We start from the raw sequence: 127352 nt of genomic DNA on the forward strand, positions 1-127352 counted from the left end.
ATTTACCTGACCAGGGACTGTCTCCCACCTGTAGAGACTGAGACTCTGGGAGAATAGCAATTTCCTCGCTTGTGTCTTGGGAATTTAAGGATTAAAAAAAAGCCCACAACTCAGTTGCTTTTCTCAGTGTAATGCAAGAAAGCAAGGTACAGAAGCTTAAAAAAAAAAAAAGACGTTAGCTTAATCACATCTCCAGTCCAAACAAGTGTTAGACAACCATATCCTGAGTTTCAGCTGAGCAGGGACGATAACCTATTTTAAAGTCATGTAGACCCATAAATGTACTCAAACTCAGGATGTAGCTCACCATGACCACCACCATATCCTGAGTTTGGTACATTCTGTGGGGTACAAAGAACAGAAAAACAGTTTGTTTTTTTAAGAACACAGCTTTAATTTCTGTTTCTCAGAAATGGGTCATGCAGTTCTCTCTTCACAGGAGCAATAACAGAAAAACTAAGATGAAGTTTGGAAAAGCTAAGATGGAGTTTTCTGGCCACACCTTTTTGTTTGTATAGTGACAGTGACTCCATTCCCACTGTCCCAGTACTAGTATCTTATTTGATGCTTGCAGTTATCTCATTTACTCATCATTTTACTACTGATATCTATAAGCCTATGTCTACATGATCAAGCTAATACAATTGTTTACAATTATATTGATTAACCTTGTCTATATTAACCCCTATCAGCCTATATTTATCTATAACTATACTGGCAAACTGACTTGTCACCTTTTACTGTCCCATATCTTTTTCCTGTGGCTTAAATCCTATGTCTTACAGTTACATGATTTTATTACTATTACTTAGGCTTATTCCTGATGAACTTATCTATGAAGTTTTGTCTTACTGTTGCTTATCCTTGTTATCTTATTCCTATTATCTAGAACCTATGTCTGTGACTTATTAATTATATTGATCAGTTCACACCACAATGGGGCAGGGATGGGGGGATATTGTTACCAGGGATTGAACTCAGGGGCTCAAAACCACTAAACCACATCCCCATCCCTTTTTCATACTTTATCTAGAGACAGGGTCTCATTGAGTTGCTTAGGACCTTGTTAAGTTGCTGAGGCTGGCTTTGAACTTGTGACCCTCCTGCCCCTGCCTCTTGAGCTGGTGGGATTACAGATGTGTGCCACCAAGCCTGACAATATTGTATTTTTAACTTCAATTCTAGTGAATTTTTAGTACGTAGAAAAGCAATTGACCTTTTTATATTGACCTTGAATCCTGCAACCTTTCTATAATCACTTATTCGATCTGTTAGAGTAGATTGACAGATATGAGCAGGGGGGTGGAGAAAGGGAGAATAGCTCTCACTTCATCTTGAAGAACAAAAGATCTTGAGTGACAAAAAAAAAAAAAAAACCTTGCCAATAAACCACCTCTCATGGCCAATTACTACCTTCTTAAAACTAAGAAATTAGTGTGTAACCAGCCTGAGGGACTTTTCAACTTCAGAGCACCCACAAAATTCCTGGCACCAAGCCATGGTAGGAAATTGTGGTAACTACTCCCAAATAAATAGTTCATGGAATGGGAAGATCCCAAGCAGATAATAAAAACTCACAAAGCAAAAAAGACCACTTCTTCCCTTGGGATGGCCTACCCTGTGTTCTCCCTGGAATTTATTTTCACTATGTAACTGTCTATGCTTTTTCTATCTATGTCTCTTGAGTGAAGTTATTCTTTCAAGAAGACAAAAACCAAGGAACCTCTGCCTAGTAACAGTTTCAGGAGTTTTGTTTTGTTGTTAATTTTATTTTTTGTTATTGATTCTTTTGGATTTTCTACACAAATGATTGTCGTCTGCAAAGAAAATATTTATTTCCAATCTGTATGCCTTTTAGTTTCTTTTCAAGTATTATTGCATTAGCTACAACTTTCAAGATGGTGATAAAAAGCAGTGGGGAGAGAGGTCTACCTTGTTCCTGATGTTAGTGGGAAAGCTTTAAAGATTCTTACCATTAAGTGTGAAGTGAATTCTAAGGATTTTTGTGGATATTATTTATCAATATCTTTAGGTAGTCCTCTGTGGGGGGCCATCATGCTGAGTGACCAGCATTTTCCTTCCCTGATCGTTGAGGCTCTGTCAGTCACTTCCAGTGATCTGGCCACATTCAAAGTGGCCCCACACAGCTGCCCTGATCCTGGAAGTAGCAGAAGGTGTCTTCATGCATAGGTATGGCTTTCTGCAGCCCCATGGGTTGAGCTTTGCTCACCTGTTCCTTTGTGATATTATCCCCTTGCCCTGTTTGGGATACAATGTTCCATGGAAACACCCTTTGTGTGTCCCCTTCTCTTGCTCTGCCTTTGGGTGTGGCCTTCCTAGATGTCAGTCAAGCTGCTGACAGCAGACATCATGAAGTTAAGACTCAGCCCCCTGAAACCTGACCCCTTGCCTCAGTTGAATGGCTTTTCCTCAATAAAAGAGGTCAGCACACACTTGCTCTCCTTTCTGCAGACCCTTAAGGTCAGAGGAGCCATCACAGGACCCCCAAAGAAAAAGGTATCTCTGTCTCTTGCATGGTTATTTTATGCAGCCCAGTTCCCCTGGAGTGACCCTGAGTGTCTCTACTATTCTTAGTTTACTGGGAATTATTATCATGAACGGGTGTTGGATTTTGTCAAATGGTAATAGAATTTACCAGTGAATTAATTCAGGCTTGGTGTTCTCTTTTGGAAGGTTATTATTGGTTTAATTTAATAGCTATATACCTATGCAGATTGTCTATTTATTTTTTTTGTGAGTTTTGGCACACTGTGTCTTTCATTGAATTGGTCCATTTCATCTTAAGTATATTTGTGGTAGAGTTGCTCATAGTTTTCCTCAATTATCCTTTTCATGTTTATGAGATATTATTTTAGTAACATCCTTCTTTTCATTTCTGGTGTTGGTAATTTATGTTCTTTCTCCCTTTCCCGCCTTAAGTAATAACATATGAATTTTATTGATCTTTTGTTTTTTTTCAGTTATTGTCTAAATTGATTCCTTGAGTTTAATTTTTTGATTGCTCAGATTTTTATTATTTTCTTTGGATTTTGTTTGCTCTTCCCCCCCCCCACCCCCACTAGTTTCCTAAGTGAAAACATAGATGACTGATTTTAGATTGTATTTTTTAAATATATCAATTCAGTGCTATAAATGTTCCTCTGGGTACTGCTTTTGCTGTATCCCACATATTTTGGTAAGTTGTGTTTTCATTTGTATTTAATTCAAAATATTGCAATTTCTCTTGACATTTCTTCTTTGACATGTGTTATTTAGAAGTTTTCAGCTTTCCATACCTTTTTGTGAAGTCTTAAAAGTTTAATTTTTCTTTTTGCATTTAATCCATTGATTTAATCACTTTTATTAAATCAAGAGTTTCAATCCATCGACTTGTTCCCCAGCCACTAATAATAATGACCATAATATATAACATTATATGCTATCTGAAACATTTCTCATTAACATTTTTAAAATAATTAAGTACTGGAATATAAAGAAACTATTTCATATATTTTTAATATTTCTAATTTGTTTTAAATAGTTAATAACAGAATGCCCTTGTGGACTTTGATATATCATACATAAATGGGGTATAATTTCTCATTTTTCTGATTGTACATATTGTCATGCAGTCATAAATGTACATAAGGTAATAATGTATTTCAGTGTACTGTTCTTCCTGTCCCCATATCCCCTCCCTCCCTTTACTCTCTTCTACCTAAAGTAATCCTATTCTTCCCTAGCACCTGCAACACTCACCCTTCCTGCGAATTAGCAACTGCATATCAGAGAAAGCATTCAGACTTTGGTTTTTTGGAATTGCTTATTTCTCTTAGCATGATATTCTCCAACTCCATCCATTTACCAGCAAATGCCATAATTTCATTCTTCTTTAAAGCTGAGTAATATTCCATCTAATATATATACCACATTTTCTTTAGCCATTCATCTATTTAAGGGCACCTAGGTTGGTTCCATGTGTGAAATATATTTAATTCCTTATATCTACTGTAACTTAAGTTACAATTCATTCCCAATACATAGTGATGATTAATCTGAATTCTCAAGTTGATTGGATTTTGAGATGCCTAAAATTAAGATACTTTTTGGTGTTTTAGAAACGATTGGCATTTGAGACAGCAAACTGAGGTGGAGACCCACCCTAAGTGTAGGCAGCATAGTTCAATAGATTAGACATTTCCATAGGAAAAAAAGTTTGAAGAACTAGGAAGCAGCAGCAGATACAAGCTTGACTGTTCCTGCAATTGCCTGAGGACATCAGACTCCAGCTCCTTTTTCCAGGTGGACTCTGGTGAGACTCTCCAGGGGGTTTCCAGGTATTTGGTCCCCAGACTGGGGCTGCATCATTGATCCCTTTTGTTCTGAGGCTCCAGCCTGTTGCAGCTCTCCAGCCTGCAAATGGCCACTGTGGGACTATTTAGCTTCTGGTCCTGTGAGCCAATCTAATAAATTCCCATTTTACAATCATATTTATATGGTTGGTTCTGTTGGTTCTGTTGATCTAGAGAACCCTAATGCATATACACACACATACACAAACACACACATACACACACACTTTTTACTTTTCCCCATTTTCCATACTATAATAAATATATCTTTTGAATTGAAAACACACATTAAATTTGGATACCAGAGAGTAGTACAGAAAGTTTAATACTGAATCAAAATGATGATGGGTTACATTTAAATGAAGATGTTCCTTTATTGTCACACTTCAAAATTTTTTATGCACGTAAATGACAAAATGTTTTCAAAACAACCAAACTTAGGCTGAATGGATTACATGTTGTTCGCTGAGATGTGTCCTTTTCTGACTGCAAACTTGCATCTTCTGTCAATGAAATAGAAAAATTAAAAGCTTGATTTATCAATTTCAAAGGCAAGAAATAATTGAATCAACACTGAAATATTTTGATACACTCTGTTAGGTACAACAATATCTAGATTTCCTAAAAAAGAGGAAAGTAAAATAAAATGAAAAGAATTCACTTAATTTTTTCTGAGTTTTAGAATAAGGTAATCAATGTAGAAAATACCTTTTTAAATAAAAAAAAAATTAAAATGTTTCTACCCTAACACTGCTTAGAAATCTTTACAGTGCTTTCTGCTGACAATGTCACGTCAACAAATATTTCTACAATGCCTCTTATGTTGAAGACTCAAAAATCGAAAATGGACAAAACTACAAAGTAGGTAACTTTGTTTTTGACATTTGTATTATATCCATTTCAAGTCCCTGACAAAATGTAATTCCTTCATGTTGAGTTTTAAACATCACTTTCATTTCTATAGAGGTCCTTGCCCCAAAGTTTGCTCAATGTCTTTGCACATCAAAATTTTCTTCTCAGCTTAGCATTCTGACAGGATGCTAATTTATTAGTAATTCATCAATTTAATTTGCTTTTATTTTTTCATTGATTTCTTCACATTCTTTCATTTTCTACTATGTATTGAGCATGTTTTTGAGCTTTGTACATAATGGTTATCAGAAAAAATAAAGTCCCATTCACTACAGGACAATAAAGAGTGGTAAAATCTATCATTAATTTAAAAATGAAATATATCAATAAAATAAATATAAGTGATTATTTCAGAAAATGATAATGAAGCCAGATTTAAAGATAAGTAGTTAGTGTAGTTAGGTACATAGGGAGTAAGATGAAGATGGAGCCCATCCCAAGGAAATGTTAATGAAGCAGCTCCCAGCAAACATGGAGATGCTAATCCAAAAGCCCTTCCTGCCCAGATTACTCCTGTGGCTCCCGTCCCCCACCCTTTGGGCCTTCCCACATATATTTCATCACTGCAAGATAACAGAACAAAGGACAGGAATGTGGGAAAGTAGGCCTTAGTTATAGCTAAGAGAGAAGATCTCCCCCTTCCATGGATTCCCCCTCTTGGGTCCCCTTCTTCCTCCCTGGAGAAGTCTTTTCTACTGTCCTTTAATAAAGCTTCTACCTTCTCACTCTAAACATGCCTCAGAGTGTTTCTCTGGTGTTATACTTCAGCATTGGGGAAGCAAGGACTCATCAGTCACCGGTAAACAGCGGTAACAGATTGGCGGTTCCCCACCGAGACCTACGCCAAGGTAAGCACCTCTCTGCGCACCCCATGTCTGTCTGAGGTGCATCTTTCTCTTTCTTTCTTTCTGGAAGGTGATGTGGGCACCCGATGAATACTTAAGTGCAACTAGTGCAACCGCCACTCTTCAAGACTCGGGTGAGAGGTTTCCCGACCTAGGCAGCTCTCAATCACCTGTTCCATACAGAGCAGGCATGTTGGGTTCTGCCAAAGCCGCTTCCCACTTTTCTGTCTGGGCCCGGAGAGCAACTGGCGTGAGTACACAGTGTCCCTAATCCTGATGTCCCTAATCCCGATCTGCCTTGGATGCATGGAGGTGGAGAAAGGAGTTTGGAACAATTGTGGAATTCTGGTCTGGGCTACACTCAGATGTATTCCTAAGGTTCCTTTCTCTTGAACCCCCTCCCGACAGCTCTAAGGGGTATCTAGGGTGATCAGTAGATGAATGGCACTGAGGGAAAGCCCCAATTACATTTGCCTCCGTGTAACACTCCTGACCCCGCATCCATCCCCTCCTGGATGCTCTCCTTTCTTCGCCGGTCAGAAACGCTAGCAATTCAGGTTGGACTGAGAAAGACATGGGATAATTAGTAAAAAGGTGCCCAGGTTCCCTTATGCACATAGGTAACTTTCACTAGTCTGTTTTAAAATCTTCCATTACCACTCCGATGTTTAGAATGTGCTGTGTTCTCTTTAAGCTGCCAGAGGAAGGCATTTTTAGAATCAAGTCTTCCAGTAGTTGCTCCGATAGAAAGCACTATATGCCTTACAACCAGTAAATATCCCTTACCCTCAGGAGATTCCTTTAGTCTATGGAGCAAAAGGCAACAAGAAGAGTGGGTGATTCGCTTTTGCTGTGGGTTTTAGTGCAGGGAGGAAAGCAGTAAGGCCCTTAAGTCTGAATCCTCCCAGGGTCTCTGGCACAGGGCAAACTGAGACCCTAGCACTTTGCCAAAGGGGACCAGAAACACCCTTGGCAAAGCAAGGTGAGAGATGGCTTTTCTGGACCATAAGGAAGCTCAAACTTAGGGAGACGTCCCTAATGAGAACAGTTTTCTCTGGCACGGGCCCCCTGAGTCCTGTTTTTTTTTTCTTCTTCTCACTCAGATAGGAGCTTCTCTCTCCAATATGCTAGGTACACCACTTACCTGCATATTGAAAAACTAGGATAAATTTGACCCACAGACGCTCAAGAAAAAGTGCCTCATTTTCTTCTGCTGCCAGGCCTGGCCTCAATACAAACTCCCTGATGGAGAAACCTGGCCACCAGAGGGAAGTATGAATTTTAATACAATTTTACAGCTTGATAAATTTCGCAAAAGGGAAGGGAAATGTTTCGAGGTGCCATATGTCCAGGTTTTCTTTGCCCTAAGGGAAAACCCCAAATTATGCCAACAATGTAAAGTAGACTTAGCTATGATATCTGCCATGAAGAGAGAAAATCTTGGGGACTCACCTACTGAGGAGAAAGAATCATGAGGACCCACAACATCTCCATCTGCTGTTGTTGTGCAACAGCGGACATCCTGTCCTCCTTTTCCTGGCCTCTCTGCATCTGCCCCAATAGACAGATCAAATATATTACCTCTCCAGGAGATGCCAGGAGAATTTGGACCAATCAAAGTACATACTCCCTTCTCCCTTCAAGACCTAAGGCAGATAAAAACAGACTTGGGGAGATTTTTGGAGTACCCAGATAAATATATTGAGGTATTTCAAAACATATGCCAGGTGTTTGACCTCACCTGGAAAGATATTATGCTATTACTCAACCAGACTTTGACTTTCAATGAGAAGGAAGCAGCCCTAAGAGCAGCTGAGGAATTTGGAGATGGACCTACACCTTGCTCTTGCCCCAGCAGAACAGACTAGGAGCAAACCAAATCATCCATCTGGAGCACAGGAAGTTCCCAGAAATGATCCTGAGTGGAACTCAAATGATGAGCAAGATGCTTGGAAAATTAGACGTTTCCAAATGTTGGTCCTTGAGGCCCTCAGGAGAATCAAGCAAAAGCTCATTAACTATTCTAAGGCTTCAGAAATTATTCAGGGACCCCAGGAAAGCCCTGCTATTTTCATGGAGAAACTCAGGCAATAAGAAAACACACCACCGTGGATCCTGAATCCACACCACCGTGGATCCTGAATCCACAGAGGGCCAATTACTTTTAAAGGACAAATTTATCACTCAGTCAGCCCTAGACATTTGGAGGAAGTTACAAAAATTGGCATATGGCCCTGATCAATCTTTAGATAACATCTTACAGCTTGCCACTTCTGTTTTTTATAACAGAGATCAAGAGGAAAAGAAGGAGAAAGAGCTGAGAGACAGAAAAAGGACTGAAACACTGGTATTTGCTCTTAGAGGAGTAAGCTCCCAGGGTGAAAAAGAAGGAAGACAAAATGCTCCTCAGTCCACAAAAGGGACTTGTTTCCATTGCGGAGAGGAAGGACATTTCAAATGGGATTGCCCAGTAGCCAAGTGACCACTGCAAAGGCCCTGCCCTAAATGTCAAGGCAATCACTGGAAGAGCAACTGTCCTGAGGGGCGAAGGTCCTAGAGGCCAGACTCCTCCACACAGGCCTGATGGGCCCAGGCTCAATTCTGGCTCCCTCACGTAACTCCTATCACGTATGTTTCTCTCTAGGGAGCGAAGAGGTCAACTTCCTCTTAGATACTGGTGCCAGTTATTCTGTGCTCACCTCTTACCCCGGACCTCTTTCCTCTAATACTATAACAGTACAAGGAGAGTCTGGATGGCCTATTATCAGAAAGTTTACTCCACACTGAGTTGTGAGTGGGACTGGATGATGTTTTCTCATGCATTTCTGATAGTCCTGGAATGTCCTACTCCTTTATTAGGAAGAGACTTACTTTCAAAACTTCAGACATCCATTACAATGAATTTGGGACCATGAGGGCCATTATGTTTGCCTTTATTAGAATGTAATATAAACCCTGAAGTGTGGGCTACTGAAGGCAAAATTGGACAGGCAAAAAGTGCAGTTCTAATCAAAATAGTCTTAAAAGATCCTTCTATCTTTCCACATCAGAGACAATATCCCCTAAGCCCAGAGGCAAAAAAGGGCTTATTGAAGATCATTCAGAATCTCAAAAGACAGAAACTTTTAGTGCCCTGCAACAGCCCATGTAACACACCCATTTTAGGAATTCAGAAACCCAATGGGGAATGGGACTAGTTCGGGACCTGAGAATAATTAACGAATCAGTTGTTCCTCTCCACCCTATGGTTCCTAATCTATACACTCTGTTATCTGAGATTCCAGCAGCTGCTGCATGGTTTACTGTGTAAGACTTAAAGGATGCCTTTTTCTGTATACACTTAGACTCCTAATCACAATATCTGTTTGCCTTTGAGGAACCAGATAGCGGATCTTAACTAAGTTGGACCGTACTGCCCCAAGGGTTCAGAGATAGCCCTCATTTGTTTGGCCAAACCCTAGCTAAGGACAGAGATCAGAGATAAAACATCTCTGACTGTCATACAATATGTAGATGACATATTTTTATGTGCCTCCATTCAAAAGAAATGTCAGGAAGCCACTAAAGAATTTTTAAACTTCTTAGCTGATAAGGGTTATAAAGCATCAAAGAAAAAAGCTCAATTGTGCCAGAAACAAGTTCAATATTTAGGATTATAGCTGTCTCAAGAAACCCTCAAACTAGGACCAGAAAGAATAACTCCTACAGGACAGTATCCTCTACCTCAAACCATAAGACAACTTAGAGGCTTCCTAGGGATAACTGGATATTGTAGGCTTTGGATCCCTGGATATGGGGAATTAACTAAGCCTCTCTATAGCCTCCTCAAAGAGACACTATGCCAAGGAACAACTTCCCTGATATGGGAACCAGAACAGATTAAAGCCTTTAAGGCATCGATAGGGGCCTTACTCTAAGCCCCTGCCCTTAGCTTGCCTACTGAACAAAAGTTCAACCTATTTGTCACTGAGAGAGGAGGAACAGCCCCAGGAGTGGTCACACAAAAGAAGGGACCAGCTCAACAGCCAGCAAACCTCCCCAATCTCAAACATAGTTGGAGACGATCTGTGTTTTGTTGGTATGATCACCTAGCTTCACTATTTATCCCACAAATTGGATTAAAAGATGTAATGTGGCATGTCAAGACTTTAAACAATCATACTCAAACTGCCCTCCATGATGTTGAGGAAAGTTATCTCTCTCCTTAACACTGAAATAACACTTATGAGGAAGGCCATCTTACAAAACTGGATGGCTTTATATGTCCTCACTGCAGCTCAAGGCGTTACTTATGGCATTATTAAAATTGAATGTTGTGTTTACATCCCTGACAATTCTCGCAATGTGACAAATATCCTTAAAGATTTACATGCTCAGATAGAAGCCATGTCCTCGCCAACCTTGTCATGGGAACAATATCTTAGCTCCTGGTTCTTCCTGGTGGAAAACATTGTTAGTTTCTGTCATTGTTATCATACTCGTTAAGATATTCCTATGCTGTGGCATTTATTGTTTCGTTAATCTAGTTCCAGTACTAATAACTTCTTGTCTCTTTTATAGACCGCCCATCACTCAAATGGCCCTCCAACCTGTTACTTCTCAATCAGACTTCTATCATGGACCACTGGATAGAGCTGATTTTTAAAAGGGGGACTCCAAAACTGCTTTCTCAACACCACCCCCTTTCAGCTTGAAGAAGCCAGAATGGTCATAGCTCCCTTTCCTTCCAGCAGTAAGGAGTTCCCAAAATTACAGGGGGGAATGAAGTCAGATTTAAAGATAGGTAGTTAGTGTAGTTAGGTACATAGGATCTAATATCAAGTAAGATGAAGATGGAGCCCATCCCAAGGAAATGTTAATGAAGCAGCTCCCAGCAAACATGGAGATGCTAATCCAAAAGCCCTTCCTGCCCAGATTACTCTTTTGCCCCCCCCCCCCCCCCCCCCCCCCCCCCCCGTCTCCCACCCTTTGGGCCTTTCCACCTACATTCCTTCACTGCAAGATAACAGGAATATGACAGGAATGTGGCAAAGCAGAAAGTAGACCTTAGCTATAAAAGAGAGAAGACCTCCCCCTTCCATGGATTCCACCTCTTGGGTCCCCTTCTTCCTCCCTGGAGAGTCTTTTCTACTGTCCTTTAATAAAGCTTCTACCTTCTCACTCTAAACATGCCTCAGAGTGTTTTTCTGGTGTTATACTTCAGCATTGGGGAAGCAAGGACTTGTCACCAGTAAATAGCGGTAACAATAAGTGCCAAGAAAAATATAAACTGGGTCAAATGATAGAAAATAATGAAGGATTTAATTATAATAAGCACTATAATATTTTTTTCCTTTTATGCTACTAGAGATTAAACTAAGGGTACTCTACCACTGAGATACATACTTAGCCCTTCTCATTTTTAATTTTACTTTATTTTGAGACCTGGTCTTGCTAGGTTCCCAAAGCTGACCTCAAACTTGAGATCCTACTGCCTCAATCTCCCAGTTGCAGGGATTACATGGTACCCTACCACACTCTGGCAATAGCTAAATATATTGAGATTTTAACTTGTTTGGGACTCAAATTGCTTTGTATGATTTATTACATTTAATCCTTTTAATCACCTTTCATCTGACTTCAACACCTTTATATTTAAACATTCTGCCATAACTCTTGTTTCTCAAAAAATGAAGTCAATCAAGCTAATTTTTTTTAAAAAAATAAACCCTGATCAACAAAAAGAGAAAGAGCACAAATCAAAAGACACAGGACTTAAATGGAACATAACTATAGATATAGCAGAGATGAAAATATAAGAGAATTTGCTTGTTTTTTCCCCGTACCTGGATATCATGTAATCATTAAATGAGTAATTAAAATTTATAAACACATACACATACTCCAAAATAAAGTAGCTTTCTAGAGAAAGTCTCCCAAACTTCCAAAAGTGAAATAATCAGAATGTTGTATAACTATAACCAAAATATTAAAAGAAATAATGTTCCTAGCTTCCTTCCAACTTCCTTTGCAGCTGCTACGACCTTGAAGTTGAAAATCACACAAGGAGAAACAAAGAAGGGAAATTATAGGCCAATTTTAATTCTAAAATTAAATGCAAAAATTCTAAATGAATTTTTACAAAATTCTAACTATCTATAAAGGAAATCTCATGCTCAAATTGGATTTATAACAGGAAGGAAAAAATGGTTTAAAGTTGGATTTGTGGGCCACTGCCGTACTCCTACTATCTTTAAAGATTTTAGTGTTGCTGTGTTATGTTAGAAATCATTTGATACAGTTTTAATATTAAGACATTAAAGGGAAAAAATTAAGGTCATTTTGAGGGATGTAGGTAACTTGTTAAAATTGTTAAAATTCAACATTTATTTAAATTTAAATAAGTTTAAATAATTAGCAAAATTAGGAAAAAAGTATACTTCCATAATCTAACTACGAAACCAAATTAAAAGCAATCTAAAATAAATTTGCATAATGTTCAAACATTGTATTTAAGACCAGTAACAAGAAAATATTATAGCTTATGTTCAACATTGCACTGGAGAAGACAATGTCTATTACTATTAGTAAAATAAATAATGAATGTAAAGATTAGAAGAAAGAAAAAAACTTGCTTTTTTCCCTTCATATAATATGACTGTCATAGCTAATCCAAATGAATCAATAAGCTATTAGAAATAATAAGAGAGTTTGGTAAGATTCCTGGAGAGTAGACTAATATGTAAAAACATTTATGTTTCTATAAATTTCAAAATAAATTAGGGAATTTAAAATATTTTTAACAGCAAGTCTGAGAAAATTTCTAACTTAACTGAAAGACATTTAAAAAAATCTAAATAAGCCAGTTTTCTTAATGGAAATAATCAGTGTTGTAAAGATGTTAATTCTTTCAAATTTATAACTTCTCCCCAATTTATCTACAAGTTTAAGGCAATTCTAATCAAAATCAGTTCTTCAGAATTGATAGCTTTCCCTAAAATTAATTTGCACCATCAAAGGGTCAAGTATAGTCAAATGATTTCTGAATAATTTGGAAAAAAAGACATGCCGTGAAAGCACCCCCAACCAGTTATCAAAAAGCTTATCTTGGCCTTTGCAGACTATAAGTGATGTCTTGGAGCCTGTTGTCAGTGGTGGCTGACATCTCCCAGATAAAGTACTTTGTGATATAAAAGCTCTCATCAAGCCAGACTTAAGTCAAAGGTTGAAAGTTTTCTGTCATAAGCAGAAGCAAAAGCAAAATAAGGGACAAAAAAAGTGGGGGTGGGGTGTGTATGGATCCCATGAAAATAGAAGGTAGATCAGGGGAGTAGAGAAAGGAAATAGGGAAGGAGGAAAGACAGAAAAAGCAAGTTTTTTAGAATGAAATTGACCAAATTGTGTTATCTACATATATGAATATATCACAGAGAATTTCTCCTGTACGTATATCTATAGGGCATTAATTAAAAAAAACACCAGCAACAATGAATAAATAGAAGTAAGACTAGCAGAGTAGAGGACGGGGAACAGGAGAGGGAAGAGAAGAAGGGAAAAAGAAAGTTACTAGGACCTGAAATGGAGCAAATTATATTCCCTGCAGGCACGATTATGTCAGAATGAACCACATTATTATTTATCAACTATAAAGCACTAATAAAAAGTACTCATCAAATGCAACTAGAAAATGGAAAAGAAAATACAGGGGCTGGGATCCTGGCTCAGTGGCAGAGCACTTGCCTCCCAAGTATGAGGCACTGGGTTCGATCCTCAGCACCACATAAAAATAGATAAAATGAAGGTATTGTGTCCATTTACAACTAAAAAAAAATTGAAAGAAAAAAAGAAAGAAAATACAACAAAACACGGTTTAAGAGCATCAGAAATTTGTTGTAGCAACAGGCCTGAAATTTCAGAGTAGGAGATCTGTACAGAGATGAGATGGTATGATGAAAGGCAACTTTCTCCTTGGGACCCTCTTGATTCTGGGCCTAGGTTTAAGGCTGAAAATCTGAACTTTGTGTGGGGAGGCCAATTTTTGGAAACAGAGAAACTAGCAGTATTTTGGGTTTCTGCTTGCAGGCCTAAACAGATAAAAGCTCAGAGAACTGAGGGGTCAAGGGCCAGATGGGAAGAGGAGATGAGGGAAATGAGCCAAAGGGATACCCATTTGTACTTATTTGTTTAATTTGGAGGGTGTGAGGAGCAAGAGGCTGAAAGAGTCTGGAAAGCAAAGCAGAGTTTTCAACAATCTTATAATCCTTCAATAGGATTAGAGTCCAGAACCCACTGGAGAGGGAGCATGGGTGAAACCCACCAGCTGGTTGTCAGAAATGAGTGGAAGTTTACACTCCTGGAGCAGGGACAGCAGAGGCAGTCTAAATTAAGCCTTCCATAAATTCTAACTGGGCAGTAACTAAGTTTCGTTTGGACCAAGACAACCCTGAATCTTGTCTACTCAGCAAAGAAAAATGTAGAAACTTCTATATTTTTGTCATGTGTTATATGCTTAATGAAAAAAAATCACAAGGTGTGGACAATGTTTGTTATCGACTTTTGTCAAACACATGTCTCCAAAACTTAATGTCTTAGAACCAAAACAATTTATTATCGTTTCTCACAATCATTTGGATTGGTTGGTTCACTCTGCTAGGTATTTCTTTTGCTATGCTGTGCATGATCAGGGGCCAACATGGGGGCTGTGTTTACATATAGCACAGCTGGGGTTGAAACAGCAATATAGCCTCTCCTCCTCTGAGACCTTTCTCAAAATTGCCTTTCCAGCAAGAGAACACACATTTCTTTACATGTTTGGGAAGAGGAGGGTGGGGACCATGTGGTACAGAAGTAGATTTTTCTTTCATTGTAATGAGGGATTTAATACAAGAACTAATTTGATTTGATTTTCTTTATATAAAACAGGGTAAGGGGTGGGAACAGCTAAATCTGTCAGATCTCTTAAAGGCTAGGCTCAGAGCTGATACAGGTCCTTATTCCAGAGGACAAAAAAAAGCTTCTGCTTTGGAGGTAAAGGATTATTGATGATCATCTCCAAAGACAGTTTGCCGCCAGGAGAAAACCATACAATCTGGCCATAAGAAACAGATCTACAGTGATCTGGATAATGGAGTTTTATATAGAAGTTGGTGTAGCCCCCTGCCCAGCACCGGCTACTGAACCAGGGTCACTCCAGTGAATTTGGTGTCACATGAAATGACCACGCAGACACACAAAATACCTTTCAGTGGGTGTTCAGGACGGCTTCCCCGCCCCCAGCCGCAAGCTCCCACAAGGTGGGGGGGCAAGAGAACCCCTTCCCAGGAGGCTGGTGCCAGAGAGGGAGTAAGCCCTGAAGCTTGGCTTTTATGGGGGAACTATTCAATGGAACATTCTGTCCAAATTAGGCGGAGGGGTAGTATTACAAAGGAACAAGGAGGCAGCCCACTTCCAGTGTGTAACTCCCATTCCCGAAGCGGCACCTTTCTGAGCAGAGATAAGTCCACATGCATTGCAATAGGTGGAATGCCACTCCAGTACCTCCTTGCTCAAGACTTAAAGGTGTGTGCATAGATCCTGTTCAGGGTGGCTCCCAGCAAGCTGGAATATTTGAAGGTGGTGATAATGGAGCTTAGTGTCTGTTTCAAGGAGAAGATAAAAAAAAAAAATATGAGAGCAGAGAAGAGGCACGGGCCAGATCACGCTTGGACTTGTTGGTCATGTGGTACAAAATTAGATTTTTCTTTCATTGTAATGAGGGATTTAAGACAAGAACTAATTTGATTTGATTTTCTTTGTATAAAACTGTTTGTAGTAAAGGAAGAAGTGGGTGACTATGTTACTTTTAGCAAGAAACAACAGTGACTTGAATACTGGGCAGGAAATGGGAGTGAATAAATGCATGTATCTAGTCCACGTTCCATCGACTAGGAAACATTAGCTTGCAAACAGGAAGTAAACAGTCAATTTATTTTAAAAATGGCTTCCAATTAAATCTGAAATTAGAAGGAACTCACTTCTAGTACATTCTTTAATTGAAGTATGATTTGAATGTAAAAAAACCTCATATCTTATGATAGGAAAGACTGATGTATCATTAAAAGTGCACTTTCCGAGGTAACCACAGCATAGGTCCAAGGAAATCTTTTTGATGTCCTCTTCCAATCACTAATTCTTTCCTCTCCAAATGTGTATGTACCCACTATACCAACTTTAAAATAGATTAATTTTGCCTGATTTTAGATTTCATATGGAATAATATGCATTCCTTGTGTTTGTCTTCTTTCATATATATATATATAATATATATTACATATATAAAATAAATATAGAAGATACTATATATAATATCTATATATTACATATCTGTTTTATATGTAGAATATTTACATATTCTAAATATATATAGTCTTTATATATTATATATAATCTCTTTATATATGTTAAATATATATATCTTTATATTTATCTCTTTCTCCACCAAGAACTTACATATATACCCTTAAAAGGATATTTGTTTTGAGAATCAAAAACTTCACGATGGAAGAGAAACACATGATTTTTAAGTCTAAATTAAGGACATTGATTAGTGTTTACTTCTGAATGAGTCACTATTCTGATAAGTTAGAGAAGGGGTATGAAAGCAAATGCAAATAAACGTTTTAGCCAATACTTGAGTGCAGTAGAAAACCAGATCACAGTAGTAACTCATTTCTTTCTGTCCATTAGCTTGAGAGGAAGAATAATCAGTGAAGAAGGGAGGGATCATCAGAATTTAAATATAATTTTTTATGATGGTTGATTTCTATTACTTTATAGAAACAATCAAATATCATCCATAAATTATAAATTGTAAGGATGACATTTTGAAATGTAATGAATTTTTGGAAACATTAGTGTTTAAATAGAATATGACTGAGACAGGACGACAGACCACACCAGGCAGCCAGGAAATGGGTCTTGGTAAAGAAAAGGAGAAAGAGAAGATTGAGAAATCAAGCACCTGGCCCCAGATGGTCCTATCCACAAGGATGGTCCCTTAATAGCCCCTAACCACAACTAACAGCAAAATATTCCCTAAAAAGTACTTCCTCTTACAAGACCTCCCCCTCTTCTTGTGCTGATTATGCTTAGAAAAGCTTCTCCAGATTTGCTAAGGAAGAAAAAAAGAGAAGGGAAGAGAAGGGGAGGAGAGGGTAGGGGAGAGTTTATTGACTTCTTCTTTCCTCCCTTCCTTCCTCTCTTTCTTCCTCCCTTCCTTCTTCCTTTCTTTCTTTGAACTCAGGGTCCTTTAACCACCGAGCTACCTTTTAATTTTTTAAAAAAGTTCAGACACAGTCTAGCTAAGCTGCTTAGGGCCTTGCTAAATGGGAGAGGCTGGCTTTAAACTTTCGATCCTCCTGTCTCAGCCTCCCAAGCCACTGTGATTATAAGCCTGCAGCACAGCAATTGGCTGATTGGCCCCTTTCTAAATTGTATTTGTAGGTATTGTCCTACCAATCAACTATGAGGAAAAATCAAGCCCACAAAAACCCCTAGACAGAAGACAGGGAACGCTTTCTAGGAACCTCTCCCATGCTTTGGGAGCCCTTCTCTTTTTCTGTTTTAAATAAATCTTATTATTCTACCCTTTGCTTATCCCTGGATCTCATTCCTTGAATTCATGAGGCAAAGGACCCATCCTATTGCCCAGGTCCACGTTACATTATGATTTTTATTATTAATGCTTACGGCACAGCTTATTGACGCATTTCTCTCCTTCAGCACACATGGAGCAGGGTTCTCCTTTGGTGTAAGGGGACACATTTACAAAATTTCCTCTGAAAAAGAGAAAAAAAATTGTTACCCTAATGGCAATTATTTTTCAAATTTTGTGCATTTGAAAAAGTTGTTCTGGTCACTCACTAAATCATAAATGTTGAAAAGGGAAAAATAGCAACCAACTTTTGTCCCAACTTTATGCTAATTTCTTTTATAAAAGGAAACTATTAAAACTGTTCTTTATAGGTTATTCCTAAACATAAAACACAAATTGGATTGAACCCAATTATCAGCATGTTATAGTCACAATTTTTTTAATAGTCACCATGATTACTTCTTCCTTTGTAAATGGAATAAATTTAAATTGCAAATGAGAACACACTATATGGCTTTACTTAAAAGTACAATGGTGGGGGGACTGGGGTTGTGGCTCAGAAGTAGAGCACTCATCTGGTGTGCATGAGGCACTGGGTTTGATCCTCAGCACCATGTAAAGTAAAATAAAGACATTTTGTTTACCTATGACTAAAATACATACATATATATATGTATATATATATATGTAAAGCAATACCATAGTCATCTAGTTCTACTTGTTAATGTTATCAAGAAGACTTCACTTCACAGCTTTTATGCCTGATTTTTGATAATGCATTTTAACAAATGTCTTTTTTAAAAAAATCTTTGAGTACTTTGGAGACTTTGAAAAGTATTATTTACCCAGAATACACAAAGAAAAACATGGTAATACAAGTACTTTCCATTAAGGAATATGCCACAATTTATCCTTTCTACCACTGATGGACATTTGGGTTGTTCAAATTTGTGGCTATTTCAAATAAAGTTGCTTTGAACATTTCAATCATTCATGCACAAATCCTTAAATATAATACCTATTAAAAAAGGTGTGAGAATTCTGGGTCCTTCATATCCTCCTCAGTACTTGGAATGTCCTGTCTCTAGCCATTCTAATAGTTGTACCTTAGTATTCGTTGTGATTTTACTTTTCCATAGCGATTATTAGTGTTGAGCATTTTGCAGGTGACTTATATACCACCTGTATGTCTTTTGCTCATTTTTCAAAATTGAATTTTCTTAATATTGGACTATGAGAGTTCTTTTTATGTTATAAATATAAGTCTTTATTTGACACATGTTTTATGGGCTTTCTGTTAGTCTGTTGGTTGTCATTTTCATTCCTTTAACAAATGTCTCTGAATTGCAAATATTTTAAACAAATTTAACCAATTGTATAATTTCTGCTTTTTAACTAGAGCAGTTATACCATTAACATTTGAGGTGATTGTTGAGGTAGTTAGGTTTAAGTCTATTACCTTCTTGCTTATTTTATTGTCTCATATGTTCTCTGTTCTCCCATTCTCTTTTTCTGCCTTCCTTTGTGTTAATCAAATACTTAAAATTTTTTTTTTTTTTTTGTAGTTGTAGATGGACAGATGTGATGCTGAGGATCAAACCCAGTGCCTCATGCATGCTAGGCAAGCGCTCTGCCACTGAGCTACAGCCCCAGCCCTTAATCAAAATATTTGTAAGACTTCATTTAAACTACTTCGTTGGCTTATCTGCTATTATTCTTTGTTTTGTTTTTCTTTTTCTTTTTTTTAGTTTTTGTGGTGACTTTAGGGTTTATAGTATATGTCTTTTACTTTTCATAGTCAAGTTAAATTATTCCATTTCATAAGGAGTAGAACTTTAGGGTAGAAAAGAACCTTGTCTTTTCAACTCAGACATGATAGTTTTCTGTTTTTAGTATCTTATCTGCTTAGTTTTTGAAAATAAGGGATATGATAATAACAATCTTGTCTTATTTCTACTCTAAATCTCTGTTAGTTCTGCGTTAATTTCAATTTCCACTGATTATCCTCCTTGTACTAAGTCTAATTTTCCTGCTTCTTTGCATGCCTGGTGATATTTAATTAGATGCCCCACACTGTTAAGTGTTAGTTCCTGTATATCATGTTTTCTATAAATCATCAATCTTTTTATTCTGGGGGTGCACTTAATTGGGAACTTTTGGATTCTTTCAGGTTTTATTGTGAATTGATAGGGAGATTGGAGCAGTCTGCTTTGCTCCCTGTATGAGTGCCAGAATGGTTCCCACTAATTATTTACTGGGTTCTTCATCAGTTTCTTCACAAACATATGCTAATCAGTATATGCTGAGTGTACAGTGTGTGTGTTCTCTTTTCTCTAATATGTTTACCCATGAACTCTAGCAGTATTAATTTCCCTGCACTCTTCGCTGTTTTTTCAACTGGAATCTAACAACCTCTGTCTCTTTCTCCGACTCCATGTACCAATCTTTTGTTGTATGATAGGCAATGACTTCAAAATTGTCGCTTCATGTATTTTGTCTGTTGTTGTTTCAGGGTTAGAGTTGATTCTATTACTTGGCCAGGAGTAATGTAACAACATCCTCCGAATATTACCACAAGACCAATAAGAAATCTGTTATGAACATATTTGTTTGGATCCAAAAACTTAATTTGTTCAAAGCAACATTATGCTATTTAGCTTTTTTAAAAATCAAATACTGAGCACTAATCTCCTATTATTTTTATATTTTTCTTTCAAATTCAGTGATTAGTCTCCTTAAGAGAAAATATTGATTATTATAATTTCTTTGATATCTATAAAATTCTAATTTCTTTGATATCTACAAAATTGTTCTCTGCCCTCAAATTTAACTCAATATACTTATCATTCTTGCTTTTATTTCTAAGTGGGAGGCAGTAGAAGAAAATACAAAAAGAGAGAAACATAATCTTTCCATAGTATTTTTGGCATATCCTACCCCCTTTTTGCCAATTCTGTATGTTTATTCTTTGTCTACACTTTTACCTTTTGTACATTTTGCTTTAAAGGTTTTGTTTGTTGAAGAACTTTGTTATTAACTTTTTACATTCCTTATACAGATCCATAGGGATTAGAGTCGAATTTCATTTTTGGAGCTTCCCATTATGTTTATGTTATAGTGCCTCTTAGGTAAGGTATTATCAGGAGGGTATTAAAAAGTATGTTGCTCTTTTCTCAGAAAAATGTGCTTTTTTTTTTATTCTCAATCATTTTCTCATTACAATTATGTTAATATTATATTAGAGAATCATCTGCCAACCATTTTGCATTCCAGCATTTAGATATTACTGGGCAACTTATTTCATATTACTTAAGAAACAGTTGCCATTATTCACTCTCAAGCTCAAACATTTCATAATAAACACAGTTCTACTTTATACAAGAGAATGTTCTGCTACTACTTTTTGTTTTCACCTACCTTGTTTTATTAGTATTTTAGAGGGAGACTTTACTTATCAAAAAATACTTGTTTCTAATATAAGATTCTCTTTTTGTAAACACTTATTAACATTTATTTCAATATAAACATTTTATATAGAAAAATAACTTACGCAGGTCCATAGTTACACACAAATATTGAAGTTTTAGATGTGCCAAGATTAGGACATATTGAAACTGCACAACCAACTTTATATGATTTAGCCCAAACTACCTATAAGGAAAGGAAAAGAATTATAAAGTAACATATTCAAAATAATTCTATTCAAACAATGCATTATGGGAGTAGACATATCTTTATTATGCTATTGAAAAGATATACATGCATATATTTTAACTATATTTTTTCTAATATTTTAAGTGATTATTTTGCTTCTCTGAGGAAAAATGTACTTATTAGTACATTTAGAATTTTGCAGTTTTAAGCATATTCTTTATATGGATTAAAAACATGTAATTAATAATTAATTATTTTGGTGCCAGGGATTGAACTCAGGGGCACTTGACCACTGAGCCATATCCCCAGCCCTATTCTGTATTTTATTCTGTATTTTATTTAGAGTGTGGCTTAGTGCCTCGCCATTGCTGAGGTTGGCTTTGAATTTGCAATCCCCCTGGCTCAGCCTCCGGAGCTGCTGGGATTACAGGTGTGCACCATTGCTCCCGGCCATGATCTTATTTTTAAAAAAGTTTGCCATATGTATGGTGAATCATTTTTATATAGTTGTAAGGAATAGCAAACATTTCTAAATAAGAAGCTATCTATGGAAAACAAACCATGAAGAGTAATAAAAAATGTGAAGAACATCATTATCATTTCTAACAATGGGAGAGTAGAATTGTCTCCATTTTATAAGTGGAGAAAAAGGAGGAAATGCTTAATTTACTCCACTTGCAAAGCAAAATAATTCCAGGAAAATTTTTGACAACACAAGTGAGTTTTCCAACTTTGACAATTCCATTAAGAAAATACTACTATTTCATAAAATGATATATCAGCAACCTTTTGTATGACTGCCATATAATCAAAATTTAATTTGAAAAGTACATTTTAGTGGTTCTATATTTTTGGGACATCACAGTGGCATAAAATGCCAGGTGCTCTGAGGATTAAGAGATGAATTATGCTTCTCATTGTGTGTGTAGCTGGAGGTGACTGATCTGAGATTGCCTCGCTTAATAAGATTGAGCAGATTATTCAAAAAATGCTTTTGAATATTATGAAAAGCTAATAAACTATACAACTGAAAGTGTACATAATTTTTAAGAAATCATGTTTACAATTTGCTTCACTGAAAACTGCATCATAAAATTTTATTGGCTTAATATATTTAAATTGTGATTTAAATAGTGATTTATTTTGTGTGTTTTTTAGCTTTGGCAAGGGTGAAAATAAATATTGGCTTTGTTCAGTTTAAAAATGTATGGCTTTCATGAAATACACTAGATATAACATTAATATATATATTAGATATAACATCAATATGAATATTAGTGAGTGGTAAATACAAAACATTTTGTTTAGAACACTGCTCAAGATATAGTGGTTCAATCAAGTCGAAGGATGTATATATTCCTAATTTTATTTAAACTATATGTAAATTATCCAATGAAGAATTAGCTTCTATTTTTTATGTAATAATGCTAAGGAAGAAGCAGTGTTTGAAAACAGCTCCCTTTTTCCTTACAACAAAAGGCAAAGAACTGATACAGGCCATTTGTATCATGTATCATGACCCATCTTTGATACCATATTCGGGATATTACATCTTACTTGTTATAAGGAAACCTGACCATTCTCTCAGTTTTCCCAATAGTAGCCAAACCATATTCTTTACCAGCAACATCTGTTCTGATGTCCTGGAGGGTTTCCAGACTTAGAGGAACATCCTGTTGTTGAACAAAGAGTAAACAGAAGGGGAACATGGAAACTGCTAATTTCCTTGTACACTGAACCTCTGATAAATTATTTTCTTGAAAACCCTACATATTAATTCAACCTATACAGATAGGTAAGTTTAGAGATGAAAGTTAGCTCTTTCTATTGCTTGAACAGGTCATCCCGGGAGGTCAATACTATACCTAGAAATTAAGCTTGGCTCAAAAATGCTTCCCACTTCTGATCAAAAAGAAGTAACAGGGAAAAGATTTGCACACCTACCTCAAACCTCCAAAGTAATTGAAAATATTAAATATTGGTTTTCAAGATATTGGACATTAGGCAACAAAAGTAATACACAGAGAGTCTGCAGGAGAAAATGTGACCCATACAGTTGTCCCAGCTTATTGCCTTGAGAGAGTTTCTAGACCATGACTCAGAAAAAGCTTGAAGGATTCTTGAGGAGGTCTGAAGTGAGAATCCAACGAGACCAAATAGGCAGGAGATTAGGGAATATAGTATTGGAGAGATGAAGAATTTATACATTGACACACTGTGGTGGATTGTGAAGGGTCCTCATCATCTATTCAGCAGAATACTAAACAGCATGCATGTCAGGAAGTTGCTCTAAGCCTGGCAAAAAAATAATAATAATAATAAAATAAAATACCTGTAAGAACTAGAAAAAAACAATACCAAGGTTTACCCTGGGCCAGGAACAGGATCCACCTCACTCTCCAGACTGGAAAAATGTCATAATTCTCAGGGTGTTATGTAGAGTATTCAGAAGAATACTTCAGTACTGAGATTATATCAGCCCTAGACTAAACACTGCTTTCATTCTACCTAATATATTTTAAAAGTAGGAACCAACAGCTTCAAATAAATTTCAGGTAACTTCACTGTATCCCTGGAGATACCAAAAGAGTATGTACAGGTATACAAATAAATTCAATAACCAACAAGGGAAATTTGCAATTTTCTAAATATAATAGTATCTACACAATGTGATAAGCAAAAGGAAAATCGATCCATCATGAATGGAAAAAGTCAATCCATGGATACTAACATATAGCTAATATGTATATACTAGAAGAATCAGGAGAAACAATCAAATGACAATTATAACTATACTTCATATGCTTAAAAAGCTAGTTGAAAGATAAAATGCAGTAGGTATATTTATTGAATTCATGAGAAACCCACAGTCACACTTCTAGAGATAAAAACTTTAATGTCTAAGATTGAAAAAAAAGCTAAATGGAATTAACTAGAGAATAAATAGTGTTGAAGAAAAGGTTAGCAAATTTAAAGACAGCAGTAAAACTATCTGAAATTAATCAGAGAAATGTCTTCAAGAAATAACAAGAGCACCAAAAAACTGGGACAATTTCAAGTGGTCTTCTACATGGACAACTGGACACTGGGAAAAGAGGAGAGAGTGAGAGAAATATTTTCAAAAACAATGGCCAACACTTTTTCAAATTTGGTTCAAACTATAGACATAGAGCTCCAAGGTCATTGAACTACAACAGAGGAAACACAAAGAAAATTATGTACATTATTATTGGCTGCTCAAGACTTATAATAAAAGCAAAAAAATTTTAAAGCAGACAGCCAGACATTTACATGCAGAAGAAGAGGATTACAGTAGATTTTTTGTTGGAAACAATACAAATAAAATGACAGTGAAGTATGATTTTTTTTTTAAGTTTAGAAAAAAAACACACCTTACTCTACACAGAGGTCTATACCCAATTAAAATATGTCCCAAATGAAGGTGAATTTTCCTGAAACTCAAAAAATATTTTTTTATGACAATTGTAACACACATAAATAAGAACTAGTCAGTGCTGCCAAATATTACCTGTGTATAATGGCCACAAACTTTAGAACAAGCTTTAGTATCAAAGTCATAAAATGCAGTTTCATTATACCAAGCAGTGATAGAAGATTTTGGTGAAAAGTATGGAAATCCGCCTAACCAAATGTTTTCTCCAACAAATTGAAAGTCTTCAGTGCATTTATATGGTTTTGATAAACAACTTCTATGTTCAAATTTACATTCGGTTGTCCACTCTTTAGCCAGCTTTGCCAAGCTTTCATCCCAAAACTGAAAAACAAAAATGGTGTAAGTTGAATTCTGCATACCTTTTACTTAATTGTTTTGTTTGCAATCAATTACATTTTGTTTACTTTAATACAACTATAGTTTTTCTTTGGTATTTATTATGTTTAAAGTTAGTCATGTCTTTTTAGATCTACTTCAGAAATACACACTTAATACTCACTCTGGAAGTTCATCTTTGTATTTCTGATACCTGATGGATGGCCTGGTACTTAGACACACTCAACCAATATTCTGAATGTGATTAAACTAAGTTGTAGTTCAAAATTTAGTAATTCAGAAGGTTATGCAAATTTATTATGAGTAAAGGATAAATTTCTTAATGATTTTTTAAATTCACACATATTAATCGTACATATTAGTGGGATTTCCTTCCTCAGTGTTAGCTGTGGAAGTGTGTAGGGCCCTAGTTACCAAACCTTGCTTCCATAGCACCTTCCATACCTGCAGAGTCCTTCTTAGAGTTAGCATATGGTTTATCTTTCTTCCCTACCCTGCAAACTTCTTTTGAATTTGCATTTTGTTAACACACAATAATTATACTTGATAATAGGGTACAATATATTTCTATACATGTATACAGCAAGTATGGATATAATCCAACACCCTTTTATTACCCTTGCCCCCAATTTTGCAATCTCTAATAATTAATAACATATTCTGCAGCAGAATACAATGGACACTAGCATTGCTGTATGCATTTACGTGGCTGTATAACCAATGTGATCCTGCAATCTGTACACGTGGAAAAATAAGAATTCATACCCCATTTGAATCAAATGTATGATATGTCAAGATCATTGTATTGTCATGAGCAACCGATAAAAATAACATATTCTACTATAAATTCAGCTTTTTGCAATCTTCCACATGATACAGAATATGAGGTACTTGTCTATCTGAACATCTCCAGTTTCATTCATTTTGCAGAGTATTTCAAAATTTTGTTCTTCTTTATGACTGAATAATACTCCATTGTGTATACCTCCCACATTTTCTTTATCTATTCATATGTTGATGGGCACCTAGGCTGATTCTGTTTCTTAGCTATTGTGACTAGTAGCACAATAAACTCAGGTATGCAGTTTTTTTATATGCTGATTTAATTTCCTTTGGATATATACCTAGAAGTGGGATAGCTGGATAATATAGTACATCTGCTTTTAGTTTTCTGAGAAAACTTCATACTGTTCTCCATAATGACTGGACTGATTTACATTTCTACCAACAGTGTATCAGAGTATAAGTGTTCCTTTTCTCCACATTCTTGTCCTCCTTTTTAAAAAAAATAATGCTAATTCTAACTGGGGTGGGATGGTATCTCATTATAGTTTTGATTTGCATTTTCCTGGTGGCTAATGATAATGAGATTTTTTTACCATTTGTTTGCTGACCATTTGTATTATTATTATTATTATTTTTTTGGAGAAGTGTCTATTCAGACCATTAACCCATTTTTAAATTGGACTATTTTTGTTAAGGTTTTTTTTTTTTGAGTTCTTTATATATTGTGGTTATTAACCCTCTACTTGGTAAATATTTTCTCATATATTGTAGAATGTCTCTTGACTCTGTTGATGATTTCTTTAGATGGATATGAACATTTTAATTTAACCTATCTATCCATTTTGTTGTTGTACCTATGCATTTGGAGGTCTATCAGAAAATTCCTGCCTGTACCAAAGTCTTGAAATGTTTCCCTATTGTCTTCTAACAGGCTCAGAATTTAAGATCTCATATTTTAGATGTGTGGTCCATTTTGAGTTTATTTTGCAGAGTGAAGATAGTGGTCAAGCTTCAGTCTTCTACGTATGAATAATCACTTTCCCCAGCACCATTTATCAAAGGTGTCTTTCCTCCAAAGTATGCTTTTGGTACCTTTGTTGACAAACAGTTGGCAATAGATGTGTGGGTTTATTTCTGGATTCTGTATTTTTGCCCAATTGGCCTTTGTATCTATTTTTTTTATGCCAATACCATGCTTGATTTGTCTGTAGAATGTTTTAAAATCAAAATCAAATATTGGGATGCCTCCAGCTTTGCCCTTTTATTTCAGACTGCTTTGGTTATGTTGGGTCTTTTGTCCTTCCATATATATTTTATGATTGCTTTTCTAGTTCTGTGAGGAATGTCATGGGTTTTTTGTTTGTTTGTTGTACCAGGGTTGAACCCAGGGGCACTTAGCCACATCCCCAGCCCTTTTTAAATTTTGAGACAGGATCTTGCAAAGCTGCTTAGGGTCTTGCTAAGTTGCTGAGGCTGGTTTTGAACTTGTGATCCTCCAACTTCAGCCTCCTGAGCTGCTGGGATTACAGGCATGTGCCACTGCGCCTGGCTATCATTATATTTTGGTGGGGATTGCATTGAATCTGTAGGTCACTTTGGGTAGATGGACATTTTAACAATATTAATTCTTCCAATCCATGAACATGGAAGATCTTTTCTTTTTAGTGTGTGTGTGTGTGTGTGTGTGTGTGTATTCCTCAATTTCTTTCACCAGAATTTTAGAATTTTCATTGTAGGGGTCTTTTACTTCCTTGGTTAAGTTTCTTGCTAAGTAATTTTTGGATGTGTGGCTATTGTAAATGGGACTGCCTTCATAATTTATTACTGAGCAAATTTGTTATTGGTGTATAGAAAAATCTAATGATTTTTTTTTGTGTTGACTTGAATCCTGCTACTTTAATGCATTTGTTTAATTATTAGTTCTAATAGCTTTTCAGCGGAGTCCTTAGGTGTTTTTTTTTTTATGTATAGAATAGTATCATCTGCAAACAGGAGTAATTTGATTTCCTTCTTTTTACTATCTATATGCCTTTCATTTCTTTCTCTTGCCTAAATGCTCTAGCTAAAGCTTCTAGTACTATATTGAATTAGAGTAGTGAAAGTAGATACCATTGTCTTATACCTAGGCTTAGAGGAAATGCTTTCATTTTATTACAATTCAGTGTGATGTTGGCTGTGGATTTGTCATGTACAGCCTTTATTATGTTGAGGTATGATCCTTCTATAACTGATTCTCAGGACTCTTATGAAGGGATGTTGAATTTCATCGTATGCTCATTTCTGCATCTATTGAGTGGGCATACACTCTTTATCATTCATTTGTTGATGTGTTTTACATTTACTGAATTTCAAATACTGACTTGTGTATGTTGCAAAAGATGCAAGCCATCTTTGCATCCCTAGATTGAAACAAACTTAATCTTGGTATACGATCTGTTTACGTGCTATTGTACTCGATTTGCTAGTATTTTGCTGAGGAGGCACCTGCCTCTGGGTGCTATGTAGGCCATAAGTTTTCTCCTTCCAATTCCTTCGGGTGCAGTGCTCACAGGAGTGAATTAGGGTGGAACATGGCCAGAGCCAGGCAAAGTTTCTCTTCAGATCCCCTTTGGTCATATGTCCTGGGCCAGGGTAATAACTAAAGCTGTGGTTTTGCTCAAGGCTGCCTTAACTTGGCATGCTAGCAGTGAATCCACAGAGCTCTTTCCCGACCCTGTTCATTACAGGTACCTGTGTTTGGTACTTGTGCAGGGGTGGCAGGAAGCAGGTAGGTGACTCAGTTGTGGCATCAGTATGAATCTGAATGTAACCTGACATGCCCCTAGTCTCAGAGGGCAAGCTCCAGAAGTTCCTGGTTCTTGTGGGTGGCTCCCTTCTCCTCCAAATCCATGTGTTGATTCCATACTGTGCAGGCCACATGGCAGGTTAGGTCAGAGCCCTTCTTGTGAGTGGGCCAAATTTGGTTTGGAAGGCAGCTACAGAGTGCAGTGGAATATCTCTAGGGTCCTGGAACTATGACCAGAGGTTTCTGACTCCTAGTCCAGTCCACATTCAGACAATAGGTCCCTTCTCAAGATGGGTCCTGGCTTCAGCATCTTGGGGATTTACTGGAGATGATGGGAGATCTTTTTACAAAGCCAGACTTCCATGCAGATTTCAAGTTATTTACTTAAGGAGGCTGAAAGCCTGTGGGGATTGTGAAGCTTTCCAATAGCTAGGATTGCCAGCAACCATACATACTGACGGGGCTGGCTGAGACTTTCACCCTCACTCCTGCAGAATGAAGACCCATTCCATGCAGGCTCTGGAGCCAGGGTATTTTGTTTCCCCTACTATGCTGTTTTAGTGGGTCTCTGACTCTTAATAAGGCTCAAGTTTCTCTCTCACTCATTTCCAACATTCTCCCATGGTCATGCACCGTAAAATGGAGCTACATACCTCTTACTTCAGTTTTTCTTTGTGAAACAATGAGTGAGTTCTGGATACCTCTATTAAGGCATCTTGAAATTCTTACATTGGCTTTAAATAGTCAACAATATGAAGGCGATATAAAGAAAACTTAAAATATTTAACCCTACATCTACTCTGTTTGGGACTCTTCTCTTAGGTCTGGGTTTCCTTTTGGGATTGTTTCCCTTAAAGCTTAAAATCTTTCTCTAGTTCTTCTTACAGAGCTGTTCTGCTTTTGAATTGAATTTTCATATTCAGGATTTTATTTGCCTGTAAATAGCTTTATTTTACCTTTTTTTTTTTTTGGAACTGGGGATTAATCACTGAACCACATCCCCAGCCCCCTTTTTTAATGTTATCTAGAGACAGAGTCTAGCTGACAACTCAGCTAGAGTTGCTTAGTGCCTAGCTGAGTTGTTTAGTGCCTCCCTAAGTTGCTGAGGCTGGCTTTGAACTTGCAATCCTTCCACCTCAGCCTCTGGAGCCACTGGGATTATAGGTATGCGCCACTGTTACTTGCTTTTGTTTTTGAAGAATACTTTCAGTGGGCAAGTAATCATATGTTGAAAATGTTTTTAGCCTTCTATTTTTTTTTCAGTCCCTTCTGACCTTTATAGGCTAAAATTCTATTGTCTTTTGAGTTCAATTTTGCAGGAAGAGAATTCAGCCTTATATTTAAATTTTACAAAATGAAATATTTATTTTATCCCATTCTGGTTGCTTTCAAGATTTCCTGTCTTTTATTTTCACCAGTTTGACTCTCGTGTGACTAGCTGTTGTGCTTAGATGATTGAGTTTTGAGACACTGGATTTGTGACTTGATGTCTTCCCATAAATTTTGGAAAGTTGTTGCTGATTATTTCTTCAAATACTTCTTCTGTCCCTTTCAAATATGTGTATGTTATATCATCTGAATTTGTTCCAGAGGTCTCCAGCATTCTGTTATTTCTACCGTTGCTATTGGGTTGTTTTTTTCTCTGTGCTTCAGTGTGGGTAATTTCTAATAATTTATCTTTGAGTTTACCAATAATTTCTTATGCTATGTCCAGTCTTCTTGTAAACCCACCCAATGAATACTTCATTTCAGGGACTGTGTGTGTGTCACACACACACACACACACACACACACATGTTCTTTAACATACTCTGTCTACTAATTAAAAATTCTGGGTAATTTTTTGTTCTAGTTCAATTGGTAGTTTAGCATGATTTACCTCTACCGGCTTTTAAATATTTTTTTCTGGATTTTGATTGTATGCCAGAAACTAATAATTTTCCTTTCAAAGTTTTGTCCTTTAGTCTGCCCATGTTAGAGTAGCTATGGTTAGAAGTTTATTTGCTTAGTCTAATGTGTGCTTGTTCTCAGTTGGCACTGAACGTTACTTTTAGTTAAGCTCTTATTTCAAGAATTTTGAAGGTGCAGTAAGATGCATCCTTTTGGGCTTTAAGTGTAGCAGGGCTTTGTTAAAGCACTCTGCTTTGGATGCCTAAATCCAGCTTTCTAACACTGGCACTTATTTCTCTCTCTCAAAAAAAAAAAAAAGGCATAAAGAATTGAAGAATTATTGTGGTTGGGTGTCTTCTAGGTTTCAGTCCTCCATAATAGCCACACAGCCATTACAAGATGCCCAGTTTTCCATTAACTTCACCACCTTGCTTGGCTTATGGCAGGTTTGGTTTTTCTACCTACCAATGCCTCATGACTCCATAACTTTCCCAGTAACAAAAACAAAGATACATGCTGTATTCTAGTAAGGGCCACCTTTCTCTTAAAGGTAGTTCATTTAATCATTTTGCATCCATAGTTCTTCAATGCAGTTAAAGATAATAACTTTTATTTTTCCCTTTTTACTTTCTGTAGTATTCCCTCATTGTTATAGTAAGACTAATGGTACTTAGTAAACTTCATCCTAATAAGAGTCCTTTATCTTTTTACTATGAATCAATTAATCTTTGAGTCTTCCTTTCTTTCTGATAAGTTATTAGTGTTCTGGATTCATCATTTGCATGTTTTCTGCCTTACCCTTACATTCAGCCATTTTTTTCCAAGGAAATCATCCATTATTATGAAAATATTTTGCTATGAATTCTCATTGCTAATGGATATCATTGCTTGTATACTTCTTCAATGATAAGGTTAAGGTATAACTATTTAAGTAAGAAATCATGAATTCATGCTGTGATTTTCACTCTAAAGATTACAGTGTTTTAATTTCTTTGACTATATTCTTGTATCTACTTTTTTATGCAGAAAGTCTTAATTCCTATAAATTATAAAATTTTGCTTCATCATACAATATGCAATTGAATTCTTTCAAAAGACTTCACAAAAATCACACTAGCATTAACATTTCTCAATTCAGGCTTTTTTGTTGCTAATTTTTTCCTCAAAGTTCATTGTACTAGAAATGTACAGTTGAAATAATATATTGCAGAAATGCTTATAAAATTTTTAAAAGTGTAGATTGGAGGCCAATTTTATATATTAGTTTTTTTTTTAAAGTTTGTGTCTAAGGGATATTTTTCCTTTTGTTTAAAATACAAAAAGGACATAATAATTTTACATATTTACTGAGTCAAATTATAAAACAAGATACATTTAAAGAAGACTCAAATTTTATTCATGTCTCTTCACCTTATTCCTTCTTTTCCTCTCTTCTACCTTCACAAATATAAATCACATAGCATTTTTATAGCAAAAAATAGTCTTTTAGTGAGGGTTGTCTAAATAAACATAGAAGAAATACTACAAGCAAATAACATACTCCTGACTACCCCAATCAGTTGGAGATTAAACTAAACATTACACATGAAAATACTTTAAAAATTTTGCATTCTTAAAGTGGTCAGTTTGTTTTTGTCTGACTTTCAAAAATCTATTTAAAATTTCCTTCACTCAAAAAAAAAAACAAAACCTCTCACTGTCCTATATAGTATAATATTATAGTTCTGAACTTTAGTGCTTGAGCTATGATTTTATAATAGCATCCATTGTATTTTCTTTTTTGAAAAATTTTTAATTTTACTTTCTTCCGGATAGAAAAAAAGAAAACTGGCTGCACATTTTGGTGGATGCTCATAATGCTAATGGCTGAGGAGGAGATTGAGGCAGAAGGGCAGGGTACGTGGCTCACTTATTGAACACCACTGGGTTCAGTCCTTGGTACCAAAAAACAACAAAGCAAAACCCCTGGAATAAATTTGAGTTATAATTTACATAACATGGTAAGAGAGATTAATACTAACAACATTTATACATTTATGTTCATTGTGGTGGTATTAAGCAAGAAAAAGTTACAATGCAAAGGAAATTCCAAGTAATACATGGTCAAGAATTTGTTAAAAATGGGTAAAATCTATGATTATTTTAACAACATAATGTTCTCTTTGCTTTTTCTTCCATACAGAACTCTTTTTTCCTTTGTTGGCCCTACTGTGGAGGTCTAAGAAAGATACAACCAGTGCAATGTTTGGGGGATTAAATTTCACAAATTTATTTATTTTTTTCATGAAAATCACCATCTGATACTGTTCAAGAGCTGATTTTCACATCCTTGTAGAACATTTTATTTTTCAAATGAATACTACACCACTGTGTTGTTTTAAACTTGGGTTTCTAAAATATAAAATTATGAGAGAATTCCCATCACTCTACTGTATGTATCTTTTGTATGTAGAATCTTGAATGTGCAGGATGGGAGCACCATCCAATAGAAGAGAGAAAAACAAAAGAACCAAACAAAAACACCCTTGCAAAATAAGGACGAACCTTAGCGGTGAAGACCATGCAACTTCCAAACACCTTCTGCTCCCCACCCCCCCACCCCCCACTGCCCCCAGGGAGCTTACGTCTAGGCAAAAGGAACAGAAAGAACAGCTCCCATCTCCTCCACTCCATCACAACCCTAGCGGAGACAGCCCAGCCAAGGTGTGAGTTTTCTATAAACCACAAGTGGAGTCCTGGCTGTATTGAGATAAGTCCACGAAACGTATGGCCCGGATACCTTGGGATGAACAAGAAGAATAGGAGACCAGCTCTGGTTCTTTTCTCACCATGTGTTTCATGTCGGCCGCCGGGGGGTTGACGCTGCCCCTCAGTTCGTTGTGGGCCTGGAGGCACTCGTCTATAAATTGTGAGTCTGTGATGGACGGGACTTTGTCGGCCACTACACATAGACTTAAGGTCCACAAACTAATAAGATTTTTAAGAGCCATGGAGGGACAAACACCATGTCCCAACCGCACCAACCAGTAACGGCTGGGGAAGCTGGATTTCTGCCACCCCAGGGACCACGCTCTCGCCGGACTCCATCCTCTGCACGAGCTCGAGCTGGCGCGGAAGCCCCACTCATTGGGCAAAGCCCTCGGGGCAGGGCGGGCTCGCGGCAGGATCCGCCCCCCCCACCCCCCCAGGTCTAAGTTTTAACTCTCCCAAGAGCTTTCTGAGGCTCTGATCATCTTGAGTCACTGCCTGGATTGTAGTACAGTTGCAACACGGAGGCGGCACCACATTATACAAAGAACAAGGTGTATTGGACGCTGACAAAGGATCAGTCCTGTGGAAAACCCTGGGCATTAGTTTTACAGACTCAGCTTCTGGGTATAGCATTCGTATTGTTTTAAATAAACTACTGCAGAACTTTGACCCCTGCCTCAGAGACTGGGGATTAAAGTAGGCGATTTGTAAACTCGCCGTCATACTGTGATCCAAAGTTATTACCTTGCTAAACATTTAAACATTTGATTTGCTGCTGCCTTCTCCTCTTCCTCTTTCCTCTCCGCCCTACCCCTTTCTCCTTCCTTCCTTCCTTCCTTCCTTCCTTCCTTCCTTCCTTCCTTCCTTCCTTCCTTCCTTCCTTCCTTCCTTCCTTCCTTCCTTCCTTCCTTCCTTCCTTCCTTCCTTCCTTCCTTCCTCCTTTCTTCCTTTCCTTTCTTTCTTTCTTTCCTTTCTTTCTTTTTTCTTCCTACCAAAGAGACTGCCTAGAGACTTCTAGTTAGAGAAATAAGTTCTGGTGTTCTATTGCAGGGTGATGAGAGATTGTGATAGAGAAGATGGAAGAGGGAATTGGTAATATTCTCATTGTGGGGAAATGATAAGTGTTTCATGATATAGATTTGTTTATCCTGATTTGAATACTACACAATGTATATGTGCATCAAAACATAACAAATTTCCCCATAAATATGTACAAATTTTTGAGTCAATTAAAAAAAAAAAAAAGAAAAAGAGAAATGTCTTAACAAAATGTCTGAATTTTATAGGCGTGGTATTTTAGACATGTTTCTAGTGGCTTAGGGAATTAGATTTAGAAATATTGAAACAATTGAGGTGTACTAAGCCTAAGTGGCAAGAATACGCAAGGTTGTGTCTTAAAGATGTTTTCTTGATCTGTTTGTGGAATGACTAAGATTATTTGACAACTATAGTTTTTCAGTTTAGTTTTTTCAGTTTAGTTTTTTGTTTCTGTTTAATTTTTTAACAGTTGATTTTTGCTTTTCTTTCTTTCGGGGTAATGGGTGGATGAATTTTATGGACTGTAGAGAAGAAATGGAGTGATTTCGTTATATCCATCAATTTTACTATTTTAATGTTTTCAAAATATATGTATATTTTTACTCTAAAAATGCCTTCAATTTGTAAATTTGGATACATATTTTGAGGGGTGCTAATTTTGAAAAGATACTAAATATTACAAAAAAAAAAACCCCAAAACAAAACAACCAACAACATGATTTTGTGCGAAGGGAATTAGATTAGGCTTCATAACATCTTAATTCTAATTTGGGTATCTGACATTTGGCTGTGTAATTTAGGAAAGCTGTCGTACATTATATTGGAGTGGAACCTTAATAATATATGAAACCAGTTTTTCACCTTATTAGTAAGGAGTTGATGCTCAAAGACATTGTGTACAGAGTGAGGCTAAAATTTTAGTACGGTAAAAAATAAAACAAGGTTTCCTGATTTCTAGGCCTGTACCCTTTCGGTTACACCAATATTTTAAAATGCAGTTTTACATATTATATAGAATATATGAATATATATATATATACACACACACATGCAACATATATGTGATAATGTAAATGTACATATGTGCATACTTATTTAAATTAATATCCAAATCTGTTTAATATCTATACTTCTCTATAATGTTATTCTGAAATATTGTCTTTTTGAATAATTGCAAGCTTCTTGACAGCATATCTGGGGGCTGAGCATAAAATGTAGTTACCTAAGAAATATATTAAATATAATTCTATTCAAATTAATCGCACAACTGCGGCGGATCCATGCCGGGCCATGGCGCTCTCCCTGCGCTGGGAGTGAGTCCGTTCCAGCTCCCCGCCTGGGTTTAAGGGCTCCCGGAGCCGGTTCCTGGTGTGGCGCTGGCGGGGCCCAAGAAGATTTCCAGCCAGTGCACTTCGTCCTGCAGGGTAAGGTTGCCCAGCGGAATTTCGGGGCGCAGGCCCTCGGGGCGAAGGTACCACAGACACATTTGTGGGGGCGACAGTTGGCATGCAAGGGGCTAAAGACGAGGGCTGATGACCATCTTTCCGCTTGGAAGCGAAAGACGACGGTTAGAGGCCCCGGTGGAGGCGCCTGTTGCCGGGCAACCTGCAGACGCTGGCCTGCTGTGTCGCCTCTCCAGGGACCTGCCTCTTCCAGCCAGTGCTGGAATGGGTTCTGGGGGAATCTCCCTAGTTTATGCCTTTTCCAGCCCTCCTGGTCTGGACCTGGGCTTTACTGAACTTGTTAGATCAAGTCAGGCTGGCTGTTCCCTGTGGCCCTAGCCTCTTCATGATTCCCAGATGGAACTGGATGAGGAATTTCTTATGGTACACTGCAGGTGCTCTGAAGTATAATTTAACTGTGGGGAGAGGGCAATGATGTTGGGAAAGGAAGATTGCTGTACTTTGTTTCACATTAACAATGACCTCAGGTTCAATTTCAGATACTAGCGTCAGTTATCACCTGGGATCCAAGAAAGACTTAGTTCTACCCTCCTGGAGCTGAAATACTGAATTGTATTGACGAATCAGCTCTTCCTTCTCTCCTGGAGTAGATCAGTTTTTTCTTTGCGTTCTATTGTGTTCTGATTTTACATATGCAACTTAATAGCCACCAATAACCAAGAGAGAAATGATGATAATTGGAATTGGAAATAATCGTTGTTAAAAGTGAGGGAAGTGGGAGATGAGTTCAATTCTTTGGGGCTGCATCAAAGACACTAGTCAACAACACTATTACATGCTAGCAAAATCATAACTTGTAGCAATTTGAGTGGGGACCAAAGCCATTCAAAAGTACTCTTCACTCTTCCTGCCAACTCCCATTCAATCCCCACCCATCTGCCTCAGTATGCATTCCAAAGATGGATTCCCAGCCATTTGTTTGAAATGCTGATTCTTGGGTCCCCAAGTTTAGGTTTTTGGTGTTCTGTAGTCCCAGCAGCAAAATTCCTCTCTGATGCAACTAGTATCTGTATGTACCAGCATAGTTTAGTACTGTGAAGAAGTCTGAAACCTTCTTACGAATTCAGGCTCTGCAATAACTAGCAAACAATTTGGCAAAGTAAGATTCACTTTTCCAGGTATCAGTTTGCTCAGTTTGAAAATCAGAAGGTTAGGCTGTTTTACCTTTGAAGCCCTGGTCAAATCTTAAGAGTCTCCAAACGGTGTTGGTGACCTGACCGCTTTAATTTTGTAGATGCCAATGTTCCATGTGTGAAGGCACTGCCTTTTGAACACTCTTAACTGTATCTGAATTAATTATTTTTAAGTTATGTAACTCTGAATTAACTTGTATCTGAATTGACTGAATTAACTTATTCAACAAATACTAAGTTCTTACTATTTTCTAGGCTTTCTGCTAGGTCCTGAGATAAGGTTAAATAAAACCAGTAGTAGTCCTTGCCTTTATGAAGCTTACAGTTTGATACTGAGTAATAATTGCTATGAATAATAGCTTCTATTCAATGCTTTAAACACCTTATCCAGTTGCTTGAAGACAGGATTTATATGTTGGCATTATGATTGTCATAACTGGGTTCAGAGAAGTGCAACTAACCTAAGAATATCTTTAAAGTATGTACAGGTATTTGGTGGTGCATTAACTTATTTATTAACTAAGTAGATATTTGTTAGGTGCCTAAGTTATACTAAGGGCAAGAGATATCAAACTTTGTGGTCGTGATAGTTTATTAGAGAAATGAAATAAGCTAATTACAATGAAGAGTAATGATTGTGGTTTCTGGGAAAGCACAGGGACTAGGAGAAACAGGATATTTGAAGGTTTAAATTTTGCCAGTTTTATTACTATGCAAATGAATTGTAGCGATTTAAGATGACCAATAGTGATTTGAACTGGCTGTGATAATTATTAAGGTACAAAGTTGAGAGGTTGGGAGAAAAATAAGAAAATGTGTGGAGAAAATCGCTTAGCTGACTCCTCAGTGTAGTCTCAACTTGGATTTGTTAGCTGGTAATCATCATAGCAAATAGGATAACTTTTGTGATGCTATTAAACTACCTATGGGGGTGGGGAGCACCCATACAACACAAACAAATAACAACTTTAAAAAGTTGCTTCTTCTTGAAAGATAATTCTGAAAAGAAAGCCATTTGCAAGATTATAGGAGAAAATACTCCTATAATCAGATGATTTGTGATATTTTTAGAATATGTGCACTCTTGGTTGATCAATTTTGAATTTATTCTTTTTTTTTTTTTTTGGCTCTAGGAATTTAACCCATGGGTGTTTTACCACTCAAGTTACATCCCTAGTGCCCCCTCCCATTTCTTTTTTATTTTGTTTTAATTTTTTAGAGCACGTCTCACTAAGTTGCTTAGGAATTCTCTAAGTTGCTGAAACTAACCTTGAACTTATGATCCTCCTGCTTCAGTCTTCTGAGCCACTGGGATTGCAGGCATGAGCCAAGATGCCCGGCTTGAATTTACTTTTTTTTTAAAAAAACTTTTATTTGTTTTAACTAGTTATACATGACAGTAGAATGCATTTATGTACTTTGATATATCATACATAGATGGGATGTAATTTCTCATTTTTCTGAGTGTACATGTTGTAGAATCACATTGGTCATTGAGTCATATATATACATAAAGTAATAATGTCTGTTTTGTTCTACTATCCTTCCTATCCCCACATCCCCTCCCTTCCTCTCCCTTCACTTCCCTCTACCTAATCTAAGGTAACTCTATTCTATAGTGTTCCCCACCCTCTTATTGTGAATTAGCATCTTCATATTAGAGAAAATATTTGGTCTTTGTTGTTTTGGGATTGGCTTATTTTGCTTAGCATGATATTCTCTAACTCCATCCATTTACTGATAAATGCCATAATTTCATTCTTCTTTAAAGCTGAGTAATATTCCACTGAATATATATACCACATTTTCTTTATCCATTCATCTATTGTACTCTTAAGAGTAGAATTGCAGGGGGGTTGTGGCTCAGTGGTAGTGTGCTCACCTAGCATGTGCAAGGTGCTGGGTTTGATCCTCAGCACTGCATAAAAATAAATAAATAAAGGTATTGTGTCCAACTACAACTAAAAAAAAAAAAGTAAAATTTCAAGCTTAAGGCAACAGTTTTTTAGGAATGAAAGAAAACCACACAGATGAGTTAGAAAGGAACTGAGATTTTAGATAAGAAAAATGTAGTGGGCCTGAAATAAAATTACAATTTTAATAATAACCATAGTTTTCATCTATTGAATGTTACTTTATTCCATCAAAATGAGAAGGATGCTAATGGGTAAGTTGTAAATTTATTTTATACATTAGGAACATTGGCTTAGAAATTAAGTTCTTACCCAAGCTTAAATTATGTGAAAGTAGCAAAAATCAGGATTTTAATACAATTTATCTAACTCAAGCTGGCACTATGCCATACTATGTTTCTCAAAAAAAAAAAAAAAAAGAAAACACAAATAAAAATAGTTTGCTATAAAAATAAATCCAAGTTTAATGATAAAAAAGTATGAATGAATTCTTAAACTGGTAATATAAAGGTGAATTATAAACTAAAATACAAATAATTTTTTTGACAGATATATTAATCTGATTTTATTTTGTATGTATTTGAAAGTTGATTATTTTCAACGGTCTTTTGAAAACATAGTTACCACATAGTTACTAATTGGATCATTCATTCTATTTGATTCTTTGTATTAAGTAAAGAATACTGTTTGCTAAAAATATTTTCATCAGCCTACTCTGACACAAGGAAAATCCACCAAGCTTTGGGAAATGGGTAAATGACTGAATAAACATGTGTCTCATTGTGTGGATAAGAGAGATATAGCAATATGCTATTACTACTGTAAAAAAAATTATCACAGACTAGTCGCTCAAAGCAACATAAATGTATTCTTTTACACATCTTGAGGTCAGAGTACAAAATGAGCCTAAAGGATCTAAAACTACTGTGGTCAACAGAGCTGTTTCCTTTTGGAGGCTTCAGGGGACAAACCATTCTTAGTCTCTTCTGCCTTCTGGAAGCTGTCTGTGACCTCTCCCTCCATCCTAGAGCTAGTTCCAGAGCCAGCCATAGAACATTGTGGCTCCTCTCTGACTTATGCTTCCATCCTTACATTTCTGTTCATTGTAATCTGCCCCCCCCCCCCGCATAAGGACATGAAGGGGGTCACATTTTGCTCACCAGATAGTAGAAGAAAATCTCTCCATCTCAAAATTCTTAATCAAATCTGAAAAGTCCTTCTGGCCATGTAAGGTACATATTTAGAGTCCAGATATTTCAATGGGGATCTCTTTGGGAGCAGACTACCACGGGGTATAATGTAATTGCCCTATACAAATATGATTCTGATGAAAGAAGTAAAAGTGATTGACCATATGATTTCTTTCTATGAAGTATTATTATGTAAGTTGTATGACTTATTTAAAACTAGATAGGCATTGTCATTTTACATTTCTTTTGCCTTTTTGAAAGTACCAGGATACTGAATGAAAAATACGGGAACTTGAATGGATTTGGAGGTAAATGGAGTGGCTACTTCTCCTAGGAGCCAATCTCAGTTACTCTTGAGAAGAAAGAAGCCACTACAAGTATGTAAATAATCTAGTTTTCCTCTTTCATGATGACTCACGAAATAATTTTATGAGACCTTTCTTCATGCTTTGATGACTAATTATATTCACAAATATTTAGATTAATGTTTCCTAGATTTGGACAATGGAACCACCAAAATTGAAGTTAATTATTACTAGAAAACTCACTGAGTTAGTTTTTTTTAAAAAAAATCATGCTTATCATTTTATTATTGTTATTTAAAAATTATCCATGTGTCTATAAAAAGTCTAAAAGAAAGAAGCAATAGTAGAGAGAAGAACATATCAATATTTCCTTCATGATTATGTGCCTTATTACATTTTGATGGATTTATGTATAATTGGTACACTATTGCAAACTGCAAATATAATTTTATGTTACTTTTAAAATGCATTTTCTACATTATCAAAAACTCTAAAAATGTGTTTAGTGGTTATATAGTATATAGTATAATTTATATTCAGAGGAAGGTTTAGAAGATCATAATCCAAACTTTTTAAAATGTACACTGTTTATTTAAAATAGAATCTCTGTGACTGCATTCTTTTGAATTTTATTTTTTTTATTTATAATGTGTTTAGTGCAATTTGAGGTGCTAAAGACCCAACAATAAATGAGATGTAATAAATGATCCTGTAGTTAATCTTAAGATTTATGATTCCGAGTGTTAAATTCAACTAAAGAAATAGCTACAAAAGTATAAAGGCAGAAAGAAGAAGGGTTTGGCAAAGGTAGAGAAGGTTTCAGTGAAGAATGACATCTGTATGCACTAGAATTAGCATTTGATTTGCAAAAAAGGTGGAGAAGGGAAGCAGGGTGGTGATGATTGCATCCTCAAAAGGATAGAAGTACAAATATCCAACTTGCGATTTTTATATTTAAACCAAAATTAAAATTTTTTGTAGAATATTACATTTTCTATTAGCAATGCAGGAAGAGAATCCGGGCTTTTATTATTGAGACTTTTATTCTTCTCAGCCTTCACGATATCACTGTTGTAGATTTCATCAATTAATTAAGTGAAATCTTAAAGTTACTTTGTCCCTGCATCTACATAGAATTGGATAAATGGCACATTTAATTTAAAGGTATATGAAAGTGATACACATCTCTTTGTTATTTTTATTATAGATACTGAATAACTACTGATTATCATTGACCATAATAAAAGTCTGAATAACATATAAATCAAACCGTGAACCTTAGAGGTGGGCACTATTATTTGCCTGCTGCTTTTAGATATGCAAGAACACTTTGAACTCTAGTTCTGACTAACCCTTATATGAATGGATGAATGCTTTGGAGTTCTTATGGTTTACTATTTTACAGTTTAAAATTTCAAGTCACTGATAATTTGGGTTGAAGCCCTTCTCACTATTTAAAATATCAAGCATAGTATTACAGCCTTTTCCACTGATTACTTGGTTATCAGATTATGGAAACTTCAGGTTTTTTCCCCCCCTGGTTAATTATTAGGAAGATCTCAATGTTTAAATTCTGAAAATAATAGCTTCTGTAATTACCTTTTTCTGTAAAAATAAAACCTGCCTTATGTCTTACTAACTATATCTAGTGGTAGAGTTAGGGAACATGTTTATGCTTATCTTGAACTATTTTTTTTTAAATTAATCCCAGATTGTTCTTACAGTTTATTAGCCAGGTGTCAATATAGTTGAAGCCTAATTATTAGGTGCTGTTTCTGGAGTGTTTTAAGAAGAATAGTATTTAAAAAATGAGAACATATAAGCTCTTTAAAAAAAATCTGATACTTATTAGTACAAGTATCATCATTACAAACACTAACAATAGATAAATAGATAGAGATAAGAACATGAAAAGTTGTTCAGATCCCAGGTTAGGCAAGGGGATTTAAGTTAACATGATACCTTTATGCCTCTATTACATGTTTATTTTTTCATTTAAATGATCCTTTTAGAATTTTGCCATTTCCACATCTTGAATATTAGAATAGTATTTGAAACAATGTCATATTAAAGTTGATATTGAGTTAAATTTGTATCTCTTACTCTGATGGTAAATTATAGTCATAAAACTCAGTCTTGAATGTAACAGCCCATGCTTCTATCAATATTATAAAAAACTCCCGGTTAGATAACATTTCAGCAGTAACTTGGTTTTGGTGGAAATGGTTTTCTCCCTTTTCTTTTCATCTGGCTATCTCCTCATTTTTCAGAACTCCCTTTAAGGGTTTGCTTTCTGGTTTGCAAAAATTTCCCTAATTCCCTAGAGTAGGATGGGTACACTTGCTACACAATTGCTCTGTCATAGACTTATTTTTCTTGTTATTGTTTGAGTGATGTCTTCTCTGACAGACAGACAGGGCTATATGGGTAATAATTGTCTTGCATATATTGTTTTATCTATGCCTCATAGACAGCAAGGAAGGACTTAATAAGTATTTTTATATAGAGTTTATTGAAAGAAATTATAATTAGTTTTGCATTGATGCATTGCTTGTCATTTAAAACATAAAGGGTATATGCATACTGATTCTAATTTTTATTTTTAAATTAAAGCAAGGATGGGTTTCCAGATCATGGGCAACTCCAAATCCCTACCCACCTATGTAAGTAATATTTCTTTACATTTGAATTGGTTAATGGGCAAATATTTGTGATGCCTTGCCAAGTTAAGAATGAAAGAAAAATTATGTGTGTACTTATGTTTGGGAACTACAGAAAAACCTATTTGTATATGGAAGTTGTCGGAGACCAGCTCCAACTGGGGGTCTCAGGAGACAAACGGATGGTGAGGAGTCAGCAAAAGGGGGGTAGAGAACAACACAGACACCAAAGTGAAGGTGTTGATCCCAATATTTACTTGTGAAGTTGATCATATATACTTTTCATTTTGGCAGGCTCACAGTACTTTGTGGTTACAAAACAGGAATCATTATTCAAAGAAACAAAATATTACCTAGCTACAATTAGAATAGAAGAATGTATCTTGGCTTAGGCATAAGCAAGCCTTTGTACTTTCAGTTCGAGTTTTGCTTTGAGCTGTTTCTGCTTAGTTAACTTTTAATAATAGTTAGAAATGTCCCAAACTATTGGCCTATACCTTGACTATTCTTTCTTGACTTACTGACTGGAACTGGTGCCATGGTTACAGCAAGTGGTTGACTTGTTATTAATTTTAATCAAACACGAGTAAGAGCACAAACCATTGTGCACAGGAACAAGAACAAGTTGCCCAGTACTAAGCACTAATCTGTCTTCTTAATATTAATTTTTCTTCTCTAGGTTTTAATTTAATTTCTCAAAGACTTCCTTGACAGGAATACAGGGAGTTTTTCATTAGACATTAACAATTTACACTCCACAGCTGAATCATTGCATTTAGAGCAAACAGATCTATTCTTTAGAAGTAGTTGCATTAATTGGGAAAGTCATGTTTTTTCCTTCGTACTTAATGGTCATATGAGAAGTCACAACTATACTTATTAAAGGAATACAAAAACAAATCAGCCCATTCCCAGAAACATACTGCGCTCCTCCAGAGGATGGATGCCTTTCGCCATCCACCTGAGTAGGGCCTTGCCATTGCCTGAGTCAGGGGAGGGGCGCAGCAGGAAGTTTTAAAAATTATTATGCCAAAATCATCTTGTGATAGAATGGTAGGATTATGAGTAAAACTTCTTTTGTTTTATTGTCTTTAATATTATTTTCATATTTTCCTGAAAAAGGTAAAATATTTATTTATTAAGAAAATTCATTTTTATTATGCTATTTTAAAATTTCAGTTTATTTTTAATTGAGATGTAAAATCATAAAAGTTAAATATATTATGACTCCATAAATAACAAATAACTCACTAAATGAATTTGTGAAAGAAATATATAACATTTTTATTTTTATAATTGGTATAGTCAAATTTAACTTAATGGTAAATATACCCATGTTCTAATCTTATTTTGAGGTATATTACAACTTAAACAAACTTATTAAAATTTGAGTTTTGGTTTAGAATACATTAATTTATGTTTTGTATTTTACATTTAAAATGAGCCAATATCTATAATTTCATGTGGTTCTACCTAGTAGATATCTGTCTGCTTATCTGGACATAAAGAATTATGTCCAGGGGCTGGGAATGTGGCTCAAGCGGTAGCGCGCTCGCCTGGCATGCGTGCGGCCCGGGTTCGATCCTCAGCACCACATACCAACAAAGATGTTGTGTCCGCCGAAAACTAAAAAATAAATATTAAAATTTAAAAAAAAAAAAAGAATTATGTCCAGATACAAGGTATTGAGTACTAAGATACAAGGTACTGAGTATGTGGGAAGCCATAGTCAATTATATGCTGGTAAATATTTAACAACTGGTGTTCCAAAAGTGTATTACAAGTTTACTATAACTTTTTTTTTTACTTTTTTATTATAAATAAATTTAAGTATATTTTAAGTTTATTATAACTTAGTGATAAGAGGTATACGTAGCAAGAAGTTTACAAATGCTAGTAAAACATATAACTCTTTATTGTAGTGTCCAGTTAGCCGATTGTTGGTCACAGAATACTTTCTTTGTTTTTTATTGACTCTATCTGTAGCCAACCTGTCTTTGCTATGATGAACTATTGTAGTTCCATGTGAACTAAAAGTGATTTTTCAAGCTATTTTTCTTTACTGTAAAGTGATATGAGTTATTTTCTGGTAAAATCAATAATATTGAATACAGAAATAATTTTTTGTTATTCACTACTTGACAGCTGTGGACATGATGCACTCTTAGTTTTATCCGCATTATTAATACTTTCAAGTCTCAGAAATCAACAAAGTAATAAATCAAGCCCTGAGTCATAGCATTTTCCTATTTCATCATGACTGATTTCAGACTGTCCACGTCAAATCAGTAAATGCAAAGTTGTAAAGTTGGGCACAATTATATCACAATAGAGATACAAGAAGTGCAGAGAGCCTCTGGAGTGTACAGTCCAGTGAAATCATTAGGAACCTATGAACTTTGAGTATTTATTACCTTTGTTCTTAATATAATTTATTTAATCACAAATTTATATAATTTTATTTTTAATATTGACTGCATTTAACCATCGGCTGAAAAATCCCTGAACATTTAACAAAAGATAATTACAATCTGGTGGGAGCCAGAATACCATTAGCTTCAGTGTGGCTTTATATGTGATCTAACATATGTGATTTTCATTTATCAAAGTTTCATTTGAAAATGTTATAAGATGTATACTTATTTTTTTCAGGGTCCCACCACTTGATTTGGGAAGCCTTGTGAGCTCTGATGATGAGGTAATTTTTACTTCTTATTTAACATAATAAACACTTGACCACTATATTACACATAGCATATACTAAAATACAATTAAATTTTATTTTTTAGGATGATTTTTCATATGTTCCACTTAATATGGCGCATAATCATTTTAACCGACCAAAGTCATCTGCTCTTGGTTGGGTCTCACCAGGTCAAATACCATATGCTCAGCATTATCTAAATGAACTGGTTAGTATATATTTGCTTATTACTAATTTTAAAAATTATACTATGCATTATTAGCACCATATTTGATCCAGAAATTTTTGTTTGAAAATCTCAAACAATAATGATGGTAAAATACTTTAGTTTGTTTTATATTTTTTTCACACATTGGAATGATATTTTATAATTTTCTTTTGTGAAATTGGTAAAATACAGCTATATTCTAATACATCAGGCTACTAGAATACTATGGAGTACATAAATAACTATACTTAATCCAATGTGTCTCCTTGGGGCATGTTTACATTTTAAACAATTTTTAGTGAATGCAGGTTCTGACTAGTATTATTCTATGAATAGTACTTACCTTTCTGTCTTTGCATATCTCCATCATATAGCTGGTTCTCTTCATGTTCTTCTCAGTCTCATTTTTGAAAACTGCATAAGTATCCTAATTTGTGTGTTGTTACAGATTTTGTCCTTAAGTTTTGCCTCATCCTTTGTTTTTCCTGGGTTAAATTTGGATGTCCTTAATAATTTTCAAGGAATGGACTGGATTATATTTTCCTTTTGAAATGTCTATGCCTCTCTGGATCAATATGTATGCCCTTGTATTTGCTTAAAACTTCTTTCTGGTTCCTCTTATCCACTGGTTCCTCTTATCAATTATCTCTCATTCCCATGAAAATGTAGCATGGAATCAAATAATATCAGAAGGCAGAATATCTCAATATTTCAGAAATGGCAATCAGTGCTTCTCAGCATTCGTGATCTCCAATTCCTATAACTATTTTGGAAGACATGATTGACAATGGAAAACAAAAAAAGTGTCTACCTAAAACTTGTCAGAAGAAGGAAAAGTTTCTTTTTCTTCTCTCAAATTCTTTTGAAACCAGGATTGACCTTCAGCTGTGAAATCAAGTGTAAGATTATTGGCATTCAAATGCTCATTCTGAGCAGTTCTGTTGACTCTTATTAGTCAGCGATGCCATACAAGCTCAAGGTTTTTAAATATCATCTCTGTTTAGACCATAGGTTATAATGGTCCATTTCTTAAACATAAAGGGTAAGGTAAATGGTAAACCTGTTAATATCAATAAGGAAATTTAGTTATAGTAATTTATTTTTTTCTGAGAACAACAGACTTTTTTCTTTTTACCTCTAGGAACAGAACATAATACCTGAAAATTTGCCATCACCAACAGGCAAATACAAGCTAAAATATCAACCATATCAAACTGAAATGAAAGAGGGATATACACAATATAGTCAGAGAAGTTCAGAAAAGACAAAATCAAATATCACACATCAACAGCCTTCAAGAAACAAGATTGATGAAAAGGTAATAAGTGAGAGTTCTTAAGATTTAAAATTTAAAACAAATAATTCATGGGTTATAGAAATCTCTTTCTAACAATAGCCAACATTTGTCTCAGTAGGCCAGGCCAATATTATTGTAATTATTTTACCTATATTAGCTAGCTTTTTCTACACAACATAATGCGTTATTATCCCATTTTCTGAATACAGAAATTCTAGCCTTATCTAGACTTATCTTTTCTGTTAGAAGCTTTTTACTTGCTTTGAGAATGGAGTAAGAATATGTATGTGCATATATATATATATATTCTGTGGGAGTATAGTCTTTAAGTTTTAAAGTTGAAACCTCAGAATATATAGGGACCTATTTTATTCTAAAACTGCCATTATTTCCTGACTGACTTTTGCCTCATTTTTAGATTTTTTAACCTTACAAATTGCTGAAACTGTTATGCTTTCATTAATATTTATTAGGTAAAAATTAGCATTTATGGATATAAGAGCAAATTAAACGTGATAAGCTTAATGGTATTTCATAAACATTCAGGAATTCAATCTTTATTTTTGGGAAGGCTTAAAAACAGTTTTATGGTACTACAGGCCAAAAATAAAAGAATATTTGGATATGATTTTTAATTTAGTTAACCTTCTATAAGAATTATGTATTTTTGGAGAAGTTTAATGGTTTTACTTGCTTATTTTCCATAGGTGAAAAAAATGGAAATTTATAAGTAGGTGTGGCATTGCAACTATTTTTTTAAAATCCATGTATGAACTATCTAGGACTAAATAAATCATGTTTAGGTGAAAGAATAACAAAATTAATGAAATTATTTGGTTGCTTTTTATCATAAAACAAATTTCCAGACCTAAACATATGCAAACATTATCAGTTGATGTCTATAATATTATTATAGGATAGTCTCACAACCTTTACCAAGCAGCCATGTATTATTTGCAAAGTGTAATATTAAGATCACTGTAAATATGCTGGGACTGTAGGTTTCTGTAAGCACATGCTCTATTGAGTGGCAGAAAAATAGCTCAAAATATTTTTAAAGTAAAACTTTAATTTCTTGGAACACAAGTTCAGATAAGGACACTTGTTTACTTTTTGTTTAAGAGAGGAACAAATATTATTTGCAAATCTCTCTATATGACTGATAAATGTTTATCTAGAATGGATATTTTACAGAAGCCAATCTAAATGTATTTTCTGCTTAGATAAGATGTTGTTTGACTTCTTTGATTTTTTTTAAAACATATATTAAAAGGGTGAAATTATTTAACACATTTTTGGTGTTTTTGCAAAAGAGCTTTTATAAACAAAAGGTCTTTTAAAATGTGTAGTCCTGTGATTATCAAGACTATTATATAAATGAGTTATTGATAAATTCTACTACAATTACATGAGTTAACATTATAATGTTTGGAAATAGAAGTTCTTGATTTTAGAAATGGAATCCCCTCTTTTTAGAGCAGAAAGAAACATGTAAATTGATTTTCTTTATTGAGGAAGAAAAGTTAAGGTTAGATGTATTTAGGATTCAGGGCATTAACAGAAGGCCATAGGTACTGACTTATCAGGCTGATACACAAGTTGACAAATCATCAGTTGGAACTTGATTCTAATGCCAAATTTCCTTTGTTGAGTTTTATTAATTATCACTTAGTATAAAATAGTGGTGAATTTCTAGTTACCCAATTTTTTTGCTACTGAAAATGTACTCTCATGTGTGCATGTATACATTATCCGAAATATTGAAACATCTTTAAATAAAAAATGGAAATTATTAAATTTCAGCTTTAAGAAAATCATATTAATTCATTAATTGTATTTATTAATCAGGTTAGATATATCTTTTTCATCAGCTTTTTAAAAGATAAATGCCTTTTGGTTATAGAAATGATTTAGTTCATTAATGTATTGTTTTTTTCTTTCCAAAATAATTATTGAATTTTTTGAATGTTTTAACTATATGCAAGAAACTGTTCTGGGAATAGGGGAATAAAACAAACAAAAATTTCTGCTGTTATAGAACTTATTTCCTAATATGAAGAGATAGTAAGAAGAAAACATAATCAATCAATGCATTCCATAACCAACCAGCCCATTTTTGCATCACAGATGGTCATAATAAGAGCTATGAAGAGAAGAGAATAGGGAGAGCCAGGCTGTAGGTATGGGGTAGTAATTTGTTTAGGGTAAGCAGGGGAGACCTTTTCCATAAGATAGCATTTTAGCTCTCACCTGAGAGATGGAAGCCAACCAGTCAGTAGAAACTCATGTTATGAGGTAGGAGTAGCTTACATGGTTTAAGAAATCTTGAGGAGCAAAATGTGGTCAGAGGAGGAAGGAGAGCTGGGAGAGTTGGGAGGAAACTGGGTAGAGAGTTAAAGGGAGCCTGGGAGCCAGATCACAGTAGCTCCAAAGACCCTGTAAGGACTTTGCCCTTTCACCCTGAGGCAGAAAGCTGCTTAGTTCTGTTGAGAAAGGGTTTAATTGAGAATATGGCAACCTTGGAAACAGGAAGACCTTTGGGAGACTGTTACAGTAATGGATATAAAGATGATGACTTGGATCTGGGCGGTGGTAGTAACAGAATTGGATAAGAGGTGGTCTCATGACTTCAGATTCTGGCTAAGGTGGGGCTAAGAAGATTAGCTACAGATGGGTTGTAGGCTTGAGAGATAGGGAAGAGCAAGAATAGCTGTTCATGAATGAATATGCAGGACACTATGCTAATGAAAATAAGACAGGAACAGAAAGACAAGGGCTTTATGTGCTTGCTTATGTATGGTTGCCAGGGGGATGGGGAGATGTTGGTCAAAAGGTACAAAGTTTCACTTATATGATAAATTCTGGGGAACTATTGTAATGTGGTAACTATAGTTATTAATATTGTATTTTTAAATTTTCAATTTGATTGAAATTTTCACTGTTTTCTCATTTGTGTCCATAACTATTTGTGATGATGGATGCATTAATTAATTAGTTTGACTGTGGTAATTATTACACATGTATATGTATAGCAAATCATCACATCATATACCTTGAATGTACACAATTTTATCAATTAAATGATTTAAAATTAAAAAATTCCTCTGAGCCTTTTGGTCTAAGCAGTTGACCTTCAGTAGAGTTGAGGAAAGACTATATGGAAGTGTGGTTTGGGGAGGTTAAATTTGATGTATCAAGTAGAAATATCACTCACTGCTTTCCTTTTGTAAATTGTTAAAAAAGAATTTTTTAACACAATGCAGAGCTTTGCTTATGCTTAAATGTATCTACTAAATTACTTTGTTTATTTTGTCTAATGCTAAGCATCTTTTTGGTGCCCATTTAAATAAATCATTATTTAGGGAAAAGAATTATATTGGCAGTTAAATAAATAAGACTATTCAGTTTTCTCATACATTTATTTCCCAGTAGTAAATGCTTTTCTGGCACCAGAGATACAACAGTAAAATTGACAAAAGTTCCTGACCTCATGGAGCTTATAATAAAAGACACAGGCAATAAATTATGAACACATATGTAATAAAATTTCATGTAATCACCAAAGGTCATGAAGAAAGAGCAGAGTATGAAGTTGAAGTGTGATCTTTGGAAGATCTAAAGTAAGAATAATCCATAGGATAAAAATTCTTGAAGTTTGTTAAGTTTTTGACAAGTTGCTATCATAATGAAACTTTTTTTTTAGTTAAGGCATTATAAGTACATCTCATATTCAGAGAAAAATTTGTCGTTCCATCTTTTTGACAACCCCAAAGAATTCTTTACTTTAGAGAATACCACCATATTTTAGTATTTTGGTTCTGAATTTAATGTATTAATTTCACAATAACTCAACATGGATAGTAATAGTTAAAATACTTCTCTTATTTAATGCTTAGTTTGTCAGGTAATTTTTTTTGGGGGGGTGGCTGGGTACCAGGGATTGAACTCAGCGGCACTCTACCATTGAGCCACATCTCCGGCCCCATTTTGTATTTTATTTAGAGACAGGGTCTCATTGTGTTGCTTAGAGCCCTGCTATTGCTGAGGCTGGCTTTGAACTTGTGATCCTCCTGCCTCAGCCTCCTGAGATTCTGGGATTACAGGTGTGTGCCAGTGCACTTGGCTAGTCAGGTACTCTTTATAAGAATTGGGCATGTACCATCTCATTGAATCTTTTTGGTCAAGTAGTTACTATTGATCCTATTTTATCTGGGTAAACCAAGGCACAAAGATAAAGTAGAAGAGCTGGATTCAAAGAGAGGCAATCAGATTGTCATAGTTTGTACTGTAAAACTCCTATAAAAGTAATCTCTGAGGTATTTAGTCATTATCTAGTTGCTTATTTTGTAAAAATACAAATATTCAAAATATGTGTATAATGGTCCATTTATTGCTTCGTTATACAATGTATATAGGGTGAAGAAAACAGCTTGGATGACCTCACAACTCTGGATAGGAAAGCCCTCTTGCAGAGTGAATATGTGCACAACTCTCAACATGTACAGCACAACGCAAGGAAATCAGATGCGGTTAGGCTTCAGCACTCTCTTATATGATAAGTCATTAGGATCATTACTCTCCAAGAGTTTACAGACTTAGAAAAATTGCAACAATTGAATTTGGACTGAGATGAATATTCATTGATGTATAAATTGAGTTGTTATTTTTATAAATGATTAACTTATGTTTGGTATATTTTCTGTGGAAAGTGTCTTGCATTTTATTTACAAAAATTTAGTTTATATTGTTCAAAATATTAATTGGCCACTTTTTATGTTAGTGGGCTTATTTGGTATCACATCCTCCCTTCAAATAGATGCCTAGTTATTGTTTTGAAATTCATAGGCTACTATCATTACAGAGATTGTGCCAGTTGTGGAAAAAGCCAGGAATTAAAGATGTTTTTCTTTAATAAAATTGAAGCAAAACTCCAGACTTTCAATATTAACTTTCGAGTATGTATTTTTAACAGTTAAATAGATTGATAGGTGGTGCTTAGACCAGTTCTGGTATACATAGGTAAGTATAATAGTTCTATAGTATCCCATGGTAAGAGGACCAAACTGCTTGAAGGTGGAGTGTGCTCATCCCCTAGAACCCCAGGTGATTAGTATCTTAGACATCCTGAAAAGGTAATGCAATACGAGATGGGAAAGCTCTGGCTTAGATAACCCAAATAATAATAAAGCAACATGGATTTAGCTAGTTACATTTTACATTATCATCAAAAATATATATATACACACACAACATATATATGCAATATATATATATCTGTGTATATACATGCATATATATATTCACAATATATATATACATATGTGTATGTATGCACAATATATATACACATACAATTGTATAGATAAACTATTGTGTGTGTATATATGTGTGTGTATGTGTATATACTTTTTTTTTAACTTGAGTTGCAGTCATCTAGAATCAATATATTATGAACTGATAATGATGTGTAATTAATCTCTGGATCAGTCAGGCTAATAGTCTGTGGATGTCTCAAATTTATTGCAGTTCTTCCATTAAAATCACATTCATGTTGTTTTCTATGCTTATTATTATTTAAATATTTATGCTTAGTAGTATTACTTGGGTCATCATAAAAATAACAAAATTACGAGGCAAAATGGTGTCCCCAAAAAGGTTTATTTTCTGAAGTTGTATTTGAGATAGATATCACCTATACTTAGGGCCCATTGGGTATTATTCTTGGTATAACCCAAAGCCATCCGGGAGGTAGTATATTTCTTTTCTTTGTATTGACATTATTAGTGGTGATGTATATAAACTGACCATCAAGTAATTTGAGTTGCTTTTTTGTGGTAGTACTTGTTTATCTGTTTTGTTTCTCCATGGCAATGTGGATATGAGTAGGCTTTTCAGACATTTGAAATGATCACCAATGTGTTTTAAAGATGGAGGTACAAACTTCTTTAGCTACTTAGAGGAACAACGAGTAGTGACACTATGGTTTTTATGCCCCTCTCCTGGTGCTGTTGTCATTTTTCAGTGTTGTCAGCTCTTTTTTTATTCCTGTGACTTCTGTTTCTAATCTGCTTTATGCTTTCACAGACCTCTAAATCAATGTGACTGAGGGTGGTTCCAATCTTCCCTACAAAGTAAAAACCACCATGAACTTTAGCACTGAAGGTGGCCCTTTGCATGGGTTCTAGGGTAGTCATTAATCTTCGTCTTTGTCTAGGTTTGGGGTTTTTCATCTACATTCTGGCTGGAGTGGATCTCTTCTATATATAATTTCAATGTGTTTTACTGTCTGCTTTTTGAATCATCCTCAAGTATTATAATATACTCTTTGCTTTAGCTGTGGGTTATATAATTTTCTTTTTTAATTGCCATTTTAAATTTACTATTAAATAAAAAATCATTATAGTGTGTTATGAACTTAGAGAATAGCATAAGAAACAGTCATGTATTAAAAGATATAAAAGCTATTTTGAGTATTTTTGGATATGTAAACTATACATCTTAAATTTCTACCAAAAAACACTAAATTCAATTATAGGCTAATGTTTATATAATAGTGGCCACTTTTTCCAGGTTTCATAAAAATTTTCACTTTTTATTTTTATGATATTCTTTACTTGATATTTTATGTTAGTTTTAAATTGAATACCTTCCCTAAAGTTGCAAAGCCTCTGTCTTAAACAACATTATCTTAGTTGATTTTTTTTATTAGAGTCATTAATAGAGATATGGTAACTACATTCTAAGAATAGGACATGTGTTGTTTTGACCTCTTAATTTTTAACTTCTTTTGTTTTTCCCCTAAAGAAATATTTTAGTGTTTATAGTTGTGTGATCTCTAATTGGAATTGAATGATTGCAAATCTTCCAATTTGATATGATCTAAAAAGTAGTATAAATGCTTTTAGATGAGTTGGAAAAATAAAAAATAGTATGAAGACAGGTTAATAAAACCAGTAATTAAGGAAAATTGATTAGATATGATTAAGGTATTATATACTGTTTTAGTCAGCTTTTGCCTCCCTGTGATCAAAATACTTGACATGAATAACTTAGAGGAGGAGGAAAAGTTTATTTAGGGCTCATGGTTTCAGAGCTCCAAGGAGGAAAGCTGCTTAGCTCATGGCAGTGTTAGGAAGCAGGGAGAGGGGCAGAGGGTGGAAAAGGGGCTACAGGGAAGAAGCACCTTCCAGGGCACAGGCCCAGTAACCCACTTCCTCTACACACACACACCTGTCTGTAGCTACCGCCCAGTCATTCAAACTAGGATGGACTGACTAGGTTTCAGCTCTCACAATTCCATCATGTTACCTTTGAACATTCCTCCATTAGCATAGAAACATTTGGGGGGACACCTCATATTGAAACCATAAGATAGACATAGAAAAGATTATCTTCCTTTTAAAGATGGGAATTCTTTTGTTATGTATTAGATTTTTTTTTTTAAACTGGGAATTAAACCCAGGGGTGCTTTACCACTGAGCTATATCCGTAGCACTTTTTATTTTTTATTTTGAGATAGGGTCTTGCTCAGTTGCTTAGGGTCTTGCTGAGTTGCTGAGGCTGGCCTTGAACTTGCAATCCTCCTGTCTCAGCCTCTTCAGTTGCTGAGATTACAGGCATGCACAGCCGTGTCTGTTTCAACTTTAGATTTTTGATGTAAAGTTGAATGATTCTATTTCAGTTTCAGCCTCTTCAACTGTGAATAATTTTAGACTGCACTCTTTTTGTTTCTGTATTGGTATTCTTGTAGCAGGTTAAGATACATTTGGTAGGACATGTCTTATTGGGAGTAATAAGGAGAGAGGGGCATGTCATAGCCTTCTTACCCTTTATTCTGACTCCATAGCTTATTGGAAATGTCTGATGATTTGTATTGAAATTTAAGTGCTTTGCTTTTTAGAAAATGGTAAATTAAGATTAAATAATTAAAGCTTAAGTACGTTAATGATGGATAACAATCTGTATTTAAGAGCAACATTAGAAATGTTTAATTTTTTTAGGATTTTGGTATTAATTGTTCTGCTTTATAGACAATAAAAATGTTTTTATTTTTATCTTCTCAGGAAATTGTGGCTGCAGAGAAGAAGAAACAGACCGTCACAGAGCAAATGATGATCGACCACTTATCTAGGTGAGAGTTAGTAACTGGTAATAGAAATCCATTCCAAAAGTTTTCATTGAATTTCTTTTTCATGCATGATACACATGTCCCTGGTCACTCAAGGCATGGCTGACTTAGAGGTTCCCAAGCTCTCTCTTCACTGCACTCTTAGTGTCTTAGTAATTTTTTCAGAGCACCCTTAGACCAAAGAAATACATAATAGTTCTATTTATTAAGAACTTTTATCTAAACAACTTAATAAGTATCTATTTCCTAACAACTTTGTGGCCACATGAAAAAATGATGCGGATAAATTAGAAGAAGATATAATTATTTCATTCTTAAATTGTCACAGTTGCTTACTAATGGGTTGTTTGTATATTTTAAGTACTGAACAATCTCTTAAATCTTAGAATCATTTAGGATCACTTTCTATTCTACATTGATTTTCCCATATTTGCTTTTTTATCACAGTGGTTGTAGAAAACTCTTGTAAAGATGTAACATCATTGAAGAAAGAATAACACAATCCTGTGTTGAAGCTGTCAGCTACTTTCAGCTAGTAGTTTATATGATATCCAAAAGATGGCGAATGCCTGTTTCCCTTAAAAATTAATATCCCACAGTTACCCTATGCAGTTTGAGAACTGTGAGAGTAACCTTCAAGAATTTAAAAGCTCCTTAGAAAACTATATAAAATTCTATTACATGCAGTGCTAAATAGTATGACAGCTTGTAAATATGGTAAGATTTTAGAAGAGGCTGGACTAATGCAGGAACTCTTCAAGGAAAAAGTAAGACTTAAGATCAACCTGAAAAAGTTGTTTATTTAGGAAGCAGAAAGAATGATAATCCTACAAGCATATTTTTCAGTAAGTTCTTTGAGACAATTATTTTTATAGCCTATCTATCATCCCATGGACTTGACTTATGTTTTACTTCTGCTACCTTATTCTCTTCATAAGGTAAATAGTCACATCTGTATTGCTAGACAAATGGTGGTCTCTCCTTTACTTGCCCCATCAGCAACACTAGCTCCGTTGAAGTTTACTTCTTTTTGAAACACTTTTTTTTCTCTTCTCTACTTGACTTTCTGCTCACCACACTTGACTGTCCCCCCCCCCCCCCCCCCCCCGCCTGCTCTCCACTCCTCATTGTTTTCTGGTTCTTCTTCGTCTCCCCAGTCTTTAAATACGGCACTGCCTAGGACGTTTTCTGTATTTGCCTCCTAGTGATTTCATCCAGTATCATGCCCTTAAAAACATTCTGTATCCTGATGCATCTCTAATTTAAGATTTCAATTTAACAATTTTATTTTCCAATCTGGGTTCTTCTGCATAACCCAGTCCTCTTTAATTTTCCTCTGTGGAAACTCCATTCTTGAAATTATTTAGGCCTAAATCCTGGTGTTTCCTTTAACTCATCTCTTTCATTCAAATTCTATATCCAGTCTGTCAGCAGACATTTTTCAGTTCCACCATTAAAATAACTTTATTCCTTCTTTGGCCACCATCCTTGTTTCAACCATCACCTTCTATCTCCTGGATTATTTCATTTATTTGTTAACTGCTCCTATTGTGTCTGCATTTACCTCTTGTAGGTTTATTCTCAACCCAGCAGCTAGAATGAAATTATTAAACAAGACAGATCAAACCATCCAGTAATTAAACCATCCCCAATAATAATAAAATTACAATGCTTATATATGTAAGTATAAGTAATTTTTAGGAGCTTAAAAAAACAGCATTTTGGGCTGGGGATGTGGCTCAAGGGGTAACGCGCTCACCTGGCATGCGTGGGGCACTGAGTTCGATCCTCAGCACCACATAAAAATAAAATAAAGATGTTGTGTCCACCAAAAACTAAAAATAAATATTAAAAAATTCTCTCTCTCTCTTTCTCTCTCTCTCTCTCTCTCTCTCTCTCTCTCTCTCTCTCTTAAAAAAAAAACAGCATTTAATTTTTGCTAATGTATCTTTAGATTTGCTGTCCAGACTTGGCTTAGATGGATGGATTTTACTTATTCCTCTGACTAGTTATATATGAACAAAATAAATGATCACATCATTCTGAGCTTAGGTTGTAAGAGACCTCATACATTTCAATTTGCCCTCTTGTGCATCTACCATATATGAGAGCAGAACAATACTTGGATAGCCAACTAGTCTCAAGTAAAAGATTCCTCTATAAATGCAGAGGGGCTATTTAGCTTGGACCATTGTAGATTGGCAGATTTTGTAGATCATTGTAGATCATACACACTTGCATGAATTAGTTCATTTAAGATCAGCAAAGCCATCCAACTATATATAATATATAACCAAAGGAGGTCAAGTGGCTAAGCTCAAAGTCAAGGGGAGAGGAAGTACATTTCATTTATAATACAGCCATGGCAAGGATGTGAATCAAGAGTGCTGAAAAATTGGAGCCAGTAATATAGTGTTCAATCCCACCATTGATCTGCTTACTGTTAGAATTTGGAGTCCTGCTCCTCTCATCTGTCTACTCTACTCCAACCTTCTGGCTTGCTCCCTGCTCTGGAACATATCAGGTTCTACTCCTGTTTCAGGTACTTTGCATATATTTTCCCCTCTGCTTAGAATGCATTTCCCCCATAAATTCATATTGCTGCTTGCTCACTTTACCTTTATTTAGAAGTCACCTTATTGAGACCTACCTTGGCTACCAAATAAGAAGTTATAACTCCCTTACTCAAAACTCTATAGCCTCTTACTACTTTGTTTTTCCTTCCATGGGAATTATCAATATGTAAGTTATCTTTTACTTTACTTATTCATCATGTTAATTGTCTGTGTGCTCCATAAAGCAGGTAGGTCTCTTTGGAAGTTTTGTTCATTTTTTGCTGCATTTCTATTCCCTAGTGGAGTATCTGTACACCAAGTACTTGCTGAATGGGCAAATGAACGAATGAACTGGAAAAAAGGACTAATAAAGTCAGCAGAACTGAATTTAGTGTTTAGCTATGTGACTAAAATTACTTTTTGAGCCTTCATATTTTCCTTCTGTATGTCTTGATTTTAGCTTCTTCCAAAAGAACATTTAAGATTTCTATAACTCTAACATTCTTTATGTGTTTATTTAACGTAGAATTGATATCGTGACGGTGTGAGAACAGAATGGGTGCCACTTTTTGGTAAATTCCAGCCGCCTTCACCAGGAAAATTTTTAAAAAAATGTATCTTTATATTCAGCTTAAAATTGTTTAGCTCATAATTTGGCACACAAATAGGGAGTACCTACAATAGGGTAGAAATTCTTAAAGCTTTTCCTGAATATTTAAGCAATAGAAGAAACTGAAAAAATTCGTAAATTTTTCTATCTCTGACTTGCTGTTTATCTTTGTATTTTTTGAAGACTCATGATACCTTTTTCAAAAAGGCTTATGTATTTATTCTTTTAACCAGTTCATCATCAATTTATTCTTACTTGGGGTTTTGTCAGGGAAATAGGAAAAAACCAGAGAGGGCAATAAGGTTGTTAAGGATTATATAAATTTATATTTTAATAAATCATGCTGGGTAAGACAGAAGTAAGGATAGATTGCCTTTCTACTATTAAAATACCACTACCAATAATGACAAACCAAAACTATTATATGACTCCCATATTCCTTACATTATTAAATGAAACTCCTTTCACATTGTAAGATTACGGTAGATTTTTCTACTTAATGATGTTAAAGCCAGTTAATCTCCTAGTTCTTCCAGTATTTCTCAAATCCATTATACTGCATCTATTTTTAATGCCACCTTGCTATCTTTTTTTCTAGCCTATTGCAGTGTTACCTAATAGCCTGTCATGACTCTGTGTTTGTTCATATTTCATATTTGGCAGAACATATAATAAAATGGGAACAGGGAGGCATAAGCTCAGTGAGTGAGCACTTCACTAACACTAGATGATAGACACTCCTCTAAATAATATGTATTAACTAATTTATTTAATCTTCATAATAGGTATTTGAGAGAGGTACTATTATTATTATTATTATCATTGTTATTATTGTTGGTACTGAGGATTGAATTAGGTATTTAACCACTGAGATACTTCTCCAGCCCTTTTTATTTTTTATTTTGAGACAGGTCTCACTAAGTTGCTTAGAATTTTGCTAAGTTGCTGGGGCTGGCTTTGAGCCTGTGATCCTGCTGCCTCAGCCTCTCTAACTACTGGGATAATAGGAGTGTGTCACCATGCTCAGCTCATTATTGTTTCTTTTATGAGTGAAGAAACTGTACCCTAGAGTCGAAAGACTAGATAAGGCCACACGCCTAATTTCTGGATGAGACAAGGGCTGAACCCAGGCATTCCAGCCCCAGAGTGTGTGTTCTTATCCCTGCCCTCTGTGAAGCTGCTCAGGTGTGCCATGCTGCTCTACTCCTGCGGCCTTGTGTTTGTTGTTGCTCTTCTCTTGATATCCTGACTCCCTTTCCTCTGAACAGCTACTTCTACTAACCTTTTCAGAGATAGTGCGGACATCTCTTCTTTGAGGGCTTTGGTGGAATCTTTCTTATATATTCTTTTCCAGGATTTAAGTCATCTTCTGTTTGCCCGTTGAATTTCTATTATAGTACTCATTGCTTTATTTACTTCTTATTGCATTTTTATTATATTCTTTACCAGTGTTTTCCTCTATCTTATCAGAAACCAGTGTAGTATGTATTTGTTTAAAGAGTAGTAAAAGAAAGACATGAAGCACTTAGCATCCTTCAAAATTTCAATTTATTTTTAGACAATAATTATGGAATAAGAGATAGAAATATTCAATTTTAATGGCCAATATTTTTAATAATTAAATTTACTCATTTCTGGCAAAATGTTATTCTAATAGTGATTTAAATTTTATTTAGTGTTTGATCTTTTCCAGCTGCTTAAAAATATATGAATGCTAGAGTAATGCATTATCACATTAATTATTAGACTTCATATTTTCCTGTGTAGGGCTGTCATCAGTGATCCAGAGCAAAATGTAACCACTGAGAAACAAGAAACTACTCATCCTCTTCGACTTAGGAAAAGAACACTACATGAAACAAAGTAAGATTTTAATTATATGAAATGAGGTTGTACTATGTTATCAATGAATTATTAAAATATATCTCTCTGGGTAACATAAAAGGCTTTATTTGTTTTTGCTTTTTTATTATATAAAGGTAAGTGAAATTTTTGGAGTTCAGATCACAGTTCTGCCACCTTAAGATGTTGGAAACCATACCTTATTATACCCCTTTTGCCCTATAATTTTTAAATTATAATTTAGGGGAAAATTTACATAACCATTAGGAATAATATGTGAAAATACATAACAGAGTAGCTCAGACATCTGTATCTGTGCAATATATTCTGTTCAAATATCACTGATAAAATTAATATCAGTTCTAATTATTTTTTAATTTTACTTTGTGTGTTATAAAAACCTTTAGGTTGGTATGTTAATCAGCTTTTATGTAATAATGAACTTAATAAGGAAAAAAAACATATTTTGACTCATAGTTTCAGCTGATAGTGCTTGGCTCTGTAGCTTGGATCTGTGGCAGCACAGTACTTTACAGCAGGAGTGTGGCAGTTGAGAAACAGAAAAGTGGAGTGGGGTAGTGCAAGGGGCCAGGTCCAGTAGGGTTCTTCAAGGACACATTCCTAATGACCTAACTTCCTCTATCTATTCTACCACCTCACAATAGCACCATGAGCTGGGGAATGTACCTTTATCATATGGTCTTCTGTGGTACCTTTCAGATCCAAAGTATGACAACTGAAATGGACCAATATAGTTCACTGCACTTAAATTCCTTAGCAACTTCACTGATAGTTGTCTTGTAGACTCAGTTTTAATAGACAGAAAATCTACCAGGATCTACAATAGCTGTTTTGTATTTCAGACTGCTATCTTTGTACTTTCCTATTACTTTTATCTTTTTTTCTCGTTTTAATTTTCTGGAAGCCTTTGCTTCTATATATTTAAATATTTCAAAGTATCATATATTATTCTGTTTGAACTTAAGTAAAAAATTACAACAAATTTAGTATGTTGAAATAACAGATTTATTCTTTTACAGTTCTGGAAGTGAATAGTCTAAAATTAAGGTGTTGGCAGGATTGGATTAAGTTTCAGGGGGCAATCCATTTCCTTGTACTGTGCAGTTTTTCAAGGTTGCATTCATACTTTGACTTATGGCCCTGTCCTCCATCTTCAAAGCCATTAATGATTGGTCAGAGTTTTCTTATGCTACCTCACTTTGACACTCTTCTTTTGTGGACACATCTCTCTCTTTGCTTCCCTCTTATAAAGATTAACGTAATTATGTTGAACATGCTTGGGTAAACCTGGAAATTCCATATCTTAAGAGCCTCACAGGCCTTATCTTTTATTGGTGGTGGGGACTACTGGGGATTAAACTCAGGGGCACTTGACCACTGAGACACATCCCCAGCCCTATTTTATATTTATTTAGAAACAGGGTTTCACTGAGTTGCTTAGCACTTCACTTTTTGCTGAGGCTGGCTTTGAACTCGCAATCTCTTGTCCCAGCCTCCTGAGCTGCTGGGATTACAAGCAACCTTGTCTCTTTTATTATGTAAAGTATTTGCATGTTCTAAGCATTAGAATATAAATATCCTTGGGGGCTATCATTTATCTACCATACATCTAAACTTACCCTTTAAATTAAACTTTTATTGAAATAAAACACACTTTACAAAGTGCACAAATTTTAATTGTACAGCATAAGGATTATGCAAACCAAAATACTCATGTGCCAAATTCCTAGATCAAAAACAAAGCATGATCAGGATCCTATAAACCCTCTCATGCTGCTCTCCAGTTACTGTTCACTTTCTTTCTCATGCCAGGTGAACCTTTGTATCCTAACATCATAGATTAGAATTGCTTGGTTATGAGCTTTATATAAGTGAAAACACAAAATTTGAACTCTGTGTCTACCTTCTTTTATTTCCCCTAATATCAGTTATTGATTGATTGATCATTCAGCATGATGTTTTGAGTGTGTGTGTGTGTGTGTGTGTGTGTATATGTATGTGTATATATAAATATATATATATTATATTATATATTTATTCAGCATTGTATTATCCATATTGCTATTAATAGTTTCCCCCATTGCTGTTATACAGTATTTTGTTATACAAATATGCCACTATTTATTCATAGATGTTGATAAACATTTGGCTATGAATAGTGCATCCATGAACTTATTTGTGCATGCCTTTTAGTGAACATATGTACTCATTTATGCCGAATAAATACTTAGAATTACTGGACCATTTAGTATGCCCATGTTAGCTTTAAAAGATACTGGTAAATAGTTTTTCAAGCTAATTGATGCAATTTACGTTAGATTCTATTTACATTGTAGTTACAGCACATTTTTTTGGGTACTGGGGATCTAACTCCAGGGGTGCTTAACCACTGAGCCACATCCCTAGGCCTTATACATTTTTCTTTTCTTTCTTTCTTTCTCTTTCTTTCTTTCTTTCTTTCTTTCTTTCTTTCTTTCTTTCTTTCTTTCTTTCTTTCTTCCTTCCTTCCTTCCTTCCTTCCTTCCTTTCTTCCTTTCCTTTCTTTTCTTTTTCTTTTTCTTTTTTTTCTTTCTTTCTTTCTTTCTTTTTTTTTTTTTTTTTGAGATAGAGTCTTGTTAAGATGCTGAGGGCCTTACTAAATTACTGAGGCTGGCTTTGAACTTTCAATCCTCCTGCCTAAGCCTCCTGCTGGGATTACAGGTGTACTATCACACCTGCTCTAGTTGCAGCAGATTTTTTCAGTGCTTGATATTGTCCATCTTTTTCATTTTAGTTCTTCTTATATATGTGCACTGGTGATTTTAATTCGCATTTCATGGGAGGCTAATCAAGTTGAGTATTTTTTCATATATATATATTGACCATCCTGATATTCTCATATGAATTTTAACCAATTTACTAATCTTTTCATATATATGTGTGTATATGTATACATAGATATATGTGTGTGTGTGTGTGTGTGTGTGTGTGTATATATATATATATATATATATATATATATATATATATTTGTGTGTGTGTGTCTTTAAGAAATATATGCCTACCAAAAAGTCACTTTCATTCTTTTAATGTCACTGTGTCATATGTGACATTGGATAAATGATTTCTAGACCTTTTCTTCTATCTTATCTATTGTTTCCCTGTACCTATCTTAATTGGTATTCTTTATATTAAATACCTAAATCTTGCTTAAAGCTAATCCAGTTCCATGAAAAATCTTATAGGTGCAATGATTAGATTTATTGAATTTATAGGTTTCATCCTCTCTTTCCTTCTTCCAGGAGAAAAGAACTCTGCATAAATTTAGAAGCAGGGATTGGTATGTGAGGGCAGCCTCTTCTCTCCCCTTTTTCTTGGGAACAGCTGTCTGCAGAAGCACACATTTTGCCTTAGACATTAAATTTTTACAGGATACACCTTTAATGGAAATAAGCGGGTTAGTCTTTTTCATTGTAGAGTTAAGGACTTAGCTTATTATTGTTGCATACCTAAGACAAGGTTTCCAACAGCTTTATAAAATTCATATTTGGTGTTCTATATGCATGATCTTCTTTCATTATTGTTTCAGAACTTGGATAGAGAAAAGTGTTTGTGCTTCTTCTTGGGCATCTAAAACCCAACATTGCACTTTGAATTTAATAGTTTCAGTGTATTTACTTCTTTATCTTTTGAAGGAGACTCTAGGCTCCTTGATGCTGTTACTACAACCTATTTCACTGCTGAGAAGCCCTGTAATACAATGATTAAGAGCAATCTTTTTTTCTGGCTCTGCCATTTACTAATCATATGGCCTTGGGCAATTTACTTAACCTATTTCTGACTCTGTAAATTTGTTTTTTAAATGGGGACAATAGTACTTACCACACAGAGTTATTGCAAACATTAAATAAACTAATGCACGTTAAAATGACTTCCCATTGACTAGTTTCTAGGAAGTCCTCAATAAACGATGGCTGTTATTGCTGTTATTTTCTCAGCACTTAGAATTGTTCCTGACATGTAGTGAGCATTCAATAGATACATTAACGACAGTGGATTAAACTGAATTGGGAGGACTAAGCTTGCCTGTCTCCTCTATATGTTCACAAATTCTCATTTGATCTGCAGGCTGTTGTTTTCTATCTCCTGCTTCCTTTTCTGTAGAGACCTAGAAGTATATAGGAACAGCTTTTCATGATCTCACACACACAATTTATGTTATTGCTATTTCATTATACCTGTAGTTTTATTGGAAAAATATTACATTATTTGGGAAGAGTACTAATGATACATCATTGAAATCTTCAAATCTTTTAAGAAAAAGGATATTAGTTATAGTGTGCCAAAGTGTGTGCATTTGAAATTTGTTTCATATTTTTAAACAGTTTTAGGGCTGGCACACTTTATGAGATCATTTAGTTCTATCTGAAGACTATAGGATTAAGTAACCAATAGACTTAGTTCAAGACTTGAACTTCATCCAGCACTCTTTCCCACACTGTGTTATTTTGGAAAGGAATACTTTCAGCTTCCCATAACTGAAAACCTGACTGATAATGGCTAAATGAGTCAAGATTTATTTTTCTTATATATTGACATCTTGGAGGCAGTTATTGGTTGGTTTTGGCTACTGGCTCAGTGATGTTGTGACCTTGGACTGACTTTCCTAGATCTTACTGGCCCTTCTGACATGGATGCTTGATGGCTGTTGTGGCTCCTGGCACTAATACCCTTTCATGTTCACAAGCAGGATCTCTTTTCAGGCTACTGTCTCATCCAAAAAAAATGAAACTCTCCCTAGAAGCTCATCGACAAAACTAGGTTTCTTAGTAACCCCTACATTGCAGAGGCTAAGTCTCACCCCAGACCCACACGGGCAGTGGAATTTGGGTTTCCTCTGTGTGTAACAGGCTTGCTGCAAAATAAAGCAAAGAAAAAACGGTGAAGAAACTACAGAACACAGGAAGTAATTTTAGAAAGGATGGAGAGAAAACTCAGCTCTCTGATCTTAGGGATCAAGCTTCCACCCTGGAAAGAGAGCAAAAGAGCTCGTGCATGCTTTACTTATATGGGGGAAGCATCAAAGGCTTTCCATGGAATGTTCTTGGCCAAATAAATAGGAGGTGTGCTGTCCAGTTTCCAGTAGGTTACACCCCTCTCTGGACCTATGAGAGCGGTCTCAGTAGCCAAGCAAAGACAGAGGTCATGTGCCTTGTGCAATCCATTGAGTGGGAGGAACCACAAAATAGTTTGCAATGCCAAACCTAAGTCTCCCTGGCTCAAGGCTGAGTGAAGACGCTCAAGCTCAAATAATTCACAGGTGGCCTCCACAGCTAAGCAAGCAAATTCTCTGGTCCAAGGGAAACGGAGGAGAGGAAAGTTAGAAATTTTCAGGTGGTCCAGTGCCAGTCAAAAATGTGTCCTCTCTATTCAGTATTCACTTCTATAACACTTTGATACAATGGATTCTAATATAAAAGTCCTTTGTGTGTTATGTACTACATCGGTGATTTCTTCTGTGTCTGGTACATTAGCCATCTGAAAGAATTTCCTATCTTTATCTAATATATGATGCTCCAAACCATTACCATAATCTTTCTGTATATTTATCATGTATTTTAAATATAGTACATATAGTATAATTTTAAAAAATTATTGACAAAATATATTTTTTAACAGGATAAGAACCCACTCTACATTAACTGAAAATGTGCTTTCTCATAAAGTACAATTTGATGGTAGGATCATATCGAGGTAATTGTGATTATATTAACTTTTTAATTCTATGATTATAAAGGTATATTCTCTTTTCACAATAATGAGAAACAATAATGAGACTGTACAAATTTGTACTATTTAAGTGAAAAACCATGAATTTAGAAAATACATTTTTTAGGTGATAGCTATTAATCTGTTATAGAAAATATAGGAAATATGAAGTTCTAAGAAAGATATCTTAATTAAAAGTTATTTAAAAAGTAATTTAAGGGCTGGGGTTTGGTGCAGTGGTAGAGCACTTGCCTAGCATGAATGAGGTACTGGGTTTGATTCTCAGCACTGCATATAAATAAATAAAATAAAGGTCTATTGAGGACTAAAAAGTAATTTAAAATATCATTTAAAAAGAAACTTAGAAGTGAATTTATAATACATATATTACTACTAGAAGGTTCTATATTACTTATCTTAACTTCTATGTAAGATACTTTATGTACTTTTAATGGTTTTAGTTAACAGTAGATTATTGATGGAGCAAATGACAAGGAAGATGATTTTTGGATCTGATATCGCAGTCTTATAAAATTCCATAAATACATAATTCTGCTTGATTTTTTGTGTATATTTCTGGCAAAATGTGCATTTTAAAATTATAATACTTTTCAGTGATTTTAAGCCTGTCCATGAAAATCAAAGATAATAAATGCATGTTTTGAGTGTCATCTTGCAAATTCAGCATTTTATAAGATGTTTTACTTTGTTAAACATCTGTGTTGAATTAGAAATCTACAGCATGACATATCCATACTTATATCTGCATAAGGAAAGTATTTTTTTCTTCAGTCATTTAACTTGCAAACTGTGGTGTGGAAACCTATAGCTTCCCATAACCTTCCCTCATTGCCCAAAACTCAGGTTTATATTATCCCCTATTGAGATGCACAGTTTTAGTTTATAATTAATTTAAAAATTATTCTGTTTGAAAACCTTGCTGTCATTCTCTTCCAGAAATGGACGTGAGGCCTGCCGAGAACTGATTGGGTTCTTTTTCACTCATGACCAGTCTCTCACAATGTATGAGTATCGGCAATTTGGGAAAAACAGGTATGTCATCAAACATTGTTAGAACTCTCAAGATAATTATTTCTGGGAGAAACTGAATAACTTTACTTCTTTTTTTCATCTAACTTCTAGAACAAATGTGCTTCCTTTTATTCAAAAAAATATTTATAGTCATCAGAGTGGACGAAGAAAAGGAAAACCATACCAACTTGGTGATTTTTATATTGTAAGTTACCAGTATTGTGTGCAAGTGTTTAATACCAGATGTTGAATTATGTGGAGTCCCTCTGGGAGCAGAGGAGCAGAGCTTCTAGTCTTGAGGTTTTTTTCCTTTCCTTTTTATTGAGCAGGGACATTTGTGTGAATGGATTGATGTTTCCTCAGAGGGTTCTGCTTCTCAGGCCCAAATCTCAGTGGCCTGAATCTAAGCATAGCATTTATTTACCATAATCCCAACCATTCTACAATGTAGTTTTATTCAGGAGAGCTTGTCTTTTAGTACTTTCAAAATCTATACAGGGTTATATCCTTGGATAAGTGGCCACCTCAATAATATAAGCAGTAATGCTTCAGCTAGAGCCGTGTTCTCTGATGGTGCATGGTTTCCTCTGTAGAGGTGCAGGGGCCTCTGGACCTGTTATATCATTGGTAACCTGTTCTTCTTTTGAGTTTCACTTCTTGAAAAACTTCTGGCACTGGTGAAATGGAAGGGTTTCTTTCTTTTGGATCACAGATGCTATAGTTTATGTAGTACTTTGAAATGTTATTTATTATTTATTGAAGAGTTGGGGATTGAACCTAGATCCTTGCCTATCATTAAATTCACACATTATATAATGAATAAAATAAAGCACTGTCCATAGTAATCATTCATGTGATAAATATATATGCATATGCTAAACACTGGGTTTAGACCAGTGAATAAGTTAGATCTGTTCCCTGCTTTTGTGTCACTTATTATCTAATGAGAAACAAAGTCAGAAGTGGAGGGGTAATATGGGGCCAGATAGGAGGACTAATGACCCAGGTTTTGGGACCAAAGAATATTTCTTGGAGAAAGTGTCCTCTAACCTTAACTAAGAGTTACTTCAACTGGGATGGGAACATACCCATATGGAAAGGCTTCTAGGTAAAGAAAGGAGACAACTCAACCAAAGGACAAAAGGAAGAAAGAACATGGATTATTTGGAGAACTAAAAGTAGTTCAGTCTGGTTGGAATAGAGTTCAAGGTGGGGGTTGTCAAGGGAAAAGTCGAGTTTGTTGAAAGTAGTCTTATGTAAAAGAATTATGTGAAATTCATCAGGGAGTCACTGAAAGAAAAGAAGTGGGAAGAATGGGGAAAAGTGACGTCGGACGTTTATAATTTAGAGAGATCTCTCTGATTACAGTGTGTGGAATGGGTTGAAGACTGTGTACATGAGAGAAGTTGTGGCAACCTGAATTAAGCAAAAGGTTGTATCCACAAAGCTACTTAGAAAAATAAAAATGTATTCAGGAGGTAAAGATGTTTAATGCCCATCCCAAGATTGCAGGTACTGCCTGCTCTGAATTGCCATCTCCAAAAATTTGTTGTAGTTTATGATTTATTCTCACCATCCTCATTCCATAATACTTTAACCCAGGTGTGGAAATCTGCTTCCTTTTATGATTTCCATGAGAGAAAGGAAGGAGGGAGAGAAGGAAGGAAGGAGAAAAAAGGAAAAAGAAAGTCAGGCATACATGCATAAACCACATTTATGATTCCTTGTCTGTATGGCAAACATTTCAAAGGAGACATTTAGGGAGGTTTATATTGTAACAATATAAACAATTTAAAATTATTACTGAAAATTTCTATTCCTAAAATTATCCCTTGGGTACTTTTCTGTGGTAAAGTCCTTCCTCTCCATTTTCTGTCTCTTCCACCTCTTTCCACTCCCCTAATTTTCTATTTATTTATCTAGAAATATGCAGCCCTATTATTTTTTATTAGGGTTGGTGGGTGTATGTTCTTCTTCATTCCAGATATTTCTATAGAACATATCTTTTCATTTTTTATATGTCTCATCAGATCTTTTTTCCTAAAACACTCCTTAAAAGAAATTTGAGTGCCAGTTGTTAAGATAATACTCATAAGAAAATGCACATGTACCCATAGAAACATTTCATAAAAGTACATTCATGTATATATTCACTCATACATGTGTAAATATAGCATCAGAACAGTGACAGACTGCACAGACCCTTATGCATGCATGTATAATTATACATACTTTCACTCACATATATAACCCTGCTACACATATCACGTAGTCTCTTCAGTTGCTTAATGTGATATTATTTGCAGGAGACTCTACAACTTCTCACCTTAATCTTATCTTCTTTCAATTACAAATCCAGTCTAAACTGCCCTATCCTATTAGACATCCTTCCTGGATTATTATGACCCAAGTCACTATAATATTTCATTTCATCTCTCATAATTCTGCCTCCCACGTCTGCATTGCAGGCTCTTTGGATCTTCCTAATGGAAGATACATCCTCTTTTCTATTCCTGACAGTCCATCTATTGGATTTTATTTTCTGCTCCCAGAATATCACTTAATTTTTAAGTCTTTCTTAACTTTTGAGTGTTGTTCTATCATGAAGACCCAGAAGGCTAAAGGGTAAAAGAGGTAAAATCTGACCATGTTATCTACAATAGCCCTTCTATTCGTCTTCATTATTTTTTCTCAGAGTTTCTGTTATCTGACATTATATTATGTATATATATATATATATATATGTTAATCTATTAATTTTCTCTGTCATGAGACTATAACTCTGAAAGTAATCACTTATCTCTCTGGGCTACTACAATGAATCTAGTGTCCTGACAAGTGACAGACTTTTAAGAAGCACTTGCATAAATATTTTTGAATGAATGGACTTATGTTTAAATTTTAAAATCTTTAAATTCAATTAATGCTTGAACCATTCTTATTCTTAAAGGAACACACACACAAAACACACTTGGTGCTGAGTATCAAACCCAGGGCCTCACATATGCCAGGCAGGTGCTCTATCACTAAGCTATACCTTCAATGCCTGAGGAATAACTTTAGTATTTTAACTTTTGTGTTAAGAGCACTAAAACAAAGAAGAGATCATGGATATCTAAATTCTTAGTCAGTGAACACTACATGAAGGAATGTACAAATGCGAAAGGGCCGTGTTGGGCATAAGCTTATTTCCAGCATGCTGACAGTTCTGGAAGTGCAGCATATTGTTAATGAGTTTCCTGAAAGTTCTCACCAGATGTCAGTGAGGCTGAATAAATGTATAACTTTACATTTGAAATATAAGTAAAATTTGTCAAGTTTTATAGTCAAACATGTTTAAATCTTTACTAAAAGTGAGAATTATTATTAGATCTTTAAATTTTCCATCTTGCCTTTAAAAAATAAACAAAAATCTCATTTTTTTTCTGGAAAATGAAAAATGTCATGCTTACCTTTCTTAGGTAATATCCACATCTATGGAACTTTAGGTTCACGGCCTTAAAAGAGTAAGTAAAGTCTTGTGTTTTGGGAGACGGAAGTCTAATTTTAGTTCCTGGAATAAGTAACCAAGAAAATTGGGAAATTTTCACTCTACTAATTTTTCCACAATCTATTAAGTTCTCATTTTGATGAGTTATTGTGCTCATTTCTTTAGAAATGTGAAAATGGCCTTAAAGTAATCTTTTGTCATAGAAAAACTTAATAGAGATAATCTAACCTTTCATTTCATTTTAAATTTGTTTGATATTTAATTATAGATATAAGTCTACCTGTGATTGGGGAGAAAGCTTTGTACATTTTTAAAAAGTATATTGATTACTTTTCAGCTGTTCAGTGGTATTAATATATGTTTATGAATATAAACAAAATGATAAGATAACTGATCATTTCTGTTTGGCACATTGTAAGTTAGTAGTAGGCCTCAAAACTTTGGGACCAGATTCTCCACCCTAATGGTTCTGCTTTGATTTATCTACTTAACTTTGGATGTTAATTTGACATCTTCTGGGCTGCTGCTGCTTTTTTTTTTTTTTTTTTTTTTGCCATAAAAAGTGAAAATATTTGGGCAGTTACTGAAGTAAACATGAAGCTACCTAAAGGTGACAAAGGAGCTCTGATTGCCCCTAAATTCACCCAACTCGTTAGCTTGGCAGATCTGGAACCCATCTGCAGCCTTATCTGAGAAGCTCCATATCACTGCTTCCTACTTCCTTAGTTGAAAAATATTTTAAGGATTACTTTCATGACTGGTGTTGGGGAAATAGAATTTGAAACCTAGAAAATCTCCCATAAAAGTACTAAGGAAAATACTTTTATTATTGGAAAAGTATTGAGCCAGAATGTGATGCACATCATAGGCAATTTGGTAACAGAGTAGTGCAAAGACAGAAATCTCACCCTTTTATGTATCCAAAAAGACACAACCTATCGCATACAAGGAACTTGCCTTCCAGGAAGAGGACTTGACAGCACCATTTGTCACACATAGTTCATCCTAGAGTCACCTTGAAATTGGGATGACTGTCTGTGTTAGCTAATTGACTTTATCCAGAGAAAACAGACTTTTCATCTTTGTGACAAGAGGTAGTTTTGCACTTAGAGCAAGGTGCCTAAGGAAATCATTCTCCTGTCTTCTCACAGAAAGTGGGAGATAAGAGTGCTGTTGCCCTTGATGTTTACATTTCAAAAAGTGGTTCTCAGGTTTTACAGAAAGATTTTCCTAGGACAGAGAACTGGCAGTAGTCCTGTCTAATTTTCAAAAAAATTTATATACATCTCAAAGAAAGAAGGAAGTATCTCCATTGCAATTAAAAATGTTCTAAAATAACTGTTTTAAGAAAAAAGAAAGGAGAAAATTTCTCCCCTTATATTCAACAGGAAGGATTATTTTCAATTTGTGTTTGTCTTTATATTGGACATATGTATATACGAACAGAACTTTTAAATAATAATTTTCTTAAGTGGCTTAAGAATTTTGTTAGTGAATCTTGATGCTCTAATTAGGTAAAGATTAGATTTTATATTTATGAGATATCTGTCATTAAAAGACCAGGTGATAGAGAGATACATCAGTTAGAGTTTATCAATTCATTATATCTTTCTGTGGACCAATAGATCTATTTCTCTATTTAGGGATGTCATAATTTTGACAAATGGAACTAATTTTTCCCTGTTTTTTTTTTTCCTTTGGTGTGGTGCTGGGGATTGAACCCAGAGCCTTATGCATTGTAAGGCAAGCACTCTACCAATTGAGCTATATCCCCAGCCCTTCCCTGTGATTCTTATTAAAAATTCTGGGTTTCTTACATTAGTGACTTTTTTTTTTGTTTCCATGCTAATTAATTGGGAATATTTGTTTCTGTTTTTTCTATAATATTAGCTGACACCTGTGTAGTTTCTAAATATTCTCCAAATATACATTACCATTATTAAAATATACCATGTCACATATGATCAAATCAAATATTTTAAATTTGCATTAGTTGGATTTTATATCTTGTATACTTTCTAGCTTTAAATAGTTTACCTCTTCATTTCTTCAGGGTGCAACCTTGACATTTTTGACCTCTGATCACCCAAGCCTTCCAGAAAGCATGAAAGAAAATTCAATACTTAGACTTCGAATCACCAATATTGATCAAATAGCGTTGGATTCTCTGAAGTAAGTCCAATAGACATTTGCTATTTTGAAAGTAAGTCAAAACACATTTTTAAAATTATTTTAAAATAAGATTCTATCACAACACATTTAGAATTTAGTTTTTTTTAAAACATAGCTATGTAACATATCTATCTGTGTTATCTGGCTCTCAAATACATTCTATATGTGGGGACAGTTATCATCAATGAAAAATTTAAAATATCCCATTTTATGTTAAAGATTACTTATCAATTTGCCTTTCTACTAACACTTTCATTTTACCAAATACTACCAAAGTATTAAGTTTTAAAATATAGAATGTCAGTATATCATAATAGTTTTTCCCATAATAATTTAGTGTGGTGCTATTTTTTTTAGCATAAAACATATCTCAGGTTCCGTATTATAGTTTTCATCGATCAATTATATGCATGGTAAAAAAATAGTGCTGTGAATCAAAAACTGATTTTAAATGATTTTGAGTTTTTTAAATTATAGGAGTACACACACACATTACATATTCAAACACAGACATAGTGTTTTCTTGTTACTAAATATGAATCAAAATGACAATAATTTATGTGTAGTGTACATTCACGAAGGGCCATATCCCACAAATTGCCAGTAAGGAAATCCTCATTTATTGTTTCCTGTATTTCTAAAATTGAATTTATTTTGAGGGCCTTCTTTAAAACAGAAAGAAGTTTTAGCATTTTAAGTTAGAACTTTTGAGTTTAATAGTTTTAATTAAGTCTTTAAAGAACATTGAGCTAACCCTAAAGATGGATATGTTCACAGGTAGCTCTTGGAAGGTTTTAAAGATTTTATCTCAACTTTCCTAGGCATTAAAGCAGCAGGAAAATTGGGACTTGGTTGAACTCTATACACTTCCAATTTTTTTGAGTGTTTCTTTGGGTCTGAAACAGCAAAGAACTTAGATTTTCTGAACTTGAGATTGTGAAATCCGGTATTTTTTTATCATTGTGAACATGTCAATTGCAGAACTACTTCAGTGGAATATGAAAGTGATATAATCAATCAAGAAGCCAATGATAGGCTGGTCTTCAAGACCATTCAAGGTATGCATTTGCACTCTATCTCAAATACTAGTTTTAATTTTCATCCATATTTGTTGCAATCAGTCAAAGCAGTATTTTTGAGATATTTGTTAATTTTTTAGCACCTGGTATATATTTCCTATTTGTTTCTTTAAAGCTTACATATTTATTTATTAAAATGTTTTTAGAATTTCTCCTGCACTAATTGTCCTGAGTAAATGTGGATCACAAACTTAATAGTTTTAGAAAGTGTGAGATAATATGAGTTTTATTCATGAACTAAATAAAATATAAAATTGATTTTCATAATACTTGTCTTATGCATTAAATGATGTCTAAAAAGATTTTTGGTAGTCTAGTGTAAAAGAAAAATTGTTGGACTAGATGGCTTCAGTTCATGTTTAGACTCTGCCATTTAGTAGACATATGACTTTGTGTAAATACCTTGTAACCTCTTTCTTCATCTCTAAAATGAAGATAATAATGCCTGTCTTTTAACTTTTCAGGCTTGTTGTAGGTAATGAATGAAACACACGCACACACACACACACACTTTGGAAACTAAAGCATTTTACAGATTTTGTTTTAGGAGTCCTGTCTTACAACTATTGCAGCATACTAGATTGTAATAGACAATTCCTTTGTTGGATCTCATAGTCTGGAGAGGAGAAAAGCATTAAACAAGTAATCACAGAAATCAAAAATACTTTATGATTTTTGATGAATGCTAAGATATTACTTAAAGATAACAGATTCACAGTAAGAAGGCTAGAAACATATTTGATGGCTGGCTGAGATTAATATTTGAACCAAATATTCTTGATGCTATTGTTAGTAGTTTTTTTCTATTTTTACAGTTTTTATCTCTATTGAATATAATGACATTTGTTCTTTCCTCCAATGTATTAAATAAATAATTATTTATAGTAAAGTTACCAATATTTTGCTAAGTAAATCTGTTCCTAACTGTAGTAAGTGAAATATTTGATCTATAAGAAGAATCTAGGAACCTAAGCATACAACCTATGAATTTCCAAAAAGAAGGGTTACTTTACATATACAGTTATAGGACAGCACTCAACAACCTTGATGCTGTTTAACATCTGAGTTTCAATTTGATGACTCAAACTGTTTATAAATTTTGAACTTTTTTTCTTTTTTAACTTGAAACATTTAGGCTATTTTCTTGCTAATAGAAGCAAACATGATTTTTAAAATATAACACTTTAAATTTTCACCACACAGTGGCGCTATAGATCTGGTATATTTACATGTGGTTGCATATATAATCTTCTTTATTAAAAACATTCTGTTTTCCAGAGGGTTTTGTTAGTCATACTCTTGATTTGGTTCAATATTCACACTATTCCCATTACATAAAATTTTATTTTCTTACAAGAGAAACAACTGCAGTTTGATAACCTTTGTGCATAGTAACAATTGGTTTCCATCTCATTTATTGCTAAACAGATGTGCTAAAAGAAAAACTATGTAAAAGAGGTGTTCGTATTTTGACTGGATTGGGAAAACACTTTCAACAATTGGACAAGGAAGGAAATGGGCTTTTAAATAAGGCAGATTTGAAGCAAGCTCTGAAAGCTTTTCATTTAGAGGTGTCGGAAGAGGTATGTACCAAGGAAAGTTTTCTGCAGGGGAGTATTCTTGGATGGCATTATTCACTTCTCTTATAAAATTTTAGTAGCTCAAGTAGACTTCTTCTTCTTGCCCTATTGTCTGTGTAAAGCCATGAGGCAGCAAGTCCTATTGATTTTTGAAAGTTCAATGTTCATTTCTCCATAATACACTTATTAAGCGCTTAGTACCAAGGCATTGTGCTAAGCTCTGAGGAGACATACTGTTTACTCTCATGATCTTCATAATTGAAGAAAATGATTGTGAAATTATATATGTGTTAAGTAGAGATTATTTTGATACACATGGGATGGTAGCTAACTTTATGCCAGGTTATTGGGAAGGAAAGGGAAGATCATAGGAAGATTTCTGGGAGAGGATACATCCAGGCTGAGTTTTGAAGGATGAGGAAGAATTAACTAGGAACTAAGGAAAGAGGAGGACTGTGGATCAGACAGCAGATATTTCATGAAAAGGAAAGCACATATGAAGGCGTGGAGGGGGAAGGAGTAGCCTGTTCCCCAAAGTGTACAGACAGGCATCTTCTTCTAGGTCTTTAAATGCTACATCCTCTTCCTATTTAGGCCAGAGCTTTCTCTATACACAGCCTTGCTCTGACACTTCTGTCCAAAAGAACACCACCTTCTGATCTCTGAGTCTTTCTATGTCAACTTTCCATTTTTATTTTTTCATGTCAAATTGTAATTATTGTCTGGGTCTGCCTGCAAGTAGAACTTAGGTCCCATCAGGGTAGGGACCAGGGTACTTCTGGTCCCATTATTTTTCTCGTACCTTGAACAGGACCTGGCATACAGCTAGTGCTAAATAAACAGTGCATTAGTTTCAACAGATGCATGTGTGGAAACAAGGAAAATCTTTAATGCTAGTTTCTATTATATTCTAACAGCATATAAATTTGACTCACATCAGGACTTCAGCTAAAGGATTCTTTTGCATTGCTCTCTTTTGCTCCAAATGGTCTTGTTAAAGGTTTAGTCTACTTTGTGGAAAAAACCCTGGAAATTCTATTTGTAAGATTCAAGTTCAAGTTTTAGTCCTGTGCCTTTAATTATGTGTTCTTGGACAAGGCTTTTAACTTTTCTGGTTGACAAGCTCTGTATGACCAATTGATTGCCCTAAGAAGATTGCATGGAAGTTCAAATGAAAAAAATTACATAGGAATATGCCTTGTCAACTACAAAATCCTGTGCCCAAATGATATTGCTTATCACCTTTGTAACATACCTGCTCTTTGTTGTTGTTGTTGTTGTTGTTTTTAAATGATGTTTAAGCTTGTGACCCACCTAGTGGTACATACCCTGGATCATTCACCCTCACTTCTTTCCTTTGTAGATTAAAAATAAACCAGCAATAAGAAATTAGAAAGTCTTGATGTTTGTTTTTGATAATAACACAAGTAATCAATAAATGATAGAGAGCTTGACCCCAGATAATTTGGCACCATCTAGTGATTTTCCTGTATTACTGCAGTTCCTCCCCTTTTGATTGATTGTTAAATGTTTGATTAGATTTATGAGTAAAACTAAAGAGGATAACATATAAGAATATGAGTAAGTTTTCCCCTATTTCATGTATTTTAAATAATATTCCAGTTATGTTTCCTGTCACATCACTGGAACCTGCTCATGGAATGATAAGCATGTGCAAGAGGCTTGAGAATAAGACATAAGAATCATCCTCACCCCCCAGGCTATTGTGGAACTAGAAAGTATTTGTGGGAAGACATTGTCATTCTGCCTGATTTGTAACAAACAAAAAAATTCTCTGTACCATAAACAGCCTAATTTATATAGAAAATACTAGCAATGCATTTACTCCAGCTTTTTTCAAATGAGTAACTTTCCATTCTGTACCATATCTAGAGGACATAAATTTGTTGCCACTTATGTAAAATTACTCAATTCCTGAAAATTACTTCTTTTAAGCTTTAAGATATATCCTTTAATTCTAGTATTCTATTGAGTTGAGTGATAGAATCAGTCTTCTCCTGTTCATATTACTCATGATTTTAAACTTCAAACTCATTTTCAATTTGATTGAACCAACACATAAAATCTCTGTAACGTACGAGGTGTTAGGATAGACAAAGTATGTTGAGAGTTGAGGGGAAGAAGGGCAGTTGGAGACATAGTTTTTCTAATTAAAGTTTTGTTTGGAAAAAAATAGGAGGAAGTGGAAGAGAATATTTTTTGAGTATTTATTTGCTAGATACCTTACTAGGTGTTTTATTTAGTCTTGTTTAAAGCTAACAACTTGATTGAAACATTGATAGTGTACTTATCTGAGTTTAAGAAAATTCATGCTGCAATTTTTTTTATTATCATGAATGCTGTGAAAAGAGCATTCTCTTAAATAGTGCATTTGCCAAAGAAGTAACTGGCAATGACATAGTGTACAAACCAACATAAGGGATTTGTTTACTCAAATCACACCTTTCAGTGTGAATTAGACTCATTCACATCTTTACTTTGAAAGAAGAAGACCAGCGGGAATATAATTAGTGGTTGAGTGCTGTTGGAGGTGTTTCAGAACCTTAAGTAACTTTTGAATTGTCACAGATATAGCACATTATAAAATAATAAAATGTTCAAACCTAGTACATGGTAGCTTTATCTATCTATGAATTGAAGTTTAAGGGATTAATTTTTTACTAGAACATAGGCTTAGTTGCAGGGGTCAGGGGCTCTACAGAGAAAAAGGGAAAATGTTGGTAAATGGTACAAAATTTCAGTAAGGCAGGAGGTTCTAGTGATCTATTGCACAGTATGGTAACTGTAGTTAATAATAGTGTCTTATATATTTCAAAATAGCCAAAGATGGGATTTTAAACATTTTTCACCATGGAGAAATGATAAACATGTGAGGTGATAGATATGTTAGTATCTTCATTTGATGATAGCCTGATTTGATTGTTCTACACTGAATATTAATGTAGAAACCATATTGTATTATACAAATATACAGAATTATTTGTCAATCAAAAATAAAATAACTCAACCATCATATACTTGTGAGTTATTGCCCCATAAATTGTTCTTAATTTTATAGAACTATTCACTTCAGATTTCCTTTAAGTGATTTTCATAATGGCTTGTTTGGATTTATATGTAACTTTTTGAATGTTCTTATTAAGTTATCTGCCTTTTTTAGGGCTGTAGGAGATGTAACAAAATATGAATATGACTGTTTTTTATGACTATGTCTAACTTAGAGGTGTAACAATGAACCCTGTGAATATTTCTAGGATTTTGAGTCTTTGTGGCTGATTCTGAGTGGCAGTGGTGATGGCGAGGGCAAGGACAAGAACAAGGTAGATTATGGAGAATTCAAACGTGCCATTATTGGTGAAATGAATGAATACAGGAAATCATTTGTTCGAAAGGTAACTGCTAAGTGATCTTTTAAATTATTACTTTTAATATATAGTTAGGTTCATTATTTAAAAACTTCAACAAATTACCATTTAAAATGTGTCACATCATTGTATCTATAAAACATTGTTGGGTTTAGTAAAACAAAAATAAAACACAAATGTATATAGATTTACCCAGAATAAAGTAAAAATAGCTTCAGCATAAGTTTCAGAAAAAATTGTATAAGAGGGAAGGAATTTGAAATCAAATTTTGTTTATAAATTACTAACTCTATAAATTGCTGCTTCCATAAGTTGATAGCTATTTGACTTTATGTGTTATGAGATATCACTGAGCCTGGGTTTCCTGTCCCATGGAATTAATACAGGATTGAATGAGAAAAATATAAAATTCTCAGCATTGTGACTGTCCCATTGTCAATGCTCAGTACATGTTATTTTATGATGATAACTAAAAATGTTTCTCTGGCCTTTGTAATATGCATGCTGAATGATAAAATGAGGATTTTAATAATGATCATACTAAATTAGAATTAAAATAGGAGCCCCATGTTTATAGAAAACTACATATTACTTGTCTTCTAGTGACCATTTTAAGAGTATAACTTTGAGCAATATAATTTTCTTTTTCTTTTGTATTTGGGCCCCAAAAATATATATGTTTTAAAGTTAGCATTGAAACAAAGCTTTTCTGTATAAAGTGAGATATATGATTATTTCAGGTATAAATCTCAAATAGAAATTAAACCCCGCCTTTACTGATTCAAGAGACACAATGAAAATGTTAACTAAAACAAATTCACCACATAATATTTATAAATTGGTTCTTATTTGTACTCTACATGTCCTGGTGATAGGAGTAGAGACTGGTGATTTTCCTGTTCGTATATGTTGGTACTGGGTGTAGAGGGAAAAATAGGAGTTATGGAGTATTTGATTTTTTCGCAAGGGCTGTCATTATCAAAATACACAGACTATATTACTGGAACAACAGAATTTATTTTCTTATGGCTTGGAGGCTGGAAGTCCAAGAAGAAGGGGTCAGCAGGCTTTGTTTCTTCTGAGGTCTATTCCTGGCTTGCAGTTGCTGCACTATTACTGTGTTCTCACATTGTTGTCTGTTCTGTTTGTGTCCCCCCACCCCGCCCTTTCTCAATAGGAAAACTAGTCATAATGGATTAGGACCTATCCTAATGATTCTGTTTTAGCTCAGTTGCATCCTTAAAGGGCCCTGTCTCCAAATACAGTCACATTCTGAGGCACTGGGGGTTAAGGTTCAACATAAGAATTTGGGGAAGTGTGATTTAATTTTCAATAGGTACTAGATTTCTGTAAACTCATGAACTCAAGAGTGTGAATAAATAAAACAGATTCTAGTTTTGACTCTTCTGCCAATGTGATATGTTGCTTTGGGAAGCTTGTATGTTTTTATGCACCTCATCATATTCCCAGTGGAGTTTTATATATATATATATATATATATATATTATGATACTGAGAGTCGTATTGAACTAGAAGAGCAGTAAAATAATTAACATTTCAAAAGGTAGTGTTAAATTTCAAGAAATAGGTTAATAACACTCATTTAAAGTTATTTCACCTTTTCATTGATTTTAGTGTAGGGATATTTGCAGGTTCACTTTTTGCATAAAATAGTCCTCCTGGTGATTTGTTTTGGTCATTTAGCAGTTTTCTAAGGGTCTTGGAGCTGGAAGTTGCCCAAGAGATGTTTTATCCAGCTCTTCAGTTTGCAGAGAAGGAAAGCCAGGGCAACAGAGGTTAGCTTACTTTCAAGGTTAGGATGTTAGAAGGTGGTAGAACTAAATATTTGAGTGTGGGTTTCCTAACATCTTGCTTCATTATCTTTTCCCCTGTACTTATGATGTTTCTTTAGTATGTCAATTTAGTACATTTTAAATTGTCCTGTTTATAGCTCAGAAAGAACCTACTGCAAAATAGATAATTAGGTTTTTATGTGTGATGATTTCATAGAAAAAAACAACATTTTCCTATTTAGGCTTTTATGAAACTGGATTTCAACAAAACTGGCACTGTGACTCTCACAGACATAAGAAAATGTTATTGTGCCAAGGAGCATCCTCAAGTAATTTCAGGTAATTGTTATGAGTCAAAGTGCATTCGATTTCTAAAATGTTGGTTAATAAAAGCATCATCTTTAAGTTTAAAGCATTGACTGAGGAAGGAAAAAAAATAATTTTTGTTTGAACCAGAAACTTGAGAGCTATTTACCATTTTCATTTAAAAGTTCTTAGGTTTACTGTTTATACACGTTTCCCACTCCCTCCCAACCTGATATCCAGGCTGGCCTTGAACTTGTCATCCTCCTGCCTCAGCCGCCTGAGTAGTTGGGATTACAGAAGTGAAAGGATGCCCAGATTTGATATTTATAATTGATATAGAACTCTTATTTTATTTTATTTTTTGCTTAGGAAAGGATGAGGAATTTGAGTTTAAAAGACCAGATTTAGAAAATAGATAATTATATCTGCCAGTTCTCAGGGTTAGTTTTACTTTATCTGCTTACGTGTTTATTCATACTAGAAGGATAAAGTAAATTTCCCAAAATAATTCTAGGAATTCAGTTCCTATTTGTATTTCTCCTGATTTTTTTTTACACAATTGATTTATGAATGAATTCTTAATTATAAATAAAGCATTTGACCGCCACTAATCTCCTCTTTCCATTACATTTTTCTTCAGAGAAGTAAAAGTTACTCTCATTTTACATATATATATATATATGTATATATATATAATATACATATGTAAATATATACATATATATTTACATATGTATATTTCTGTCCTTAATCTATGTATTTTTCATAGCTGTACTTCTACTATAAATATCTAATACTTTTTGAAGATTATTTTTCCTGATTTGAAAGATATATTAAACATAGTGTTATACACTTTGCTTTTTATAATCAACAGTGTGTTTTGGAGCTATTTCCATGTTAATGCATATTGAGTCACTTTGTTTTTACCTTGTACATATTATTATTTTCACAAATCAATATTTTACAATTTTCATAGCCTATTGGTGGGCTTTTAATTTTCTAATTATTGATATACAACCAATAAAGCAACATATATGCTTATTTATGAGTATAGGCTCATTTTCTTCTGATTCCTTAGATATCAAAACCTAGAATTAGTTGGATATCTAGATTTCCAATTTTAATTATACTTCCAGATTATATTGTATGATGATAATACTAGATTATACCACCATGACTTGGAAAATTCTATTCCTTCACGATTTTGCCAACAGTTTAACTTTTTGCCCATTTGGTAAGTTAAACATTTTTTTATTTGCATCTCCTTGATTACTAGAGAATATTTATTGACCATTTTTTTTACTATTTTAAGATTATTGGCCATCTTTTATGAAGTTTCTGAATTTATCATTTAAATTATATAGTACTATTATTTAAAATTTTTGCTTTTTAATATTAAAAAGATACACTAATTTTGTTTTCTTATTAACTTCTGTACATGGTTTGTTTATTAATTTTAATTGGGGAGTAAAAACAGAAAAAAATAGAATTAGTATTGAAGATTAGTGCTAATTATTAGTGGTTTCCAAATTTCCAGTAATCTGTTTTAGGTTAAAATAGTTTTATTTGAAGCTGGGTGTGGTGGCATATGCCTATAATCCAGCAGCTTGGGGGCGAGGAGGTGCTGAGTTAGGAAGATCTCAAGTTCAATGCCAGCCTCAGCAATTTAGTGAGGCTATAAGCAACATAATGAGACCCTGTCTCAAAATAAAATATAAAAAGGACTGACGATGTGAGTCAGTGGTTAAGCATCCACCCTTAGGTTCAAATCCTGGTGCCAATAAAATAAAATAAAATAATAGTTTCATTGGATTTTTAGTGACTTTAAATGAATTACAGTTACTCCAAGAGAATTTCTAATAATATTTCCTGGAATACTTTTTACTCTTTAAACACATCATTCCCCGTGTCTTTATGTTTAACTAGGCATACTGAATATCAGAACATAATAGTTTACTCATTTCAAAATTAGGTGACTTCATTATTGTTTATTTTTTTCTTTTTGTCTTCTGTCTAATAATGTTAAATGCTTAACATTATTAAACAGAAGACATTATTAGTTCTATTTTGTGTCATTGAATTGTGGAAGAGGGTTTTGCTTTTGTTGTTGGGTAAGCCTTTGTTAGTTTCAGAATTTCTATACTTGGTCTTTGCATTCACATTAAAGAAGACTAGCTAGCAAGCTAAACACAAAAGAGAAACATCTGTTTTTAGAAAAGAAAAACTCTGTTATCCATTATTGAAAACTATTCACATGTCTATCTCTAGGACAAAAGTTGTTTATCATTTACAATTAATTTCATGTTAAGTCTTTTATACCACATACAATTTTATTTGACTAATATGAAATATTATGTTTTTTACTTTAAGTAATTAATTACATGTATTAAAGTTTAACAGAAATGGGATATCCCAAGTGTTTTTCTGTGTAATGGTATTAGATGTATTGGTTGTGGTAAATATTTTCTAATCTTTAAGAGGAGTTAAAGATAGTAAAATTAAGTTACATATGATAGCAGATAGGCACTTCCTATTTAGAAGATTTTAAGGAGGTATAAAATCTTTGGATATTTGAAGCATAAATTTAAGTAGGAAAAGTTTTACTTAGAAAAAAATATTGAACTAGAACTTATCTGTTCAAATATATGAATGGTAAACAGGAAAGAATTTTCTCCTGCCAAAATTTATTCATTTATTTGATGCTGGGGATTGAACCCAGGACCTTGTACATGTGAGATGAGCACTCTACCAACTGAGCTACATCCCTAGCCCCCAAATTTATGTTTTTATATAGATTATATTCTGATTAATTTCTAGCCTTGACTAAGAATCGATTTGTTCTCTATTACTCATGTATGAATTTAAAAGACAGAAACCTTCTTGATACCCTAACAGGTTGCATTCATTTAATTGAAAGGCACTTTACAAGTATTATGTTCTAAATACATTAGAGAAGCTCTGGTTTGTGAAAAAGATCCACCTTTTACCCTAATTTTGTTTACCTTGCTAGATAAATGATCACGGGATATTCCCATTTAATTCTGTTATTTACAATACAACCTGACTTTAAAATATTTTAGAAAGCCACACAGATTCTTTTAGCCTTTTTCTGCTTTTTCATATGTACCCATTTATTTCCACTTATAATTTTACCACCTTCTATAGCTTCCTTTCCTCTTTAATTCTTGCTTCTTTATTTAAAATAACTTTATTTTTCTTTCATGTTCTCTGCTAAAATTCTGGAAATAGATAATGCAAGAGAAAGGAGTGAGGAGGGAGTGGCAAGCTAACGAGATGGAATTAATTCTAGCTCATGTTTAAATAAATTGGAGCACAGTTTTACGTATTATTTTGTATTGTTGAAAAGATTTTATAAAATGAATAAGCATTCCTTTATAATCATTATTTTACCAATTTTTAACAGAGACTGTTTCATAGTTGGTATTATTTTACAGGCCATTCCACAGAGGAAGAAATCAAATCATCTTTTCTAGAAACATTAAAGACCATCTGCAGCAAGTCTGATGAAGTATCATATGGTGAATTTGAAGATTACTACGAAGGTCTAAGCATAGGGATAGCAGATGATGCAGATTTTGTTAACATCTTACGTATTCCATGGGGAATTTAGTTTTAATAATATATAGTGTCTTCAGCACTAAACATTTTATAGTAGAAAGGGATTGAATATAAAATATGATGAAACAGTAGAGTATATTTTTCTAGGAATTCCTTTATTTTTTCTAAAAAAAATTGAGTCTGAAAAGAGAAATATTGAGAAAACTGGGTGTAGGTGAGTGTGTTATGAGTTTGGTGCTGTGTATGTGCTCTCCTGTCTCAAGGTTTGTAAAGTAAGTCCTCAGTTTATTGTCTATCTTTGAGGTCATTTTTTACGAGTCTCAATAGATTAACTGTATGACAGCATCTGTCCAGTGACCAAGCTTCCTGTCCTTTACATACTTTTTCAATCCTCTGCCAGCATTCTCAATTATAGGAACTGGAACTGTCTCTCAGTCTATAGAATTAAAACAGTTCAATTTGTTTTGAACATGGGAAAATGTTAAAGGATATTCGAGAGAACTTTTCTAAGAAGTATGTTAATAGATATTTTCTGTAACATTCATATTTAGGTGATTGAAGTTTATCCCTATAGTGTGTGTTTAAACAGATTTGTCTTGTAAATTCTTGTCTTCTAAATTATGTACTGTTGTTTGTTCAAAAGAGCACAATGTAATTATTCTGGTGACACATTTGTTTTTTAAATCTGTTTTTTTTAACTACCATCCTTATTACCTTCACAGAATTATTATTTAGCTAGAAATAATACATTACAGCAGAAAAAATGTTCTCTTTGATTATTAAAGATTTCAAGAGTCCACTATTACCTACATGGGTCTAAGGGAAAATTTAGTAATTCTCATTCAAAATGTCATAGTGTATTTTGTGTCACAAATGAATGTATGGTATTATAAACATTTCTTTAGTAAATCAAAAGATTAAAAATAAATATTATTTAATAGCTAAATGTATTGTAATCATTCTTTCTGAATTCTGTGTTCCTCACTTGTCTCTGGAAAGATAGAAAGTAGAGAGAAATTTAAAGAGTTGTTTACAAGTTCATTATTTTAATTTATACGTTAAGATAACACAAATTAGAAAAAAAATGTGTCAAGCAAAATAAGAGTGGTTCAATACTGCCAACTATATAGTTGGCAGAATATGACTTTTGGCATATCGTTTCATTCACTTATACTTGGCAACATTATCAAAAGATTGATATGTGTGAATTCAATAAATCCAGTCAAACATTCCAAGATTTCTGGAAGTAGTAAAATTCTCTACTGAAATACCAGAAAGAAGACATGTGAAAAACCTTAAGTGCTTTTTTCACTGACTACATTTCTTATTTTTTTCAATTAAGTAATTTAAATTAAAACAGTATATTAGAAGACATTTTGGCAGAAATAAATCTATAACTTAATTTGTTAGTCATTTTTTTTAAATAAAAAATCATTTTACTATAGACATCTTAAAACCTATATTCTTTTGTTTAAATGACTAATACAAATGGTGCTCAATATGTGCTTAGTGTTTTTCACTGTTAAAATTTTATTTAGTTCTCCTTAAAAAATCTATTAGTGGAATCTCATATTTTCCTATGAATATAATCAGAAAATACATAGGCTATCATATTGTGAATAAAGATGAGATACTTCTGGAATTTAATATGTTGATGTGACTATTAATATAAACCTCTTAATATAAATATTAACGTGGTTGTTTGTGGTTATCTTTACTTATGAGGTATAGCTTTTTGATAATAATTTCTTATTATTTTATATCCTTGTTTCCATGTAGATTTAGAAAGTACATACTCAGTTTTTTGGTTTATTTTGTTATATTTGAATTGGAGGCACAATAAGTCATTGTTTTTGAATTTACCTTACTCCCTACACCCTTCTTTACCTTTAGTATGGTGAAATCTGGTACTCTGTTTAGTAGAAGAGCACTTAAGAGAAGTGATGTTTTCAAACATTCCATACATTCACAATATAATAATTGACTTTTCCTATTCTTAATAGTCTTCAAGATTCTGAAACACCTTTTGAATAATTTAAAGACAGATTATGTTAGACTGTTGTTATAAGAATTTAATAGTTAAATGTATTTTTATAGATCCTGTAGATATTTGAATTTACTGACTTGCTGTGGTGTAGAATTGTTTTCTAGTTAATCATACTGTTGATTTTGTATATAGATTTTACTATCCCTCTTTTTATAAAGTTTTAAAGAGTTTTCAGGAAAAACATGTTGTATTAGAAAGAAAGGGACATTATATAAGAATATAAGTTATATTTTAATGGAAATAATATACATTGGCATGATGGAGCAATTATAGTAGAATTAAAAATGTGTGTTCCTTTTTTTCAGGTTTATACAGTCTGAATATAACAGCTTAATGAACCAGTGACTGCATAGTCACTTAGAATAATGTGTAATTTTGATACAGCTATAAATGCTATCTTATTTAATCCATTACTTTTGACTTTTAATCAAAGTTATTTTCAGTTACTTTATGAGAGAATTGTATTTAACATGATTTTTAAACAAATTATTTAACATGATTTTTGTTAGATTATAGTTTATAATGCTTGAAGAAATAAAAAATATGTAGTGTAATGAATTGTACTTACTACTGGGTTGACCAGGAAAGACAAACATCTACAGTGAAAGTGCTTAAAAAGTAGAGGGGCTGAACATATGTATATCTCACAAGCCAAGCAAGAGAAGAACGAAGAGAATCCAAAGAGAATCGAGAGGGTTGACAGGAATGTATTATTGTCCGATAACAAGAAGAACCACATGTTATATGCCTCCATTTTTATTTTAAAGTTACACAAACTTTAAGGAAAACTTGTTTATTGGATTGATTCACTTAATTTAATAAAGAATAAATGTCCATATTGGAACAATTATTCATTTGGCCATTATTCAGTCAGTCATTTAAAATTGGTGGGTAGCACCATCCATGCAATTTGCCAAAGGCTCTGAGATATTCTAGATTTTTCTCACACTCCCAGTCAGCCTCAAGTTTATCATTGGTTACTTCTGAATCTGTATTTACTATTCTCAATGCTTACACCTTAGATTAAGCTCTTACCAGTCCTATGTGTGTTGGCCTCCATCACCCTGTGCCACCTCCTCTACCCTATTTCAACTCATTCTACATGTTGCTGTTCAACTGACCTTTTAAAATGTACATTATTTGTTGAATAACATTCTTCCCTGATAACCCACATCTTGCAGAAAAAAGTCAGACTTCTGACCTTAACATACAAAACCTAACTGATCTGGTCTCCCCTATCTTGTCTTCCTATACTCAGCTCCTTCCTTACTTTCTTCTAGCCAATCTCAACTACTTATAACTTTTAAAATGGATTATGAGGTTTCAAATCTTAGTACTTTCATACACGCACTGCTACTTTCATTAAAATGATTATCTCTACTTTATACATGTAAATTATTATTATTTTTTTGGTCTTCTAATACTACCTCTAGAATACTACTACTTGTCTTTGGGGGATCCCAGAAGTACACTGGGTAAACTGGCATTTATCACTTTACACTATAATCATTGCTTTGCTTATGCTTATATTTCCCCCATTCAATTGCAAACTCTTTAAAGGTAGTAACTATCTTGTTTACCTTAGTGATCCTGATGTCTAATTACAGTGTCTGACCTGGGATAGGTATTAAATCAGTATTCGCAGACTATGTGTGATTATTAAGCAGCCATTGTCATGGTTCTTGAATATGAACACTTTTAGATTAAAACACTTTAGCACAAACTATGTAAGTAGTATAAATGTGCTACTTAGTGCAAGATTCAACTAAAGGGACAATGCCTTAATAAGGAATCCATTTTAATTAGGAGGAATGTTTTAGTGATCTGTTCACAGAATGGTTAAGTACCATAAATTATAATGCATTGTGTATTTTAAAAATAATTTAAAATTAGATTTATTAATATTTTTCACCATAAAAGTATTACGTGTTATGGTTTAGATATGAGATGTCCCTCTAAAACTCATATGTGAGACAATCCAAGAATGTTCAGGGGGTGAATTGGTTATGTAATGAGAGTGTAACCTAATCAGTGGATTAGCACACTAATATGGATTAATTCAGTGGTAACTGGAAGCAGGTAGGGTGTGGTTGGAGGAGATAGGTCACTGGGGCCATGCCTTTGGGGTTTGTTATTTTGTTTCTGTTGAGCAGAGTTCCCTCTCTGCTTCCTGGCTATCATATACTGAGCTGTTTTGCTCCACCATGCTCTTATGCCATGATGTTCTGCCTCACCTGGAGCCCAAAGCTGTGTAGTTAGCTTAACATGGACTGAACCCTGAAACCTTGAACCAAAATAGTAATTTCCTCTTTGAATTATTCTTGTCTACTCTTTTGGTCACAGAAACAGAAAAGCCTACTAAAACATTAAATACATGAGGTGATGGATTTGTTAGCCTGAATTGATCTTTCTACATTGTAAACATGCATCAAAACATATCATATCCCATAAATATGTAAAATTATTATTTGTCAACTAAAAGCAAAACAAAAAGAATATACAGACTGGATTTTAGCTAGCATGATTGGCCACAAAGACTCACTGCTCAAGTACTACCATATTCAATTCAACTATTTGGAACTCAGGTAACATCTGATGCCGAGCTAACTAGACTGCTAAGCTTAGTAAATTTTATCCATGAAAACAGTTTTGGTAGAGCCTTAAATGGTCTTGCATCCACCTGTGGATTAGAACAACTTCTGGTTGCCTGACAAACAATAAGGCAGCCAGATCCTTCCCCTAGAATGTTGCTGCTGCCTCCTCCTGTGAGCTTCTCATACACAGCAGGGCTTGGAGCTCTAAAAAGGAAAAGCTGCTGCCTTCTTGCTGAGAAATGTTTGCTTAATAAACAGACACACAGAATTTGGTTCAAAATGTATGTCATTATAACCTGGCAATGAGGGAAGTGTAGCTAATTCTCACCTATGTCAAGGATTTTTGGGGCAATCATGGTTAACTACTAAAAGGAACCTTTTAGTTGTGTGTTACTAAATCAGCTTAAGTCAGTTCACAGCTGCAGTTCTGTTAGATGTGGCAGTCAGCATGATTTACCCCCAAATGGCACGGCTCACTGACATAGGGGGTTACAGATTCAAACACCTCCGGGGCATACTTGATATAACAGGGGCACCAACTAGGCATAAAGCAGTACAGGAGGCCTGCCTGTGTTGTCCCACGGGAATAATAATCCACTACTTTGAAACATGATTTATGAAGGTATTATTGGGATGGAAATTAGAATATTTCATATAAAAATTGGAACAATGAAAGATTCTGGAGATTGTATAAGTTGTGAAAATGTACATCTTTAGATTTCTCTTTTTAATCTTTTATAAACTGATTTGTATAGTTTTTGGATATCGAAGTAAGGCAGAGTTATTTGGAAGGACTTGAACAAAATTACCTATCTAGTGACAAATCTTAATGCAGGAGAAACAATCAAGTTTCCTGTTGTGTTTATTTTTTTTTTCAAGTTAGAATGGGACTTCTGAGACGTGGATAATTGAGTTTTGATACAAAATGAAAGGATTTTTACCTTTGCAGCTGTATGCTGAATTTCCTGGGATTTTATGATGATAAAGCCGATATGAAAAACTTAACTGGATGTCAAGGAAATCATTATGTGTCACTTATGAAATGTTATACACTTATTCAATAGTTGAAGAGTCTTTTACAGAAGATTTTTAGAAAACATATATTGCCCAGGAAAAGTAATTTTGAGGAAGCAGTCAGATGACCATTCCATCTGGAAAATGTATGTGCTTATATTTATATCTTCATTGAAATGTTGTTGTAACAGAATCAGATTTCAAACTTGAGCACTCCTATAAATTAGCTGTTTGAATCTGGGAGGCTGCTTATCAATAAGTCTCTATTTTTGCAACTATACTTGATGTTATTATTGAGTAGATATGAGCATCCCTATAGGTGTAGATTGAGGTATAGATATAATGTTTACTACAGTCATGCATGAAAAGTTCACTCAGTATATATTTCTTGCCTAAGACAAAAAAAATCAATTAAAAGTTTTTTCCCTGATTATTCCACACGGCAATTATTAAAGTTATTCTCTTAAAGAGACATTTTTACAATGTGTACAAATAATCTTTATGCCACTACTTCCTTCTTCATCTAATTAATCTCCATTATTATCAAACTTCTTCCTTCAGCACAACCCAGAAGGAAATAAAGATCTTTCATTAGGGCTATCAACTCTTCCTTCCAAGCATGCAGGGAAGGGGCAGGTTAAAGTAAGATCAATACAAAAATTTGTTTTTATTCAAGTTAACTGGGAGATGATAGATGTGTAAGGCTAATTTTGGAGTCAACATTCCTAATATCTTTGGCATACACATTAAGAGCACTTTTTATAACCCTGGACCCTGCAACAGATTACATTTTCCCAAAATAGATGCATCTGAATTTCTCATTCTATATATTATTCTTGCATAGTAAACTCCACATCAGGAGGTGTCCCCTTTACTTGGATCTGGGTGACTTGTTCCTTGCTTGCAGCTAATAGTTGATGTCTCAAGTGTTACTGCAAGGAAAATCCATTTTGCCTTATTTTCTGGGATCCTTAAGCCACCAGGTAAGAAGTCAGACTATCTGGGACTGTCAAACTGGAGAGGCCACATGCAGGTTCTCTGGTTCATAGCCAGAGCAGAGCTCCCAGCTGACAGCAGGCAACAATTGTCTACCACATGAGTGAGATACCTTGGGTTGATTACAGCCCTAGTCACCTTCTCATTACAAGAAGGATCCCAAGTGACAACCACCCAGTCAGGACTTTCATATTCTTGATTGATTCCTTTGTGAACAAAATAAAATGGTTGCTTTAAAAACTAAGTTGTGGCATTATTTATCATAAATTTTTACAGCAATAGTAAGTAGAATGAGTCCTTTATTAGAATTTGAATAAAAACAAAATTACTAAAAACATTTTTCAAATATTTAGGGGATTCAATTAATTTGACCCACAGTTTACAAAAAATACTGCTAAGACACTAAAGAAAAATATAAACATGATATTATTATCATGTAGTATGATCTAATGTAGAAAGTGATCTGATGAAGTGTGTGTCACAGAGTCCAAAAGGTAATGCTTTCTTAAAAATGTTAACTCAAAATGTAAAGTGAAGGCCTTGCTGACCATATATCTGAATGTGCAGCAGTTTCTCATTAATTGCATTAGTTCTTGCAATTAGTGTGTTTATAACTTTCCTAGATTATCATGTAATTTTCTTGGTAAAAAATTTTGCCAATTTCCTCTAATAATTGTACTGATGACTTATAAATATGGCAAGATAATTTACAGAGAAATAAAGAAGACTGAGGTCTGAGTCCTGAATACATTTAGAAGGATTTTAAGTCTGAAGTGGCCAACAAAAAAGACTGAAACAGGTTGCCCAGGGAGATAGAAGTCAGAAGAATGCAGTGTCATGAAAATCAACAAATCAATCTATAGTCAGGAATGAGAAGTGATAAACTATATTGAATAAAAGGAAGGCTATTGGATTTGACAATAGGAAATAGTGAACAAAAGCCAGGTTGACATGGACTGAAGAGGGTGAGTTTAGTGTTAAAAGATCTATTTGAGGACTTTTAAAAAATTTATTCTAATTAGTTATACATGACAGCACAATTCATTTCATTTTATTGCACAAATGGAGCACAACTTTTCATTTCTCTGGTTGTACACGATGTAGAGATGCACCATTTAAATGTGCAATCATACATGTACCAAGGGTAATGATGTCCTTCTCATTTCACCATTTTTCCTATCCCCATGCCCACTCTTTATCCCTCCTTCCCCTTTGCCCAATCCAAAGTTCCTCCATATTTCCCATGCCCTCCCACCCAATTATGGATTAGCATTCACTTATCAGAGAGAACATTCAGCCCTTGGTTTGTTTTTTGAGATTGGCTTACTTTGCTTAGTATGATATTCTCCAACTCCATTAATTTATCTGCAAATGACATAATTTTATTCTCTTTTAATGCTGAGTAATGTTTTGAAGAGAAGCAGAGATACAGGACAATAACTAAATGTTAGTATAGGGTCCTGTAAGCTTATTTTTTTTTTCTTTTTATCAGAATGTTTGTGTAACCACAGCAGTGATAAATCACAGAAACCAGCGTGACTTGGGGACTTAAAGGAACTTTCTCAAATGTTCAGACCTATGTGAGATTTCCAGGTCCCTATAGGACAGATCATTGGCAGAGGAAAGCCCAGTCCCCAAACAACTAAGATTGAATGTCCTGTCAGCAGAGCTGGAACTAAAGTAAAGCACACAGACAACAACGCCAGACATAAAATTTAAAGCAGCATAAAAAAAAAAAAAAACAAGACCCTCAATAATCATACAAGCTATTTTAATATAACAATTTAAAAATAAAATTAATTTTGAAATAAAGTTAAAATAAGCTGAATATAAAAATTATAAATATTGAGATACCGTATGTTAAAATTAATAATACAGATCTCCTTTCTCCTTACATTTTAAATATTTTATTGTTCATGGACATTTTTGTATTAAGTTTTATTTTTAAAAATATCATATTAAAGTAAAGTTGTCTTGATCATTGAGTTTTTTTGTGTCCTGGTAGTTTTGCGTCTGAGGAAGCTACCTCTAACACTGGCCCCAGCCCTGTGCTTCCTCCCAGCCCAGTGAATGAGAAATAAAGGAGTGTGACTCTTTGCAAATATAAGAAGAATGTACCATATACTTCAGAATTTTTATTTTTATGTTTTTGGAGCTTAATATCAAGATTTTTTAAATGAGTTTATTTTTTCAAGGAGTTTCAAGTTCACAGCAAAATTGAGAGAAAAGTACTGAGATCATTTATATGTCTCTTGTCTCCACACATGCAATGCTCTTCCACTGTCAACAGCCCCTCACCAGTGATATGTTTGTTACAGTTGGTGAACTTACATTGACACACAACTGTCCAAAGTCTATATTTTATTTCAATATTCCATCTTGGCAGTATGCATCCTATGATTTGAACAAAAGTATAATGACATATATCCACCACTGTAATATCGTAAGAGTATCTTCACTACCCTGAAGATCTCCTGTGTTTGAACTTTTTGTCCCCTTTTCCTCACACTCCTGTGCCCCGAATCCTGGAAGTCACTGGTCTTTTTACTATCACTATAGTAAAATTTCCAGAATGTCATGAAGTTGGAATCACATAGTATGTAGCTTTTTGGACTGGCTTCTTTCACTTAATAATACACAGTTGAGTTTCCTCCATGTTCTTTTCATGGCTTAATACCTAATTTCTTTTTATTACTGAATACTATTTCATGTCTGGATGTACCACAGACTGTTTGTCATTCACCTACTGCAGAATAACTTGGTTCCTTCCAAGTTTTAACATTTCTGTGGGCAGGTCTTTGTGTGAAACTGTGCTTTCAACTTCTTTGGTAAAGACCAAGGAGTGTGATCACTGGATCACATAGAAGAATGTGAATTTTATAAGAAACTGTCAAATTGTCTTCCAAGGTAACTGTACCATTTCACATTCCCACCATTAACGAATAGGATTTCCTGTTGCTCCACATCCCCTCTAGCATCTGGATTGCCAATGTTCCTAATTTTGAACATTCTAATAGGTTTGCAGTGGTCTGTTATTGTTTCATTTCTCTGATGGCATATGTTGTGGAACACAGTTTTATTTGCTTGTCTGTTACCTATGTATCTTATTCGGTAAATCCTTTAATTTAGTGCCTCAAATGGCAATGCCAATTTTTAATTCCCATTCAAAGTTTTGTGGTTAGGAAGTTTTAAGGGCACGGCACATGTTCCGTTACTTCATAAGCAAAATTTTCTGTCTCCTTCAGTGACTTGTCTACCACAGAAGCTCAAAGGAGGTCAAGTGTATCATTGTAAATGGTTGATTGGTCACAATAAAAAATCTTGGCTCTCTGTTATCAATAAGTGATTTGCCTTAAAAACCAATGGGATGTGAACTGGGGATGTGGCTCAAGCGGTAGCATGCTCGCCTGGCATGCGTGCAGCCCAAGTTTGATCCTCAGCACCACATTCTCTCTCTCTCTCTCTCAAAACAAAAACAAAAACAAAAACAAAAACCAATGGGATGAAATGGGAACAAAAAGTTCTTGGACTATTGTAGGTACTCAGAAAGACCTTAATTACTGTTAGGGGTTGAATTTTGACTACTGCTTCTCCCTTCAGTTTTATGTTGACATTCTAACCCCTAGGACCTCAGAATGTCACTTTATTGGGATACAGGGTCTTTACAGAGGTAATCAAACAAAGATTAAGATGGACACTAATCCAGTGTGATTGAGGTCTGCATAAAAGGGAATACTTGGACATAGATACATGCAGAGGGAAGATTGAGGAGATACCAGGAAAACACAAACATGAAGGCAGCCAAGGAGGGAGGCCTGGAACAGATTCTTCCCTTGCAGCTCTAGAAGCACCAACCTCATCTTCATTACTGACTTCTAGCCTCCAGAACGGAGATGATGGATTTCTGCTGTTGAAACCACCCAGCGTGTGGTAGTTTGTTAAGGTAGCCCTAGCGAATATGTTGTTTATATCCCTCTGGCTGCTGTTTCTTTCTGTTCGTTCATTTCACACAAAACAATAGTACTTATTACTGAGGTGAGGAATTTTTCATATTAACTACAGAGAACTGATCACCAGAGAAAATTGGTCTTTTCATTTTCAGTGCAAACATGGTCATTTAAACCTTGAAGAGTCTTCCTCTCCAAGCCCATTTCCTTATTCCTTCAATCCATCTCCAATTCCCTGTCATTTTCTTCCTGCATAAGATTTAGCTGACATAGGAATAAATTCCTATGAAAGAAAGAGGCATAATTTGTTAGTAAATGTCTTTTTTTTTTTGTAGCTATTTCCTTGAGCAACTTTTAACAGAGTGCACTACTGTGCAATACAATTTCTATCTTGTCATTATTTGTTTTTAGAAGAGGAGAAATGGGTTGCCCAGGGCATTATAAAATGTGGGTAGGGAGGGAAATGTTGGAAAAGTTTTGGGAAGAATTTGATATCCAGGCTTCAGTTCTTCTAATAAATGCATATCTTAACAATTTAAAATGTTTAATTCTGTATGGAGTTCATATTTTTAAATAGGCAACATTAAATCATTTCCATTAAGCATCATAGTTAAAATTTTAGTTGGGAGATGAAATTGCATGTATTTACTGTGTACAACATGATGTTTTGGAGCTCATCTATATCTTATGGAATGACTAAATTTTTCTAATTACCAGATGCATTACCTCATAGTTATAATTTTTGTGATGGCAGTACTTATACTCTCAGTATCTTCTATATAAATTTTTGTATCTTTTAATCAATCTTTCCCAAATAGCTCCCCCAGTCAAACACCTCAAACTCTGGTAATCACCATTCTACTCTCTACTTCTCTGAGACCAAATGTTTTGTATTCCACAAGATTGAGATAATGCAATATTTGTCTTTCTATACCTGGCTTATTTCACTTAACATAATTTCCTCCTAGCTCATCAGTGTCACAAATGACAGGATATCTGTTTTTTTATGGATGACTAGTATTCCATTGTGCAAATATACAATATTTTTCTATCCATTAATCCATTGTTGAAAATTTAAGTTGATTCAATATCACAGCTATTATGAATAGTGCTGAAATGAACATGTGAGTGCAGATAACTCTTCAATATACCAATTTCATTTATTTTGGATATATATCAAATATTGGGGCTTCTGAGTCATACAGCAGTTCTATTTTCATTTTTTTTGAGAAATCCTTACACTATTTTCCACAATGGCTAGTTTACCCACCAATAATGTGCAAGGGCTCCCTTTCTACACAACACTTTTAATCTTTTGTCTATAATAACAGCCATTCTCACAAGTGTGAGGTGATATTCCATTGTGATTTTGATTTGTATTTCTCTGATGATTTGACATCTTGAATATTTTTTTTTTGTATACCAATTGGCCATTTGCATGTCTTTTTTTTTTGAGAAATGTCTATTCAGGCCCTTTTCCAGTTTTTTAAAAACATTTATTTTTTAGTTTTAAGTGGACACAACATCTTTATTTTACATTTATGTGGTGCTGATGATTGAACTCAGTGCCTCAAGCATGCTAGGCAAGCACTCTACCACTGAGCCATAACCCCAGACCCCCCTTTTCCAATTTTTAATTGAGTTATTTTCTTGCTATTGAGTTGTCTGAGTTCTTTATATATTCTGGGATATTAACCATTTATTGTACATTTAATTTATAAATATTTTCTCCCAATCTGCAGCCTTTCTATTTACTCTGTTGGTTATTTCCTTTGCTATGAATATTCTTAATTTGACATAAACCCATTGTCTTCTTTTGATTAGTTTTCCCAGTCCAGTTTATTGGAGAGACTGTCCTTCCTTCATTGTGTATTCATGGTACCTTTGTTGAAAATCAGTTGGCTATAAATGTGGAGGTTTATTTTTTTTCTGTACTCTCTATTCTGTTCCATTGGTCTATGTGTCTATTTTTATGCCAGTACCATGTTGTTTTGATTACTCAAGCATCATAGTATATTTTGAAGTGAGCGTGATGCTATGCCTCCAGCTTTATTCTTTTGTTAAAGTTTGCTTTGGCTATTTGAGGCATTTAGTGGATATCTATGAATTTGGGGATGGATTTTTCTATTTCTGCAAAGAATGTCATTGGTATTTTGGTAAAAGTTGGGTTGAATCTGTAGATTACTTTGCATAATATGGATAGTTTAAACATTAACTCTGTCAATCCATAAACACATAATATATTTGTGTTTGTTTGTATCTTCTTCAAATTTCATCATTAATATTTTGTGGGTTTTAGTATAACAATATTTTACTGTCTTGCTTAAATTTACTTCTAAGTACTTTATTTTCAGACACACACACACCACTCACTTTTTTTTTCTTTTAAAGTGCCAGGGATAGAACCCAGGACCTTGTGCATAATAGGCAATTTCTCTATCACTAACTCATAACCCCAGCCTCTCAATGTTATAATTTTAACTAAATCTATGGTTTATAAACACATTTTTAAAATTCTGTCATATGTAATTTTGTCATATGTAGCATTTAATTTTATTATTTGATTTATTTAAGTATTTATTAGGATCTATGATGAGCCAGTCCTTGTTATAAGCATACCTGTGAAAAATTTAAGTCCTTTAGAGTTTAAGATATTTGTAATAAATGTAATACATAATTAAGTAACGGTATATTATATGGAAATTAAATGTAAAAGAAAAAATAGAATGGGATTAGAGCAATATAAATGAGATTGAGCATAATTTTAAACATGACTGGTCAAGTTTGGTATTGTGAAAGTGACTCAAAGCATAGGAGAAAATGACCTCTATAGAACCTGGAAGAAAATCAACAGCAGGTATAGATGACCTAAGGCAAGAGTGTACCTGGTATATATGAAGAACAATGAGGTGGCTGGTGTGGCTAGAACTAAGTGAGTCGGCAGAGTAGGACATTTTGGTCAAAGAACTAAGGGGAGGTCATGGGCATCAATCATGGTGGAATCTCTGAATCTCTTCTTTAAGAGCTACCTACTATTCTTTCATTCATTCATACATTTATTTTATAAACATTTATGGTTGTCTGCAGCGTGTGAAAGACTTTGTTAGACCCTGGTGTTGCAGAGTGGAATAAGACATTCTTTATGCCTTCAAAATATAAGTCCTGGAGAGTACAGGTGAAGGTCAGTGACTAAGTGTGGTAAGTGATTGGCAACCTGGGTATATAAAGAAATAATGCTTTAGTGTGTGTGTGCGTGCGTGTGTGTGATGAAAATGACTGAAAAGACAGGAAGATGATGCTTGAGGTAAGCTTTGGAGGAGTTACTTAAGGCAAATAAGGCTGGAGGGCAGACAGAAGGCAGGGTTTCCATGCATTTTTTATTTGTGTTTTCCTTTTGGGTTTAAGTGTCAGAAGGTTCTATTTATGAAATTTCTTCTAAGCAATTCAAAACATGTTTTCAAGTCTCATGTGTCCTATGATGAATATTAGGTCTCTTTCTTATACTCTCCATTGCATTCTGAGTATCCTTTGCCTCTTGTATATCTTCAGATCAATTATTATTTTCCTTACAGGGTAATTGGTTTTTTTCTTTTTTATTGATCACTATATTCTCATTGTTTGGTAAAGTTCCTGGATATGTTTCTGGCTCATAAATGAGAAATAAAAATTAGTTGGCTGACATAAATGTAAAAACTTGCATCTGCCTAATTAATCCTAATGTTTTAGATCATTTTTGTTAGATATTTTATGCATTATATCTCTTCTGTCTTTAACTTATCTTATGCTATATTCTGTATGAATAACTGACATTTTAAAAGCATGGTTTCAATTAAAATTTATTGCAGTTATTTAAAATATATAAAGTAAATTTTCTTTCTTGGTGCTTGTGTTTTACCCTTTTTCATGACTATTCTTTCTTCTTAAGATTTATGTGTTACTAAACTTCACAGTTAACAGAACATACCCCAAATTTTGAGTTTTTTCTGTAATCCTGCAGGCGCTGGTGTTCTAGTGTCTCTGAAGAAAGATGCATGAATAGCAAAGATATTGGAAGTTGGCCTACCTTAAAATGGCCACTCTGACCACTGTGTGATAGTTGCCACTTAATAATATACTCTGGCAGGCTTGAATTACATGGTATTTATTATACAGTTCTGTATATGTCACTCCATTGTTTTTGGCAGTGTGACACTCTGAAGTTTGGTCTGTTGCTACTTCCTATTTACTTTCTCCTCACTTTTGAGGTTTAGTGATTTCATCATTTTATTCTTGGAATTTGAGCTTTTTTACTAGAGCATATCACAGCACTGACTCATTTGACACCAGATGTATTTGTTTCCATTTTCATCTTTATTTTTAACTGCAGTACTTTTACATTACAATGTTGATTATCAAGTTTGCTCCATCACTCAGGTGTTTTTGTAAGATATTTTAAGAATAGATTTCAATGACTTATTATCCATATTTATACCCACATTACACTTTTATACTTCTATATCTTTTCTTTGAATCTATCTGCTTTTTTTATAAACGGCATCTATTTATGTGACATTACTTTTTTTTTTTTGTATTGAAGATCTTTCTTTCTTAGTGAGGTCAGATTGGTTTTTCTCCACTTACCTCTGTTACCTTGCAAGTTTCCCTTTCCATTCCTTAAGCTAGATCCCATCAACTCCATCTCTTGAGGCAGTCTTTTACTCAAAACTCAATGAGAAGTTACCTTGTAGGAAAATTGAAAAAAAGAATATGTGCATAATTACCTGTTTTGTATACCCCTGTTTCAGTATCGTTTTCCAATTAGAACATTGAATTCTAGTTTATTAAAAGTCTCACCAGTGTTCCTTATGGTTGACTAATTCTGAAGGTATAGATAAGCACTAATCTTAATTAAAAGTATTTAGCACTAATTACTTTTTATCCTTAAGCAAACCCATAGTTATTCGAACTTAATCTTTCCTTTTACAAACGTACATTGAATACTTATTATATGTCAGGCACTGTGCTAGATACCTGAGTATATAAACATGACTCATATAGTCACTGTCCTCATGTGACTATTTGTCTAGGTTCATTAACTCTGCTTGTGATCAGCTGTTCAAGGATTAGGTCCTAAATTTGGTATTGGATCAGCTCCCTGTTTTCAGGGAGTCCAAATTCCCCCCCTTTTTTTGTATTAGCTGAAAGCAAAAACAAAAACTACAACTAAACAATATATAAGAATAGTCAACAAAATCTTTCTTGTCTGTAGAAGCTCAGCATACTCTTCTCTATTGTATTCTACAGCTCTACTTGCCATATAATACAGCATTGTCAGTGATCTAGACTCCAACCACAGAAGGCAAATGTGGCAGGAGTTAAGAGGCTGGCGAGTATGTATTACAGTGGTAAATGAATTGCTAATTCAGATATAAATTTGGGAAGAAATGGAAAGCCTATTACTTAAAATGACCCCTAGGCATTTACTTATTGAATAGTACAACGGTGATGTTGGATCTCTCCTTCAAATGCTAGCAGGCATAGTGTGGAGGTGAAGTCAGACATTTGCCAGACATCAGGCATCAAGGGAAATCCAGATTGGCTCTTGTCATCTGCAACATTGTTTCAATCTGCATGCTAGATGGTAATGCCCTGTCTAGGTTTGTATTACTGGAGTAGGAAGAAAATGCTAGGAACTCAAGATTCTAATTATACATTTAAGACAGACAAAAGTATCTTTCAATGCTACATTTGTTATACTGCATTACATATTTCCCCAAACCATATGCATGCCTATGATACTGTCCAATGTTATAGAAATATCAACAGATAAGGCCAGCCACGTATTACCAGTAACTTTGGAGGTCAAGACAAGAAGATCACAAGTTCAAAGTCAACCCCAGCAATTTAGAGAGTTTCTTAGCAAGACCCTGCCTCAAAATAAAAAATAAAAGGGCTGGGGATGTGGCTCAGTGGTTAAGCATCCCTAGGTTCAATCCCTGGCAACAAAAATAAATAAAAAGTGAAAAGAAGTATAAACAGAAAACTATTAAGCAGATTGACCATCCTTGTCTATCAGTTCTCCCTCGAAAAACTTTATTAAGGTTATCAGTGAAGAATGACTATGTATATAAGTATATGTGTGTATATATATATATATATATATATATATATATGGTATTGGTGAAGAATGAATGTATACTTGGGATCAGTGAAGAATGAATATATATTTGAATATATTCATATATCTCCACAAGGGCAAAAAAGAATACAAGACAACAGTGGCTAATAAGACTTCAAAAAATTTAGGAGACAGTAAACAAATGAAGAAAGCATAGTTTACTTTTCAGAATATAAAAAACAGGAATTCGAATGCCTGTAGTACTTATAAGAATCAATCTGCCTTGCAGAATGCCTGGAACATGGGGTGGGGTATATGATTGATAAGACAATTGGATGAAAATCTATGCACAAAGTAGTTGGACTTCCCTCATCCCTTAAATAATTTTCCTGAGGCAGACAGGAAACTACCCAACCCCCATCCATGGTAGTTAACAGAGCGCTTAGTCTGGACAAGTGAAGTTAGAGAGCTTCTGATTCCAGAGACAATAGGCATAGCTTAAAAAAGAAAAAAAAATAAAGAGGTGAGTTTCTGAGCTAAAAATAGATCATATAAAATATGTATATTGAAGTTTAGGACTAGCAGACTGCTTCCCTTGCCTTGTTCCCAGAATCCTAGATAGAATCCTAGTCAGTGGGTTTTATACCCTCCTGTCACCAATGCACACCAATCTGCTTCTCGTTTTCACGTATGAAAAAGGCAACTAATGATTAGACATTTGAGAAAAGAAAATTTGGGAGACAGAGATTAAAAGCAAATGGGGGAAGAAAAAAATTAAAAACCCTGGAGAGAAACAAAGATAATCAATGAAACAGAAACAAACAAACAAACAAAGTCATAGTTAATAATATCAAGGAGGTAAGAAAAGATAATCTGTCTTTGTAAAAAAAAAATGAGGCCAACACAGCTTAATGGAAATTAAAAATATAAGAAACCAGAGGAGGTGTGCTTCAGCCTCTTTGGATGGCATGGCCACCAAGCTTCGGAGAGACCACAGTCTGGAAGAGCAGGAACGGCAGAAGAAGGGCAGGTACATCAGTGACATAAAGCTTGGGTGGTGAGGCAGAGGAGGTGGCAGTGGCAGCAGAGGGCTGTATGCCTGGTGGAGGCACTGATGAGCTGGCAAGTCCTTGATTCAGTGAAGGAAAGACTCCTTCATTGCTCTGTGCCTAGCTTTCTTTAGGCCAGACACTGCATCTCCCATCTGGTGAAGGATTTGGTATCATAGGTCCTGGCAGTCTGGAATGGGTCCAGCAGTCTGAGCTGTTAAAGTTTTATCTGGAACAGGAATAAAAATTCCTATCACAAGAAAAGAGGGTGGTGCTTGATGGGGGCTTCCCTTGAGAATCACAATATATTGAAGATGGAGAAGTGCTAAGATCTAAAGGATTTAACCAACTTTTTTTTTTTTTTTTTTTTTTTTGATCTTGTAAGAAACTTTTGTCTTGGATGCCGATATTTTGGACAGATCCTTGGCTCTTGGGAAGGTGAAACAAAATTTGTCTTGCATAGGAGTCTGTTGTTTTGCTGGTTGCCAAAATTGTTGAAGAATAATGCAATATTTCATCTATTCATGAAGTAATCTGGATTAGTTAATGTAAATGTACCTCTTCTGACAGAAAGTAAATGGAAAACATAATTTAAAAAAATCAGAGCTATGAATTGGGTCCTACTGCTGTATTAAACATTTTTTTTTGCTTACATAAGACTATTATACTTGATATAATAGGAAGAAAAGTAATATTGAGTTTTATAAACTGAAAGCTCAGTTAGAAGCTTGCAATTTTGTACCAGCCTTTTCAAACGTAAAATCATCTGATTAGGTTTGTGTCTTCTTAACCTGGAGGTAGAAATGCCATGGTCCATTGAATTATTGAAAATTTCCTGCTTTTTATAAAGCATTGAAAGATTAATGATACTGAATTCTTCAATTGGAAGGAAGTAGCTTCTAAATGTCTAGGTAAATAGTTCTTCCTAACTGTGGCAGTGAATTGGTTTGGATTTTGTTTAGGTGTGGGGTTCAGACTTTCTAAGATGGTACTATGGAGTTTCTGAAGGTTTCTGTATGAGGAATATGGAAGCCAAGACTGTGAAGATATGAGTGGTGGGAAATGAAGCCTTGGCAGCTGTCCATCAGTGGCCAAAGATACAGGGCTTTTTCACCTTGAAAGATGTGCAGGCTCTGTTCTTCCCAGTTGAGAACTCTAATTGTCCTGTATCAGAATTCAGAGTGTGTAAGTTTAAAAACAATAAGTTTAAAAATAATAAAATAATGAGTAGTTTTCTCATTCATTCCCTACATAGTCAGGAATACCAAACGTTAGAATACCTGCTGTCTTGTATTATTAAAATCAGATCTGGACTATTCTCATATTTTAAGCAATCATATATGTTAGGGCCTCTTAAACAATGGAAAATAATTTAAATATTTCTACTTTTTACTCTTTGCATAAAAATTTTCCTTACTTGAGGGGGCGAACAGGAGTTGATACTTTCAATTGATTGTGTACCAAAAGGATTTATAAAATGAATACTGTAGCTTTTCCTAAACTTTATGCAGCATCTTCAGACATCTGTATTTTAACAGATTAGGTTTGTGCAATGCTTCTGTAAGAGAAAGAACTGATTATATTTTCATGGTTTATTTTAGATTTCCATTAACTGCCTTCTCCAATCTCATGTCTCAGAATAGAATATACTATTAAATTATAAGAAGTCCCTTCTTTAATTTAATGCTCATTGGTTTTTCTGATTCAGGTCCTACAAACTTAGGAGTTTTAACATTGACATTTCTGTGGACTTTTTAATGTAATATCTTAATGGAGGTTTCCAGGAGGGCACAAGTAAATGGCAGGCTAAGGCTGTTAGATTGTTGCCTTACCAGTGGCTCTGCATTGCCTGACAAGCGACTAGATTTGCATGTACATGTGCAAAGCTCTGCAAAAAATCCCCGAAAAAAACCCAAAACAACATCAACAACAACAAACTGAATCAGAAATGGCTAACTTTGTAATTTATAAATATTGTTTTAGTTAGTTTTATCTAATTTTCTTTCATTAAATACTATATTCGCATTATTGCATTTTACTTACTTTGGAATTAGTATTTCAAAAATAATTATAAGAGTCAATCAGTGCTAATATTAATTACAAATAAAAATAGGTGTTTGGAATGTTATGGTTTAAGCATATTTTTCATTAGAGTCTTAAAAATAGTGACATATGAACTTAGTATATGTAAAGTGTTACACAGAAAATGGGTGCATATAAAAAATTTATAAAATGTCTGTAAAATATGAAGCTTAAAAGTTAACTTAAGATATGAGTTTTTAACCTGATGTCTATAAGAGTCTTGCCACTGAATTGAGTTATAAATCATTATGTTTCTGTACCATGAATCATATATTGATGATGTGTTTTCACAGTAATAAGTCATCATCACTTGGATGCTCCACTTCCATTTAAAAAATATCAATTTAGATTTTCTTGGCTTTCTCTATATGTCCCTAAAAATAATATGGGTATGATTTGTCAAAAACTGAAATATAATTCACAAAACATAAAGTTTAGCATTTCAAAGTGTACAGTTCATTGCTCTGACAATTTTGTGTAATCCTCACCATTATCTAATTCCAAAACATTTCTAATCATGCTTCCAAAGAAACATCATGCTTATTAGCAGTCAGTCCCAATTCCTCACCCATTCCATGTCAACTACTAGTCTATGTTTCAATGGATTTGCCTATTATGGAAATCTCTTATAACTGGAACCATACAATATTTATTTAGCTTTAAATATATGACCCTTTGAATTGGGTGTTGTGGCAAACAATAGTAATCCCAGCAACTTTGGAGACTGAGGCACAAGGATTGCAGATTCAAGTCCAACCTCAGCAACTTAGTCAGACCTTTAAGAACTTAGCAAGACCCTTCCTCTAAATAAATAAATAAATAAATAAAATAAAAACAAAATAAAAAGGACTGGGGATGTAGCTCTGTGGCAAAGCACACCTGGGTTCAGGTTCACATTGAATATTTCTCTGAAGAGAATCTTTAAAAAATGGTTAACGAATTACATAGCAATAGAATATCAATGTAGCATAAATGGATAATTAAATAAAATAATATAACTTTTGAAAGGTTAGAAAGAAAAACCAAAAAAGGAATAAATCAAAAAGATAAACATAAATATTGATATCCCAATATATATTAATCTCATAATCTTGCTATGGCATTAGAAAACAGAAGGGGTAAGAAAGCAGGAGAATTAAGAAAAAAATAATACAGAGCAATTTCTTAGAATTAATCCATGTGAACCAAGTTTGAAGGTCATACCCTACTCACCACAGGATGAACGAAAAACACATGACAGACATATTACAGTTTCTTTGAAAAAAAAATTACCAGTGAAAATCTAGAAAACTAAACAAAAGGAAAGAAGATGCAGAGATGATCATTTTGACAAAGACTAAGAGTTCTATGACAAAAGACATGCAATCTTAGTAGACTACTTGGCTCAGTGTACACAAATTTTACATTATAGTGTTAATGTCTGTAATTTAAGCAAAGATTCTTTAATAACTATGTTAGAGGATGGCCAGGTGAGGATAAATTGCAAAAGGTGGCGATTTAGTTAGCATTTCCTCAAAAACCATAGAAAATACTTATAACTGTTTATCTAGAAGCACTGAAGTCAATGCTAGAGGAACAAAGCTGTTGAATGCATCTGAAGAGTGACACTAGGGTTGGGAAAAAATGGTATAGGGTATTCTGGTTTTTGATATAGCGTTCTGATACTCTATGATTTTTACCTATGTCAAAAATTAATAAATTAAATGTCAGTATTTTAGCTTTTAAAAACCACTTAAATCTAACTTTTATATAGTGCTGATTTTATTGATATTAAATATTATTTTGTTAGCCTAAAATTTATCTAATGGATCCAATATATAGTAGTTTTCACCCATTTTTATGTTTTACTTTGACAGAATTTACTTTCTCTATATGTCCCTAAAAATAATTATTGTCTATATATATGTGCAATATCTACAAAAAACATTATACATTTAAATAAATGTATGTGATCATTTGGCACAAAATATATTTCAATCAAACAACATTCTTATATAATACTGGATGATTATGATAAATAATAAAAAATAAAAATCTTTTTGAATTTTTTGCTTATTTTATAATTTAGCTATATACTTGTTTTGAAATCTACATGGGGTAAGAGAGGCAACACTATCAATCTCAGTGACTATCATTGCCAAATATGGCATTTGTCATGATTTATGTCTCTTCTAGTTAGTGAAATAGAGTCACTGAGCCATTCATATTGATCATGATCCAAATGACTCTTTGGCCTTTGGTTAATCTGTTAGAATGTAACAAACTTCAATAAAAGGTCAAGGATGGTTTCTCAATAGATTAAAGTATACGGTAACTGATGGAGTGTATGATAACTAATAAAGATAGAGGCTATTGTCTTCTCTTTTATTCAGGACTTTTCTAGAGGGTAGCTAGCATAGTTATGATCTGTTTGCTGCACAGTCCAGAGGTAGAAAAGGAATCCAATTATGGCAATTGGTCCAATTCTCATCTTCTGGTTGCAAATTAGTCTGGGTCAGATCAACAAACACGCAAAATATTTTAGCATATGGTATATATCTTGATTATAAAGTCTCAGGTGAGAATTTTTGTATGTTCACCTTTCTGGTCTTCTGGACTTGTAGAATACAGAGAATAAGGCAAGGACAAGAAGAGATTCTGAAAGAAAGCTAAAGGACACAGGGAAGGTTATTACAGACACAAAAATGGCAAAGGATATGGTATGGGGGGTTTGTTGCTTAGTAGAGAGATTAGGTTAGGATGAGGAGTCTGAAAGCAGGACTGGTTGAGGTGCTATGAAAAAAGGAAGAGTGTACAGTATTGACATTTGTAGGTGATTAAGAAAAGTAGGAGTGAGGATTGTTCACAGGTTACTGTCCTCAGATGCTTTCCATTCTAAATTTTGCATGTCATTTTTCTGCAGGCAGTGATGTCCCTTACTTGTCACAGGGTGATAAGGTGATAAGGTCTACATATGAGGAATTTTCAGCAGGCATCTAGAGTTCTGATAAAATCCAGGCTTTTTTTTTTTAAATAGGGTTAGAATCAGTCATGAATTGTTAATTTAATCCCTTCTTCAACCTACCCTGTGTCTTATTATTAACTCAAATGATGACAAGGTTACTTATTTGGCTCAGAAACCCTTCCCTATCAGATCAAAATGAAGATTACCAAACAGAATTCTACTTCTTTTTGTTTTCTTTTTTCTTTTTTTTGTTAATTAGAAAAATTATTTATTTCTGTTCCTTTCATACATCTTACTGTTGAGAAAACAGTCTTGCATATATATGTGAAATAAAGATCAGCAGTCCAGAGTTCTCAGTTCTCAGAGTTCTCAGAGATCTTGCTTCCTGATTTTTTACATTAACTTCTGAAAATCAGAAATATCTGAAAAAAATGTTTAAGGGGGTTGTAAAAAATAATCACTTTATTCAATATTATAATTTTAGAAGAATAGTATATTTATGAAATGAAAAACTAAGAAAATGACGCTTAACATCATTAGCACAACAGGTCATCAGGAAAAAAAAATATACTGTAATAAACTTGTCTCTGATACCAAGAAATTCCAGTCCAAGCTTTCATATATTTCCTATGTTTTCACTTGATACTTTTTACTACTGCTTTTTATTCTTTTCCACATTTCATAAGAGAGGACTGGTACAGCCTTTACAACTTCATCAAGAGGAGCAAATTCAGAATCTACTGATTTCTTCTCAAAAGGCACTCTAACCCATCAGATAGCCTGGCAGTTTCATTCTCATGAATATTCTAGCCATGACAAAGCTCTGTAGGGCACAGATGAATCCAATGAATAGAAGCAGAAATCTATTGAGTTCTGGAATATTTGGTGCAATGGATCGGTCCAGGATTATGAAACCTAAACCCCCCATTATAAACAGAAAGCTGGATGCAAGTCCTTCCATGATGTATTGTCCATTTACTCTGTAGGCCAAGAAAGCTACTGGCCTCTGATGCCCATGGTCATCAGTCATAGAGCCAAAACTCGGAGGTTCAACAATAACATCATAAATTATTCCTCTGCTGATGAGGAAATAAGACACCACCACCAGAGTATACACCGTCCTGGCCGACAACATGTGCACTCAGGACGGAGCACTAAGAACAGGACTCAGTACAAAGTCTCCATGTTGGTGGTGTCTGGGGCAGCTCTCGGGCCTCTACTTTTTTTCTTTCTATTTGATTTCTTTGTCACCTACCTAACTCTCGAAGCTCTCTAGGACAATTAAATGTATTCCAACCAAGCAACATTGAGTAACTCAACGACAACATTTAGGTTCCCAAATGTCGCCTCTTTTGGTCTGTTCAGTGTCTTAAATCTTAGTTCTTTTGTTGGAACTATGTAGTGTTAGCAGCACCTACAGCAACACTGGTGCTTCCCACACCCCCATAAGTTCTACTTCATTTGAGATCTCTATAAAAATGTTGCATCAGAGTAAAGACATCTCTGAACCTTTGAAGCTATTTTCCTCTGTTGCCCAAAGTGATTCTGTTATTTGGAGATTATACAGCGTTTTTCATCTGGAAAAGCTTTGTGGAGAAATCCTTCCTTCCCTAGTGTTATTAGGTATTGAATGATAGTCCCCTTTAATGGAGAGATGTTCACCTCATCTCTGGATAAATGGGTTCCATGATTTGGTAGGGATGATATGACAGTAATTTGACCCAGAAAAGTTATGAATGGTGAAACAAAGGAAATTCTTCTAAGAAATTCTGAAATTTAAAGAATTATGTTTTGATGTAGCATCAAAGGAACCTGAAGACAAGCCATTGAAAAAGATTAGGAGTTTGCAGCAGTTGGCAAAGGGGTTTTTTTAAGAAGGCAGGTAGGGGCCTTAGGAAGAGAATTACTAGAGGTACTGGTAAAGGTAGGAAATAATAGAATTGTCAAACTCTTATTGGTTTTCTCCTGATCCTCCCCCTCCTCTTCCAGCTGCTCTTCCTCCTCCTCCTCCCCCTGCTGCTGCTGCTCCTCCTCTTCCTCCTTTTCCTCCTCCCCTGATGCTCCTCCTCCTCCTCCTCTCCCTGCTCCTCTTCCTCCTCCCTCTGCTCCTCCTCCTCCTCCCTCTGCTCCTCCTCCTCCTCTTCCCCCTCCTCCCCCTCCTCTCCCCCTGCTCCTCCTCTTCCTCTTCCCCCTCCTCCCCCTCCTTTTCCCCTGCTCCTCCTCCTCCTCCTCCTCCTCCCCATCCTCTTCCCCATGCTCCTCCCTCTCCTCTTTCCCCTCCTCCTCCTCCCCTGCTGCTGCTCCTCCTCCTCTTCCTCTTTCCCCTCCTCCTCCTCCTCCTCCCCTGCTGCTCCTCCTCCTCCTCTTCCTCTTTCTCCTGCTCCTCCTCCTCCTCTTCCCCCTGCTCCTCTTCCTCCTCCTCCTTCTCCTTTTTTAAAAACAATATCTGGTTGAGGATTAATATGGAATTACTGGGTACAAGTCTAGCAAGAAAGAACAGAGTAACACCTGGGGCTGTTAGTGGTTTGCTAGCCTGAGTAGGTAATAAAAATGTTGTGCTAACCTTGTGAATTATTTAGTTTATACTTTCAAGAGGTAATGTTTGGACATAGGCATATAAACCACAAGCTGACATTTATTAAACATAATTTAAATGCATTCAATCATTTAAGCAACAAATGATTTACTGAATTTCCAGATAACTTGAAATTGTCTTAGATAATTTCAAAACTGTTCTAAGAGGTGGAAATTTGTAACAGATACTTAAAAACAATGTGATTTAGTTTGAAAAGGAAGGACATTTATGACATAAGGGCTAAGATGAAGAAAGACAAGAACAAAAGTCAGAAAAATGGAAGTCATATCATAAATCTTAGGAAGATTATTGAATGTTTAGATTGATTGGTAGTACTTCATTGGCAATCTCACAGAAAACTGCCAAAAAATTTCAAAAGTAGAAGTAGTGCTGCAGTCTGGCTGGGCACAATTCAGGAGCCACTTGTCAAAAGAAACAAACTTTATTTTTAGAACACACACACCACACCACACAGCTCCTCAGGAAAAACCCTCAGAGCCCAACTGCCACCACCGGCTTCCCACAAGCCTCTCAACCTCCCCCACTCCTCCTGCTCTTGAGGCCGATTGGCTGGGTCACGTTGGCGGAGCCAAAAAAGTCCCCCAATGAGCAGCTCCATTGTCTGAAAGGGCGGGGAAATAGCCCAATGAGCATCACCGCAGAGGAGCCAATCAGTTGGCAGCTAGAAGTTTGCTGGGGCGCTGTGAGCCAATCATCAGCTGGCAGCTGGAAGTTTGCTGGGGCCCTTCGGCTGTGGCTCTCAACAAAGTAGCATTGATTTAGGAATCTTAATCAATATTGTCATGTTGAGTTGGAAGCAGATGAATGGTGGGATGGTGGTGGTGATTGCAAATATCCAAATATTAAGTGAAACCTCCCTCCAGGGCTAGTTTTGTGGTTGTGTAGAAGTGAAGAAGAAATAGGCATGAGAACCTGAGGTTGCAACTGATTGCATTCGGGTTGAGTATAACACCACTGGATTCAGACAGGTCTGCTAAGTAAGAGTGATAATGGTTAGTTCTACCAAAAGTCTATTTGAATAAGGCGCTAAGAAGTTCCCTGGATGAAAATTCAACATATAAGAAAAGGATGTTAACTGTGAGGTATTAGAAACCAAAAGAAACTTTTGTTATTTTTAGGAATAGTGCTGCTGAATATACATAATTTTGCCAGTTGGATTTGATGGACCTATGTTTTAAAGTAAAAACTGAATGTTATTTAAAAGTCTCTAAGATGGGAGCAAGCAACTCTGCTTTGGTATCTTCTAGTATGACATGAAACAAAATATGGAAAGAAGTATTTCCCTTTGGTGCAAAGGTTTGATGCTTCTGATATTTGAATGCACCTGCTGCAGCAGTAGCAGAAATGGTGGGACAAGACTGACAACTGTGATCTGCAAGATTTTAACAGCAACCGGAGGACATGCTCATATTGAACCAAAAAGTCCAAAGGAAGAGACATGTGGGTGCAGTTCAAAGAATGACTTGATCTGAATACATGCAAGATATCTGGTAGGGACCCTAGAAATACTTGGGAGGAAAAGGTTTATCAGGGCATTGGTCCTAAATTATGAAGAAAGAAAAACAATAAATAAGACATAGGTGATATTTGAATTGCTGTGAGTTGAATATTGGGGTAGTTAGAATAATGATTCCCCAACAATATCCTAATCCAATATTCTGTCAGTATGCTATATTATGTAGGAAATGTGGGAGGAATTAAGGTTGAAAACAGAATTAATGTTGTTAATCATATATTATTTATTATATTATTCAGGATTATTCAGTTGGGACCAAAGTAATTCGAATGGTCATTAAAAATGAAAGATACCTATAGAAATAAGAAACCCAGAGAGGTAGCAGCATAAGAAAAACCCATCAGTCATTGCAGACTTTGAAGATGAAAGAGAACCATGAGGTAATGAATGAGGGTAGCATCTTGAAACTAGAAGAAGAAAGAAGATTAATTTTCCCCAAGAATCTTCCCAAAGGAGAAAACCCTCTGAAGTCTTGCTTTTAGTTCAGTGAGATCCATTTCATGCTTTAGTTCTCCAGAACTTCAGGATAATAATGTTGTGTTATTTTTAAGGCATTAATTTGGTGGCAATTTGTTACAATTTAGCAGTAGAAAACTAACATGGATGCAAATTTATGAGAATGGATTTGATTAATACATGGAAGAGAACAGTAAAACAAATATACAATTTAGTTGTAGAGCTTATATGGTTGTTGGGATAACAACGTACCCAAAGAAGTAAATAGTAATTGGGAATGAGAACTACTTAGGGGAGAAAATAATGGAATTCAATTGACTTATGTTCATTTTTAGGCAGTGAAATATGAATGCAAAAATATCTAGATGAAAAAACAGATTTGGAAATGAAGTTAATAGTATTGAAAAGCATGAGAATGGAGGAGGGATGTAATGAATATTCTAGGCAAAAAATTACTGGTTGAGCTTTGGAGATTTTCAGATTTAGGGATAAACACACCTTTGAAAAATAAAGTAATGGTGGAATTAGAGAAATGGAATGGGAATCAGTAAAATATTAGAACAAATAGTCAGTGAGTTTGTGTTATGTACTTAAAGTTCTGTAAACAACTGTTGAATGAGAGCAACATCTTAGAAACCAGATAAAAGGTAAGGTCCAAGTGCTTAAAAAACGACCGTGGTAGCCCAGAGTGGTGAAGATGTTAGAGTGTACATCCTGAATAGTATTATCTACATATATGAGTATTTGTTTTGCCCATGCCCTTGCTGGTAATGAATGTAATAACTTGAAGTTTTCAGGTACACTCAACTAAATTGAGGTTTATTCCTCATTACATTATCAGACAATGGATGATAATGTATAATAATTTTTATGGTATTCATTTAACACTTTGATCTGATTTTCCCTTAAACTTCCTCTCTCCTTTGCACTTAGTTCATGTAGTACCAATTCATCTTCTACAAATTTCTTTAGTTACATATGTGTGTTCATGTAAAATATACAGTATTGTTTTTTTACAATACACATTATACTTATATATGTAGATATGAATTGCAAAAGTTTCATATAAATATCAGATTCATACATAGATATATGTTACATTGTATTTTTTACTATACCCCCATAGAACTGGACATATATTTTTTTATAACTATATATAACTATAACTATATTGGACTTATCCTTTTTAGTACCCACCTAAACTATATAATTGATTAATATCAATTGCTTCCAGTATTTTACTACTATTTTTACTACCACTGTTGAAACAGAAATAAGACTTTGATACAGATGTGAATTTATGGGAATTGATGTGATTAATAAACATTTTAATACTCATCTTTTTTTGTGTACTCGAGCAACTTCTTGAGAACATTTTGGATCATAGGACATGTATGTATCCTTATTTCACTCTTTGATTTTTCTCTCCAAAATGAATGCCACTGATTACATTCAACAGTAGTGCATAAGGATATTTCCCCCTTTCGTCTGTGACAACACTTGCTATTGTTAAATTTTATGTCAACATGATGAACATGAAGGACATTTCTTCTCATGGTTATTTTATTTGCATTTCTTTGATTACTACTGAGGCTGGTTATCTATTTATTTATTGCTTGCTTCTATAAATAGCCCATCCTTTGCTTTCTATTTGTTTTTCATTTTTTAATAATATTTAAGAGTTGCCTGTATGTTCTATATCTTAGTTTTGAGTGTTACAAATACATTTTTACTGCTAATGTCAAATGAGAAATCTTTGATGAAATCTTTTTTTTAAATTTATTTTTTAGTTGTAAGAGGACACAATATCTTTATTCTATCTTTATGTGGTGCTGAGGTTTGGACCCAGGGCCTCATGTGTGCTAGGCGAGCACTCTACCCCTGAGCCACAACCCCAGCCCCAAAACTTTATTTTTGATACATTACTATACATGGTTTTCCCTTCATTAATGCTTTTTGTTCTCATTTAGAAATCATTCTCTGGGCTGGGATTGTGGCTCAGCGATAGAGGGCTCGTCTAGCACATGCAAGGCGCTGGGTTCGATCCTCAGCACCACATAAAAATAAATAAATAAAATAAAGGTATATTAAAAAAAGAAAAAAGAGGGGGAAAATATACTTTCTTTTTCTGTTTTTTTTTCCTTTTAATAATATTTATTTAACTCATAAAGTTTATTTTTTGTGAAACAGAATTATAATTTAATTGTGTTTTTCATATAATGAATCAATTATTTTGATATTATTTGATAAGAGAATCCTTCCTTTATCAATTGTATGCTCTATTATTCTTTATCTTTTTACACCTAATGCTCCTTTTTGGAAACCTCAGGTCAATGAACTAAATGCAAGCTTTTGCTTTCGTTCATTCTAGGGATTTTGCTTTGAGGTCAATGTTTACTGTCCTATGTTTAAATATGCATTAATTTTGTCTTTTCTGCTCCATTTTGTACTTTTATGAAGGTTTTCAACTGACAGCTTACATCTTTCTTTAGTTATGTAAAATTTATGAATGTTATATCTTCAGTTATTTTCTCCCTATTAAATTTTCTCCTCATTTTCCTATTAAATGTTCTCCCTATTAAATTTTCTCCTTATTTTCCTATTACATTTTTTCTTTCTGGGGTTTCTATCAGATGGAAATTGATACTTATGCCATTAGTCCCTGAATCTGTTAACTTATATTTCTGTAAAGTTAGGGTTAGGTGTATATAAGTACATAAAAGCTTATGATATTCTTTTAAATAGATATGTAGTATATTACAATATCATAAAAATAATGTATTCCTGGACAATTAGGTTGCCAAATTTCATCACCATAACAAAAAAAATAATTTTACTGTATAAATTTTGCCTCTCATCTATGACGATTCCTTCAGAAGTTTCTTAGAAGTAGAATTGCTGAATCATTGGAGATGTACCATTTATTATGATAGACTGTCAACCTGTTTTCCAGAGTGATTTCTCCAATTTTATAACTCCCACTACAAGTGTAAAAAAGTACTCTTCTTTGTATGCTTGCCAAAGTCTGATATTTTCACTCTTTGATTCTTGCCAATCTTAGGAAAAATAATTTGTTTTAATTTGAATTTTTCTTTTTGAGTCTTGAGTAACTTAATATATATCTAGTAGCCACTTGTGATTATTCTTTGTGATTCACCTGCTCATGTTCTGTCCATTATTTCTATTTTGATTTTTTTATATAGACTTTAGGAACTCTGCATATGTATTCTGTGTTCTTTGAAACACATTGAAAGTTCTTTGTAAAACTTTTCTGGGATTATAACTTTATTTATGGTAAATTTTGTTTTAGAAAGGTTTTTGTTTGAAATAAAGTCTGTGACCCTTATCCTTTGGCTTTGTGTTTTAATTAGAAAATAATCTCACCAATATTAACTTATACTTTCTTTTTCAATCTTTGTAATATTAATTGACCTGGAATTTATACACACACACACACAAATTTAATTGTTCAAATTGTTCAACAATTATATTAGTACATATTTTCATTTTGCTTTACAATACTTTCTTTATCAAACTAAATTTAATTATATATGTGGATTCATTTATGGATATTTTATGGATGTTCTTTGTCATATATTTTAGTTTGTGGAGTTATTTTGTTATGGATTTAAATAGTATTAAACATAGATTTATTTAATTTTTTTATCTACTGCTCATGGTAACTTCTCTTTTGTCTAACTCTTTCCTTAGGTCTTTGTAAATTTTTGGAGTGTATTTTTGCTTACCACTTTTTCTCCTTAGCTTTTCATTATCAACCTCAATTTGTATTTTAAAGTTTTCTAATTCTTCAGAAATAGTTTATCATTAAAAAATCTCTTTGTTTAGAGATTCATTAGCATGAAATTGTGCACAAAGTAATTCTTACAATTTATAATCTTAACATACTTTTTGAAATTTTAGTTGTTTATTTATTCTTGATAATTTAAGGTTTAAATTTTAATGCCATTGCCCTCAAGAATCAGCTTCTGATATTTATAAACTTTATTAATCAAGAACAAGAAGCTAAAATCATCCACATGAATTGAAGTTGGAAACCTCTATAAGAACTCACGTTTGGCTTAATATAGATACAGATGGTTACCTATAAAAATATTTATAATATGTGCATATGCATGGGTTCATATGTATATATATGTGTGTGTGTGTGTGTGTGTGTGTGTGTGTGTGTGTGTGTATTATTTTGTCAGTTGAAGAAGTCTAAGAGCAATGGTTTTGAAGTAGTAGTAAGTACATCCGAATCTGGATTTTGAAAACCATTCTCCAATAAAAGAAATAAGAACTCTTTGGGAGAAATGGCTGATTCTAGGAGTGGTGCAGTAAATATTTAAGATAATCTTAGAGCATCTAGTTGTACTAGAAAGTAAGGAATATTAACAACAACAACAAAACCGAATCCCTCCCTCCTAATAAACAGACAAACAAATTAACAGAAGACTCCCACATGATGGAAGTAGCCCCTAATACTCAAGCTGGAACAATTTGAGGAATGAAATAAATAAGAAAGTATTATAAGTGGAACTATAAAAGAACTAGTTATGATTATATAGAGATTAAATAAAGAAATAGGGATAAGAGTAAATCTTCAACTATAAGTAACTTATGTGGATACTTTGCCTTCAAGGAGTTGAGGCATAATTTCTCAGTACTTGAGTGTGAGCTATGCACAAATGAGTTCCAAAGAGTATTGCATGTAAAGAGGAGAATGGCAATGGCGTCCTTTACAATGAAAAAGTCTGAGATATTCCAGCACTGAGGTGATCAAAGTTAACAACAGCAGCTCAAGGAATGTATGTATGTGTCATTAAAATGATGGAATGGAATCACATTTTGCCTCTGTGGTCTTCCCTCAAACCCATCACTCTAGCCCTATCTTGAGGAAAAATTGGACAAATTTCAATACAGGGACATTTCACAAAATACATGACTAGTATTCCTCAAAATTGCCAAAAATATAAAAAATATAGAAAGCCTGAGAAAATGACTGAAGTCAAGAGCAAGAACGACCTAAGTGAACATGACAACAAAATATAATGTGAAAACCTGGATAGGATCCTGTAACAAAAAAAGACATTAGGTAAAACGTAAGGATTCTAAATAAAATGTAGACTTTACTTTAAAAATAATGGTTAATATTAGTTCATTATTCTGACAAATATACCATAATAATGCATAATATTATTAATAATGAAACCAGGTATGGGTGCATTGAAACTCCTAAATTTTTTTTTAAAAAGAGAGAGAGAGAGAAAATTTTTTAATATTTATTTTTCAGTTTTTCGGTGGACACAACATCTTTATTTTATGTGGTGCTGAGGATTGAACCCAGGGCCCCGCACATGCCAGGCAAGTGCGTTTCTGCCTGAGCCACATCCCTAGCCCAAGAACTCCTTAATTTTTCTGTATCTAAAACTATTGTGAACTAAAAGCTTATTTTAAAAACATCGGCAGCAGATGTAATTGTTTTCTTTTTTTCATAGATTTTCTTTTATCTGAAATTCTATCCTTGTATTTATATACATCTAAAACAGAAGATATACTCTTATTGATTATATGGTAACTAAATATATACCTGAGAACAAAAGATCAATGGGAAAAAGAATTTCCTTATGATATTACATTGGAAAGTTTTCCTATATGGGGAGCACAGGGAACCTCATGAACCCTAATAACTGGTAGTGAGACCCTAAAGTTTACCTTTTTCTGGGAGAGCACAAAGGTGATTTTTGTTCACACCAAAGATAATAAATCACTGCTCTATCATGCGATGTGGCACTAAACACACAATATATACTGTCTCTGTACTCTATTTAATCTCTATCTTTTGGAGGTAGTCATTTAATCCAAGGTTGCTATTCAGTTCAGCTGAACCATGACCAGCTCATATTTCTCCATCTTTTCTTAAAGGATTTTATAAAAGACCTTGCCTATACCTACAAACTTCCTTACAAAGAATTTATGGCTAAAATTGTCTGACCTGAATGCTTGGAGTATAAGATAAACATGACAGATATGTTTTTTTCATCTTGATAAAAGTTATAATTGAACAAGACAGGTAAGCATTAAACAAATAATTATCTAGATAAATGATTAACTATAATTATGATAAGTATTATGAAAAAGGACTAAGAATATATAGGTTGAGCATCCCTAACTAAAGTATCTGAAATTAAAAATGTTCCAAAATCTAATAATTTTGAACACAGACATGACATCAGATCAGAAAATTCCACACATGACCTCATGTTACAGGTCATAATCAAAATATAGACACACTGAAAACATTGTGTAAAATTTCCTTCAGGGTATGTCAATAAAGTATATATGAAACATGAATGAATTTTGTGTTTAGACTTGGATTCCATTCCCAAGAATTCTTGTATTAAAGTAAATATTCCGAAATCTGAAAATATTGGAAACACTTCTAGACTTAAGCACTTTGTATAAGGAACATACAACATGTAATAGGTAATCTGACCAGTATCTGCTCTTGTGCATGAAATGAAGTGTCAGGGAAGGATTCCACTATGGAATGTGAAATCTGACACATGGATAGATTGAGTTGGGTAGTATGAGGCTGTGGGGTTTAAGGTAGAGTATACCAAGAGTGTGAGAGTATTGTAGGCATAGGGGATAGCATGTGCAGATGTCCTGTGTGGGAAAATCTTTTGGAGGATGTTATGTTAGAAAAAATTGAGTTGTCCACACAACAAAAATTTTCTGTTTCTTATGTGCCAGGTTTTTGGATGAATGGCTCTATGCTCTGTTATTGGAACATAGAGATCAAATAAGAAAGAAAAAAATGTATGTTGGTATCACTTGTCATTAGTAAATTATTTCCTAATAATAACTTCATTTCAGAAAACTCATAAACTACTTCATTATAACCTGTTTTGATGGTTCAAGATTTTTCACTTCGTTCTTTTCCACTTTGAATATTAGATATATTAGATTTTCTTTAAGCTTCATTAGTTCATCCATTCTCTAGAATTTCTAAAATGAAGAATGCCCATTACATATCTTTTTTTAAATTTTTAAATTTTAGTTGAGAACTTCAGTATTTTTAATTGATTTTTTAAAAATAAATGATAGCAGAATGCATTACAATTCTTATTACACATATACAACACAATTTTCATATCTTTGGTTGTATATAAAGTATGTTTTTAAAATTTCTTTCTTACATGACAATAGTGGAGTGCATTACATTCATAATTATCCATTCACAGCACAATTTTTTGTAACACTGTATATAAAGTATGTTCACGCCAAATTATGCCATTATATATCTTTCACCAAATTAAAGTGCAAGATGTTATTGTTTTTCTCTTAATATCATACGTTCTTTCAATTCGTCTTTCTTGCTTATTTCGCTCTTTAAATGTAGCCATTAGCCTGGCAGAAGTATGTAAATTAAAAAAAATATATATATTTTTTATTTTTTTATTAGTTGCTCATGACAATACAATGATCTTGACATATCATATATTTGATTCAAATGGGATAAATATTCCAAATCTGAAAATATTGGAAATACTTCTAGACTTAAGCATTTTGTATAAGGAACATGCAACATGTAATAGGGAATCTGACCAGTATCTGCTCTTGTGCATGAAATGAAGTGTCAGGGAAGGATTCCACTATGGAATGTAAAATCTGATTGAGTTTTTATTCCCCAAAGAAACCTATTTGCTACTGTTATCCCTTCTTAGTATTTCTGGAAACTGACTTTCCCTCCCCAGAGTCCTCCAAGTCTATCTGAAGCTCTGATTTAGCTTTCAATATTTTTATAAGTTTAAATACATTATGAACAAGACTTCTTGAAAACATTCTTGAATGCCACTGTTTTTAATTATTGGTAATTTGTCTTTTGAAATTGAGTGTATTGGAAGAAATTCCAGCTTTTTCTTCTGCTTTCATGTTCTTCCTCATCAGAGCTCCTTCTGTAATCACATACACAGAATTACATATAGTGAACTTTCTAAATATGCTTGAAGTCTTCCCTCTTTTGTTCTTATGCCTTGAGTCTATTTTCACTTTGCTTTTAAACAAACTAATAAAAAACACTTCTCTTCAAGACTTAAAGAACATTAGCTGTGCCTAGGATTCTCCTTGGTTGTGACTTTACACTCTAAAGTAAAACAGTTTCCTTCCCCAAGGTTCTTGTCACTTCTACTTTTCCAACCAATTTTTTCTTCTTGGTCATTATTAAGTTAAGAGTAGCAATTTGCCATGTTGTTTCCACTACCCTCTCGGAGGTAAAATTGTCAGTGGAAACAATCTAGTTACTATCTTGACAGTCCAGGCACTCCTAGGAGTTTAGTGGGCTGAGAGCACCTTTTTGTCATCATTTGGATAGAAATATCATGAAAGTGAATTTAGCTGTAATATAGCATCTTAACTTGTGCTGTGTTCTATTAAAACAAGTTAGAGCACAAAGAAAGCTTATTCTAACTAAAACTCATGAGATTCTATGTGACTGAAACTCTGTATTCTGCTCCAGCTTTAACTCATACTAATTCCTTGCTCACATGACATACTTAGTCATGATCTGCTAACAAGCTTTTTTCTTCCTAGGTGCAGTTGTTTATTCAGCGACCTCCCATTGGACACTGTTTTCCTATTGCTCTTCACCAGGGCTTTCTTCTTGGTGTTGAAGTTGCAGCTTGCCATTGACTTTTCTGTAATAACCCAATCTTCATTTTCTTCGTACCACTTATTTCAATCAGCAGTTACACGTTTATGTATTTATTTGTTATTTTTGTGGTGCATGGAGAGAACCTAGGGCTGTGTGCATGCTAACATATGCTTATTTATTATTTGTTTATTCTATTATACCATTGAGAAGGTAGGTGCTAAGAGGTAGGAAACTCATGTCTTTCATTTTTGCATTTTGTGGTTTAAGGTGGTACCTCATGCATTGTATGCTCTCAGTAAATAATTGTTCATTAGGTCCGTAAAAGATAATTAAAATAAGTTCTATGCCAAAATGAATTAAACAAAATTGTAAGGAGCTGTTTGACATATGTAATTACTAAATTAGAGCAGCCAATCCATACTTATTTTGAATAACCTTTAGCAAAAGGTCACAGAAAAAAATGTCAGGCAAAGAAATGCAGTCCATTCAGAACATCTTGGAAAAAAAATGAGAAAATATCAACATGAAATTGCTTGAAGGCACAGAGAGTTAACAAGGTAGTGAAGAATTATGAAGCCAAGATTCGGGAATAGACAGAAACTCATAGAATTGAGCCTGACGTTGGTACAGTATTTCAACATGACATATTTGCCAATTCTGGAAATGGGGTCTCTCAGGGTGAAAGCTGAGCAGAGCTTGAGATAGACTTGGAGGACTCTGGGGAAAAACTTGGTTTCCAGAAGGTACTAAGAAGGGATAGTGCTGGAAATCTGATCCTGGGCCAGATCTGTTCTCTTAGCAAATTTCAAGCATCCCATTCAGTATTATTAACCATAGTTATTTTGTACGTTAGATTTCCAGGACTAATTCATTTTATATAACTGAAACTTCATACTGTTTGGACAAAATCTCCCCTTTCCCTTACCTCCCTCCCTCCACTGATAGCCCCTGTTCTACTCTGTTTCTAAGTCTATTTTAATTCCACATGTACATAGGATCATGCAGTTATCTACCCTTCTGTGTCTGGCTTATTTCACCCAGCTTGTCCTCCAGGTTTATCATGTACTTGTAAAGGACAGGATTTCCTCTTGGTTAAGGCTAAATAACATTCCATTGCATATGTATACACCACAATTTCTTTACCAACTCATCACCTACAGGCATTTAGGATGTTTCCATGAATCATCTATTGGAAATAATGCTACAGTGAACATAAGATTGCAGGTATCAAGATACTTATTTTATTTTCTTTGGATATATACCCAAAGGTGGAATTGATGAGTCATATGGTAATTTAATTTTTAGTTTTTTGTAAGGAAACTCCATAATGTTTTCCATAATAGCTCTACCAATGTGTACTTGTTTCATCAAGGTACTGGAGTTTCCTTGTCTCCATCCCCTTGCTGTCTTATCGTTTTACAATAGCCATCCTAACAGATGTGAGGTGATATCTCACTGTGGTTTGATTTTTCATTTCCTGATGATTAGTGATGTTGAGCACCCTTGCATATACCTGTTGGCCGGTTGTATCTTCCTTGGAAAAAATGTCTATTCATGTGACTCTGATGTGATGCAATGGGAAGATGCAACATTTGCCAAAATCAATGGAATCATCTCCACAGAAGCAGAGAAAACATGTATAATATTAAGTATGATTTTATGTTTTTAGAAAATCCTTTAAGCTAACTTGGATGAAACTAAAATTTTCTTAACATACCTGCAAAATATGTACTTATTGATCAATGCTGAAAATTTAAACCCCAAGAAGGAAAATAAACTGAGGAGGGCTCTTATTACCATTTCCACTGAACTTTATAGAGCACATTTTGCCAGTGCAATAAGTAAAAAGGTAAATAAAATGTACCAAAGTTGGGGAAGAAGCAATAAAGCTGTGATTCAAAAGTTTGATATACAAACTGTAGTCATTCTGCATAGTAAACACTGAAAATAATTAAAATAAAGGAGTTTCAGCTACACTTACAAACATGAACAAATATCGCAAATATACTATACAGGAAAAGAAATGAGAAGTGAAGGATAGTATAAAGGAAGAGGAATTAGAATTGAAAAGATACATATTGAATGATTCTCTTCATGGAAAGTTCAAAAAGTAACAGAGATAAACTTAGTGTTTGCAGATAACAAGAGGGATGTTTGGGGGATGTTAGCAATATCTTTTCCTTGACTTTAAAAGATTTTACAAACCTATGTGTTTTTTTAAGGAAAAAATCAAAGGTATTCTTAATCCCTAACGATTAAAACAACATCAATAGTAATAAAATTTACACACACACACACACACACACACACACACACACACACATACATATAGAGTTTTTGAACCATTTATTACTACAACACTTCAAAGCAAGATATATTACTGGAAAAGTAAATGTATACATAACCATTTAATTGTTTTTTCTTATTTTTCTTAGAGAAGAAACTTGCATACAGATTCTTTTGTAAACAGTTTTATAATAAGTTCTGATGAAGCTGGTTTGTTTTCCAAATAATGCCTTCCCTAATGTATATGGATCAAAACTTCGTTATTCAAGGACAGCCTCATATAAAAAGTGAATATTTCTCTCATTTCCATAAAAATGGTTATTATGAAATAGAGTAAAGATAATAAGTGCTGGAGAAGATGTGCAGAAAAGGTATTTATTACCATGATTTTTAAGAATTGGAATATTGTGGAACAATGCAAAATGTCTTGTCCAATGAATAAAGAATGAATAAAGATCATGATTAAGTACTAATAGGGACAGGGCTAGGATTCAGTTCTTTCAACTTCTGGTCTAGAATTTCTTCAAAGCAATAAAGTCATTTAATTTGGGGCAACTATTGCATACAGCTTTTAAAAAAGAGTTATTTTCTTGCACACTAGTGGCAGATACATAAATTAGTAAAGCTATTGTGGAAAATAGTATGGAGGTTCTTAAAATATGAAAAACAGAACTGCCATATGATTTAGCAATCCCATTACTAGATATATATCCAAAAGAAATGACACCAGTATATCAAAGAATGTGCACTTCCATGTTGCTTGAGCATTGTTCACAATATCCAAGAAACAGAAATAACTGAAATGTCTATCAACTGATGGATCCATAAAGAAAATGTGGAACTGGGAATGTACCTCAGTGGTAGAGCTCTTGCCTACCATGAAAGAGGGCTTGGGTTTAATCCCTAGTACCATAAAAATTATAATAAAAAAGAAAATATTGTAAGTATACACATTGTAATACAACCCAGCCATCAAAAAAAAAATGAAGTCCTGTCATTTGTAACAATATAATCGAGCTAGAGATCATTAAAATACGTGAGTGTAGAAAGTCAAGTATTACATAGTCTTACTCAAGTGGAGCCTAAAAAAGTTGATCTCATAGACATTAAGAGTATAATGGTAGTTATCAGAGACAGGAGAAAGAGATGGGGAAAAGTTAACCAAAGGGTAATAAGTTATAGTGAGATAGGACCAATAAGTTTCCTTGAGCTATTGTACAACAAGGTGACTATAATAATAATAATGTACAGTACATTTTAAACATAGGAATACACGTTTAAGCTGATTCAAACATTACACAATATATTCATGTATTTAAACCTCACATGGGCCCCCATTAATACATAAAAATTTATGTGTTTTTATGTGTAAGTTAAAAATAATTTTAATTAAAAAAATTATAAGAGGATCATATTATTTTACCACCCATCAATAGCAATACAACTTTTATATTATATTCTTATTAAAACAGAATGTATTATTGAAGTATACAGCAAATCAATTTCAAATGTGAGTATTCCATGGGACTTTTAATCTCATAAATTTTATATTTCTGAATTGTAAGAACTAAGATAAGTATTAAGCATATTTAGAAATATGGACATTGGTTTTACCTTATATTAGCAATAGAATTTATTGATAGCATACTCTTTATTCATATTTTATTTCCATTATTTCATTTATTGTTTATAAAAATATCTGGAACTGGTACAAATTTCATTCTCACTTTACAAATGGGGTCAGAATTACAGAGTTCAAGTGATTTTTATGACTCTATACAATTAAAGAGTGAAAGAGATGGAATCGAGACAAGTATAAATGAAGCAAGAATATGATTTAATTACTAGGTGAAATTTTCTCTAAAATTTTATATTGTTTTTCTACTGTTTCTTTATACCCCTAGCCACTTTTGGATTAATCAAGTTTTTTTCATTTTCATTCTGTTTTAGTAAAAATTATTTTGGTATTAGTAAATGAATTGCCTTGGAGATTATAATATGCATTGTAACATATGCATATTCAAGTATAATATAAATTAATAAATTTACCATATATCAGACAACTGAAAGACATTAGAACATGCATGATTTTGTATATACCCCATATTTTATGGTATTTTGTTTTGTTTTTAATTCTGTATACATTCTCTACAATGTATATTATTATTATAAAGTCAGCATTCATTTGGATTTGGCTACCTATTTACTATTGCTTATTTTTCATCTTTATTCATTTCTTTTTTTAAAAAATCTGGGATTGATTTACATGTACTTAAGCAGCTTCCTTATTATTTTTTTCAGGTAGATGTGATGTTTGACAAATTCTCTCTGGTGTGTGTGTGTGTGTGTGTGTGTGAGAGAGAGAGAGAGAGTGTATGTGTGTGTGAGGGGGGTGATGAAAGGGAGAGAGAAATATCTGTTTCATCTTCATTTTTGAAGGATATCTTTGTTGTATATAGAATTCTAGTTTGACAGTTATTTTTCTTCTAATACTTTGAAGATGTCATTTTATTCTGGCAGTTCTGTTTATAACTCATCTATCGGTCTTATTATTGGCTTGAAAGGAATTGTCTTTTTAAAAACATTTTCTCTTCCTCCCTTAGCCTAAAATGTCTAGGTGTGCTTATCATTTTATTAATTCTGTTTTAGATACAGGAGTACATTTTCAATCTGTGACTTAATGTCTTTTGAGATTTCAGATATTGTCAGCCATCATTTATTTAAATATTGTTTCTGGCCAATTATTTTTCTACCTTCCTTCAGGACTTCTAACATAAATGTCAGATATTTCATAGTGTCTCAAATATCTCTTACATTTTTTTCTTCTTTCCATTCCTTTTACCAGTTTCAGACTTGATATTTTCTGCTGATTGACCTTCTACTTCATTAATAATTTCATCATCTGTGTCTAATGTCCTGTTAAACTCTTGCAACAATTTCTTAATTTTAGTAATTTTATTTCTTTTTGTTTATAGTGTCTCCCTTGTTACACCAACAAATGTGATAATTAATTTAGATAAGAATTACCAGTGGATGCTGAAACAAATGAAAGGTTAGAAAAAAGAATTCTCATGTGATCCTGAAGAGTAATGTCACAGATTAATTACTAATTACAGTAGTCAAAATGTAGCTATACATGAAGAGATTTGGTGTCTCTTGGTTACCAAATGACCAACTTATCATCATCAATACTAGTACACCTGGAAATTTTATGTTTTCAGACATGACACAGTAAAAAAGTACACAATATGCTATGTGTAATATTCTTTTCAGAATATTTACTTAAATAAAAATGCAAGAACAATTAAGAAAATTCAGAATGTGGAACACACTACAAAACAAAAGTTCTGGCCTCTTTAAAACCATTTTGAGAAACAGAGGAAGAGTAAGATGTTCCATATGAAAAGATATACAAGAGATGAAAGAACACATGCAAATGTGTGAATATTGATTAGCTTCTGGACTGGAAAAAATAACAGTCCTAATAGATACATATGGAAGATGTCAAAATTTATTTTGTGTTTATATATTATTGAATTAGTATTTTTCATAGATGTTATGGATATATATGAGAATATTTTCATTGATAAGAAATATAGCTAGGCGCAGTAGCGCATGCCTATAATCCCAGCAGATCAGGAGGCTGAGACAGGAGGACCACAAGTTTATAGCCAGCCTCAGCAAAAGAAAGGGACTAAGTAACTCTCCTGTCTCTAAATAAAATACAAAATAGGGTTGAAGAGGATGTGGCTTAGTTGTTGAGTGCCTCTGAGTTCAATCTCCAGTACCCCTCCAAAATAGAAATATATAATGAAATAGAGATGAAATATCAAGCCATCTACACCTTATTTTCAATTGATTTGGTAGTATACATACAAATACCCATATGTAATTGTGTGTATTTACACATAACTTAAATGCATATTTAAATACACGTGCATATACAACAATTTATGGTCACCAAGTAATCAAATGAACACAACATAATAAAACAATAATATAGTATCTTTACTTATCTTAATAGAGAGGATAAAGTTTGCTTCTTTCACACTTCTTACCCTAAGAATATGTGGGATACATTTTGGACAGCTTTTAAAAAAATATTCAAGAATGAGTGTTTGAAAAATAAAGGAATAATTTTAGTATCTTGAAATGTAAACATAAAGAACATTTCTTAGCTATCTAAATTAGAAATGAAATTCTGATTTTATTGCACTTTAACCTAGAATTGCTACTTTTTTTTCCTGGAAGTGAAATATTCAACCCTGTGAACTCTGTTTTCTCTTTCAGGGAAGGGTAGCACAGGTGTGGTGGACATGTTTTGGTTCCATTAAGCAAAGTATATGTCTTCTTGCCCTTTATGGCCAGAGGTCCTTCATTCAGTTTTCAATGGAAGTATTTCTGTTCCAATAAAATACTTTTATCTCCACAAGAAGAGACTGAAGACTTTTATTTCACTTACCT

At 34.2% G+C, this 127352-nt stretch overlaps 2 protein-coding genes and 1 pseudogene across 2 annotated transcripts; 2 read left to right on the forward strand and 1 right to left on the reverse strand.

Annotated features, from left to right (window-relative positions):
- Positions 1-4659: 4659 nt before the first annotated feature.
- Glipr1l1 (GLIPR1 like 1) lies at positions 4660-33701 on the reverse strand. Its single transcript, XM_040280301.2, has 5 exons — positions 33454-33701; positions 24904-25149; positions 21271-21371; positions 17816-17904; positions 4660-4855 (listed from the first exon to the last, which is right to left on the reverse strand). The coding sequence occupies exons 1-5, from the start codon at positions 33613-33615 to the stop codon at positions 4749-4751; spliced, it is 705 nt and encodes a 234-aa protein (XP_040136235.1). The 5' UTR covers positions 33616-33701; the 3' UTR covers positions 4660-4748.
- A 2059-nt stretch (positions 33702-35760) lies between these two features.
- On the forward strand, positions 35761-87459 carry Caps2 (calcyphosine 2). Its single transcript, XM_005330431.4, has 18 exons — positions 35761-35838; positions 40375-40490; positions 43032-43081; positions 45731-45776; positions 45868-45990; positions 47132-47308; positions 51703-51816; positions 55351-55418; positions 60348-60443; positions 66102-66176; positions 67149-67244; positions 67335-67428; positions 72767-72885; positions 73867-73943; positions 75393-75547; positions 78820-78957; positions 80966-81062; positions 84485-87459. The coding sequence occupies exons 2-18, from the start codon at positions 40410-40412 to the stop codon at positions 84658-84660; spliced, it is 1782 nt and encodes a 593-aa protein (XP_005330488.4). The 5' UTR covers positions 35761-35838; positions 40375-40409; the 3' UTR covers positions 84661-87459.
- A 15266-nt stretch (positions 87460-102725) lies between these two features.
- LOC110598675 (cyclin-G2 pseudogene) lies at positions 102726-108654 on the forward strand (annotated as a pseudogene).
- Positions 108655-127352: the final 18698 nt, after the last annotated feature.

The sequence above is a fragment of the Ictidomys tridecemlineatus genome, chromosome 6, assembly GCF_052094955.1.
Source record: "Ictidomys tridecemlineatus isolate mIctTri1 chromosome 6, mIctTri1.hap1, whole genome shotgun sequence".
In the NCBI taxonomy this organism is placed as follows: Eukaryota; Metazoa; Chordata; class Mammalia; order Rodentia; family Sciuridae; genus Ictidomys; species Ictidomys tridecemlineatus.

What these genes read in the sequence shown, in the direction of transcription:
- Glipr1l1 (XM_040280301.2), bottom strand. Translation starts at nt 33,615, where the DNA reads ATGGCTCTTAAAAATCTTATTAGTTTGTGGACCTTAAGTCTATGTGTA. An exon ending in CGGCCGACATGAAACACATG is followed by an intron (nt 25,150 to 33,453) that starts GTGAGAAAAGAA and finishes TTTGTTTTTCAG; the next exon opens with TTTTGGGATGAAAGCTTGGC. An exon ending in GTGTGTAACTATGGACCTGC is followed by an intron (nt 17,905 to 21,270) that starts GTAAGTTATTTT and finishes TCTCTTTTTCAG; the next exon opens with AGGAAATTTTGTAAATGTGT.
- Caps2 (XM_005330431.4), top strand. Translation starts at nt 40,410, where the DNA reads ATGGATTTGGAGGTAAATGGAGTGGCTACTTCTCCTAGGAGCCAATCT. An exon ending in GAAACAAGATTGATGAAAAG is followed by an intron (nt 47,309 to 51,702) that starts GTAATAAGTGAG and finishes CAATGTATATAG; the next exon opens with GGTGAAGAAAACAGCTTGGA. An exon ending in CGGCAATTTGGGAAAAACAG is followed by an intron (nt 67,245 to 67,334) that starts GTATGTCATCAA and finishes TCTAACTTCTAG; the next exon opens with AACAAATGTGCTTCCTTTTA.